The following is a 106,705-nucleotide window of genomic DNA, read 5'->3' as shown; positions in this document are numbered from 1 at the left end:
AAAAGTCAGCAGGAATCACTCTTTTCTTATCTTTGTGTTTTGTACACACTTCTGTAGATGTGTCACTGCATCTTTTCCCTGACTTGTGTTATCGGCTCAATACTTCCGCTCTCACTCAGCCTTGATCTTTGCTCATGACATACCTACTGGTTGGTTTGACCACGGATCTTTAGGGTCACAGAGCTGTTTTGTTTCCCTCTCCTCTCCCCGAGAGCTGTTGTTGTGGAGTCCACTAAACTCACCATGATGCAGCAAAACATGAATAAACACATCGCAAACTCGTCATCAGTGTTTCCACCAACCTCTCTCTCTGTAGCTACTGTTCAGCCGTCAGTTTATTTTGTTATTTAAGTTAACTCCTGTCAATATGTGAATGATGAAATAACTTGTTCAAAATGTGAAAAAACTGTGAATATTACCAAACAATATGAGATATTGGTGAACATATTAGACAAAAATCACAAGTCCTATTCTATCTTTTTATTTTATGTGAAAATTAATGAAAACAAAGGACAGTGTTGTTATTTTTCCTACATGTGGTCACACGATGCTGTGTTCATGATTTCTTAGAAACTGTGGTTTTGCGTTTCACCGTGACGTCTGGACTTTCTAGGAAACTGCTCTTATATTCCCTTTAAGAACAACAAGAGCGCAGCCAGGCCCCCCAGAAAAAAAGAGGGAGAAAAAAAAGACTCACGTTTTCGGCCAGTTCTGCATACCAAAAAGCCTTTGACAGCAAAACACAACACTGTACAGTTTCCAATGGTTTTCATCCGCCACGTATGTCAACTAGCTTTTTTAGCCCCCATACAGCATTATACAGCAACATACTGTAGGTATAGCAACATGGAAAAGGGAAGTGAGGTTTTAACATTTTTCTGAACTGAACTCTGCACCAGGTAGGATTAAGGGAAGAGTAGGGCAAAAACTTTCAAATCATTTAGGATTAATATTTCTCAATAACTAGATTTGGAAGAAAAAAACATGTCTAATGTAGTACAGGAAGAGGTTCTTAACCAAAGGCAAGCTATGTGGAGAGCTAATACAAGCTCAACTAAACTAATTAAAAAGTAATAAAAAGACTTAATTAGTTGGTAGTAATTGATTTTTTCTTTTTTTTTAAGACTTATTTTGAGTTTTCCTCTGTTTTCTTTTCATTTTGTCAGTATTCAGTTTCTATTTTCTGCTGCATCACTTGATGGGAAAAGTAGAGAGCAAACGAAGCACATTAATTAATAAAACACTGAATAAACTGTTAAGAGTCTAATGTGAGTAGAAACAACTTGTGCATAAAAGTAGATTCAGACACGACTTTCCAAAAAAATTGAACTCAGAGATAGGATTCTATAATAAATAGAAGCATTTATTTATGTACAGTAGAAGTCCACAACAAAGGCTAACATGGACATTATTACCAAAAAAAACAACAAAAACAACAACAACGTAAAGAACAAATAGTATTTACATTTATGAACATTATATATACACACTTAACCTGCACATTAGTGGATTTGAATGTATGTGCAGCTTCACTAGCACTTATGGATTAGTTTCTCTCGACTCATCAGCCAACTGCACGACAACATCTTTGTTAGGTGTAACCTCACCCGCATGTAACGCTGCCTCGTCCCTCAAACAAGTCATTGTAAACAGGCAGACACATTGATTTTGTACAGAGTTCAATAGCACCAAAGAGAACATCTGATAAAAATCGTGTAATTACAAAAGGCACACGTTTATCAGAAATACAAATAAATGAGCTCAAACAGCCGTTTTTAAAACAGCGACAGGGGCACATGGCTTTGTTTCGCCAGGAATGCTGGAATAAGGCAAACTGAAGTTCTGGTCCAAGGGGAGGATGTGAATATATACACGTGCCATGGTACAGAGCACTGGACAAGGCCCCCCTGCTCACACGTGGCTGCTTCAAAGCTTTTCTGACTTTGAGGAATGCACTGGTTCTCCTTGGGGGGGTCATGGGGAAGGAAAATTTAAAGATGGCTCTCCCGTGCACAGACAACCGATCACAAATCAGGAGAATGGAGCAGAAAAAAAGTGTCTGAGAAGCTGTGAAACTACCAACAGCTGCTGAAGGACGCCGTGAACAACTGGTTCAACCCAAACACATGGTGAAAAGTGAAATCTGAAGGCTAACAGAGAGTACAGTGTACAAGGCACAGTGTGTTTTCACTGAGGTTACCTACACCAGTGACTCTAGGTCTCCTATAGATGATATTTCCTTTGACTACTGAGGCGTATTGTTGGTGTAAGAAATCACTATGAGACTTACTGAGGTCACACTGGTTGAAACCGGCACATGCGGAATTTGTTTTACATTCAGCTACTGAATGGTCAGCTCTAGTGTCAGTGTTTGTCTTGGGATAAAACCTGGTCATATTTTCTTGTTTCTAGTGAACAAACAGCAGAGCAGTTTCACGTGACAGAGGGCAGCTGCTTAGCTTAGCTTAGTTTAGCACTGGGACTGAAAACAGGAACACAGCTAGCCTACGTTTTTTTTGCCTTGCCCTTTTCAATTGTTACCCTTACCCTCAAAAACATATTAACATAATTTGTTTAATCTGTCCAAAACATAAATATGAAAATGAACATTATGGAGTTTTAGAGAAAGTTACTTTCTGTGATTTCTGTTCCTGACGACCTCACAGTAACTTCAAAGAACTTAAGTCCACAACTTCATTTTTACATTTCTGGTTGTGAGCAGATAAAACAAAAGCAAAAACATGTTAGTGAGTGTCAGAGCTTTTGAGGTGCAGTCTGGCAACCTCCATGTTTCCTGTAATTATGCTAAGTAGGCTAACTGCTGTTTGATTCTGAGCCAAGAAAGTCACTATATGCATATTTCCCAAAATGTTTGCTATTGCTTGTTACCGTAAATGGTTTCAGATATGATAATGTGCCACTGGAAGACAAAAATACTAAACAGCGATATTTACAACACTCCTTTGCAAACTCGTAACATAACATGTTGGAGGAGAATCCAAATTTTGAGCTGCATCAAATAGATTCAGTCAAATTGATGCATGCAGCAAGTCATGATGTGTCTTTAAAAGTTCTCCAGTCATATCCTCAGGATCACAGTTGCGAAAAATAGGCAAAAAAGATAACTTGATATTGAGGAATCCAGCGGCTGATGATTTGGTATGATTTGGTGGACGGAATAAAAAAGATTGTGCAACCTGAATGTTTCACCCTGTTTTTTTCCACTGTAGAGCACTTATTCACCTGTGAGGATATAGTGGTTCAAGTTTGCCTGAGACTGGCTTTGACTTCCATATCTTTGTGCTGAGTGAGGTAAAAATACAAAAGGACGTCCAAGGTAGCTTATCATCAAGGCTCTTCTCTCCTATACGCCGACATTTTTCAGTTTTCTGTGAATGCTGGATTGTCTGCCTCCTCATCCAAGCTCACAACCTGTCTCTGAAAGCACAGAAAAAATTACATCAGACATTGCAATTGTGAACAACAAAATGTATTTGCTCTAAGCATTTTTTTGCTATCTCTAGTAAAATTGAAACTGCTTAATTGAAGTTAAGACTCACCTTTGGGTAGGAGTAACCATCAGGGCTGTGGCTCCTCCAGATGTGCACCTGGTCCTCAGTGGTTTTCTGGTAGACCGGGTTGTCAAAGTGAATCGTGTTGGTGTTCTTCATTCTGTAGTTCTTCCAGAGCAGCAGGCCACCAATAGCCGCGAGACAAACAATAGCTACACAGGGGAAGAGATCGAGAGAGCGATGCGATGAGACATGATGACAGACATGATGATGGGAGGTGGCTGTTATTGTTTCAAATAATAACAGAAAGTGAAAACTACTCACCCAGAGGTAAGACGATGTACAGAGCTATGGGAGTGGAGGAGGCAGGTATGGCTGCAGCAAATTCATGTCGAATATCTGAAGGAAACACAATAAACAGTTAACACAACTACTGAAACTGTAACTAGGTAAAAAACCAGACCAGTGTAGTGTTAAAGTCAACATGCAACAACATGGATATTTATCATAAACCTTTTGAAATTACTGTCACACAGTCACGCAGGTAGAGTTCTTCAAAACATGGTCACCAGGAATGTGCCGTGTCTATGCTATTTGACTGCAGTCATCTGAAATACACTAAAAACACTATGTTGGAACTTGCCTGTGGAGGTGGCTGGAGTATCTGTGGTGGTCTGGAAGGTTTTAGGCTTCATGGGCTGGGTTGAGGGGGTCCTAGGTTGAGCTGTGGTGGTCTTAACCGGAGGCTGGGTGGTGCGTTGTACTGGCTTGCCTGCAGTGCTTGTGATGACATTGGGCTCTGTGATGGTGGTATGAACTTGAGGTCTGGGTGTGGTCCTGGGAATGGTCCTGGGAGCGGTGGTCCTGGGAGGGGTGGTCCTGGGTGTGAGACTGGGTGTGGGTCTGAGGGTGGTCCTAGGATGCGCTGGTGGCAGATGAGGGGCGTTGGTTGATGGGACATGAGGCCTTACAGAAGCTGCAGGTGTTGGCACAGCTGGTTGAGTAGAACAACATGGGGAGAGAGTCAGCAAAGGGTCTCATTGACATAATGAAAATATTCTACATGTTGTCAATTATTATAATATATTTTCTCTTTGATGATTTACACACCAGGTACGCATGATCTCATATCTGCGGCTAGCATCATGTTATCCTGACAGACACAGGTGTATTTGGGGGGATGTCTGCCCACTTGAGGAGCAGCCAGGCACATGAATTCACAGCCACCATTGGATGCATGGCACCAATCCCTCCCTGTAAGAAGAAGGGGACAAAATATTAGTTAAGAGTTAAACAGTTTTACATAAGCCATCATTAAGTAATATTTTGGAACATTAATCACTTAAGACTGATACCAGCCTCATGTCTGTACGCTAAATTCAAGTAAGGCTGGAAACAGCTACCTCAGCTTTCCCTCCCTGTTTCCAGTCTTTAATTACTGTACATCTAATTTAAGTTGACCATACTCAGTCTAGCTGGTGACAAATTTACTGTACAAACACAAACCGTTGGCAAGAAAACAATCTATATTCTCAAAACTTTAAACTATTTGGACCCTTTTGTGTGAGTATTTTAATACCTACATTAAAAAAATCTAACCCTGACTTAATCTCCAGTCTTTATTTGGACTTCAGCTCTGACAACCACCCTAAGCAAAAAAAAAGTCGGTAATAACCAATATAGTTGGTCATCCAACTTTTATTTTTGCATAAGATGGTAAACTAAATGCTCATAGGGCCAGTCAGGGTTTAGGAGCCTTTATGTTAGATTAACCCTAAACAATTGTCATATGAAAAAAAGGTTAATACTGATCTGATGTGAAAATGAACAACACTAGTTACCATATGGTTGCACATAGTAGGTCTTATTTTAGCTAGTTTTCATTCATATTACTGGTGGAAGACCTCTCTTACCAGCAGGCTGTTTGAGGTTGTGGTAGAGAACAATGTCTTCTGGTGATGAAAGGTGTTCGGCCACTGGTGTGATGTCACCGCCTGTCAGCCTGTTTGCACTGAGGACGGCGCTGTTACTAACGTCTGTCCAGAAAACTTTCTCCTGGAAGCATGACAAAATAAAAGAACACAATTTAAAAAAATTGAGGCCAGAGCAGTAGCACTGAGGAATAACACTGTTGGCACATGTACAAAGGGGTTTATGACACGCCGGCGTATCTGACAGACTGTGGGTTTATGTGTAACAGAGTTTATCAGATGGTAAATACGCACCTCAAACACTGTGAGTCCCAGTGGGTGAGCCAGCCTCTCTTCGTCAATGATGATGGTGCGCCGGCCACCGCCCTGCACGTCGATACTGGAGAGGGTGTGCAGCTTAGAGTCCACCCAGTAAAGCCGCTGGTTCAACAGGTCTGTGGAGGTGGAAGTGGGTGGAGGAGGGGGAGGGGTCAACAGGTCAGACCAGAGGGGCCACTGCCATTCACATGAATGGAAAAAGACAAACTTGAAACCAGAGAGAGATGATTGACGTAGTTTAGTTTACCCAGTGTGATGCCATTCGGCCACTCAATGTTGTCAGTGACCAGAGCAGTGCGGTCCCCTCCGTTAAGACCTGCCTTCTCAATCTTAGCAGGATTTCCCCAGTCTGTCCAGTAAATAAAGCTGGGAGGAGGAAAAAATAATGTAAATCAAATTGATGAAAACACCAATTTAGCACAAAAATAAAGAAAACACTGAATTTCTTTCAGACTCACTTGCTGTGTGGGTCGACCACTATAGCACGGGGTTTGGATAAGTCTTGGTGGAAGAGAGTTTTACGATGGCTACCATCAGCTGTTACCACGGAGATAGTGCTGCGAATGCTGTCGGTCCAATACAGGTTATCATGGATCCAATCAAAGGCGATGCCTTCAGGGGCATCGATGTCAGAGTCCACCACTATGCTGTGACGAGTGGAGTCTTCAGCCGAGTCCATCTGAGCTCTAGACAGGAAGTGGAAACGGGCGTCAAACAGCAGCACTTAGGAGGAAACAGAGAGGGTTTCCATGGTTTCCACTGAGACTGTCTTCCTCACTCACCTGTAGATTTTCTTCTGGGAGATGTCTGACCAGTAGATCTCTTTGGTGGCAATGTTCATGTCCAGAGCCACAACGTTCTTCAGACGGGGGATTACTCTGGTGTATTCGCTTTTGTCCAAAGTCATCTTTCTGACCTCATGACGGTTGGTGAAGAAAAGGTAGGCTATTGTACCTACAAAATAAGAGCGCATGGGTTAGCTGTTTTCAGATACAATTACAACAGCCTATCATTGATGTTTTCTGACTATGTCCCTACCGGTAACCTGATTGATCTGATATCTGGATTTGTCTTCAAATACAATACATAATCAATCAAAGTGGAAAACGCAATTGTTTCAATGGTCATAGACTATACAGGCCAACAATGGTACCCAGCCAGGCTCAGGGGGATTAAATTCTTTAACCTCAAACATCTATAATGTACCAGGAAATATCATATTTCACAAAGATATCCAATATATCACTGTTACATAATAATCCAGCAGAGACACAGTTTATATTTACCGATGGCCTTGCAAGCTTTGGTCGTCGGGTCAACCTGGTAACCCTCCTCACACTCGCATTTGTAACTACCAATCTGGTTGATACAGATCTGGCTGCAGGTGTCCGGGTTGGCACACTCATCGATATCTATGGATTCAAGGAGAAGAGAAAAAAAATGAAGCAAAAATGAAATGAAACAGTGTCATGAAACAAAAGCAACGCTGAGTCTCTGTGTCCTTTACAAGTATTACGAGATCCCTCTTTATCTGACAGGACACCCAGTTTGCGACAGAGTAAACAGATCAGTTGGCATCATTTGTTAATGTGACTGAAGTTCACATTAGCATGAAAAAGTACATGGATATTTGATCTCTTCTGATAGTAACCACTGTTACCTTCGCAGCGTTTGTTGTCCACCAGGTTGTACCCGGCAGGACACAGGCACTCGTAGCCAATTTTCAGGTCTTTGCAGATGTGAGAGCAGCCGCCGTTGTTGTACAGACACTCATTGGAGCCTGCAGAGGGAAGAAGAAAAGGATTATTCTAAGGATATAATTTACATCCTTCTACACCTTCATTAACTACATAAAGGGTGTAATTACCCAGACAGTTATGAATGAGGGGGCTCTGTACTCACCGCATTCCCTCAAAGGCTCATCTGACCAATCCCTGCAATCACGGATCTTGTCACACACCTTGTCCATGCTAATACACTCCCCGCTGCGGCACTTGAACCTGGTCGGCCCATCACAGTGGGTCGCTGTGCATGAGACATGGACATAAAACACGGGATCAGGTAACATGGACAAAAACTACTAGAGATGTAGTGGTTACTAGTTTAGTTGCCAATAACCAGGAAAAGAAGGGCAAGGGAGCTGATTCGTACCATTGACGCAGCCAATTTCATCACTCATGTCCCTGCAGTCGTATTGGTGGTTACACTGACGGCTACCATGGATACAAGTGCCATCACCGCATTCAAACTCATCAGGACGACAGGTGGGATGAGCTGAGGAACAGATATTTGGAGTTAGTACAAAGAGATGATGACTTACACCCCTCATCAAAAGGAGAAGATGCTGTAATCATTCGTACCACAGTCGGCTTCATCTGATCGATCGACACAGTCCGCTCCTCCATCACACTTCCAACTGCCGTGGATGCACTCCCCGCTGCCACAGCGAAATTCCAGGGAGTGGCACTGCTGGGGGGCGGCCTGGGTCGGTGCCTGCGCGCCACAGTTCTGGGGCCACTCGTCGGAGCCGTCGGTGCAGTCGCCGTCGCCGTCGCAGGCCCACAGGCGCGGGACACAGGCGCTGTTGTTGCACTGGAAGGCCGAAGAGCTGCAGGTGATGGGCGGGCAGCTGGCCTCGTCGCTGCCGTCCTCGCAGTCCGCCTCGTCGTCGCACACAAAGGAGGCAGACACACACTGACCGTTCCTGCAGCGGAACTCGTTGTCTGTGCATTGCTTCGGTGCTGGGAGAGTAATATGAGACAGGGTGGTCAGAGTAACGACTGAACTGGGAGATATTATAAGGAAATGAGGAGTGAGATGTGGACCTTTAATTCAGATTCACTCACCACAGGTTTCCTCATCAGCTCCATTCTCACAGTCAGCTTCTCCATCACATTGCCAGGTACTGGGGATACACTGGTTCAGATGGTCCTGGCAGCTGAATTCAGTGGGCCTGCACGTTTTAGCAGCTGGAAGAGAAACACACAGAAAACTGTATCTGACAATACGTAATAATGAAGCTGATGGGTTATAGATTGGTTTAGCAGGTCCATTCTCATTTCGAGCGACACGTGATACTCACAACAGGTCCCGGGAAGTTCATCTGTGCCGTCTCCGCAGTCATCTGAGCCGTCACACACCCATCTGAGCGTGATGCATCTTCCATTCCCGCACTCAAACTGTTTTGTTCCACATGTTGTTAATGCATCTGTGACAGACAGAGAGAAAAACACACACTTCAGATACGACAGCGATTGTTTTGGTTGGCGACTACCAAGAGCCAATACAGGAAGACTCATTATAAACACAGCTGTGGCTGTGAATGAGAGAAAAGTAACATTGAATTTCAAACAAGACAAAAAAAATGTACAGGCGTGCCAACAGCCCTGTGAGACTTTAGCAGTGCTAATGCTAACATGGGAAGAGGCTTTCAAGGACAATGCTAACAGCAGGTGATAGATGTTTACCATATTAGCCATCACAGTTGAGCATTTGCCACTAATATTTTATTTTTTCTTGTCATATTATTTAAGATTTTGATCTGATGAAAATGCAAGCCAGAAAAGTGAAATGTCATTGTAATTAATTATAGCAGCACACCAGTGTGAACCTACTGAAGGCACTACAGGAAAAATCACTGGGATTCATCCTCAGTGGACCATGAATGTCCGTATGAAATTTTACAAAAATCCATCAATGGTTGTAAACACATTTCAGTCTGAACCAGTTAGCTTAGGTTTACTTGCTCTTCAGGCATTTTTGGCATCCCCAGTTGGGTTTCATTACAGTATGGGAGGGGACTATGTCTTCTTCAAAGGCAGAGATGATGATAAATCTGCTGCCAGATGAGAAAAGCTCTGAGAGGTATGTAATCTGGCATGACACACACATGAACAAACTCACATGTGCACGTTTCTACATGTTTAAACAGGGCAGATAAATTGCTGAACTACAAGTCAAACACAGATACTGCGCCTATGCAAGCAGTCCAACCTGTATTTATCAGCACAGAGCCGCTGATACCACGAGTTCATAACCACAATAAAACTCTAATTTTCCAGCATTTATGGTCGCTGGCAGCAAAATCACTGAAGATACAGAGTCGCCTACCCAACCCCCCTCCTTTAATGGACCCAATGAAGCCACTGAACTGGAAGAACCAATTAGACTGTACATCAGACAGACAGCGTTTTATGAAAAGGTACTCAAGGCCATTCCTCCCTTTGGCCCCAGGGGCTCAAAACCTCGAATGGCCACCTGTTTCTGACAGGGGCCGGAGGGAGGGGTCTAACAATAAGACCACCAGAAGCTTGGCACGTTCTGCGTCTTCATAACATATTGTGTTTGACCACAGATTTACATTTAAATATTAATGCTCAAGTTATTAAATTTTCCTGACTATATGCCCTACGGTCCTGGATGGAAAAAAGATCAGTAATACATGATGTATCTCTTCACGTGCTCCAGCATAGTAAATAAGAACTGCCTCTGGGTTAAGTCAAACATCTGGTGCTATCAGTCATGCTTGGTGCTTTAGCAGCAGTTAAACAGGCGGAGGCCGTGTTTCTCCGAGGTCCTGCAGGTCGAGGAAGTGGCTTCTGTTGTAGTATTTTATATGACTCCATGATCACATTATAGGTGAATGAACAGCCAGGTTCTTCTTTATGACTTCACGTGAAGGGCTGTCCATAACTGCCCTTGTCATGAAGATAATGATTAATTTAATGTTTACCAACTCTGACTTATCTGGAGGATATCCTGGTGCTTAAAAGAAAAAATATACAGAACAAAAGACTTTTCCATTTCCTGAATAAGTGAGCGTGACAGAGCTGTGGATCCCTTCACTTTATTACACATCAGCTCTGATTCTCTGAACCTGAGGACACAACACTCAAACCCAGGTTCACGCTGGTTATTTACTCAAAGGGCTTAAAGTTCAGGCCGTGAAAGACAAACTGGACTAGATGGCAGCATTATTGATTGGGTGAATATCAGTGCCGGGAAGATAATCGATGCACTCATACACATGTTTGTTGCCCACTCTCATCTGAAGGAGAAAAACAAATGACTAGAAACTGCCCGGCCTTGATCTTGAGTTGAACCAAATTCCAATGAAACACCTTGATGGATTTCTCCTTGCACGTATAGTTGACAGACAACTATTTCACAATAGAGGGGACACAAATGAGACATCTTTGTGGCCAGGTGTCAGCCAGTCCCAACATGTTTCATCACACACACCGTTTCTAAGAACCAGCACACCGGGAACTAGTCTGGCAGTGACTTCACATCTAACAGCGCTTACAACCAAAACCAAAGGAATGCTGCCTCAAGACAATGTGGGTGTTTGTCTTGGAGGATGAGTTGGAGGACGTCCACTCATTTCCACAGAATGGGGCGTTTCAGGTTTGAGGGACTCATGATGGTGGCGTGTGTGGGGGGGCTCCTGCAAACAGGCTGGATATTGCATCATATAGGGAGAATATGTGTAACAGTGGCAAAACCCAAATTCATCCAAATGCTCCCATGATGGGGGTTTCTATAGTGTGTCAATCTTAGCAGTGATTTAAATGCAACTGGCGCCTTTCCCACATTATGAATGGCAGCAGCTTCAAAAAGTGGCTTTTCACAAACCCGGCTTGACATCCTTTACACACACACACACACACACACACACACACACACACACACACACACACACACACACACACACACATACACACACACACACACACACACGCACGCACACACACACACACACACACACACACACACACACTGCTCACACCTCATTGGCTGCTGAACCTGCTGCGAGCTGAGCGCCACTAAATGAAAAGCACAAAACGCGCAGCTTCATTCAAAAAAGCCGGTTAGAAAAAAAAAGCGGATGAGTGTAAAGCAGAACAAAGAGCACCAGGCTTAAAGGACGGAGGATTTTAACTGATACGCTCAAGACCGAGTCTGAGGCAGAGACGATGTGCAACACGTTTTCCTCGACATTTTTATTGTGAGAGAAAAGGGAGAGTAGGAGAAATTTGACCTACATTCTGTGAATCAGTGCGCCCTCCCCCCATCACCTTGCATCCGGTGCTGTCAGAGGAGTGGGCAATTTAAACACACTGAATATACTCCGCCCCGAACGCTACTGTAGGCTACAGTTCTTTATGTGTGTGCTTGTATGATGATAATAATAACAATTATTTTCATTATCATTATTTAGAGTTTTTAATCTATTATTTATTCTTTAGGATTACAACCAATTCCGTTGTACTTGTGCAATGGCAATAATAAAGTCAAAGTCTTAAAAAAACAAAAAAAAGAAAAGAAACAGGTTTAATTCAATAATATCCAGCTGAAGCACGGCAGTATTGTAGTATTTTCAAGCGTTTGACAGATGTCAAGTCAATAAATTGAGCTAATTAATGATATAATTAGCTAATTGAAGAGGCAAGAATGTGAACTTACTTGTGTGAAGCAGGGAGCAGAGCAGCAGCAGCAGCACGGACGGGTAACACAGTCCCATGGTTTTCAGCCGCACTGGAAGATGCATACACGCTGGACTGGACATACACTGGAGATACACTGTTGGCTCTGAGGTGTGTTTCTACACAGCAGCAACACCTGTAGTATCAGAGGATCTGGCTGTTGCCCTCTTGTGTGTTAGAAAAGCTCCTGCTGGAGGGTCTGATGAGGGATGCTCTGCACACTGTAATGTTTGACAACAACATCAGACCCATTTCAATGTGGTCCAGGGGTGGGTGGGGCCGAGAGGGGCCCAGGAGGGGGAAGGCGGGACCAGGAGTGGTGTGATTTCTGAGGCGCACAACCTCAACAATGTGGAGGCGGAGCTCCGAGGAGATGGATTTTACTATGAGTTTAACCCTTTCAGCGAGACAGGCGGACTCACATACACGCACGTGTAAGGTATGGATATGTACGTTGGTTTCATTCCCTGAAGGCAGAGTCTCTGACCTTATAGCTACAGCACAACATGACTGGCAGGGGCGTTGCGAAAAATGTATCAGGGGCCCCACAACAGAGTCTCTGACAAGGAGAGAAACATCAGAGATATGGAGAATATTCAAAGGAATATATGAAATATTTGTGAATAAATTAATATATTTGAGGGGAAACACATAGGCTATTTAAAGTCGTATGTAGCCTACCAAATGAGGGGTGTAGGTTACCTGATGAATGTCATCATAGATTTTAGGAAGAGCCAAGCTGGAGGGGACAAGAATGGGTGACTGACTTAAATCACAACTAAAACATTAAATCAATGAAATAATGACTCAGTTTTATCAAATTACTGATTTTTCTCTCACAGTGTTACTTATTTCAACAAACCGTGTTAGTTGTTTCCCCCAAATAGCCTATTATTTTCACTGAAATATTTCAAAAAATGTTGTTTTTCATTTCAAAATGTTATATTTTCTTGAAATATTTCTTCTTTTCATTCATAGAATTATGTCTTTACTTGCAAAATGTCAGTTTTTTTATTGCACCACTAGTAGGAGCACCACCTTTTTTTTTTATTTAAAACATGAGCCTATATAGTGCCAATTAAGATCAAAGATCAAAACTTACGAACACTAGTTTAACAAATCTCTATACATGACCCATTTACAGAGATGGTTCAGCACAAACACAAATATCTAGAACAGAAAATCCAATACTATGAAAACTGTGTGGGTCCTTTGAGGCTGTGGTCACCTACGCTCCACCCCCTCTCTCCACTTTAATGATGACACTCTAACCTCAACTTGACCCCTTATTAAAACAACCAGTTTGTCTCATGTTGAATTTAACTGTTATAAAACCAACTGCTCCCTCAGGTAAACAAGATGTCCCCACTCAGCTGGTTTGAAGTCCACAGTTTGTCCCCCAGATGTGGCTGGTGATGGTCCATAAGACTGGCAGCTGGCCTGCTCTAGTGGACGTTCAATATTTAGATAAAACCCACTAACTTGGTCAACACAAACAAGTCCTTACAAGTTATTATCACACTAGTGTTTCCTTTCACACCTTTCATGTCCATTTTACGCGACTAAATTATGAAAATATATGTGAACTGTACAACGGTATATAGCCTACATGGCCTGTGAGTGAAACTAAAAATAAAACCTAATAAAATCCAAACAGGTTGTAAAGTAATAACTACAGCTTTTATCTTCATGTCACCTTTTCCTGTTAGAGGTTTGTTACCTCTCATAAAAAACATTCATGTTATTTGAGGTTCAAAGTCTCTTGTGAGTCCATCAGATAGTTTACAATGAGATTTACATCAGAGGTGGAGATAAAGTGCATGCAAAGAGATAAACCTTAAAAACAACAGCCTTGAACTGAGACGGCAGCATGGCATCAATACAATGATACAACAGACTGTTAGTCATTGAAAACAGTTCAATAATCCGGATGTTGTGCAGAGTATAGGGCATCAACACATGTCTGTAAAAAACACCGAAATATCAGGTTTGCGATAGTGAAAAGTAAATACTTTGACCCAGTTACCATCACAATTATACATCCAGATAAGTGAACCCCCCTCTATAGCCTGTATTGACCAAGTCCATATTATCATGTGTGACCTTCAGTGGCAGGCCGATAAATGGGCGCAAATTTCAACGAAACACGCATAAGTCTCTCCTTAGCTGAACTGTACACGTGAGGGGTCGTCACGGTGGAAACTAAACACGGGGTCTGAGGGTAAGAGTGTGTTAGTATCTCTGTGGCTCACAGACACAGTAATTACAGAGTGTGTTCACCTGTTTCTACACCTGAGAGCTCAAGACCTGCTCCACCAGGCCAAGGCCGCCGCACCCCTGCCAGTCATGCGTCCAGTTCCAGAGGAGATGGAAGACACAGAGACTAAGTGGGTTACAAGTAAAACCCAGTAAACAGCACTGAGAGCATCAACATGAAAAAATGTTTTCTTTAGGAAATGTTCTCCTTACATGTGCCTGATCAGTGAGTCTATATTACATTACCTGACTGTATAAAACTCATAACAAAAATAATGAAAAAAAAAAATCTTCATTTTTATTCTGTTGTCTCTGTTTATTTTCGGGAATTTTTTTTTTTACCCCAATTTCTGCTTTTTTTCTCTGAAATACTTGAAAAAAATGTTTCATAAAACACGTGGAGAGTATTTTGTCTGAGAAAAACAGCTTCAGTGTTTAATAACTTTGTGAATTTTGTACAGTTATTATTCCTCTTGACATAAAATCCCAACTAGATCTCTAAGTACATCAGACAGTACATATTACATGAGTATATTTTTTCATAATATTGCCCTATTTTGAGGTACTTTGCTTGCTACTTCCTAGCTCTGCTCAACATTTCATTGAAGAAGTGAAATAAAGTGCTGTACATTTTATTCAATAATTATTCACATTATAAGACTATAATATACATGACCAGCCTATCAAATATTGTTGCAGATTTAATTGCTAAAAGTATTTAAATACAGCACCTGTAAAGTCATCCTCAGTTACTTGTTAATTTTATCAACACAATATAAGTAACACAGGACACAATCTATTTTAACACCAAAATAGTTTCATGTACATGTCACACATCAGTGTCCGATGTCGGCCTCTACCAGAGGGTGAACCCGCCCACCTCTAACCCACTGTACGTCAGCCATTAATAAGAACTGACAAGGAATTTTCAGGCCTCTGTCTAAAACTGGGTCCTTTGGGCATGAAAACTTTTTCTAAACTGTGCCCGACTTCCCCATGAGATGTTCTCTGATCACTGCGCGACCCCCTCCTCCCCCCTCTCACCCTGTTATGAATTGCTGATTGAACAGATAGGTCAAACTGCAGAGAAATAGAAACTCCCGACAGAGACAGCAGGAGCAGAAACTAGATTTGCAGGTGAAGTTAACTTTCTTTTATTCAGAGCACAGAACACACCCCTTTACTATAACTGACTGGGTTTCTCTCTTTCAATCCCAACAGCCTTTCCACATCGCTACCGCCTATGTAAACACTTTCTGGTTCTTCCAGTATGCTTCCACCCCCCCACAACCCTACTCGCACTCACTCACAGCTTCTCCTGACAAAACACTGCCTTGGCTACCACACATAAACTGTCTGAAGGTCAAATCAGGTTCCTCCAGATGCAGTAAAGCATGTTGTTGGCTTCCGTTCACCAAACACAGTACGTGCAGGCTGGGGGAACTTGTTTTTGTTATTTTTTCTGGGAGTGAGGTAGTCTTGATTCCAACAGAATCATCAGAGGTCTAACTACCATCAATCATGCTCTGAAAATGCCGCCTACCAGCACTGGGACACATTTCTGGATTGTCTGGCCATCATTACAGCTCAGTGAATCACCTCTTTCTTGGGAAATGTTACTGATGCAGTCGTCACCTCGGCCCTGTAAAAGAAGATAAGACTGACGAGAAGGGGGGGAATGGTTGCTATAGTTTCTATCATGAAGTAAAGGTTATGTTAGAAAAGTACAAATATGTGACTGGTAGAAATATAAAATATACAATATTTATAGGTGAAACTGACAAAAATGACAACCACAACTGTACAAACACACTGGTCTGGCCCAGTGTGTCTGCAGGGAGGATGGTGCTGGGTTGGATGATCCTCCGAAGCTTGGCCACCGCCCACACAGCAGATTGATGGCAGATATAGGTCGTTGTGTTTGTATAGGTGTCGGGGCATGAGTGAGGGAAAGCAGGATGTGGGCGTGTCAGGGTCACGGAGAAAGATCAGACGTCCAGTGAGAATACAGCACTCACACTCACAAGTCTTCATCCAACACTGAGAAAAAATGTTTTCATTGTTTTGCTACATTGAATCATCTCAGTGTGAAAACGAATCTGCTCCCACGCAGCAGGTTTTCTAGCAGATGCTGCAGCTTCTATGTATTTGGGTTCTGGACCTGCTGCAGAAAGGTCTCTCTCTACTGAGTGCTCACGTGCAGTCTGCAGTCTGGTGGCCACAAAGCTCAACGTTGGTCTGATCACACCACAGATGTGCAGTATCTTCCAGCTGATTCAGGCTCCTGACAGACTGTAGCTGAGATGTCAGAGCTGTGACTGTTGATGTCTGCGCTGTCTCTCCACTCAAAGACTCCAGAGACATCACAGATCTCCCACTCAGGTTTTCGAGTCAGTCTCTTCCAGGCTTTATATTTACAGCAGTGCCAAATTCTGTCTTTTTCTTGACGTCCTCACAGTGACAGCTCTCACAGTCTCAAGTTGATGAGATGACAGATTGTAGAGACACTACTTTCATCTCCCGTAAAGCTCTATTCATAGTTCAATATGTCTGGAGTGGTGGTCTGAGGGCCACATTCAGTGCCATTAAATTCTGATAGGAGCTCATACAGTATAAGCATGAAATAAGGCAAAATTAGAGAATGTGGATATGTCAACAATATGTCTCATGTTAATTCTTTAACAGTACTGATGACAGTCTCTTATTTAGTCCAAAGCATTTTATTTTGAAGGGAGCTTTAGGAAAGCTTTCACTCAGAGGAAAACATAGGAGACCAAGTTTAATCATCAACTTAACCCTGTCTACAGTTTACTGTGTGACTGCTGGAAGCCAATCAGACCAGCTGTTACTGTGCTGCCATTGGACGTCCATAGAGGTGCTGGTGAAACGTGGCGGCTGGGAACCTCATTCTGAACACTGACAAATGAAAGGTGCTTTAGAACAGTGAGGCTGCCAGTTTGATCTCATCATTTGATGTTATTCTTAAAAGTTAATGGAAAAAGAGGGTGATGCCTTTTGTTTATAAGACACCATTTTCAAATGACGCCTAATGACTCAGGAGTGGAACATGGATTTCTACTGTGTTTACCGGTTCATGGCCATGCTGACCATGCCAACCCTAACGGCATTCTAGTTATAGCTAATATCATGTGAAAGACCGCTTTGGAAAACACATTCAAGATGAAGAATAATATTTAGAAAATGACTGAAGCTTATTTTAAGAAGTGAGTTGCAGCTCAGTCACCGGTGCCTGAGGACAGTGGAGGGTGCAGCTGTCAGTTCTCACAGGCCATCTAGTGTCCACATGGGACGAGTGCAGTTAGTGACAGTGTCCATGTTTACGTTGGACATAAACAGCGGAGACAGCAGATTAATTATGAGATGCCTTTATTGTACTTTTTGGAATCCAGTGACACCGACACGAGAAAATGGTCCTATCCTTCCCTCCCCCATTTACATACACAACCTGAGAGGGAGGGGCTGCAGGGTGGGATGTACCGTGATCCCGCTTGTAGTCTTAAATTAAACACAGAGATAATAGCGAAGACACATCCAGGTGCATTTCCACAGACACGCACGACATGCATTCAAAAAGGGACTCGGGGGAGAACGCAGTGACTCCTGGTTCACATGTACGCTTTGTCTCAAAGTAAAAGACGACAAAATTAATACCATTTAAAAAAAAACAGTTTGCTGTCTTAATGGCCCACGATCAGTCTATATATTCAGACTCTGTCAATTTTCCACTTACAGGAGAAATCAAAAAGGCAAAGAGACACTACTACTCATACTGGGAAAATGGTTTAAATATGGAAGTGGATGGTTCATATCTTTAATATTTTAGTTTTTTTTTATTGGTTTTTAATTAATGGTATACTTTAATGAGAATACAATTGTCTCACTAAAAATCAGCTCATCTAGGTAAAACTAGGCCTTTTCCACTGACTGTCTCCCTGCTGTATCTAAGTAAAATATATAAAGTCCAGTAAGGGGCTCAGTGGGCCGTTGGTCCAATCAGGAGTGGTTCACTTCAGTCCTCCTCGCTGCCACTGGCCGAACGCTCCTGAAAAACACCACAGCAGATTTATGTTTGTTAGTGTCAAATCCTCCAGGTGAATGTGAAATTAAAACTTTGACTTCTGAAGTGAAAATGTAATCAAGATGAAGGCACTGACTATTATCATTATATCATGGATTATTTTCTCAATGAATCATCAGGTCTATAAAGTGAGTTACATTTTCCATTTTCCATTTTCTTTCACAGCTCAAAACTCTGAGACACTGGCAATGTGTTTTTTGTCTAGAAAAATGACTTAAAAAATTAACTGGCAAAAAAAATACAGACACAACCAAATCAAATCCAATCAGGCTGAACATTGTAATATTCATTTTGGAAAAAAAAGACACAGGAGGCTGATTTCGTTTTCATTGTCAACTGACTTGTTATCGTTTAAATTAACCTAATTATAATGTGTGTTAATTTCCTATTTCTTATTTTGTCTGACCCAAAAGTTCAAAACAGGGAGATTTAATTTGCCAAAACTGTTATCAGCCTGAGGCCATTAATCATTTATCAACATTGCTGATGCACTAAATGATAAATAAACTAATTGTGTAACTCTTCAATTAGATTCTCACTCATTGTTCTTAACAAATTCTACTGAAATGGACTAAAGGTGATGATTTTAGTGACAGAACTTTAGTAAAGGGACAGTCTCCACAGTAATGTTGGATCTTTGTTGTGTTAGTGAACGTCTCTCACCTCTTCCTGTTCCTCCTCACTGTCGTCGTCGCTCACCACGGGTTTAGCTCTGGCGACGCGGCCTCTCCGTCGTTGCCCTTTTCCTCCTCGATCCCCCTTTTCTTTCCGGCTCAGCTTAATCTTCACCTTCACTGAACGGGCTGCAGGAAACACAGGACATAAAACGTTAGCGTCGGCTCCTGTCGGTGTTGCACAAGCTTCGGTCCTGAGAGTTAGACCACTGATACTCACATTCAGACTCGGAGCCTTCGTCTATCTCCTCCTCCTCTTCCTCACTCTCCTCTCCTTCGCTCTCGTCCTCCTTCTCGATCTTCTGCCTCACGCTGGTGAAGACGGACTGCAGGACGATGGAGTCCTCGTAGATCTAACAACAGAGAGACCGAGTTAGGGAGTTCTCACTGACTTCCTGTAAATGATGGTGAATGTGAGATGAAGTTGTGAGAGTGCTGAAGGCTGAACTCACCAGAGACCCCTCCAGGTTGAAAGTCTGGGCATTTTGACACAGCAGCATCACATCTTTCTCCAGGTCGTTCAGACTGCGGTACTTATGGCTCCGGATCCTCTCCTGGTGGACGGAGGCAACAAGCGGAAGCAGCAGTGAAACACACAGTGGAGAAAAAGATAAAAGCATAAAAGAACAAGTGGACAGTTGTCTCTCTCTTCACCACACCTTGATTTTCCTGAAGTCCACAGGTTTGCGGATGAGCTCGTAGTATTCTGGCAGCTCTTTGCGAGACGGCAGCTGGATGAAGACTTCGCTCAGCTGTCGCCCGTTACTGCGGAGAGAAGCAAACGGTGGTCTCAGTATACATCACTGTTGAGTCAATACCCTTAACTTAGCACTCAAAAGATCAAAGATGTAGTAACACCCATCAGCTCTGCTAACAGTCTGTCTCCAGTGATGCAGTGATGTTCTCACCCGTCCTTATATTTGATGACGGCATCAACGGTCTTCTTCATCTTCTTTGTGAGGGACGCGGGGTTGGGGGACAGTTTCTCAGCAGGTGGGCGGCCGCGTTTCTTTGCTTTCTTCACCTCCTCGTCCTTGTCCCGCCCCCGACCGCTGCTGGAGCTGGGTGTGGCCGGGCCACCGTCATGGTCGCGGTCTCTCTTGCGCTTTCTGGTGGTCTTTTTATGACGCACTTCCTCCTCGATGTCCTCTAGGTTTCCCTCTTCAATGGCCTGTGGTGAGGAGGAACCAGGTCAAAACTATTGATAGTTACTGTGGTCTTAAGGGATAGTTCAATATAATAATCCCTATAGTTTTAGGAGGAGGTTTGTTACCTTTATTTATCGGTGCAAGCTATTTTTAGAGCGGCAAAGCAGAGCTGCGAGCTGCTCAGAGCTACGCTACGGAGGCTCATGGGATTTCTTGGTTTCCCTCATCAAACTCATCAAATACACAATCCAACAACTCCAAAATGCTCTGGTGGACAAGTTGCGACCTGCACATTCACCACGCTATGAGATAATAACGGAACGTTACGAGACAGAGTTGTTTTCCAAAATCCCATTAGCCTCTGTAGCGTAGCTCTGAGCAGCTCACGGCTCTGCTCCCTCGCTCTAAAAATAGCTTGCACCGACAATTAAAGGTAACGAACCTAATCCTAAAACTATAGGGATTATGGCAATGGGCCAATTTGCCAAAATGTTGAACTATCCCTTTAAACACTGTTTCCCTCTCAGATAAAAAAAATTATAAACAGAAAAACATCTCACCTTGAGCCACTGTTTCTCAGTGAGTGAGTCACTGTAGTCGACCTCCTTCCGCTGGCGGGACCCTCTGCCAAACATCTTCTCCTCCTCTTCCTCACAAGTTAGCCTCTCGACCTCAGCGTCGTCTTTCAAAATCCAGGCTGGCATATCGTCCTCCTCCATCAGACGAGGTTTCCTCTTAGGGTTGCGGGCTTCCTCACGGCGTCTGTCTAGATCCATGCGCTGGAATAATACAATAGAACACAGCAGAAAGTTAGTGGATTCAGACTGTAAGATTACAAATGATCCAATAACTGCAAAGGAAATGAGACTAACCATGAACTGCTCAAACTCCTCTTCACTTCTGGCAATCATCTGGTTGACAGTCTCGTCATCGGGCACTTCGTCCTCCTCCTGCGGACAAATGAAAAGAGTGTGAATGAGAAGAGGCTAACAGCAGATTTATGTGGCACCTCAGAGCCAAGTCTCTGACCTAATGAGTCATTTATACAAAAGAATAGGGATGCACCGAAAATTCGGCCACTGAAAATTTTCGGCCCGAAAATGACCCGAAAGTGCATTTTCGGTTTTCGGCCGAAAGACATAAATCACCGAAACAACACGGCCGAATTGTGATGACGTGAGCAGACGTGATCTCGGGAAACGGGATAAGAGCCAGCATGTTTTATTCCCACATCCAAGGTGGCGCCGTCTTATAGTGTTCCTTCCTCCTCATGTTCTTACACTAGATAACTTGTTCTTCTTATCACCAATCAAGGCTGCTCTCTCTCTGACAGCTGATTTTTAAATACCATGAATGGAAAGCATAAGAAACGTCCAGATCTGGATGTTTCTTATGCTTTCCATTCATATTGCTGTTATTTCAAGCAAAAAATAAAAATATGCGATTAATTGCGATTAATCACGATTAACTCAGGAAATTTTGAGAGTGATCGCGATTAAACATTTTAATCGTTTGACAGCCCTACACATCGTAGCCATAAATGCTATGGTTCTAATATTTGACATAATAATTTCTTTCAGTGTTTCGGTTTTCGGCCTTGGTTTCCTCATTTTCGGTTTTCGGTTTCGGCAAAGAATTTTCATTTCGGTGCATCCCTACAAAAGAATATATGGACTTCATATGAGCATTCACATCACTTAGCTCTTTACAGCTTACAACATTCATCTGTTTAACTCATCACCAGAAATGCATTTAAACCCAAGACAAAAAATCTAAAAGCAAGGGATTTTTGAAAAAAGCTATCAGCAGAAAAAGGAGAAAAAAAAGGGGGAATATAAGGGAGAACCATTTGTATTAGTATAAGAGATAAAGTGTCATATTAACCATTAAAGGTTTGTGCAGAAGCAGAAATACATAAGGGAGAAAGGGAGAAGTCTGGATTGATGAAAGCTCAAATCCTGAGAAACAGGGAAGTAAGGAAAAGAGACAGAGGAGGAGAAAAAAAGGAGAGAATGAAGAGGTAAGGCAGCGCATAGGCGGATGTGGGTGGGTGGGCGATGTTGGAACAGGTTCAGATCACACCCACCCACGCCCCCCTAGAGCGGCAGCCTCCTCGAGCCCCGACCTCGTCCTGTTCCTCGTGCTCCAGAATGGCCTGTAAGAAGGCCCGACGTTCAAAGCCTGAGGACTTCTGGTCGAACATGCCGGCCTGGATGACCTTCTGGTCCACGTTCAGTTTGTACTTGGCCGCGGCCAGGATCTTCTCCTCCACGCTGTTGACGGTGCACAGGCGGAGCACGCGCACCTCGTTCTGCTGACCGATACGGTGGGCTCTGTCCTGGGCCTGCAAGTCCTGGAGGAGGAAACACATGAGATCAGTTTAGGTGGAGAGATTGTGTATGTGGTGATGTATAGAAACTACATTTATTAGTTGTTGGTTGGATTTTACATTCAATTAGTCCTTTGCTGTAATAACTGACACCTGTAGTAATCCTGAGATATATTTGCTGTAAAGTACCTGATGTGGATTCCAGTCACTGTCAAATATGATGACAGTGTCAGCGGACTGCAGGTTGAGGCCCAGGCCTCCTGCCCTGGTACTGAGCAGGAACACAAAGTACTCAGACGCCGGGTCATTGAAGGTCTTCAGCAGCATGCCACGGTCCTCTGCCTTGGTGGTTCCTGATGGAGGGGAGGAGATTAAAGTGTTAAAAAAAAGTTGTTCCATATGATCAGAAATAGTCAAAATAGTTTCTTTTCATGTCGGGAAATTGTGTAAAAAAAAAAATTGTGAGAGGATTTGTAAGAGAAAGGCCTCTCACCGTCCAGACGCAGGTACTTGAAGCTGCGGTATGCAAAGTAGTCCTCCATGATAGTCATGAGTGTGGTCATTTGACAGAAGAGCAGCACTTTGTGGCCGGTGGCCCTCAGCTTGGGCAGGATACGATCTAGCAGCTCAAACTTCCCAGAGGAGCGGTACAGGTCGGGGCTGGACACACAGAGGGAGTCGGAGTCAGTAACACATCGCAGCTGCACAGGACACACATGAGCCGTACAAACATGGGTTCAAACTTTACGTACCCACTCACGATTCCACCAGAATAACCGAGATGCTCAGAGAAAGATTCCTGTAAGACAAAAAAAAAAAGTTAATCAATTTTGCTCTGAATTCTGCATTAATTTTCAGTTCGTAAACACTAGGTGTGTGTCTGGTACCTCAATGTGCTGGAACATGTAGGGGTGGTTGCAAATCTTTCGCAGTTGCATGATAGTGTTCATCAGGGTCTTCGTGCCTCCTTTACCCTGGAAGATGTAGAAGGAAAACAGCACAAGAGAAAATACACCTGTTAGTTTACACTTGTTTTTGAGCTGTAAAATAACAATCACTGTACCGGACCTCACATGTCCACAAACTAAAGCTTCGCTCAAGAAATTCAAAGATGCCATCTTGTCCTCCGTACCTTCTTGTCTTTTTCTGAGCCATCTGTGAGCAGGACTCCCTTGGCCTGCATGTGCCTGTACAGAACTCTCTGCAGGGCCGACATGTCGCACTTGATCACATACTCCACCTACAAAACAACAAATAGGAAAAAAAAACACCAGGTTACATACATATAATATACATGACATCGTCTGTTGTTGTTTTTAAACTACATCTATGTTAAGGACTCATTTGTCACAGTCAAATTTGTTTTTGATAGATTGCTCAGTGAAAAACAAATACAAATTTAAGAACGCCACGGACGATTAAGTTGTATGATTTTTTTTTTTTTACAATTTCTAGAGTATACTTTTTTTTACAATTAACAACTGTAAGTAAATCATAAGAATCACTAACTCAATTAAGAGGAGAAAGTTTAAAAAATGTGATTGCAATCTGACCTTCTCTGGCAGCTGAGCCTCCACTTCTTTCTTGAGTCTGCGCAGTAAGAAAGGTCGCAGCACCTTGTGTAAACGTCGAATGATCAGGATGGTCTCTTCTTCATTCAGGTCGACCTGGAGCAAGAAGATTAAAAAAGACACGAGGATGAGATCAACATCTCATTTTATAGCAGCTCGTGTTACGCGGATATCTATTCGAGAATACACTTAAAGTCTGTCACCTTTTCTCCCGTCATTGCGAAGGGGGCGTTGAACCACTGCTCGAAGGTGGTGCAGCTCTTGAAGATAGTGGGCAGGAGGAAGTTGAGCAGGGCCCAGAGCTCGGGCAGCTTGTTCTGCAGCGGAGTGCCTGTGAGCAGCACACGCCGTGGGGCCAGGTAGTGCGTGTTCAAGACCTGGGTCAGCTTACAGTGGTGGTTCTTCATGCGGTGACCCTCGTCCACGATCATGTACTTCCAGCGGAGCTTTGGGACAAATTAGAAAGAGAAATGTCACGACAAAACACACCAATGCATGAATTCATGTATTTTGTAATGAACCTGAGAACCACACCTGGAGACGTCTCCTTACCTTTGCTAGCACTTGTTTATCTTTGATAATGTACTCGTATGTGGTGAGCAGCACGTTGAACTTGCCGCTACGCAAAATGGGAACGAATGCACGACGAGCAGCTGGAGACCCCTGGAAGTTAACCGCATTGGTTCAATTTAGTTTCAACGACAGCGGTGTATAATAATATACTATATTGTTTAGGAATGACTTGACAAAAAGAAACAGAATGTCTACTGACCTTGTAGGAGACCTTCACGACAGATGGCGCCCACTTATCAAACTCATAGACCCAGTTTGATAGAGTTCTGAAAACAAAAACAACTTTGGTTGAGAATTTTGTTGCTAAGAATTTCTCTCTGTTTTCATAGTGGAACCCAAAGGAAGTGAGGAAGATGCGCTGGGACTCACGAGAGAGGTACGATGATGAGGAAGGGCCCGTTGAGGCGCTTTAACTCCATGAGGTAAGTGATGAGGGCGATGGTCTGGATGGTTTTTCCTAGACCCATCTCATCGGCCAAGATGCCATTCAAGTTGTTGTTGTAAAGTGACACCAGCCACTCCAGACCTTTGATCTGCGCAGAGAAGAGTCACAGCTTCAGTTCACTAAAGATCACTGAACCATGCGACCCTAGTTACTCATAAAAAAACTCACAAAGTTACACTACTCTTGTCGGCAGGTTTCACATGTGTACCTGGTATTGCTTGAGCTGCCCGTTGACCAGCAGTGTGGACTGTTTGTCCACCTTCTCGGTGACAGCGTGAGCCACAGCGTAGTAGGACTGCAGGCCTCGGTTGAAAGCTGCATTACCGTACTCATCGTCTACGTCCTGCTTAGCATGTCTGGTGAAGGGACAGATAAAAATACAGCGAGGTTTAGTGTGGATGAAAACCAACTAAGACATGGAGAGGGAACATAAAGGTAAAAACGACTTCCCTAACTGTATCTCTGTGTGACTACATCACTGCCCCCGTATCAACTTTTATACTTGACATTGCACGAAAAGAGCCGACAACACCGGGTTCTTACTCGATGATGTGCGCGACATCTACTTCAGATACTTCTTCGCTGTCGGGGTCAGGAATCTTCTTCTTCTCCTCTGTTACAGCTGAAGAGGGATGCGGCTGCTCATCATCCTCCTCCTGATAAAAAAAAAAAGGGAGGTGGTGAGACAGTGCATCAACACAATTACAGAGAACAATTTGTGTTGATGTGGAGGTCACTGTGTTTGGTACCTCCTCATCCTCTTCTTCTGAGCCGCTGTCCTCGCTGTCAGAACGTGGTGCTACTTCATATCTGCAGAGGGACAAAATGTTTTTGACAGAGTTAGAAACATTTACAGAGAGTTAAGGGCTCAATCTTTTGAAGGACAATCACTATCTGTTGCAACATGACTTTGATTTAAATCCGTGCAACTCTCAGCTCTACTCTCAGTGTGCTACATCCACTGTCATGGACGTGGGACTTCAATTGTGTCACTTCCTCCTGTCGAACGCCGTGTATAGGCAGACGTGATGCTCACCCTGGGTTCATTTCGAGCCAGGCCTCCAGCTGTCCAGCCTTAGGCGCCTCAACCCCGGTCAGGATCTTTCCACTGTCCACATGGATGACCTTCACCAGCAGGTCACTCATCTGACTGGTCTCATCTAAAGGCTGTGAGCGGAAATGAGAAAAATATAATTAAACTAAACAAACACAAACTCCTGTACATTAAAAGAGGAACACTCTCACACCTTTATTTGAATGAAATGTCATGAATTATAATCTTAAACTCACCTCTCCATCAGGTCCCAGAGCAGCAGCACCACCCTCAGCAGGCTCTGGCTTCTGAAAACATGACAATATTAAAAATTTAGGTAAAAAACAAATGCAAGTAGTATGTGCTAAAAGACACAGGAATGATCGATTCTACGCATTTACCTTCTTTTTCTTCTTCTTTTTCTTCTCTTTGAGAGCTTGTGCGGCCTTGTGGGCACGCACCAGCTCAGTGAGGTTGGCCACGTACTCGTCTGTCTGTTGCAGCAGGTAGGCCAGACGCTTGTCTTTCTTCTGGTCGATAAGTTTACGATAGCCCTCTTCATCTTCAGCCTGGAACAGTAATCACAGAGAGGTCGGATGCTGGAGCTGGACTAATAAAACAACTAAAAAACTAGAAAACATCGTCCGATACTGTATTCAGGCAACTCCACGATAGATTTGAGTCTCACCATCAGCCTCCGCATTCTCTCCTTTTCAATGCGCTCGTTCTCTTTCTTCTGCTCACGCTCAGTGTTGGCATGGTAGGTGGCGACAGCTTTGGTGGCTTTCTGAATCTTCGCTGTGATGGAGCGGTGGTACTCCTTAAAGTCCTTGGCGTGCTGCAGGATGCTGTTGAGGTATTCCTGTCGACAGAAGATGACACAAATACACCACTGTTATTGAAGCAAGAAAGTAAAGTGAACTGTATTTAAACTCTTTATTCTCTCTGTTAAAGAGCAGTAATCTCTTTGTTTTGCTGCCTGAAGTAGAATGACTCTTTTTTAGAACCAATCATCAAGTCAAAACAAATAAGAAACACTCTATTCATTCAGTTCAATAAACAAATAAACACATAAAATCCATCTGAATTCCTGCTATAAACCCTTTAGTCCTCCCCCCTCAGTCCTTTTAGCCCCCATGTACCTGGTGTTTCTGACGACGTTTCCGCTCCTGTTCGATCTTCTGCTGTTTCTCAAGCTTCTCTGTGATGCGGGCTTCACGTAGAGACTGACGTTTGCTGCGCTTGTAGGCCTTGGCGTTAAGCGCCGTTTCCAAAGCTGTGTCACGCCGCATGCAAACCACCACCTCTTGACGCAGCTGCAGGCACAAAAACAAAACAAAACACAAAACATTATTTTGTGGTCCACTAAATGGGAAGCTTAAGTAATGTCGGTGTCACATTGACAGTGGAGATGATGTTGTTAAATACGCACAGGCCAGGTAAATGCTATGACTGTCTGTACTTTTTTACAAATTTACCTGTCTCTGGAAGTTGAGCAGCCTCAGGGCCTTGAGCTCGATGTTGGCCTTGGTGCGCAGGTCACCAGCTAGAGAGCCAGGCAGATTCTCCAACTCCTGGATGCGGTGAGCAATACGGGCCTGCAACCTGAAGAAATATTTAGAGAAAATTTTTATAATGACCAAAAACTCACAATCAAACATTATTTCCCCCATTCTCGCTGATTCTCAAGAATCCAAAGATACTTATGGTAGTAAAAGAACTACATGTCATATGTTGGGTATGATATTCCTATGGTCCAAACCTTGTGTGTAAATAACCGTGCTACATCATCTTTCTTAGGAAGTAACCCAGACACGGAGTCTTTGATCTGTTCAGTTCATAGGATGTATATGTGATGATGTTATGGATTGGCATCATTCCCTACAGCTGCTCGTCAGACATAGCTGTTATGTAAGTAAGGTTTATTTATATAGCACTTTTCACAGATAAAAATCACAAAGTGCTTAACAATTAAATAAAATACAACAGTAAAAACATAAAAATACAATGAATAAAACAATTTAAGACATTAACTAAAAGCCTGCTTAAATAAAAAAGTTTTCAGCTGTTTCCTACTGTACTGTAACTGGTAGAACTAGTTTATAAGCTTCCTTTCATTTGTTGCAGTACATTCCTGTGTGTAGCTGCACAGTCTCCAAACTCATTTCTCACATTCGGTCAACAATATGTTTGGGAATCAAGAGATGGCACCGGCCCCCGGTCTGTTCAGAGGCTCAAGATGTTCAACTACTTTTTCAAAGGACTCCATATGAATCATGAAGTGTGATCATTTTAAACTCAAGCTCAAACTGCTTTGAGAGATCACACATGTGAATGTGAATGATCAGAGATGATAATTTTAAATGACATGACTGTGATTAATGTTGTTTTCTATGTGCTCTCCTGTTGAACTATACATATTTGTATAAACACATATCTAAAGGCCTAACGAGTTTAGACTATCAATGCTCTGGGGTCAATGCTACATGTAAATGCTGTATGTGAACACAAGGACTGAAAACAAAAAATAAATTAAATACTAACATAACAGGGGTTCATCCACATAAAGTTTTAAAAAGACATAGTGAAAATTTCAATTCACCTGTATTCTCTCTCCTGGAGGATCTCCACTGGGTCCAGCCCGCGGGGTTTCTGAATGGGGGTTATGCGGTTCTGTTTCTGGTGCAGCATCATGGGTGGAGGCTGGGCGGGCTGTCCCGGGGACTGTGTCTGAGGGGGCATTACTGGGGAGGCGGCGGGGGGCACGGAGGGAGGAGCAGGGGAGGGTCTGCCGGTGGGCTGAGGTGGGATCAGCTTCTGGGGAGGGTTGGATGGAGCAGCAGCGTTCACCATTGGTCCTGGGGACGTGAAATTAGAAGAGATCAGTTTTACTGCATGTGCACAGAAGACACACAGTGCTGCTGCCTGAGGGGCATTTTAAGAACCACCATTACCTTCTGGCCATTGTTTAGGGGGTCCATTGGTAGGCTGGCCTTGCATACCTGGGGGCACACCTGCAGGTCCAGGAGGTGCCATATTAGGGCCAACCATACCTGGAACATTAATACAACCGAATTAATTAACAATCAGTATCATTTTTCCTGTAGTTTGTAAATGTCTGGCGAGCTGAAAACAATAATCCTTTTCAGCCACCAGGGGTCTCTGTTGAGCCAATATGCTGTTTTCATTGTTTCAAGCTCGAGTAGTATAATTATTTTGAGGTGCAAATGATCAAAGTAAAGTAGGCGGGCATCCCTTAACTCACCGTGTGGTCTGTTGTAGTTGGCCTGAGCAGGTCCCGGCCCAGCCCCGGGTCCCCCTCCTGGTCCTGTAGAGGGTGGCATGTTGGGCATGGGCTGTTGCTGCATCCCTGGCATGGGCCTCTTCCCCTGCACGGCCATCTGCAGGTGATCCGGGAGGGGCTGACTGCGTGCCAGCATCTTGTACGCCATAATCTGGGCCCTGAGTTGGTGCAGCTGGTTCTGGTTAAAAGGGGTGGGTCCACCTGCACCACCAGGTCCACCCCCTGCGCCGCCTGGCCCTCCCGGACCCTGGGGACCACCGCGGTTAGGCTGACCCATACCCTGGCTCGGGTCGCCGCCACCCTCCATAGGGCCAGCACCAGGACCAGGAGGTCCTCCAGGCATCATGGGGCCGGAGGGGGGGCCATTGGCTGGGACAGGACTGGGCGCGTGCTCTGAGCCACCTAATGGCGAGGGGTAACCTGAGGAACACAGAACAGATGCATGAAGGGTATGCTAAATAAAAAAATAAAAAAATTACACATTGCTGTGAATTAATTTTTTTTTTTTTTTTTTTACATCTAAGCCAGATTTACTCACATTCATATTTGAGACACTAAAAACTATGACCTAATTTAATCTACAAGTCCAAACACAATGACACAAAATGTCACAATGTGGTTATACGATCTCCGTGTTCTAACGCTGCCGTGCTCTGACAGTGTCGGTTTGTAGGTACAGCTGTCTCTGTTGTTGTTTGGGAGGGAAAACCCCTCAGCCCCGCCCCCTTTGTCAGCCTGCCCACAGGCAGTAACACAAGAAGAGGAACCGGACGGATGAGTTCCCACACACACACCCAGCCTGAACTTCGTTCCTCATACACGTCTATGCAACAGAAATCAGCCTGTCCTTTATGGAGCTCCTCTGGTTCAAAAGATGCTCCTTAATTCAGTATTTCTTGATTAATTGTCAGTTGATATGTGAGCGCGTTATTTTATCTGAGGATTCGCACTGGCAAACTAACACGAAAATATTTACATGAGAAATTACAGTGTTTATTTATATATGTTTTATCGGTTCAACGAGAACTCACAACATAGAGAATGTAAAATACAACACTGTGTCGTGTGTTACCTTGGGAATGTTGGTCCATGGGGCTTGGAGGGGGTCCCATACCACTGTGCCCCCCTGGTCTCATACCCATGCCCTTCATCTGCCCATAGCGAGGGTCGTCAGGCATTCCTTTCTCATGCATGGCTTCCATGGGCTGATGAAAAGACGAAGAGAAATCATGAATAAAACAAAGATTGTTTCCATTTTGTTTCAGACATTTGACTCAAACCTACACTTTGTAAGTCTAATGTATGAACTGAGTCCAAACATGTCAACTCTGAAAGTTAAATTGACACAGCAACAAAAGTTACAACCTTAAGTACAGATAATAACGATTATTAGCAAACAAGTTACTGTGTCTTCAATATCACAATAAAACATGCAACACTGCTAAATTGCTGAGAGGGAACTCAATTAACTGAGGCAGGGTAAACAAAGAAATAAAAAGTTTGTACTTTGTGCATCTGGTGCATGTTGTCCTGAGGATATCCTGAGGGTCCCTGTGGAGGGTGGGGGTGTCCGGAGCCAGGAGGCCCCGGGCTGGGCCCCATCATGCTGTGGGCCGAGCCTGGTGAGGGACCGGGGCTCGGACCCATCATGCCTCCTGGAGATGGCCCTGGGCCTGGGGAGGGTCCAGGCCGAGGTGTCCCTCCCATGGGGGGGTCCGGAGTGGACATCTCTCAGGGGGAAACTGGGAATGTGTGGCAGCAGCAAGGACCCTGTGCAGTGAGAGGGAAAATGGGAATTTAGGAGGCGATCAGAATATTTGTTTGACCAGACAAGTGTGTGTTTATAAATTTGCTTTCAAAACATTTCTCTGGCGTCTTAAGAAGTCTAAACAACTCAGTCAATTTGTTTGTTTTAAGATAACAAAATAAAGAAAGGCATGTTGACTCATAGCATGATTCTTTAAGCAGAAAATCACAAGATAAGAGTGGATGTGATCTGCTGAGGCCTGGATCTAGTTTACTACAATAAAAGTTTTACTTTTCATCCCTAAATAACATCCATTATTTTTTGACTAATCATTTTACAACAGAGGGCTCCGTCTAATTTATCAAACTCACAACGATGCCTTCTTTTTGCCAAAAGCAAAAATATATTTCAAAAATAAGTCAGGAAGCAAATTGGCACATTACATGGCTAGAAACAAAAATAGGTTGGTCAACCTTTTTCGCCTGATATCTGATTTAAAGCTTCTTCAGTTATCAAAATTGTTTCAGATTTATAATAAAAACACTAAAAACTTGCTGTGCACTCAACAGTTGGGTGTGTAACGCTCAGATTATTCTGGGAAAGTGATGCTGCTGTTGTGTTTTTTTTTATACAGTGTTTGTTGCTTTACATTGTACAAACCACACACACCAAATGCCAGTGCAAATTACGACGGACACCTTTATACAACTAATACAACAACAACTAATCATATCCCAACTGATGAACAGATATGAGAAAAATGTTCATATGTGATTTAAAGTGTAAAAAACCTTGAGTCTGTGTTGGTTCAGATTGTAACAGATAACGTGAGGACGACTATTATCAACACTGATGTTGACTTTTATCATGAGTGAGTCACTTGGCGGTGTAACGGTTCTACCAGATGTAAACACACACTGGGTCAACTAACCTGTCACTGCACGGGTCACACTATGGGTAACAAAAAACACCTTGGTAGATGGAGCTCATCTGATCAGGTTACAACCTGGGCTAACATGTAACAAGTGAGGACACCGATGGGAAAACAGCTGCTCAATGTTTTTAAAAAAAAACTTTGTGTCACTTTTGTTTTCTGTATGTTTACATTTACAAACAAATAACAGTTGGGTTAGCTATTATTAGCATTCCTAGCTTTGCTACGGTTAGCTAGGCCTAGCCGGGTTTTACAGTTTACGTTACATTGCGTCAATTAATACAAAATATTTAAACTTCCCGTCGCTCACAAATAACTCAAGTTTGCGGCTCTTTGCCCGGACGAATGGCTCTGCCGTAAAATGTATCTAAATTTAAAGTAAAACTACAGAGAGCAGCAGCATTGGACTCCGTCTACTCCGCTCGGTAAAAGCCTTCAACAACATAAGCTGGCTGCGGACGGGAGCTAGCGTGCTAACGAGCTAGTCGGGTTAGCCTAGCCGGCCATGCTCTCCCAGGCCAATTAGGGAGAAAATTTGTTTGTTTGGAGAGATGTTTATCCAGATGCGCCGGTGAGAGCATCCTCCGTCGCTGGAGCTGATTGATCCATCGCGCCTCCCGTACCCCTGGCTCGGTGCTCCGCTCTAAGTTCATTTCCAAAAACAATTTTCATTCATTGCACAGTGTCGCGCCACAGCAGCGGCACTGTAATGTCGGTCTCATCCTTTTCTCAAACAAAAACCACCCCGTAAAAAAGCTCGTTTCTCTTCGAACAGCGGCGTAAAACACAGAGAAAGTCCCATAATACGGTAACAAAATGATACTGGACTTACACAAGTGGCGAAAGGTGATGTTTGAGTCCTCGCCGGTTACAACGTCTCTTGGTTTTTTCCTCCTAGCCAGAAACAAAGACCGACCTACCCAGTTGGTTTTTTTCCTTCACCCCCCTCTCTCGGCAGATTGTATCGCAGGGACCGGCCTGTGCGACTCTGTAGCGCCCCCATCCACCGTTTCACTCGCTCTCCGCATGCCCAGTGAGGCTCCGAGTTACAGGGAGGAATGAAAGAGCGAGAGCCGGCGTGGGGGATGGGAGGCACATACACACATACAGTGTTGTGTGTGAAGGAGACTGTCTGGATTATCTTTTGACTGCGTCTGTATCTGAATGTGGAAATACTTCAATACTGTACCAGATTCATTAAGTTTAACTTAATTAGGCCGAGGCTTATGAGGCTGGCAGACGGTTTACTGTATATCATTTGCGCGAGCGTGTGGCGTTTACGTGCTTTCATAAGACCAACCATTTACAACCAGTGGTCCCTTTGGCGGTTATCTACAGGCTATTACTAACAAATGATTGCCTATTAGATTAATCAGACAGTCTCAGATATAAAGATAGATAGATAAATAAACTCCACACAGCATGTTTTTATGAATCTGTACATGATTACAAACAAGCCCCCTTGTTGTTCATACACTGTTTATTCAAGATAGACAGCAAAAATAATCCAGCTCATAATAATATTTTCAGTAAATTCTGTGCTTTTCTTTCAGAGACATTCACAACATTGACTAACTCTGCAGTCTCCTCACAGTGTTAATCATGTGTGATTCAAGAGGACATTTTTCTCTTTTGTAAAGGCAGCACATCCTGACCCAAACCACTCATGTTATCTAGTGTTTGTCTCTGGAGACATTTGTTGGATTTTTTTTATTTATTTCATTTTAATATGTAATATTGTAAACAGAACGTGGATTTTATGGATAAATAAATACAAATACTTTGAGATGACAATCAAGAGAAACTATCCTTCATCTCTCATCTTTTCCTTTCTTCATCTGTCCTTCAATTGAATAGGAAATGTAATATTCCTCTCTTAAAATATTAAATAAAAAAATAAGAATGAGAACAATGAATGATACCTGACCACTTCATTTTACAAAATCTTGCACCAGTTGATTATTGCTTGTGGGCGTTGGGGACATTGTCCTTACACTCAGTAGTTGCCACAGTATAACTGTCACATTTATGTGCGATCATTGATCATTGATCATTGATCACTGATCGCTGAACGCCCCTCAGGGCAGATTTCATCTTCATCTGTTCATAAAAGAACAAACTCGTCCAGGCTGTTGCTAGTGTCGACTCTCCTCCGTTCACTCTTCCTCTGGATATAGGTGATGTTGTAAGTGGGTGTGGCGCTTCGCTCCTCCTCCTGACTGCGTCCCTCTGCAAATATAAACATGGGGTACGTCTGTGCAGATGTGGAGAGAGCCTGTGGGACAAAGAGGCAGCATCCAGATCAAATCCTTACAATTCATTATATGTTATTTAGTTAAGACATATCAACCTCCAAATACAGGTCTGCAAACAGACAAATTCACACCAGGTAAGACACAAATCAATAATATGACCCACAAGCCAAAGGTACTATGAACGAAAATACAAACAGCCCAGTCACATACCTCATTAACAGCTGTGCACAATGATTCAAAGTCCCTTTGGCCTTTAGCGTAGAACCCTATGGTGCAGCTGGGGTCCATACGTGAGACGGCCATTTTCCTGGGGTACTTACAGTGAAATGACTGCAAGTGGTGAAGAGAGGAAGTATAAAATCAGAAAAAGGGTCTCATTGGATTCAGAGTAAATTGTACTGTTCTGTTCTGAGGTCCTACTGGAAAGTTTGCAGGCAGCACACAGAAAGATTGTAAAGTACTCTAACTAATCTAATCAGATTTTGTTTTTAATTCAACTAATTGAGCACTTTCATACAGTAGACTGTAAAATTAAGCAACAGCTACTTCAAAATCAGTACGAATAAATGTGTAAAGTAGTGATGATGAAAACATTTGGTGGGCAGTGGGCACTGGTTTACATGAGAGATCACAGCTGTGAGAGGAGGAAACAGAGCCAAAAACAAAAAGAAGAAGAGAGAGAGTACTTCCTTATACCTCCAAGGGAAAGTTCTCCTTGGTTATATCCACTGTGGGCTGACAGTAGTGAGGATCTAAGTACAGCAGGTGGTCATCTGTCACACAGTAGAGCAAAAAGAGAGAAAGACAGAGAGTTGAAGGACTGAGGTCAGGCAGCTGGGTGCAATAATGTCTGTGTACAATGCGCTGCACATACCTTGGAAGCCAACAAAGAACAAAGAGTGCTTTGGTTTCCCCCCAATGATTCCGATGCAGCATTGTAACATCAACAGTTGCTATGAATAAAAAACAAAGCACAGAGTCATTTCTGTCTATGCTTCAGAGAAATGATCTCTTAATTTCCTTACCACAAAGAAACCTACAGCTGTACAACCACACCAAACACAGCAGGAGAAAACATGTGGTTAAAACACTGTAATGAGTTACTTGAGAGTAAATAATAGGTATGCTGCACTGCTTCAGATGGGAACTCCCTGGAAACCTCACAAGTAACTCATTTTGAGAAACACTGGTGTGTACCGTTTCCCCACAGAATACTGAGTTTAGAATGTACAGCACAAAAAGCATAAGAGTGTAGTTTGGATACTTTGACACAAGTGATGTAGGCAGGATTGAGATCTTGCCCCCCGAGTCGCACAGGAACCAGGATGATGACGGACTTCCAGGACTGAGGGGGAGGCCGCTCACACAACCTCTTCACATCCTCCAAGTAGACTGAACACACAGAGAAGAAGACACATACAGTAGATTAACCACAGGGACATATTTATGCATGGGGTTCTTTGAATAATCAAATTTTCTAAAAAAACAAAACAAAACAAAACAACAACAACAAAAAACAGCAAAAAAACTTCAAACTTTATTTATATATAGCACCTTTCATACATTTTCATAAAATGCAATGCAAAGTGCACACACAGCCGAGAATATTGACTCTTTAAAGAGATAGTTCAACATTTTGGGAAACTGGCTCATTGCCATAATCCATATAGTTTTAGGAGTATGTTTGTTACTTTTAATTGTCGGTGCAAGCTGTTTTTAGAACGGCAGAGCTGTGAGCAGCGCAGAGCTACGCTACAGAGGCTCAGAGTTGTTTTCGAGGCAAATTCTGAGACTGCTTGCCAAAAAACTGCCCCAGACGGGAACACGCATCAGAGGTTTTGCATGAATTTACCTCGAAAACAACTCTGTCTGGTAACGTTCCATTATTATCTCATAGCGTGGTGAATGTGCAGGTCACAACTTGTCCACGAGAGCGTTTTGGAGTTGTTGGATTGTGTATTTGATGAGTTTGATGAGGGAAAACAAGAAATCCCATTAGCCTCTGTAGTGTAGATCTGAGCAGCTCGCGGCTCTGTTCCGCCGTTCTAAAAATTAAAGGTAACAAACCTACTGCTATGACTATAGGGATTATGGCAATGGGCCGATTTGCCAAAATGTTGAACTATCCCTTTAAGATATGGCTGGACACTGAGGATCCAGGTGAGAAAAGCATTATTGGGGAGCCGTCCACACCGGGAAGTTTTGTAGGCCACGGCCACAAGGGCTGCCGCCACAGGATAAAAGAAATTACTCACTCGTGCAATCCTGTGCAACATACACGACCAGATTGGGAAGGTCTGCAGATGCCGCCACAGCTTTCCTGAAACAAAAAGATGTTTAATGTTGTATCCCGATCAAAGCTGGCTGGGATACTTGCTGGTACGTTACTGCTTCAGGTCTCACTGGAGGATGTGCGCTGCGATGGAGGGACCGTACCAGTCCCCAGCTTTCTTCCCTGAGCTTTTGCCCTGTTCCACCAGCTGGTGAATACCAAATGGGGCTGTGGGGTGGTCTGCAAACCATGACACCACCCTCCTGTGCGTTGCCTCCATGGGTCGGTCCAGGATGGAGCCCAAGCTCAGTTTTCGACCCCTCTTACTGGGTCCTTCATTGAAACTCCGTCCGCTGTTTGCAGGGCGACTCTGCAGGTCTATGTCATCTTTGACCACATGGTGGCGTACAGACCAAGTCCAACCTCAATGTGATCAAAACATAAAGAAACACGAGTGTTAATTGTTGCTAGAGGGAACAGCAAAAATCCCAAATTGTTCTTAAAGGGATAGTTCAACAATTTGGCAAATTGGCCCATTGCCATAATCCCTATAGTTTTAGGAGTAGGTTCGTTACCTTTAATTGTTAGTGCAAGCTGTTTTTAGAACGGTGGAGCAGAGCCACGAGCTGCTCAGAGCTACACTACTCCAAAAATGCTCTCGTGGACAAATTGTGACCTGCACATTCACCACGCTATGAGATAATAACGGAAGTTGTTTTCAAGGCAAATTCAGAGACTGCTTGCTGAAAAACTGCCCCTGACATGAACACGCATCAGCGTTTTTGCATGAATTTACCTAGAAAACAACTCGGTCTTGTAACATTCCTTTATTATGTCATAGCGTGGTGAATGTGCAGGTCACAAATTGTTCATAAGAGTGTTTTGGAGTTGTTGGATTGTGTATTTGATGAGGGAAACCAAGAAATTCTGTAAAATTAGCCTCTGTAGCGTAGCTCTGAGCAGCTCTGCTGTTCTAAAAATAGCTTGCACCGACAATTAAAGGTAACGAACCTACTGCTAAGACTATAGGGATTATGGCAATGGCCCAATTTGAACTATCCCTTTAACTGAAAGAAAAAACATTGACAATATTTCATGCAGGGGAGTAACAAGACTGATTGTAAGCACATCTTTTCATATTTTGAGTCCTTCTATATTGCTTTTCTTTGTTAAACTTTTATTAGAAATAGGTTACATGTTGCTCTTAATTACATGTCAGTGTCATCCAGTCTTATCACGGAACAAGATAATAAGAAAATAATAGATAAATAAATAAAAAAGGAAGGAAAGAAAGAAAGAAAAATGTCACATCATTGCAAAAGCATTTACACTCTCTCCTTTCACAGTACTCCTGTACTACTATACTTGTATCTAAACTGGTAGGCAACTTTAGAATTCGAAAATTGAGAAATAATATTGATAACTAGAAAACTAAAAATGATATTGCTTTTTAAAATAAATTCAGTGGACTGCATATTTGACAGTGCAGTGCGTTGGTGTGTGTTGTCACCTGGTGGCATCAGGTGTAGCAGGAGACCCTGTGCCAGCAGCATCTGCCCTGTCCGTAGAATACAACCCCAGCCACTGTCGGTGGTCAGAGAGCTGCCGGCCAGTGGAGGAAACCCCCGTCTGTATGTCAGCCACAGGAGGGACACAAAGCTGCGACGGAAACGCTCCCTCTCCCCTGACACAGTTACACAGCTTTAATGAAAAGCGTTCTGCTTGCTTTTATAGAATCACATGAAGGAGACAAGTTTAGAAGGTGAGAGAGTCGAAGGCTCGCGGCCTCACCTTGATCCTTGAGCTCATAGGGCTTTCCCAGCATGACCACAGGAGAGCTTTTGCTGAATTTGGATTTCTGCTTCAATGGCCAGCCTGAGGAATTGAGGGAAGAATAGAAACAGTTTGATCTCACATGAGAAAAGACAGAACTCCTTATTACACAGTCACAATGTAAAACATTGATTAAAACTGACCGTATTTGACGCTGTTCCATGCTGAGACTAACTTGGATTTGAGTTTGCCTCTGTCCTCTGCCTCCTGGTCATCCCTGCTCACATCGAGGACCGGAGGCCCGGCAGACTCAGAGGAGAGGAAGAGCCAGTCGTCCATTTGTTCGTCTGCAGGAGACTGGCCCTCACAGAGAGCAAAGGAGGTGCTGGGATTCATAGCAACCGGAAATGACCCAAGACTGAGCGAGGAGAATTGCCCCTTAACTCCATGGCAGCCTACGCAGAAACAGTGGCACCGTAAAATCCAGACACAATAAAACAACAAAGGCCGATTCTCACTGTTTACATGTGACACAACCGACCACAGATGATGTGGCCATTGTACAATAAATCGTATTATGTCGTCTTGAAACAAACAAGATCTGCCCCTGGAACTGATGGGTTAATGTTAAGCACAGCAAAGTCAATAATTCTCCATGACAGTAAGTTAAGAGTTAGACCATGTGACTGCACCCTGTGACTCAAGGAATTTCAGATATGTCAATTTAGCTGGTGCCGGTATCTTACTCCTGCTCCCACTCAAACATCTCACTGATGTCATGATGCAGGATGGCGGCAGTCACATATTCAATTACCTTGTACTGTACATCAGTAGTGTTATCAGTGGTGATGCAACAGTTCAGAGCCTTTCCTTAAGTTATACAACAATATATGGTATTATATATTAGATGATAGTTATTTTAACAGTCTGACATCAGCATTTATCCAGTGGAGGTGGAGCAACTCCCACTGTAAATACCTTATGTAGGCCTAGTGAGTGGCTCCTAGCCCAGGGGCCACAAGATAGTACATCTCAGGGGTCAGGGGTCATGAGGGGTCTTTCAGGAGTACTGCTGTATACATTTTATATACATTTCTCTAGACTTTTTACTCATAATCTTTTGCAAAACACTGGACAACTCTACCCCATTGAGCCTAAAAATAATTTTAATATCACCTGAGAGGTTTTCTTATTTGAAACGTGACGGGGGGCCACACTGTGCCAAATAAGAACTATGTAAATCAAATTTTATAATACCAGTCAATTTCCTTTAAACTTTACATGAGATGTTAACAAACATGTCTCTGTGCCTACATCTATCATTGTAAGATAGTTAAAAACAAAACACAATAACTGCTGGTTAGACGCAATAAGACAAGACAGTGTTTAGTGTTTACAGTTATTTCATGCTATAACTGATTTGTCATAATGACAGATACGGAGATTAAAAAAAAAAAAAGTATGAATGAGAGCACAACTTACAAACACGTACGGTGACGTCCTACTAAAGACAAACCGCACAATTCAAGCCACATAGACGAGTTGTATATAACACAACATCCGTGTTTCGGACCATCAGAGCTCCTTCACACGCCGCCGAGTCTGAGGAGTAAAATAGTTGTTTTACCTTCATTCAGGCATCTTCACTGTGTCCTCTAGACTCACACTGAGCGACTGAATGGACGTCGCCGCTGGTTTCCGTCTGTTTCCTTTAAGTTAGCATCAAACAAACCGAGCTCGGACTTCGAGAAGGAGCTCAGCGGTGCAGCTCCTTACTTCCTGTTTATACAGGTGACGTGTTTGCGGCGCTGTGATTGGTCAACGGAGGACCAATGGGCGTGAGCTCCCGGCTCTCCCTCGGGATGAACATTTCATTTTATCCCTGTGATGTTTTTACTTCATCAAAGTGTGTGTGTTAATGAACCTGCGACTGCGTGAACAACATTATGCTGATAGAAGGACCCCTGGGGCAAAAATCTAATGTTTGGCCCCAACTGACCCCCATTACATTTCAATTACTTACCCTGGCATTCAGACGGCAGTCAGTCCAGAGCTGATTGACAGAAAATTAATTGGAAACATAAATATGCCCTAGTTTTTCCAGTCCTCTGCACTAGTAAATGAAACATCTTTGTGCTTTAGACTGTCAGACAAGTAAAAATAATTTGAACAGGTTCACTGTCGCGTTTATGGTCTTAAAACTAGATTTAAAACTAGGGTCCAAGGTACAAGGTGGAACTTTCAGACAGAGGAATGATTAATTCGATTTCAGTAATATTTTATAAATCTAAGTTTGAAATTAAAATAATATTAGTCCAGCGCTCCATTATCAATGTTTTTTTGTTGTGATAATTCGTTGACAAGGTGTTTACTGAGTATAGCGATCTTTGTTGACCATTTCAGAAAGATGTCAGTTTATCAATTCATCAATGAATCATTGCATCATGTACAGTCTGGTTAATTTTTCTTTTGTTAATACCAATGAGTTCTACAGTATTAACTTGGGTCTTCCTTTGTATTTTAAGAAGATTGCAAACAATACAATTAAACAATGTAGCTTGTTTTGTTAAATATCTTTATAAGGATCTCTGTATCCATTGTGGTGTATTACCTCCATCTCCACCTTTGCATTATTTGCTGTCATTTGTTCAATTAAAACTTTATACCTTAAATAATCAACAAACAGTGGGGGTTTTGCTGCATTTTATTACATTTCTCCACTATAGGCTTTTTTGCATCAGTTTTTCACAACAGTGTCTAGTAAATATGTAGCAATGTAATGAACAACAACGGTCACGGATAGTTGTCGTAAAAAAAAAAAAAATTAAAACACTTGGACAAAGATGAACATGACAGCAATATTACAACTTTAGACTAATGGTCGAAGTCAAAACTGCACAGAACAGAGCATCTGCACAGATTTGGTAGATTTCTCAGGCTAGATGTAAAATTCATAAATAACTAATTTCTGTAGTAAAGCAGAAATTCACCAACTGATGACATGTAAAAACATTGGAATAAATAAAAAAAAACTGTTTAATAAATAGAAAAATTATAAAATAAATATACATGACAAGTAAATAAAAGTATCTGACACAAAATAAAGTGCAAATTTCCTCACATCACACACAAAACACTGGTGTTTAATGTCCAAACATGGGGTTCATGTCTGTTTAAACCACTACATCATAACAGACAAAGACTCTCTAAGTGTGTTCATCAACAGAATAATTATGCACAGGCAGGAGATGTCAGACGGACTGTGGATATACACCTATCTCTTGCTCTATCTCAGGGTTTGGTGTCATGTGACGTCGTCCACAAGGTGGCAGTCTGAGACAGCTCAGAGCCTGGGGTCCCGAAACTATGAGGATTTTGCTGTAATACACAAGAACAAACACGACCTCAGCACTATGATGCTCTCAACAAATCTACTCCTGACTTTGTGTAGTCTACAATATCACTGACTAGGGTGCTCAGTTTTATGGAACCCGGCACTGATGGATTGCATATTATTATACATTAAAGTGTAAACAAAATGAAAAGAAACCAAACTCACATCATATCTAAATAAAGACACTGGCACTTTCTTCACAGGTAACATTATACAATAAACTGTTCTTCTGCATAAATAGAAAAGAGTGAGTGAAAGAGCATGTCTAGCCTACTCTCCGTGAGTGCTACTTTCATTATGGATCTTTACACACTTCATTTCCTTATACCAGACTCTGAACACACTAGAGTATTCACGTAATAGCCTAAAATATACAGGATAATTGCACATTTCACTACGATCAATTGAGACAACTTTTAAAACAAAATGCGCTTGCTTGGCTTATTGCAACCTTTTTCCTCTGTCTTCTCTTCTTGCCTGGAGCACAATGTAAACTTAGTCATTTGGGGGACACTAAAAACATACAAATAAAAGGAAATAAACTAACTGGCAACATTAGCACATTGCATAGTGTCCCTGTGCAAGTTCATCTAGTCTATTTCTTTCAATCCCACTGAAATTCAGCCCTTAAACAGATCTGATTCCATCACTGCAAGCGTTTTGGTATCTTGGTCCAAGACTAATCTTTCAGCGCCTGATCCCTTTTAGCAAATGAACGTAAAGGAAACGTACGTTGTACTGTGTTGTGTGTACGAGCTAAATGATGGCACTCGAGCTGATTTGAAATCGGAGTAATGCCCGTTGATAACAGAATCCTGCAAGTTGACGTGGTCTGTCGCAATGTTGTTCACAGTGTTCACTACCTTTAAGGTCTGTTTTATATTTTTCACCTTCTTTTTTAAATATTCTTTCTTTTTCCATGTTCAATGTAAGACATGCATTAAGACATCTGCTTCTTTTTTTCTTTTCTTTTCTTTTTTTTTTAACTATATACAACACATTGTGATAAACGTACAGTACATACACAGGCCTACATTATGATACCATGTGCACACGGTTTCCGACAGTTGCTGATGCATCTTTGTTCACATCTTATGTGTCTACATGTCACATGTCATCTATTTGGTGTTATTTCTTCAGGCATTTATTGATGTCTCCCTTTCATTCAAAGTCATGTTAAGTCATGATATGTCAGGATGATGCTACAGATAAAGGCATTACATGGGAGAGTCTGACTCTTTCAGAAGCTCTCGTATCACGAATGATGCTTAGAGCTCCGGCTGGTTCCTTTATCAGACTGAGCGGTCCCGGCGCCGGCCGAGGTCGCGGTCTGAGCCCCTCGCCGTCCGCTCCCAGACGAAGCCTCTGCTTTACCTGCCGCGCTTCCTCGCTTCTCCTCGCTGGACTTGGAGGTGTCTTTTACCTTGGCGCCCTCTTGTGAGCTTCCTTTAATAGGCCCGAGCACTGTTTTGGCCACGCTTGTGAGCTGGGTGACAAAGCTGGCCTTATCCCCCGGGGACATGGGGCGAGACTTGCTTGAGCAGGGCGAGGCTGCGTTAGAGGAAGGAGACATGGGATTCTCCTCCAGGACCTCCAAGTACGCCCTCTCCTCCTTGGCCCCGCGGTAGCTGCTCGACACCTTCTCTGCTTTGGATCTGGCGGACGCTTGCACGTGAGCTGCGGTGTGGGTTTGAACCTGGGTTGGGACGGGAGGCGCGGGACCTTTGACCCTGGTGGTCTCAGTTGGTTTATCAGCGCCGCTCATGCCTCCTCTCTCTCCTGCCTCGGGGCCTTTTCGCTGCTTGGGCGGCTCTGAAGACGATGCTTTCTGCACGCTGGCTCTGTCTGCAGCTGCAGCGCTTTTAGCCTTCTCCTCAGTCTTCTCCTGAGCTCCAGCTGCAGCTCCACTCACAGTCTGTGCACTCTGCTGCTGCTTACTCTCTGGTTGTTGGATCTTTGATGGAGGTGGAGTTGAGATTTTCTCACTGAGTTTGCTCTTGGTCGCTGTCGCCTCTGAGCTTGAAACACTTGCACTTGCACTTGCTTTGTCCCCAGGGCTCGGCTTGGTCACTGTAGTGGAAGAAAGCGGTGCTGGACCAGCCTTGGTGTCCACTGCAGGTGCACTCTTTGGAACCGCTGCAGTGGGTAATGTTTTACTGGTCTTGGACTCGGCTTTAGTTGCTACACTCTCGGTTTGTGAGCCGGTGGTCTCAGATGCGGTGGTGGTCTGAGTGTCTTTCTCTCTTGACGTGATCAGCGTGTCGCGGCTGAGCGGCGACTCCTGCCTCCCCAGCCTCCTCACGGGCTTCAGGCCTCCCATGTCTCCTCCCATCGGAGGAGAAGGGGAGGAAGACGATGAAGGAGACGGAGGAGCGGGTCCGTTCTCTCCCTCCATCTCCAACAGACTCTGCAGGCTGTGCTCGCAGTGGAAAGACTCTCTCCTGTAGTCTCCGTGCGTCACCTCCAGGCTATGCTTGCGTAACGACACCCCGCCCGTCAGAGGGGAGGGCGAGGAGGAGGAGGAGGAGGAGGACGGCAGGATCGGCGCTCCTAGCTTCTCCGCCGACTGCACCCGCTGCAGCAGGGGCGACCTGGGCGGCTCGGCGCTCTTGGGACGAGGGCGGGCGACGGGAGGCGAGGAGTGCAGCTTGGCGGGGAACATCTGCGTGGTGTTGGAGCTTCCTACCGTGTGGCCGCTGAGGGGCGGAGGAGAGGAGGTGGTCGGGGACGGGGTGTGAGCCAGAGGGGACAGAGGGATGTTGCCGGCGGATTTGCAGCGTGCCGAGCGGTACTGCCGGTGCAGTTTGGGAGACAGGCCGTGCAGGGAGCTGGGCCTCATGTGGTGAGACGCTGCCGGGGAGTTGGGGGTGCTGGTTGCTGGGGAGCTGCTCTGAGACGAAGTGCCTGTGGAGATCAGAGAAAATACACTTTATTGGTTTCAGATTTTTTTCTGGTGTAGTTTTGCTTTTATGTATGTTTGTTTGTTCGTTTGCTTGTTTATTTGTTCTTTTTTCATATTGTAAGAATGCTGGGTAGCTTAAATTTGTTGTTTTGTTTGTTTTTTTCTCTGATATTTAAATATTTCTTTACTATTATATATTTAAAAACTGTTAACCTTATTGGTTCCAGTCTTTTCTGGGTTAGTTTTGTTTTTATGTATGATTGTTTGTTTGTTTGCTTGTTTTTCATATTGTAAGAATGCTGGGTAGCTTCATTTGGTATGTAGGACAGGCATTAATATAAGCATTATGCTTTTGCCTGTGTCTTTTCAGTCACTATTTTGTCGATAATGTTTGTAGCTATTATGTGATGTGACTGAATAAAGAATTTCATCATCATCATCATCATCATCATCATCATCATCATTATCATAATCAAACCTGTCTCGGATATAATAATTTAAAAAAACCCTCCTAGACACTCTTGACACTTCCAGAAACCATGTAATAAAACAGAACAGAAGCCTTTAATGCAGCCCATGTTTCTAAAATATAGCACCCTAATAAATTTTTAGGACCAGATGAAGGTCACATATATTCTAGGGATTTTATACTAACCCAGATAAGGAGATTCAAGAGTGGAGCGGTAAGTCTGAGTGGGCGAGCGGGCCGTGAGGCTGTGGGTGGGGGAGCCTGGGAGACTGTCTCCGGACGACAGCGAGCGATTTAGGGAGGAGAGGCTTCGGCTGGTGTGGAGCAGGTTGGACTGCTTGGTGATTTTTCTGAACAGGGAGCTGCGTTTCTTCCTGAAAGATAAAACATTTAAAAAAAGAAGAAGATGATATTGTGAGGAAAACACATGCATAGGAAACATAGAGGAGTGTGTAGTTTTGTGATGAAATGAAATCTGTTTTGCAGTAACTCACTCCTGTCCCTCCTTGGCCCCCGTCCTCTTGCTGCGCCGCGCCATCTTGGATTTATAGCTGGACTTGCGGGCGGGACCCACTTTTATCGAGGTGTTCTCAAAGGGAGTAGTTGCAACTGTCACCTTGTTTCCACTCTGTAGGTTATATTTATGTATGCGGACAATATTACTTCATGGGTACATTTAATATATATCCAAAAATGTAAATACTTCATTTGGATATAGAGACAGAAGGATAGATAAGTGTCACCTTCAGGATGAGCTCCACCACCTCTGTATGGACCAGACCGTGGACTGACTCCCCATTCACATGAGTGATGAGGTCACCGGCACTAAGTCCAGCGTCCTGGGCCGGACCTCCCTCCTCCACATGCTGTGATCAGAGCAAATTAATGACACAGAATTAACCATTTAGACATAAAAGCTCTAATGGTGCTCTGGAAACTCTTCCTACGTTTGTTTGCAAGCATCAAATACTGCAATATTACACCCTCAGCATGGTGTTCCCCAGGGCTCACTACTTGCTCCTCTCCTTTTTCCATTTCACATATGCTCCTACTCACTCTGTCATGGTCCTGCAATTCTCCACCTGCACAGCTGATGCCCTCAGGCTTTCCTGTTTCTCTCTGTCACCAGACCTCCCCCGCCCACCTACACACCTGTTCTCATTTCCCCTTTTGCTTTGTCAGCTTTTGCATCATCTCTCTTTCCACTGCCCTGGGCCATATTGTCAGTGTTGTATAGTGATTCAGTTGATTCTCACCCTACTGTTCTGGTCTTCTGTTTCTGAAACATGTTCCAGTGTTTTGGATATTTTGCCTGTCAGTTGATCTGTTGGTTTTTGGGTCTGAACAGTCTCTGTGTGTTTACATTTGGTCCTTCAACCTGTGCTCTATACATACAAATGTGGCACAGTCAAAGACAAGATGATGTAAAATATGATATTCTAGTTATAAGTAAAAGCTAAAATAAGTATAATTCTAAGAGGAACAAAAGGCAAACAAAATAAATTTAATCAAAAATCTGAGCTTTTAATAAAAAGAAAAAAAGCAAGCAGACCCATTTTGTATCTGCATTTGCATTGATTGAAGTCTTAATGCCTGTACACAAGGCACCGAATAGTTTAGCATCTCCATACTCACTTATGTCTCTCTCCATGTCCCTTACATTAGCCTTAGCCCATCAAACCCTGCAGCCTTAAATGTACCAACAATTAAGACAAAGGAGTCTGGAGAGGCAGCCTTTTATTATTATTGATCACAATTGTGGAAAAACTTACCCATAAACATCTGACATGTAACATCCATTGTTATTTATCTATTATTTATCTGCATTTATCTCTGCAGACAGCAGCCCTGTTTTAACTGACTCTATCTGGAAGCTGATTTAATTTCTTTAGTTGCATGTTCACTGTTTTATTGAATTCCAGATTTGTGTTTGTTTTTAATGTTTTATTTTATTACAATTTGATGTGAAGCATTGCATGCAGTATAAATCAAGTACATCTTTATAATTAGTAGAAGCAGTAGCTTGCTAAGTAGAGCCACCAGGAGTTGTTTACGCTCTAAGCTCTGTTCACTCACCCAGACCATGTGATGTACACTGTAGACGTCACTGTCTCCCATGTAGACTCTGATGGCTCGGAGGGTGAAGCCGTACTTCTTCCCCGAGCGATGGATGGTGATGGGAGAGTGCAGGATGTTGACCATCGGAGAGTAGTCTCTGCTGGGAGAGGAGTCCCGGGAAGAGGGGTTGGACGAGAGGGAGCGAGGAGACATGGGGCTGGCCAGAGGGGAAGCACCGTGCTGCTCCACTGTGGAGAGTGATAGAGTTAAAATCACATCAGAGGATCAAATTAAATATTTTTTTTTACAGTTAATAAGCTAATGCAATTCAATACGTGCCTGTACCTGCAGGAATGATGACAGACAGAGCCGTAGCAGAAGCAGATTTGATGACTTTGGTTCCTGGTCGTGAGCTGCGCTTTTCCCCTTCAGCCGAGAGCTGCTGGTGGCGAACTCTCCGCAGCACCAGGTCAGTGGTGGCCCCGCGAGGCCCCTGTGATTCTGGAAGCCCCAGAACGCCGGCACTGCCCGACAGAGGCAGCGATGGCTCAGCAGGTCTCAGGATCTTGTCTGTGATACAGTAGAGACATAAAACCCAACCGTAAAAAAAACTGCAAACACACGTTCAGGCTCACAATGTGATGTGATGTGCTCAGTGAGGCTGTGCTGCCTTGTCCCTTCTTACCTCCAGCTGTGTGCCCGTTGCTGTCTTTAAGGTAAGCTCTCAGATCACCCTGAGAGGGGGTGGAACCCATGGCTCCTTCTAGGGAAGTCCCCCTCGTCTTCACCGGAGGCTGCCTGCTGGATATCGGCAGCTCAGAGTCCACTTCCAGAGGGGAGGCCAAGCGGTGTGTATCCATGAGGGCGGAAAAGCGTCTTCGGGCCCCGGACGGTGGGCTAGAGTCGCTCTCGTAGAAGGAGGACTCAGAGCAGGACAAGCGCTTCCTGGAAAAGAAAAACAAACAACCAAGAGATTAGAATCAAATCATTTAAAGCCCCAGTATGTAACTTATTTGGCTTTTTATTAGTAAAAATCAAATATTGCTTTCATAAATACGTATTTCACTGAAGTTGAATCACATCCACATACAAATGAAAGCTTTCTCGTACCTTAGAATTAGTTGTTACAAGTCGTTACAAATACATAAGTGGGCGACGCACCGAACCGAGGCGGCCATGTTGCATCGCCATTTTTTTACGTTCAGTGGCAGCGTGACCGTAGGTAACCACGGAAACTCACCGGAGCTGTCGGCTCGGGGAGAAAGTTTTCCAGGTAGCGCCTGTTAAAACTGTCACCACTGTGTAGTGTGAGGAAGGACGGAGGCACTGGTGTTGTATTCAGGTGCAGTCAGGCAGACGGCCGTCAGCAAACGAACCGGATGTCATTTTATTAGACGAGAGAAAGACGGTAAAATGTGGGTCAGGTAAACAATACGACATCACCATGACAACATATTGTCACGCCTGTATTGTTTTGCCTCGTGCTGGCGGACCATTTGTTTACATAGACGCTTGTTTATCCTGTTACATGCAGCGTCTGTTGTCTGTCTGACGTCTGCCCGATTTCACGTGAATGCAACATCAAGAATACGTTCCGATATGCAACCGCACCGCTAGATGGGGGTGATTCCTATATATTATACCTTTAAAAAGAGAGTTTACTCTAGAATTTTTCTCTTTCTCTAGTAACGCACCAGGTCTATGTTCTACTGTTCCACTTTTTGCAGGCTGCACTTACATCTCAGGAGATCCAGTCCTCCAGCTCTTGTCCCTGAGGGTGACACTTCCCAGGCTCTCTCTTTTGGCCATGCGCTCCTCCCTGGGGACCTTGTGCTCCCGTAGAGTCACACCATGGGGTTTATGCTCCAGCTGGGACAGATGCTCCATACTGCTGTACACCTTTAGGTTCACAAAAAAAAGTTAGTCAAACTCTCTGCACACCGATTGTATTGTTATGTATGCAGACCGATGAGCGGTCATTGCTGTTGTAACATTTCAAATACAATCCGAGGCAGTTTTAACACATCTGCCGGGTCTGACCTTGCTGAAGCGGGGGGAGCAAGATGAGAAGCGATGAATCTCCACAGGCTCGTCATCGTTGGTATCATCTTCATCGTATGAATGCACATGGTGGTAGCGCTCAGAGCGGGCTGATGGGGGAGCAGTAATGAGATAATGAGAGAACAGCAGCATTATCTTCCTTTCTTTCCCTTCTGCTGATCTCATTCTTTATACTAATGCATGTTATTAGATACTGACACTGGCCTGTGTTCAGTGAGATGAAAGCAGTCACTGTGTGCTGAGAGCTTTCCCTAAAAAAGCAAACTCAGACAGACCCCCCCCCCCTCCTGCTCATGCTGAATTGACACAATTAAACCTTAAAAAAAAGCACATTATGCCCTTAACTGTGTCTGTCTGTATTTTCAGTGTTAATCGTGGTAGAATGTAAGAACCAGAAGACCCTGAGCTGTTCTGATGACTATGAACTTTCAAAGCTCAAGGGGATCTGTGGTCAGAGCACCCCGCAGTCCCACAGACAGACTTACTGTCAAAGTAACTGGTGTCTTCCTCTGACTCTAGGTGAGGGATGAACTCTGCCTTTTGTCTCAGCAGGCTGTTCCAGTCAACCTCTGCGAAGAATGCGTGCTGCTTCACTTCAAAAGCACCACCTAGAGGGCAGAGGAAAGAGGAGGAGAGGCGTATGTGAAGGGTGAGACAGTTTGCATTCTAGGTCAGTGATGCCCAGCCAGGGGTAGCCTGAATACATCCAGGGGGTACTATGTCTGCAATTGCAAAAAGTGGTTGGGAAAGATGGCGATGGAGCTGAAAATATATAAATTATGATTCACTTAAAAGAAAAACACATCCTTGTGTTCAGTTGTGACACATGAACATCAGCCGCTAAAGTGAGGGTGTGTGAAAACTAGCTAGCAAATAGGTTGAGTAGTCTATATGGATGTTTCAAACATATACACTCAACATAATGGACAAATAGTTGAAATAGTGAGATAAAATGAAGTTTAAAAAGTTGGAATAGTAAGGTAAAAGGTGATGTGTGAACAATTAACAAAAAAAAAAAAAAAAAAAGTAGCTGCTAATGCAAATTCTTAAAACTGTTAGCTAAAAGTAATGTATAAACAACAGTTGAAACATAAGCTAAAGATTACAAACAGTTGAAATAGTGAGAGGTAATGGATAATGCTACTGTAAATAGTTGAAATAGATCATATTTTTGTCATACTGTAGCAACAGGAAACAGACAGTTCAAATTGGATAAACAGCTAAAATTATTAGCTAGGTGAATTATAATAATAGGCTAGTAGCTAAATAGTTAGCCAAAGATAATTGACAAAGACTTGAAGTAGATAACTAATGGTTCAAATTTGACCAAACCCAAATTGACCCATCTTAGAATTAATTTAAATGGACACATTTGGAACAAAATACATGATTTTGATAAAGGAGTTAAAATGACCAGGTTTTAAGGAATAAAAAGCTGAAATGACTGCAGTGGGTGACTGACCTGTGCCCAGTCGGACCAGTGGGTTAGTCTGCAGCAGGGAGGAGATCAGGTTCTGGGCATCAACAGGTAGAGCCTCATCGGCCTCTGGCCAGACGATGTCATCTGCAACACACAGAAGCACATTTTTGGTGTGGGAAAAATAAAAGACAGAAAATAAATCTGTTAGTGGTGTACAAACCTATAAATACCCGTCTTACCTGTGATGACCTGTCCAAACAGCTCCTCTGGTGTGTCTCCAAAGAACGGCACACAGCCCACCAGGAACTCATACAGGATGATGCCCATCGCCCACCAGTCCACTGGCTTCCCATACCCCTGACGAAGGATAACCTCGGGGGCAATGTACTCTGGAGTCCCACAGACCTTAAAGAGAATTACTTGATTTCTTTAGTCGTTAATTAGACTTCATGTGAACTACATGCAACACTGTCCAGATTTTTAACAACACTTTGTTACATTTTATTTATCTTCAGTATTGTGAAATCTGTAATTTCTGAAATGATCTTAAACCTGCTGGTAAAGCATTAATCAGATGAGTTAATTTTCTATTTGTAGGAGCTGTTGAAAATGATATCTTGGCTGAGTGGCAGACACTTAACGCTAAGCGGATGGCACATATGAATGGAGCATGCGTATTTATGCCAAGTTTACAAGATCACCCCAGAGATGCCAAGACAAGATGAAAGCCCCGGTGAGTGTTTTCATGTGCAGATGGGTATGCACTGAACGCTGAATGCTGATTTCTGGCTGGCATAATGCACACACAAAGAAACAATGAGGCTTCGATTCAAAGCGTGAGCACCAAATGAAATGCTTGAGGAAACTAACCTAACCGAAAAAGAGAAATGATTAGAATAACTGAGGAAATACTGGCCTATTGTTCTGCCAACTGTTAATGGCCTCATTTTTTTTTCATGCTTCAGAAATGCCTGGCACACAATGACAGGGAATATCTTTGCATAGAAATGAAGACATCAAAGGACGTTTCATATTTCAACTTTGCTTGGATCACACTGTCTACAGTGTAGCGCTGCCAAAAAGACAATTTCAAGTTATAATTTATATATTGTTTTGATAATTTGAATTCATTTTCATTTTGCTCATTGTTGGTAGATTTAAGTGACCTAAACAAATTATAAATGTAAAATTTGGCTATGCTCTTCTTAGGAGTTTCTTCAAATTAATCTGGATTTGTGCTATTTTCATGTTGCCTTCGTAATACCTGTTTATCCAGGAACTCCCGGGTATCCTTCTCTATGTGTCCTTCATATAAGTTGGTGGTCAGACTCATCAGACCCATCTTAGACAGGCCAAAGTCTGTCAGCTTGATGTGACCCATTGAGGTAATCAAGAGGCTGAGAACAGGAACAGAAAAGTTAAGCCCAAGTTATATAATCTTTACACACAGGATATCGTTTTGAAGTAGGAATGTAATAAATAGCAATGAAAGCAAGCAGTGAGTTGCCATGTTTTGCATCATCCCTTTGCAACAGTTTGGTTTAGAAAAACTAACTCCGTCTTACTTGTCAGGCTTGAGGTCACGGTGTACGATGCCGTAGTTGTGTAAGTACTCCAGCGCTAGGACCGTCTCTGCAAAGTACATGCGCGCCATCTCCACAGGCAGAGCCCCGATGTTCTTCAGCAGAGTGGCACAGTCTCCACCTGCCGGCACAATGCATTATTTGATCAGTCTTGTGCTGACATTATCCATTAACATGAATGTCTCCTGGTAGCTGTTTGTCCAAGAGCATTTCAGCTTCCATTTAGATGAATGCCACATGTACAACAGAACGCTACAATGCAATCATGGAGTACAGTCATCCAGTACATGAGTATATCACACAACTCAACATTTAATCTAACCATGCAACCTATAGAATATTCATCCATGAAGTAAGTTAGCCTTTAATAAGATAGTATTCCTTCTACATATTTAGCCATATGCTAACAGAAAGGCTCGTGGATATGTCAATCAAACACTCCTGCCTGCAATATCTCAACAATTAATGGATGGATTGGATCTGATATAGACATCCATGTTTTTCATTCATTTTTTAAAAATTCATTTTATGCCAACATGAAAAAAAAAAAAAATTAAAAATTAAAAAAAAAAACGCAGACAGACAGACAATACATGACAATTCATGTGTATTCACACTTCATTCAGGTGAAGATATCTATTTAGATAAAAATAAAAAACAAAAAACAAAACCAAAGGTGCAGTAAGGTCCACAGACAAACCATCACACCCGCACACACAAAAAAAGAAAAAAAAAGAACAGTTCTCCATTTTGGAATAAGGACCCCCCCTCACCGCCCCCAAACAATGCAGTGTTACCGTGACGTTCGCATTCATAGTTTGAAGTGAATTGTTTTGACAACTACTGAATGGACTGCCCCTAAAATTTGGTGCAGACATTTATGCTCCACTCAGGATGAATTGTAATCATTTAGTCTTCTCCCCACTTGTCAACCACCAGCACCGTAATCAAGTCAAAAATGTCTGATTTGTCCAACTGGTTTATGACTAGATAATACCAGGCATTTAATACAATTAGAAAACAGCTCTGTGCAAACATGCTCAACCAGGACCAAATAAATATAGTAGCCTAGTAAATATATTAGTACTATAACTGTGAGTGTTTTTTCACGTTAGCATGTAGTTCAGGGCACTGCCATGCTTTTGATGAGACAGCATTTAAGTAGAGGCTTGCAGAGCTGTAGACTCAAAAGCTGTGTTTGTCATAATCAAAATCAATATAACCATTTCATACAGTAAATAATATTGCTTACTTTGGAAAACAGGTGGTAATCAAAGAAAGAAATATGTTTGTTTTGTGGTTTTTAAGATCTTTCTAGAGTTGTTTTACCACCATTAGCAATTTACTGTCATGTTTTCACCTGTGTATTATAAAGAGGGAGCATTGGGGCCATTGGCAACACACTGAAATATTTAGTGTATTAGACTCTACTCTAATTCAGAGCTAGTAGAAAAACACTTGAGACAGCCAACATAGCTTTTCACAGAATGGCTGGAGGTGTAGCTGTGACCAGGGTATTTAGCCAGCCAACACTTTGCACCAGTGCAACCTCTACACACACACTCACCTTCTACGTACTCCATGACCATGCAGAGGTGTCGACGGGTTTCGAAGGAACAGAACATGGAGACGACGAAGGGATTCTCTGCGAAGGTGAGGATGTCTCTTTCCACAAAGGCCTGCTGGATTTGGTTCCTCAGGATCAGGTTTTGCTTGTTAATCTTCTTCATGGCAAATCTCTGCCGTGTCTCCAGATGACGCACCAGGTACACAGCGCTGACAGACACAGAGGCACACACAGCATTTATTTTTAAAATATAAGCTTTTTCCATCCCTGACTTAGAGATGTAAAAAAAAAAAGAATCACATCCTCATCAGCAGAGTAAAGAGGAGCTCTTAATGCTCTACCCACCCGTACGCTCCATTACTGATCAGCTTGATGGTCTGGAAATCTGCTTCTCCTGGTGCTTTCATTGCTCTGATCTTCCCCTGCAGACCAAAGATCACAGTGCTGCTTTAAAAGAAGTTGCTCCTATTGACAAATTATATTATTCATCTCATCTTTTAACAAGTGTCGTCTTAGTTGTATTTATTTCACATTCACAAATACAAAGCTGCTTGTTCACTTCTGGTCTATACAGTACCTAGCTCCTGCTCATCTAATGTTTTTTGTTTACTTTGCTTAATTTTGGCAGGTGGGGGAGTTGCGCCTAATGCTGGAGGGAAGCCCACAGATTCAAGGAGAGAGAAAGGGGGGGCTTGTCTGTTTTTGTACTACTTCAGCATAAATTAGCCAAATTAGATGGATAAAAGCCTGTATGCCAAGTCATTAGCAAATGAAGCAAACATTTTCAGTGAGCTCAACAAGGACCTTGGCGGGCCAGCCGTCGTCCTGTCACTCTGCATAGGTAAGAAAATGATGGATGAATGTGGAAAATGAGCAGATTGAGGACTAATTTTGGGTCTCACCTCTGTGGAGTCGTCTGTTTCAGGCGTCAGCGGTCCCTCGCTGTCGTAACTGTCGAGGTTTACCATCTCTGGTGACAAAACAAATAGAAGACAATTAGTTGACGGTTGGTTTATTCTACAAGTTAGACCTGAGTTTGTATCCCTGCCTCACCTTCAATAGGGTCTCTGGTCAGTCCCAGCTGGCTGATGATGTAACGAGGGATGTCCGTCTTCATCAGATGACCCTCCTTGGCGTGGTCCTCCGCCGCCTCCAGCAGATGGTAAAACTCCTCCGGGTTAAACTCCTGGAAGCGAGGGAATTAAGACTTGAACCGATGATGTAATGCCGTGGACATTTTTGGAGCTCCTTGATTAACATCAAATTAATCACATTAACTTAGATTCTGCGGGCTGATTGAATTTTTCGCACATCAAAGTTGATTCGCATGTAAATCAGAAAATGTTAGAAACGGTGCCGGCTGCCTCAGAGGGGGGCTGTTTGATGATTCACTGCCTCTGGAGCAGCTCCAGAGCAGATTTGTCTCTGTGAGACACCGTCACTGCAGCTTGTGCTCTTTTAGCCTTTTCCCATATAATAATATATGACAAGGTTTATGTTGAGCCAAAATCACCAGGCCTGAGCACAGGGTCAGAAAGCGACAAGCAGCAAGCGGTTGAAAAACAGTATCTCCCTCCTGACAGCGTGAGCAGAGTAGCAGGGCCACAGTGAAATAGAACACATTAAAACACATTTTAACACATTTTCCTGAATAGGGTCATTTCTCCTCCTGTAAAACTATCATTTGGATGTCTCATCTTTTACTACACATTGACTTTTGCAGGCAAGGTCATTTAGGTCGACTGGTTAACCTTGACTTTGTCTTACTTTGTCAACTGTTTGAGGGGCAGCCTCAGTGTTTTTAAAATAACGGTGAAACCATAGCTGTTAAACTGAGAGTTCAATGTGTTCATTCTCACATTTGTTTTTCCTCAGTAAATTATCTGTTTCATATTTACTTTTTCTTTTCTTGTCTTAAAAGATGTCCCTGTCCCATGCTGCTATATTTCTCAGAGCACTCTGAGCTGCTATCTTTTATTTTATTCCCTTATTTTATTGATATTGTCAGTTGTGTTTTACTCTATTCTGTTGTTTTATTATGTCCTACATATTTTTTTGTTTTCTTGTTGTTATTATTAAATCTATTATAGAGCTCTGGAAATGTATTCTTAAATCAGCATCTCTACATGTTTGGCTGCCATCCACTCCAGTGTCTATTGAATTCCAACAGAAGCAAACTATACTTAATGAGGCAGTGATTAGGTTTATCACCTGAACCAAATCATATTTAATGAGGAAGAGTATAAAACACTGCTGTGATTAAAGATTGTGGTTATTCCACCAATGTTGATTTCTGAACTCTTCCAAAGTTTAAAAAAAAATAGTGTTCTGTTGTTTAAAAATGAATATGAACTTGTTTTCTTTGCATTATCCCAGGTCTGAAAATGCTGCATCTTTTCTGTCATTTTGACCTGCAAATAAATGCTCTAAATGACAATATTTTTATTTTGAATTTGGGAGAAATGTTGTCAGTAGTTTATAGAATAAAACAAAAGTGTTTATTTTACTCTTTTACTTTTTTTTTCCATAGCTGTATTTTGTCCAGCCTATAGCTCCTAGTATTTTTGGTAGTGGTGTCAGAATAGGAGTAGTGGTGCTGATGTGGAGCATGAGGTGAACACACGGCTCTATTTGCTGAACCATACCCACTCTTAGGGAAACCATTCAAACCTGATGGATCTTATTCACTTCTCCCCCCCTAGTTGTAACTCTATCATGCCCACATATTCTGTTTCACTTAGGAAAATGTCACAGCGCTCGGCCTGGTTGCTGCACCAAAGACCTCACGCCTTTGCCAGATATTGAACCTGACATTCTGTATTGCAGTTCAGAGTTTCATCCATTAAACTCTCTAATGCAACTCCAGGCAGCTGATCCAAAACTGATCACCCACGCTGCCAAAAACATGCAACGCATCACATCCACACTGTTATCTAAATGCTCCGATATTCAGAGAATGAGGCTGATGAATCAATTCTCCGTGTCCCTGTTTCAGCTGTCGTTTATAATCAGAAAGCTCGTCAGTGTGGCATGACTCACGGCGGGGGGACACGAGATTGAAACTCTGTTATGAAACAGACAGACACAGACACGTTGGCATCCTCCAACTTTAAATGACACCATGGTCACGGTCTGTCTGAGTCAGACTGGAAGGCAGCCAAGCAGCGGGGGGCTGCTGCCTGGTCGCACTGTGGCAGGGCAAATTTTAATCTAAATGCAAATGTCCTCGCCACCCGTACAGACCGGACCGGCTCTTATACATCAGTATTTGCTTATTCTGGTTTTCTTCTCCTGCTGTGTAATACGCCAGAGAGCTTAAATGCTTATAATGGGCTAACAAACGAGTGTCTGTGCTCATGTTTATTTAAAGAAAATTAATTTGTCTTAAGTCACAAGAGGGACGTGAACCGTGAAATGTTCTGTGGTGAAGGATTGTGTGGGTAGGAGTAGTGTTATTTTGTCGGCGTTGGTAAATAAATACAAAAAAAATGTGTGTGTGAGTGAGTGTGTTGTCTTACCAGACACTCCAGAAGCCTGGCAGGCCGTGAGATGATGAAGAGAAGTTTCTTCACCAGTTCTGTGACGAAGGCCATCTCTGGGCTCTCTGAACGTTCAAAGGCCTGACAGAGAGACAGAGACAGAGACGAACAGACGGAGAAGACACATCAACATTTAGTCATACTGATCTATTCTGTCAGTTTAAACAGAGACAAAAAGACAGACGGTGTAACATAGACAGAGAAAGTGTTTAAGGCCGTAAGATGTAAGAATATCTGATCATCAACTGCAGATCCAATCAAACCCAAACCAGGCAACCCACAGAAATCACAGCGATCCAATCAAGCCCACAAAATGGGGTTTGGTGATGAAATTCCCTGATACCTGTTATCTCCTCGGGCAAATCACGAGCACAATTAGCCTCCAATTACCGCAGCCGCTTCACTCCCGTCTCTCACCAAAGGCATCATGTGTTTGAGTGAAATTAAAGCTGAATCTCTCCATCATCAGTAACCCTCCGCAGCATCACATCATCCCAATCAGCAGAGCAGAGGTGAGCTTCTGTGTCTCATTTCATAGACGCTGCCTCGCAAATAAATTACACTCTAACCAGTGTAGTTCAACTGTAGTGCCTCTGTTTACCCCTGTTTGTTGGAGGAAAGTGCTGAGCGAGTTAGAGCTGTGTATCATAGTGTGTCTGTGTGTGTGTTCTCCCTGTGACTCCTGTAGGGGGGACCTACCACAGAGGCTTTGAGCAGGCGTTTGTACCGTACTTATTCTGTCCGTGGGCAGGTTTTGTCATGGTGACTTCATTGCAACCGTGTAAGATACAATCACAAAACGTTACAGTCCTCATAAACTCCCATGTGAAAATGACCAACTTAAAGGGATAGTTCAACATTTTGGCAAATTGGCCCATTGCCATAATCCCTATAGTTTTAGGAGTAGGTTTGTTACCTTTAATTGTCGGTGCAAGCTATTTTTAGAACGGCGGAGCAGAGCCGTGAGCCTCAGAGCTACGCTACGGAGGCTAATGGGATTTCTTGGTTTCTCTCATCAAACTCATCAAATACACAATCCAACAACTCTAAAACGCTCTGGTGGACAAGTTGTGACCTGCACATTCACCACGCTATGAGATAATAGTAACACAACGTTACCAGACAGAGTTGTTGTCGAGGCAAATTCATGCAAAACTGCTGATGCGCGTTCCCGTCAGGTGCAGTTTTTCAGCAAGCAGTCTCTGCATTTGCCTCGAAAACAACACTGTCTCGTAACATTCCGTTATTATCTCATAGCGTGGTGAATGTGCAGGTCACAACTTGTCCACCAGAGCGTTTTGGAGTTGTTGGATTGTGTATTTGATGAGTTTGATGAGGGAAACCAAGAAATTCCCATGAGCCTCCATAGCTCTCTGAGCAGCTCTGAGCAGCTCTGCTCCGCCGTTCTAAAAATAGCTTGCACTGAGAATTAAAGGTAACGAACCTACTCCTAAGACTATAGGTATTATGGCAATGAGCAGATTCGCCAAAATGTTGAACTATTCCTTTAAATAAACATGTTTACATGTCATGCCTGATACAAAAAGTTGTTTCTCAAGCTAATTTACTGAATTTTTATATAACCCAACCATTAGAATTTGTATCTAAAGATGTGCAATATTTAGGGTGTGGCTGCTTTGAGTGACAAATGGGTGAGCATGTGCTGTGTCCTGTGTGTTTGCTCACACTTGCTGATTTTTGGATTAGCTGGCAGGTAGACAGAGTCAGACACTGCCAACATGGCAACGGTGGAGCAGCCCCTCTGAGCTTAAACCTCTTCGGGAAATTAAAAAAATTGACTTAGCAGGTGTTTTTAAAGGAAGGAAATATTAATTGTAAACAATTGTTGAATCTCAGGGAGGGTGCACACAAGGGTGAGGAAAACTAATAGTAAAGTGTTTACAAGAAAGCACCACCGGGCACCTTTAACATAGCAGACGTACAATAACTTTGCCTGGATAAAATCATCTAAATCTGAGAAATTTTTATTTAAACATTATTTGATTATGTGTAATAATATATTTGATGATGATGAATTTTTATGTGTGTGTGTCTATGTTATTTTTGAGTGCCAACATAATTTTGTTGTGGCAATACAATGACAAATAAACGTCTTCATATCCTTATTTTAAATCATAAATTGATTTTCAAGATTCATGAGAGCACTGAAACACACTCGTTCTGCAGGGCTGAACTACAGAGGTGGGGGGTTATTTTCAGTGTCTCCATTTGTAACAGTGACCCATTTAACATCAAATAGTCATTTTTTATATCTTACTTTATAATTTATTAACATGTTTCTTTTAGCTCAAGTAGGAAATCTGTTAGGTTATTGTCATTGCATCTTTTGAACTCACATCGTGGAGCAGTTTCTCCAGATTCTCCTGCAGCTCAAAGAAGTAGACGGAGGTGATGAGACCCTCGCGGGCCTTGGCCAGGCAGTCTCTGGACAGCTCAGCTATCTGGTGGTGGATGAAGCTCAGGACTCCATCAGCTAATGGCAGGACATTTTCCGGAGAGAAAGCATGGATGAACTCAGCCAGCCTCTCCTCCATCTGTGCTGTGGCCTGGTGGAGGACAAAGGGTGGGGAGCACGAGGGGAGAGGAGACAATATATTTTAGATAGTGTTTGGAAAATGATTGCATTTCCTTAAAGAGCGATAGGTTTGTGTTCAGAAAGCAATTTCATCTATGGCCCAGACAACACGGCTCAGCTGATCTACAGTGACTATGATGCCATTTTTTCCATTTGATTTCTGTGCGAAGAAGCCAAAAGAGCTTTTAACTCGGATGAATGCCAGCTTATAATGCCCAATTTCCTCAGGCTTGATTTTTATCACTGAGGAAGCTTTCTGCCCATTTCCTTTTGATACCAACATCAGCCCGCCAAGAGAGCGAAAGGGAGAAAAATGAGGCAAAGGAGGAAATGTCTTTTTTGTATCAACTGTTCAAAGCTGTGGTAGCTTTTATAAACATGGTGAATAAACATGGTGAACGCGTCGGGGCTTAGCAGTGTCACATAATCTTGTTTGCTATGGTTTAGCAGCCCCAATGGCTCTTTTTTTAAAACTGTATTTGGATGTATGATATCAAACATCCATACACACAAATCTCTGAACACATTCAATCCTAAATTATATCCCATTTTTATTTTTCATTTTTCTAATATTTGAATTCCGACTTTATGGGATTAGTCATAGTTATTGAGGATGGAACGATCAGTTAAATGCCCTGTAGGCTTAAGGATTTGCTTACTGTTGTGGGATATGATGTTTATCATATTCCATGAAAAACACAACCAAATAACTGTGTGTGTGTGTGTGTGTGTGTGTGTGTGTGTGTGTGTGTGTGTCTTACCTTTGGAAAGCGCTCTTTGTACACATGGTTCATCATGACTATCTCATTATCATAGCAGGAGGAGGAGCGTCCCGGGCTAAAGGTGAAAACAGGAAATAATAGAATGCAGTCAAAAACATTTTTGGGAACATTTCCTGTTCTTGAAATAGGCGGCATGTCTGGACTAAGCTTTAGACCGAGTGAATACTTGACTAGATGACAACAAGTACTTATAAATATGAGGATGCATTTATTATTCTAGTAATATTATGTAAGAAAAAAAACAGCACATTGCTATTTTTAAGAGCACAGACAGTTGAAGTCATTTATTGTACAACGAACTATTGCTGCCACAGTCATCTTGGTCTGGTATGATCAGTAGCATCTGGTAGCTAATTTTAGCTAATTCCAGTGGACTCATTAAAGTACTTAAGTTAAAGAAGGTGTTGATTTGTAACCAGGGTCAGTAAGTCAGTTAATGAACTTATTAACCCTTTTTCTTTTTGGCTCTTCCTCTTTTTCCGGGTAGCAAGCTACTGCGAACAGACCAGTTTTGTGTGTTATTTTGTGTATAAATTTAAAGTGAACTAGTGTAATCAACATTGCACTAGCACAAGCTGAAGTCAGCAGCATGTCCTTTAGTACCATCTATCAAAAGTTTCCTCACATTAGTTAGCATGAGCACAGCACACTTTTTGTTCATACTTTTTTATCCCATGTCTTCTATAAAAAGTTACTTTAAAACAGGAAAATTCAAGATGTGGTTATATAAAAACAAGATCGACCAGGGGTCACCCCTGTAAATCTGCTTGGAAAGTGTCCTTAAATAAAAGTCGAGGATAGTGATTAATCTGGTGGGTGCTGCTGGTGCTGACCTGAGACTGCGGGAGCGCAGGCGCATGTGGGGAGAGCAGCGGCCCCCATCATCATCTGTGATGCTCTCAGTGCTGCCAAAGTGCTTGGATAAGAAGTGGAGCTCATCCATGGTTGGCTGGAAGGGCAGCTGGTGCAGTCGCTCCTGTGAGGAGCTGGAGGACTGGAGTGGTAGGAGAGGAAGAGGAAGAGGAAGAGGAGGGGAGGTACAAGAGAGAACGGAGGAGGAAGCAGACAAGGAAGGGGAGAGGATTGGGAGGTGGGGAGAGGGAGTGAAACAAAAATATTAGTAAGGGCGGAGAAGAGGTTGCACGGACCCAAAAGAAAAAGTGCCAGAAAATGAAAGCTAAATTTTATTAGTTGTTCAGTTCAGTTCAGTTCAGAAAACTTTATTATCCCCCGAGGGGGCAATTTGTTATGCGACAGGCAGAGCAACACCAAAACACAAACAAGTCAAATACAAAACATAACAAGTGCATTTCAATCACAAACATTAAGACTCCGGGCACCAGTGCCTCGGGGGGGAAGGGGGGCAGGCTCACAGTGGCTGATTTAAAAAAACCAATAGTAATTGGTACAAAAGTATTCCGAAATCTATTTGTTCTGAGCCTGGGTACCGTGTACCGGCGGCCAGATGGCAGGAGCCTATAATGGGAGGCCAGCGGGTGAACAGGGTCGGACAGGATCATCTTAGCTTTCCTAGTCGCCCTGGCTCTGTACAAAACAGAGAGCTCCTCCAAGCTTGTCCCTGCAATCCTGCCACACATCCTCACTATGCTACTGAGCCTATTTTTATCTTTAGCAGTGAGGGACCCAAACCAACAAATAAAAGAGAAGGTTAAAATAGACTCGATAAAACAAGAATAAAATATCTTAATAGTTGAGCAAATTTGTTGCTCGTGAAGCTGAAGTGTTAATGCAGTTGTCCAGTGAACCACAGGTTCAGACCCATAAATCTGCACAGACAAACCTTGTCTCTCTGCCTCATTTGCCTTCATCAAAGTAATGAAACCTAGACCTCCTTCACTTTCTTTGTTAATCCAAAGATCGATCCGAGACAATCAGACCTAACAACGTGGCTGGAAGAGAGTGGGGCCTTCATTTTTCTTTGTTTTATGAATGTCGTGGTTCTGTACTTTCATTTCTCTATTCACTGTCTTGGAGGGTCAGTGTTTCTGTTTCTCTACTCTCCCCAGAGAGCACGACTGCAGCTGTGACATCTATTTTATTGGACTTTTACATTGATGTGAGGTCAAACCTGGAACCTACCAGAGGCTGTATACTTCTAATATCTGATCACTTTATGCCTTTATCTCTTAGATGCTGCTGCTTTTTTTTATTACTAATATTATTTATTTATCATTTTTTAAATAATCTAGGATCTTTATTTTATATGTTTTTATTCTATTTGAATGTTCTGATTTTTGCACTGCTTTTAATCTAGGAGCACACCATTTCATCTCTTTGTACACCGTACAAGAAATGACAAATAAAAAACCTTTGAACATTGACCTTTCCAAATAGAAAATCCGTACTTTCAAAGTTTTATATTAAATCTGCTCAAAACAGCAACAAAAAAAACCTTGCAAATAACACACAGCAATGAAAATGATTATTGTAGCCAGGACATTAAGGCAGCATTCACATCTAACCTCAAACCATAAAATATGTGATCAAATTTGACATTGAAAATTGAAACACTGGAATAAATCTCTGGTCAAATGTGAATTCTTATGTCAATAACGTTTTTCTGCCACAATGTTCAATTCTACCATCCACCATACTCTGCATTACTGTCATATCGTAGCAGCATTGAATACTCTCCACAGCTTTCTCAATTCTCAGGTGGGGACATACCATATCAGTAAATCTGAGACACAATTTGAAGCAAGGCCATTTAAGGCTATAAAGTCAGCTATAAAATTTTAAAATCAATCTCAAAATCTAACGGGGAGCCAATGTATGGTATGTATGGAGGGAGGAAAGCCCCAGAGTAATGGGAATGTACCTGTTTGTTCCAGTAATAGGATGAGCAGAAGCATTTTGTAGAGGCTGAAGATGATGGATGGAGGCCTGGCTAATACCTGATTAAAGTGCCTTACAGTAATCAAGCTGAGAATAGATAAATGATCCCGATCTCAAATTCCTGACAGAATTATGAGAAATTGTGCTGTGCATGTACCGATATAAATTTGTTTACTTTCTACTGCCGTTCCAGTTTTTTTTTTTTAATCCACCCTTATGTGTGAAGAGATGACACCGTTAACTCAACTGTCAACTGTAAAACTATAAAAGTGGAGTAAGAAAATGAAAAGTAAACAAACATGTCCATCCTGTTCTTAGTAGAAATCATAGCCTTGCTAATAAATGGTGGGGTTCAGAGGCACTTGTGTTCATTGTGTTGAACTGTTCAACATTTTGGGAAGGTAGATTGTCTGATGCTATTCATATGTGTCACTAGCTGCTAATTAGCTTAGGTTGAAGACTGGAAACAGTAGGAAACAGCACAGATAAATCCACCTATTATCAGTATTAACATGCGGCCATTAACAAGGAATTGTTATTTTCCTTAAATTAATAGAAAACTGCACTTTACAATAAGGGTCCCTTAATTAACATTAGTTAGTACATTATTAAACATTAATATATAATGCTGAGTAATGCATACATAATGATAACTAATTACATTATTCAACTTTTATTATTACTTAATAATGTATTAACTAACTTTGAGTAGTAAACATTAATTAACTGCTTACTAATAGGGTACACTAATTAATGTGTTTCCTAATCCTAAATAATACATAATAATGATTGTTAACATATTTGTAAACAGTTAATTAAAACTTAATAATGTATTAACTAATGTTAATTAAGGGACCCTTATTGTAAAGTGTTACCGTATCTTTCAACTTTTATAATACCAGGGTCATTTCAGCACTGATGACTGTTTTGCATGAAATTGTTTAGATGATAGGGTAAAGGAAGAGGGAACATGATGGACGAACTGGGCTCCACAGTTCAGTCATAATCACAAAAGTATTAGGATTACTTTCAGTGAAATATCTTTTTGTTTCTAATGACAGCCTCTGGATTCATTTAGCCCCTGCTTAAATTACAGTGGAACATAATGTGCTTCATCTCATGCCAGCTACTCTCTACTCTATGCCACATTTCTCATGACCCTCTCATCCCACCGTCCAAGCACTCATCACTTTCCCTTCCTGTCTCCCTCCCTCCATCCATCTAACCCCTTCATCATCCACAGCCAGATGGAGAGTAGAAACCAGGCCTGTGACGTTGTTCTTACGCAATTAGACACGCATAAAAAGAAAAAAATGTGATAACAAATAACATGGTGAACATGAATGGAGTTAAAATGTACTGGATGTTCTTTTAAGTGAAAGGTGGTAAACGAGATATCGTCGCTTTCTTTATATGCTTAACACTAAAGAATGAGGCCAGAGTGAAATGAAAATGTCTTGACATGGTGAGAATATAACAACGGATGCAGAAGCTGGCTCTATAGATTACATCATCACCAATTACAGTAATTTATGTCTCTGGTTCCCGAACCTTTGTGTCTGACGTACAGTCAGATGAGCTCATCCACTCCAACAGCAACACCGCTGGTTACAATCAAAACCAAATTTGTTCTCATTAAAGAAGCTATTTGTAAGTTTTCTCTGCTGCTGAATGTGGTTTATTGCCAGGAGCTGGTGGTGGTGATTGTTTCTTGATGGGAGTTTCTGCTATCATTATCTTTATGATCATAGATGTATAATACACCATCTGAGCAGAGCTACTTAGCCTATATCTTCAGTGTAGACTGGAGGCTACAGTGAGTTGCTATCAGAAAGAGAAGGGCTCGCTGGTTAGCATGCTAACTTCTGTAGAATGTGGCAAGAGTTAACACTGAGACCAAGGTTAGTGAGTTAAAGCAACACTATGTCGTTTCTTAACCTAAAAATAATGTTTTTAAACTCATTCAATTAGTTCGGAAACTACATAGTGTTACTTTAAGGAATTAACTCTGACTGAACTCAGTATTTTCCTCTTGTCCAGTAAATAAACAGCTCCTATGCTAACGCTAGCAAGCATCAGCAAATATAATTTATCCCTATAATCATATAGCTAGAATTCTTACAAGAACTTATTCATGACTGAATAGTCAGTGTTCACTTAAAGGTCAGGTTTGTATTACGTTAGTATTTCCATTTTTTCCCCAACACTTCAGTATTTCAACCTTTTAACCGAGCATTTCCTAACTTGGTATGATCTCCTCTGCCACTTCTTATCTTATTTCATGCACTTTCAAATAACAGTGCATTAATCAAAATTGTGTTTTAAAAAATCAGTTTAGTTCACTTCCTTGGGTTTAGTTATTGGTTGAGATCTGTATACCCCTGGTAATGGTAGAACTAACCCTGTGGGAACAAGAGATGAGAGGAGAGTGAAGGTATTTACCGTGGAGCTGGGCGTGTTAGTGCCATATCCCGAAGAGGGCAAAGATGCCAAAGACCATCGGCGTCCATCCGCTCTGCAGAGAAAACAAATGTTACATCAAACAGAAGCCAAATGTGATGGATGCGTTTTGTAATATAAACCAGATAATGCTGTTTATATTAGCTACTGCATTAAAGGGATAGTTCAACATTTTGGCAAATTGGCCCATTGCCATAATCGCTATAGTCATAGCAGTAGGTTCATTACCTTTAATTGTAGGTGTAAGCTATTTTCAGTACGGCGGAGCGCAGCAGCTGGCTGCTCAGAGCTACGCTATGGAGGCTAACGGAATTTCTTGGTTTCCCTCATTAAACTCATCAAATTCAACATCCCAAAACTCCACAGCGCTTTTGTAGACAAGTTGTGACCTGCACAATCACCACGCTATGAGATAATGACGGAACGATACGAAACGGAGCCGTTTTCGAGGTAAATTCATACAAAACCGCTGATGCGCGTTGCGTTCAGGGACAGTTTTTCAGCAAGCAGTCTCCGTATTTACCCTGTATTTACCTCGAAAACGGCTCCGTTTCGTATCGTTCCGTCATTATATCATAGCGTGGTGGTTGTGCAGGTCACAACTTGTCTACAAAAGCGCTGTGGAGTTCTGGGATGTTGAATTTGATGAGTTTAATGAGGGAAACCAAGAAATTCCGTTAGCCTCCATAGCGTAGCTCTGAGCAGCCAGCTGCTGCGCTCCGCCGTACTGAAAATAGCTTACACCTACAATTAAAGGTAATGAACCTACTGCTATGACTATAGCGATTATGGCAATGGGCCAATTTGCCAAAATGTTGAACTATCCCTTTAAGTGTCTTAAATAGTTATGGTTCCTCTTTAATGACTGTGAGGTAGTAAATATCGCTGTAATGCAAACCCTGACAACCCATTTTCACATTCTCCAGCAACACATCTCAATTTCAGTGGCACTAAAAAAAAATTCTATTCAGCAGGCCAATGACTTATAAGACATCCAGTTTGTCCCTGGAGCAGAGGAGAGCACAGAGGACTCATTCATTGCGCTTCTGTATGCCGCGATCACACAGTGACAGGCAGGCAGACAGATTTGATAAATGAGGACAGAGGATTTACAGGAAGACCAGGCTCACAGAGACTCAGCTCCTCGCCCTGTGTCTGACTGAAGGGGATGGAGGTAAATAACTGTCCCTCTTCACATACGGATGCCTATAGAGCACATGGCTAATACATGCACCATGGCTCACACTACCGCTGTCAAATGAGCTTTTCTTTAACAGGCTTCAGCCCTTATGTTTATTGTTAGGATTTTCTTCTTGGCTAAGCAAAATTAATGAGTGGAATAAATAATCTTTGTTTGATTTATTTATTTTTTTTGAAAATCAGGATTTGTAAATGACAATAATCTTCCAGTGTTATGTGGTGTTTACCTAATAACATTCATATGAAGAACTATAAAAATCAGACACTACAGTTTCAATGATCATGGTCAAATCAGTTGTCCAATATGCATATAATGATAATTCAGACTGTGGTATGTGCATGTGTGGCCAAGGTAAAAATGGATTAATATCAAGATACACTGGATGGTCAAATGCATGTGAACACCTGAACATTACATCCATCTGTCATTGAATTAATCTGCTTTCCTTAAGGTTCTTGTATCCGGCTGCAGGGATTTGCTCCCGTTCAGCCACAAGAGCATTAGTGAGGTCAGTCACTGGTGCTGTGCCATGAGGTCTGGCTCACAGCTGCTGCTCCAGTTTCTAACAAAGGTGTTGGAGGACACCTGATGACACCGAGGTCTCCTACTGCACTGAAGCTTTACAGATGTCCCTCACTTGTAAGCTGCTTTGGATAGAGGTGTCTGCTGAATGAGTAAATGTAAAATGTAACTGAAATTATATATAATGTATTAAAAAAATTATACATTATATACACGGTTGCCCATAAAGTTGGAATAAAATATATATTTGTTTACCTCTTCCCGTGAAATGATTGAGACAATGTGATTTATTCGTGATACATAAAGTGTATATCTTCTCAAAACTTTATTGATCTCTTGCAAATATATCACTGTGAAAATTAAGCCACAATTAACCTTTGTAATAAAAATAAAAAATAAAATAAAAAAGAGGAATTTTATGGGCATACGTGTCCTACAGCATTAAAGGGACAATTCAACATTTTGGCAAATTGGCCCGTTGCCATAATCCCTATAGTCATAGCAGTAGGTTCGTTATGGAGTTGTTTTTGAGGTAAATTCATGCAAAACGGCTGATGCGCGTTCCTGTCAGGGGCAGTTTTTCGGCAAGCAGTCTCTGCATTTGCCTCGAAAACAACTTTGTCTCGTAACGTTCTGTTATTATCTCATAGTGTGGTGAATGTGCAGGTCACAACTTGTCCACCAGAGCGTTTTGGAGTTGTATTTGATGAGTTTGATGAGGGAAACCAAGAAATCCCATTAGCCTCTGTAGCGTAGCTCTGAGCAGCTCACTGCTCTGCTCCGCCGTTCTAAAAATAGCTTGCACCGACAATTAAAGGTAACAAACCTACTGCTATGACTATAGGGATTATGGCAATGGGCCAATTTGCCAAAATGTTGAACTATCCATTTAAGATGTATCTTCATGAATTAGGCTAAATCACCTACAGTACACAGCAGTACAGCATGTTGACAAAGGTGTGGCCATACTGCATCCTGAGTATCTTCTGATACAAACTCAAGTACTTCCATATAAACAGATGCACCTATTCATGTCCACCTGTCCACACACACAAACTGGCTCACCCCTCTTGCCACCTCACTGGAGCAGCATGAATAAACAGAGGTGCTGTGAATGTAATGGCCTGGCCCTGTCATACATGAGTCAGCCTGTTACAGCGCAAGAACCTGCCGGTGGAGCGACGGGCTCCCCGCTCTCCAGGATGTGTGAGACTTCGCACAACAACTGATCCACACCTCCCCTGTTCTCTGATGCTCACTTGTTCCTCTCTCTCTCTCCTCCCTCCTCCCTTTGTCTCACGCTGACTTCACCTCTTCCCGTCTCCCCTGTCCCACTGCAGCTCTGACATAAACGCAGGTGGGAATAAACACATCACACAGTCACACTCAACCTATGTAGTGATATAAAGCAGTGACCTTCTGGAGGAGGCAAACGAGAAGTGTGCCGGGTTGCCGGGGGAGAAGTTTCGTGGGCTGTCCAGAGGGCTGCTTCCTGGTGGGACAACGAGACACACACACAAAGGATGAGACACAAGAGCGACACAACTTACACAGAAATATGATAGCAATCTCACACATAATAACCAAAATCAGTTTTAGTTTTGGTTGAAAGCTGAATTATTTGATTTGTCTTGGTGTCTGTCCTCCTCCCTGGTTTGGTCACAGGGATGACTGATGGATGGCGGAGCCCACTTAAATACAAAATGCCCATGAAATGGACCAGACCAATTATTTGAGTTAAGGTTCCTGTTTTGTTGTATTTGTTGTCTTTTAAATCTTCTTTTGGGAAAAGTAAACCAGAGCTTCTTTGTCCCCTGACTGCTGCTCTCAAAAAGAGAAACATAAGACCTCAAGGACAGTTTACATCTTGTCACAATGCTTCTCTCTATTTTCCTGCGAGGTGTGGCTCTAAAGCTGAATCTGGCCAATATGACAACCTGACTATTCACACTTAGTGGGTTGGATCTGAGCGGGTAAATGGTGTGAAATTGATTTAGAATTTTTTTTACAAACCATAAAGGCCTGATATTGATTTTTAGACTGATGGGTGATTTGTTTATTTGTCCTGCCTTGTTCTGCGGACAATAATGTGGGTGTTTTGATTAATGGACTGACAGGTTTGGTTGGAGCTGTTTTCATAGATGAATGAAATCAAATCTACAAATTACAGGGAGCGGCTCGAGTGCACAGACCTGCAAGCACGTTGGGAATTAAATAGAGCTGCAACAATTAATCGATTAATCGAACAATAATCGATTATTAAATTAATCGTCAACTATTTTGATCATCTAACATCAGTTTTTAAGAAAAAAAAGTCCAAATTCTCTGATTTCAGCTTCTTAAATGTGAATATTTCTGGTTTCTTTGTTCTTTTATGACAATAAACTGAGTATCTCTTTGGTTTGTGGACAAAACAAGACATTTGAGGACGTCATCTTGTGGTTCGGGAAACACTGATTGATATTTTTCAACATTTTTTTTTACATTTTATTGACCAAACAACTAATCGATTAATCGTTTAAATAATCGACAGATTAATCGATAATGAAAATAATCGTTAGTTGCAGCCCCAGAATTAAACCAAAAACAGGTTGAAATTGAGAGTTTTAATCATATTCAGAAACTTAATTTTGTATCATTTAGCTTAAGGAATAGTTCAACATTTTTGGGGCATCTTCACTGTCTTATAGAGAGTTGGAAACAAACTGTAACTCAGGTGTGCTACGTTACCGAGGTGTCCAGGGAGGGGCAGGGGGGAGTGTGGGCGAGGCAACGTGGGCGAGGTGGTGGTCAGGATCAGACTCTTCCTGTTGCTTGTGCGACAACTGCAGAGAGAGAGAGAGAGAAGAAAAAGAAGAGAGTCAGAGATTAAACTAAACGAGGGCGATATTGCGAATCACTGTGTCAAAGTCGGCGCAGCAGAGTCAGTATCTGTGCACAGCTGCATCTTTAGGTGCAGGAGAGGCGGACACGTGCACATCCATGGCTCACTGCGGGAGCACAACAGCGATAAAGAGGATTCAATTTCCTCGGTCATCCATCCCTGTCTGCTTCCTCTTTGCCAAAGATAAGAGAGAGGGTGGAACAAGATGAGAGGGAGGGGAAGTTGGGCTGGATAGCAGCAACAAGCGAGCAGGAGGAGAGAAGAGAAATGGACTTTTTTTTTCCCAGGGAAAAAGAAAAATATTGCAATAACGTCAGCTTTTCCGTGACCTCACTTAATTGTGTTTGAGAGCCTTAATAGCAGCCACTACCACAGTGAGTCACCTCGGCTCTGCCCGCGGACTCCACACACGCTCACACTGAACATGATATTGCTGCTGCGCACTCACACACCATTAGGCTGTGAATCAGATGAGCTTTTTATATTTACAAGCTACACTTAGTTTGTCAGAATACTCTCGCTGCAGCAGTGCCAGACCTTTCAAAGGCTTTTTTTTTTTTTTAACTTTTTTTTTTTTTTATTACACGGCGCAGTCTGCTCTGGTTTCCAAGGCAGTGTGAGGGGCATAAACAAATGCAAATAAAAACAAGTGGGAACAAAGGGGAGAGAACAAACGAAATGCAAACAGCAGCATCTCATCTTCAGAGTCGAAGGGAGAGAACGGTTGGTTTCCCCTCCGTCTCCTCTCAGCCTCTGTCACATGGGTACACATGTGAGTGGGAAACACACACACACACACACACACACACACACTCAGACATTTAAACACCTTCATTGACACTTGCAGAGACGTGAGTTGACTGAAATGGCATTAACACATGAGGATGGCACAGAGGTGATGGGTGGACAGGGAGAAGGCAACACCTCTGGTATGTTCAGTAATTAAATATCACATCTGATTGTGATTAATTTATTTAATGATTAAAAAATACTTTAAAAAAGACCAGTTGCTTCTATTACTTAATAATCCTGCATAGAAAAAACAGAGGAATTCCATCTGAGTGATAAAACACCCATAACATACTGCTGCTTCACTTTTATTACCCTCGCCTTGCCTTGCCTTCTTAAATCCCCTGTGTTGTCCTCTTGGATGTGGATGGACACACACTGACTGCTTGTGGCAGCGTTAACACCTGTCATCTTTACTTACTGGGCAGCGCTGCGCCACCTTGACACGCTGTCAACCGGGGCATCTGGGAAATCATCCAATCTCTTCCCTCCATTATCAGGGTTTAAGACAAAACTATCATTTGCGTGTTTATTTTGCAAAAATAACCAAGTTTACGGGAAGTGGGCATGGCCTGTGCAGTTTTATTGTCGGGATTTTTTACAACTTGTAAAAAAAAAAAAGAAAAGAAAAGAAAAGAAAAAAGTCTTTCTGTTTAGATGTGAACTAGATAGAGGTCATGATAGAATCTTAAAGTTATAATACAGTATGCAGGAATTTGCCCCATCTAGCGGTGCAGTTGCATATCGGAACGTATTCTTGATGTTGCATTCACGTGAAATCAGGCAGACGTCAGACAGACAACAGACGCTGCATGTAACAGGATAAACAAGCGTCTATGTAAACAAGTGGTCCGCCAGCACGAGGCAAAACAATACAGGCGTGACAATATGTTGTCATGGTGATGTCGTATTGTTTACCTGACCAACGTTTTACCATCTTTCTCTAGTCGAGTAAAATTACATCCGGTTGGTTTGCCGACAATATTTGATTTTTGCTAATAAAAAGCCTTAAACATGTAACTAAATTAATAGTGATTAAATACTAATGTGTGTGGATGTCAGTTTACCAAACCTCTGTCGCCCACTCCTGTACAACCTTGATGCTAGGGGCTTAAGATAATGTTATGACAAAGAAGAAGAGAGGAATCATGTAATAAAAAAGATATTTGTTGCTGCAGCTACTTCGATACTTACTTTAAAAAACTGTCTATTGTGAGTCCAACAATGTTATAGGAGTGCAGGCTTAAACTGGTGGAGTAATCAAGGTCAAACCAACAATGACAGCATAGCCACTATTCAGAAGGGAAATCCAGTGTATGGCCTTTTTTTAAGACTTGGAGGTTGGGAGTACAATGAAAGGATGCTGCATGAAAAGCTGTTGAAAGCTTGAAATGAATCTAAAACACTGTCAGGGCTATTTCTTTCTGCACATTTCCTAACGTCAGACCATCAGTCAGGCTTCTCAGATTTCAGCAGAAATCTGGATGCTGTTGGTAACCGTTCCTATTTCCAGCTGTTTTTATCCTAATAATGTATTTATTCTCTGTTTCATCCTTCACTGTAAAGTCTGCTACAGTTAAAATGCCAAGTGAGCTCCCAGCCCACTAGGATACAGTTAATACCCCACTGTCTCTTGGATTATTCCCAGTGGCCAATCTCTTACTAACACTAGTGATTGTTACTCTCCTATTGCCAGATGCAACAGATGAGATTCAATCTTCATATTCTAATCTAGAGTATTACCATCAGGTCACAAAACAGAGCCTGCAACATCTCATCTATGTGTTTTCATTATTTTAACCGCACCCAGGATGTGCTGATCGATCAGATCTATAACTGGTCTTATGGATATTGATCACACATGCCAATACAGAGTGTTTAACATGCACGTCCGGTGACTGCTATTGTGCCATTTTACACTTTTCCAATCTGGATCCATTCCACTCTGACGTTGTTGTTCTCTAACCTTAAACCTTTTTCTACTGAAGCTGCAATAATGTCACTGACACACATAGCTACACACACACACACACACCAGCAAACCATCTCAATGACAGCATGTGTTTGTGTCAGTGTGTAAGTTTCAACTGAGCTTCAGTGTCTTTTATTAGTTCAATAATTGCTTCCTCAGAGCAAAGACAAAAAGAGAGACAGAGAGCCGAGCAGCAGGACTGTTGTTGGTTAATGGATTCTCAGTGCTGCAGGATGGAGGTTGGCAGAAAACACACAAAACACACACAACACACACAGCACTTGGCCTTGATTTTCCCCCTTAACAGCTCTTAAAGAAAACACTGTCAGTATTCAGAGCTGTGTGTGTGTGTGTGTGTGTGTTAACATTATAACTGGGTTTATTTTACACTTCCAGCAAGTCTGTTGCTGCTGCTGCTGCTTCTATCATCCAGAGACAAAATTTCTGATGAAAGCCCGGGGCCTGATTTTTTCTCGATGGTCATTCAAGATCAATAGAGAGGTGGGAGAGGAGGGGAGGGGAAGGGGGGATGCACTCCACTGCACTGGGCTGTTGCAGACGGCTGAAGAAGGAGAAGAGGGTGGGGGGGAGTTAAGGTATGGAGGATGAGGGAGGGGATGTATAGAGATAGGGGGGTGTGAGCATGACATGAAAGCAAGATGAGGAAGAGTGAACGCTTGAGGAAAGAGGGGTGATGGCAAACTCAGAGAGAGAGAGAAAAAAAGAGAAAAACAAGAACAGAAGATGGAGGATGAAAGCGCTCCCAGTGGTGCTCATCACCCACACATGTGCAAGGTAAATATGACCCAGTTTTTTTTTTTTTCCACAATGACACACACATATGTATCGTCAAGCTGCACAAACACAACATAATGCACAAACAGAGCACATGGGGGGAAAAAAAAATTCACTGTCAGCGTGAGAGGATGACACAGAAAAGGCACAGCTCTATCAAAGCCAGACAAACAGGAGCCTTCATCCTCTGCATGTTCATACTCCTCCCTCTACTTAACAGCAGGGGGACCATTAATATTGATCAAACCAAAACCACCCATTCATATGAGACTTCACAAATGTAGCTGTGATGCACAAAGTCAAATGGAAGTAGATCTGAGGCACGGGAGAGGAGAGGAGAGGTTGGTGCAAAAAAAAAAAAAAAGGCAGAGATGAGAAAGAGAAAGTGAGGGTAAAATGTGAGAACACTTCAAAGAGAAGAAAGGGAAGGGTGGAGGGAGGGAGGAGCTGCTGGGGAGGACAGGTTTGTTTACCTCTGCAGCATGGGGAGAGAGTGAATGAAGGATGACCAGAGATAGAAATGATAGCGTTATGTGCAGTGATGTATTAGTGGAAGAGATAAAGGAACAAATAAGGGCAGGGGGAAAGAAAAAAATTAAATATTCTCTTTCTTTTTTTATTTTCTTGGTCAAAATCGACATTCTCTGGGAGTGCCTCAAATCCATTTTCTGTTCCTGTGAAGTTTTATAATGCACTGAACAGACTCGAGCACTTTATTCTGGGAATAAAAACCCAAGAGGAAAATTTAGTTGCCGTGTACAACCCAGTGGGGAGAGGAGGGAGCTCGCGGTCACATGACGGCTTGTTGCTACGCAGCGTGCGGCAGGGAGGCTTCTGATAGCGGTGACCGGGGACCACGGTAGAATAGAAGGAGAAGGAGCGAGAGGAGGAAGGAAGCTCATTATAGAAGACACTCAAGTTCACTGTTGGAGGATGGAGGCAGGAAGAGAGAGAGGGCGGACATTCAATAAATGGTTTTTAATGGTGGCACAACGTGAAATGTCAAACAAATCCCCCGGCATTAGGTAAAAGGAAACTAGTTGTAGAGCGAGAGAAGTCATTGGGCCACTGGCAGAGTGACATTACACAGGCAAAATGTCACAGCTTTTATCCCCAAATATCAGTCTGGATATGAAAGAGGGAAGGTAATCGATAGATGTTTCTTTAAAGGAGGTGGAGTGGTGAACCGTGACTTTACCACAAAAACAATAACAGGAATAAAGAAAACATGACGTACAACCACTGAACCAAATGACAGGTTCTGACAAAAGAACATAATGAGAGCAGGAAAGAATAGCATAACTGCCTGCAGTTGTTCTTGTGCAATGTATAAAACTAATGTATAATATATGCAGATCCTGGAACATCTGGGCGATCGTCTCATAATGCAAATATATGAGAAATGGGAGATTTTATAATGGGCTTATGTCTTATACGTATAATATATATCTCTCACAAAGCACATAATGCAGTTCACGGTGATGATAGTGGCAGATTTACCATTTGATTTTAGACAGAGGTAAACAAAAGCAGCTTCTTATTCTCTAACCAGTGACTGAAAAAGGCTTTTGACCAATTTGTAAAGGAGAACTGTACAAAAGGAAACATGACATCATACTTGATGGAAACACAGATGCTATTTGTGCTAAAAGACAGAGGCTGAAGCTTCTGTCACTGATAAATAAATAGTTGAGATTCTTGCTGCTGACGATGCAGAGGAGACATGGAAATAAAGACCCAGACAGACACAACTGCTAACATTAGCCTAAGCCCTGACAGCATCCAGGATTTACCACACAACAGGAAAATACTGCATTTGGTATTTGTGAACAGGACTTTAAAAACAGAAAGAAAGAAAGAAAGAAAGAAAGAAAGAAAGAAAGAAAGAAAGAAAGAAAGAAAGAAAGAAACAAAGAAACAAAGAAAGAAAGAAAGAAACAAAGAAAGAGTGGTTGTAATGTTTGAGTTAACTTTTAGGCAGTTGCAGATGATGATAGAGGATAAAAACCTGCAACTTTACTTTAAGGTTATTAATTGAATCATTAGAGCTTTTATTTGAATAAAGCAGATGCAGTGGGTTATGTGCTGTATCAAGTTTTAATTCTTACTGGCCCATTAAAGTCTGTTTCACTGAGTAAATCTAACAATAATGTGCAGTAGGTCACATGAGCTGCAGTAAAAGGCAAGGACAGGAGCTAAAACGTGCATGTGAGGGCCTGAGGCGGGACGCTGTCCTCGCTCAGCTCCATCAGATCTCCCTGATTGCACCGAGCATTGTGTAAAATGTCAAAATCATGGCCTGGCCTCATACACAACAGCCAGGAGAAAAGTCAGACAGACACTCTAACCCTTTTTTTTTGACTCATTCATTTCATTTCTTCAGCTCTCTGGGGTCTCAAACATCCACTTCAAAGCCCCTCAGCCTGGATGAAACACTCCATTTGTTTTTTCCCCCCCAGTAATAGTCTCAAATCTACTGTTTCAGTCTGGGGGAATACACAGCAGCTGACAGCAGCAATATCTATCAAGCATGGGTTTTAAATTTAGTGCCGTCCAGCAGTCTGCACCCTAAAATGTCTTTTCCGGTAAGAGAAGCCCTGAGAGGGAGATATTGGAGGAGAGGGAGGATCAAAGAGAATAAGAGTCCCATTACTCTAACAGGACAGGGAAGATGTTGCCCTTGACTCAAATCAGGGGCTAATGGGAGGTCTAGCACCTTCTGTGTTCAGCTCGTGTGGATTGGACCCTGGGCTCCTCTTGGGGAAAGCTGCAGCACTTAGAAGGTGAGAGTCTGACTCAGGTGCCTCGGCCGCTGACCTCCTTCCGTTTGCATGTAATTGGTTAAGTGAAGTGAATTGGCTAATTTAGTTACAGAGGAGGAGTGTTCAAGAGCAGAGGACCCACATACAACCGCCTGCACTGAGGAGAGGCATGTGTGTGCAGAGGCACAAAACTGTGTGTGATGTGTGTGTATAAGCATTGATTGACCTACACAGTGCACCTGAGCCAGAGCAATAGAGGAAAACACACACACACACACACACACACACACACACACACACACACACACACACACACACACACACACACATAAAATATGTCTTCTCTCCAATTATTGAATTTATATTCCAGTCACTCCTCCCCACGTCCCTTAGCCAATTACCAGTTTGTAAAACATGGTCCCATTAGCTGCTGTTGCTCCACCTCATGCAGGTTGTGGTAAAAGCTTTACCAAACATCTAAAGTCTGAGGACATTTTAAAACAATCAGTCCTTGATTTCCAGCAGAGGTAAACAAAGGCAGTCCTCTCATTTCTAGCAAGCAATAGTTGACTGTCGCTTCCCCTTTATTTTATCAGCTATACCCAGCAACCTAATGGAGCTAGCATTCGCTGCATTAATTGCTTTAAATGTCATCTCTGGCTGACTTCAGTGTTTCCAGCCGAGTCATTTTTAAAGAGAATCTCGTAAAAAGCTTCTTCTTTTTTTATGTGCTTAGGTAGCCTTTATACATGGAATTAAAGTTAAAGACTGAGTCACTTTATGACCCTAGAAAAATTGCATCTACCAACAGAGTTAGCTAGATAATAAATCGTAATAAAAATTAAAAAATAAATAAAAAGACAGCATTCTTTATGTTTCTTTTGTATTACATTTCCCATAGGTTGTGCAGCATACAAAGCTACAGATTTATCTAGTTGTGGTTAAATTCAACTTTAATTCAATGAAGAAGCTTAGGGCCGCTAACGTACACCACAAATCTGATGGCATTGTGCTAGCCATGCTAATATACAGTGTATAAGGTTTATTATATATATATATATAATTTTATTTTTTATTTTTTTAATAGCAGTGGGAGTTATGAATATATAAGGCTTGTTAGCCAGTTGTGCTAACATTTGAATTTTAACCATGTTGTGACGTATTCTTTACAATTTTCTTCTTATTCTGGTTTTGAACTGAAAGGAAAAAAAACACTTTTGTCAAACCTTCATCCCCATGTTCATCTACAACCGCTAAGCTAACATACTGTATGTTAGTTGCTGTACAGGAAAGCTGTTTTAACATGCTCTCTTTTGTGCTCACCCTCATGATTAAATGAGGAGTACTGCTCTGATCTTTGCTCATTTTACTCGGATGTGCAGAGGAACACAAAGGGAATGAATGAAAGGAGAAGAAAGAACGAACAAAGTGAAAGAGAGAAACCAAAATGAAAGACAGAGTCAGAGTGAGGCAGTTAAAACTAGTAGGCTATGCGTGTCTGACTCGCTCACGTAACCCTAGCGAGCTGGTCCCTAATGGAAGCGCAGACACAGATATCACCCCAGGGCCCAGCGCTCTATCTCAGTCTCTCCTCCTTTCACCTCTTGCGCAACCTCTCCCTCTTTTTCCACCTCCTTCGCTTTCATCATCTTAATCACTTACTGCCTTGCACTTCAGTCCTTCCTGGCTGTGACTTTGCTTCCTGATCTTGTTGACTTAGTAGCTCAGAGATAGACTTTTCAGCAACTGCAGGGAAATCACGCTCCATCCATACACTGAACCCATCCTGCATTTGATTTTCAAAAACAACTTTTCTTAGGTTGGAGCAATGCTGCAGGAGTGTGTAAAACATGTTTAAAATTGTATGAGACTTCTGCATAATTTCCATCTGTTTGCCTGTGTGTCTGGGCTCAGGTGTGTCATGGCAAGAGTCTCTGCTGTAATAGAAGCTGGTTTAATCCCAGATCAGCAGGGGAGAATGAAGTCACCGTGAGAGACTCAGCATGACATCCACTACAGCCATCACCGAAGAGGAAACCCCCCAGCGCTTGAATGTCAGCTCAGATTCGAAGATTGTTAACATCAGAGTGATTGAAATTATTAATCATTAACAAATTCTGGTTATATTATCTATTTTTAAAAATGTGATAATGTTATTTCTATTGACCTCAGTAAAAACTTTTTTCCTTTTGCTGTAAAAATTTGTTTTCTATTTGTAAATACAGCTGGCAGGGATATAATATGTTGGCAATGAAAACTTCAGTGGGATTTTTTTTTAAAAAGTCCCTAAAATACCTCACTTTATCCAGAAAAACATCCCTCAGTATCAGTGAATCACACTTAATAAAAATCCATCAAAAACTTGTAGCTCTGGCTGACTCATCGTTGGCTCATATCATCATCGACCGTATCAGACAGTGAATCAGTCCACCTATAGGTCTGCTACAAATGTCAACTATGATGAGTCACTGAGGCAATCAAAAAGAAAAAAAAAACTATATTTGGGGCCAAAGATAACTAGAAACTAGAAACTTCAGTCTCATGGTTCTTACCGACTATTTCAAACATCCATATGTTGTTCAATTTATCGCTTGGACGTGTTTACAGATCATGTTGGTGTTCAAATTAATGTCAGATTATTGTTTGTGTCATGGAGCATTAACCCGACTCTGTACTGTAAGATAAAGGTCTTCCATCAAAACTAAATTACAGAATAGGAAACGAAAGTGAAAGCTACAACTGTCTATCATGATGAGTCATCTGTTAACACAACCTCATGTGAACTTTCAGTCTTTTCCATATTAAATGCAATTCCAGCATCTGAACTGACATATAACATTAGTGCTTGCAAGGCTGTATTTAGGCACTGTGGTCCTTTGAATTAAATGCTCACATGAACTCAAGATGACAATGCTAACATCCTGATGTTAAACAGGTATGACATTTACCAGATTCATCATCTTATTAGCATACTAATGTTTACCAATTAGCATTAAATCCAAAGTACAGCTGAGTCAGATGGGACTACCGTACATTCATTTTGCATGAATGCAGTGAACAAAGCGAAATTGTAATGTAATGGTTATGTCCAATGGAAAGTTGAAGAACTTTACCAAATTTACACACCCAAAGCTGTTCACAGGTCTTTCAGCTTATTGCTATAGGCTACACATGAAAACTGTATAAAGCCGATCAAGCCTACAAAGGGTCTGGATGTCCGTACCAGAAATCATTAAGTGGTCATCAAAGATGTCACTCAAAAACACAAATGAACCTGGTGATGTTGCTCGAAAAAGGTCATAATCTTCTAGAAAAACCATGACTGTCTCTGATATATCAGTGCCTAGACCAAAATGGTGGATCAACAAACGATTCACAAAAGTAATCACACGTCTCTTTGTGTGCATTCTAAGGCTAGGACTCTATAAAAGCATATACAACTTTTTTTTTTTGAAAATTATACCATTATATTATTTACAAATAAACTGTGAGACTTTTACTCTGACAATGACAGTATTCTGCAATAAAGCTAAACTCACTAACACTCTCAATATGCACAGTCAGCAGAAGAGAACAGAGACCAAACACCAACTTCACATGTAGATGTGACCTCACACACTAGTCGCACTGTCAACACAAGCCTGCGTGATGAATACTGCGCACACTGTAGACTGACTAACAGACAAGACATCCGCAGCCCGCATCACACAGAAGCCAAATCATCACTTCTCTGTCTCTCTCTGTACCTTTTAGTGCGTCGGAACATGTTGCCGGCTCGGTATCTAGGCGTAGCTCTGAGCAACGGCAGCAGCAGCAGCAGCAGCAGCAGCAGCAACAGCTGGGCGGCGAGGAGGAGCAGTCAGACAGCAGCAGATCTCTGGGAAAATGTCATCGCAATGCAACACGTACTGTAGCTCCAACACAACCTTTAGATGTGCACTGGTGTCTGGGCAAGTGTGGCCGAGATCCAAAAGGGGAGAGTGAGAAAAAGGCAGAGAGAGAGAGAGAGAGAGAGAGAGAGAGGGAGAAGGAGGGAGGTGGAAGGAGGGTGGGTCTGTCTTTTAGAGAGGAATAACAAAAGGCGGCAGGGGATTGTGGGTCATTTTCTCAAGGCTAAAGCTGGCACACTTGTAATGTTGTGACTTATTTGTGCTAAATTTTGTGGCTTTTTTTGTGTGTGCACTGACAGAACTTGATGGGGAATTGAAAATGATTTACTGCAGGCTATGAATGCCATGAATGAATGAATGACGGGGAGAGTGAAAGGAATTTAATTTATCTCAGGAGAGAGTGCAGATATCAGAGGTCATGTGGGCTGTTATATAACTGCAAAACACAGATGTTGAATGGAATCAGAGACTCAAAAAAAGAAAACACACACACGCACAATCTGAATAGGGTGCGCACTGTTTACCCATGAATGGATTCAGTGGGCAGATTGAATGTGAAGCCAACTCCGCTGAGCTCATCCATAATGAATGGTGGGCTGATAACGTCCCGCAGAGGGACACACAGGACTTGATGTGAAGGAGACGGAGACAGAAAGAGACTGAGCTTCTTTTTTTTCTTTTTTTCTAGAGAGCTGGGACGACGCTGAAGTTAAGAAGTGTAGCGGTGGAAAGCGCGGGGACTACGGTGAGATTGATAGAAGAACGCGGCCCCAACGCAAACAGTTGGTCTGCTGCTTCATTTCATGTTTGATTACCCATGATGACTCGGGATGAGGGGGCAGTGGAGAAGATGGATTGGACAGGGAGGTGGTAACGGGGACAGGAGGGGAGGGTGGAGATGGAGGTGGTGGGCTGTGACCACACACACACACACACACACACACTGACATTGACACACAGATTTACACTTACTTCTCAGTGGAGCACAGAGATTATAATTAAGCACTTTAACAGCCTCCATTAACAAGCCATTGATCTCATTCACTACTCTTATCATAATGTCACACACAGTTTGCAGTGATAGAAGACATATTTAGATGATTTACTTCAGCAAAAATAACTTTTTTGGCTCCCTGGGTGTATAGCAAATGCACCCAGCAAATAAAGCAGCATATACATAGAGTAAACATTTGCTTATCTAAAGATACAGCAAACAGTAACATTGCCTTTACAGTCATGTTTCTGTCCACCTGACAGAATATTCGCCCTTATTTTAGTTCTAGTTTGGTCTCCACCAACTCATGTTGTAAATACCTGTCTTTTTCACTTAATGTTAACTTTCTATGCTTATGCTGCGAAAAACACTCAAAATGTGATATGGAAACTAATGAAACAGTGAATACCAAACTGACTCGGGTAATAATTAAACTGTTTATATATATATATATATATATATATATATATATATACATATAAAATATATATTTATTACTGCAAATTTCCTCTTTGTGGGACTAATAAAGGAATATCTTATCTTATCTTAATTGGGGCAGCATAGAGTCAAAGTACAGTGCACCTTAGTGTTATGTGACCATAAATTGTATTATTCGATTATTATTAATAATGAACTACTGTTTGGCAACATTTCTACACTGTAGTAGACAGTGTGGTTAGAAATCTATTAATTTAATAAAAGCCAAATATGTGTTTTCATTCAAAATCTAAATCTGCAAAGAAAAAAAGTTTATTGTCTCTTTTTAGAAATATATTCATATTTAAAAATCATCATCAGTTGTTTTGTTCATATATCCTATTCTTAATTCATTCTCAGACATTGTGTTATTTGTTGTTTCATGCTTATTTTGCTTTCTTTTGTAGGTCATTTGATGTGATTTGTGTGTGTGTGTGTGTGTGTGTGTGTGTGTGTGTGTGTGTGTGTGTGTGTGTGTGTGTGTGTGTTGTATTGTAGTTCAGTCACAATGCATGTGTTTCTGCAGGTAATTCTCTATAATTCTGTTGCTGGTGTGCTGGCAGATTGCTGACACTGTAATAACCAAGCAATCAGATAAACTGCGTGTGAGAGGGAGATAGAAAGAGAGAGGGTTTATAAAAGAGAGACAGGTAGAAGTGGTGGGAATGAGAGTGCAACAGAAACCAGTTAAAACCCGGGAAGAGTAGACGGGCAGATAAAGAGAGAGAAAATGAGCGACGGGGGAAAAGGCAGAGTGTGTTTCAGCACCATGGACAGCAGCCCAGCGCTGGACTTAATCTGACTCTGACAGACTCCCAGCATCCCTCCAGGAGACCTCCTCCTCCTCCTTCACACAAGGACTACACACTCAAGGCCACAAGCAGCACTGGAGCGTCCTCAGAGCTTTTCATCTGCGGTGGCTCCAGCCGAACTCCTCCTCCTTCACACGAGGACTACACACGCCACGAGTACCACTGAAGCACCCTCAGAGCGCCCAAACACAATGTGCAAATCAGGTTCATCCAAGAAAGACTGCCAGGCTGATTCACAGACCCAGGAGCAGATACCTCGATGATGAATGACCAGGTGCACGGCAGCCTCACTCACTGGGACTGTGTTTTGTCCCTGGAGGGACCCAGTCTCTCCACAGAGAGCAGAGAGAAAAGAGAGAGGCGGGGGAGCAAAGACAGAGGGAGGGAGTGTGTGGGAGTGGGTGAACAAAGGTAACACTCACCTGCTGTTTTTGCGAGGCAGGGGCAAATCCTTCTGGAAGAAAGACAAAGAAAACAAAAAAAATAGAGATCAGGTACTGAGAAAAATAGAAATATATTGAGTCATATGCGATAAAGAAACACGTCATTGACAGACATGACAAAGCTCCTGAGCAACAAGCCAGGCAGCAGGAGTTTCCCTTTCAAGTCCTTTTTGAATCTTCCTTCTTAAACTAGATGTTTTTCCTAGTGAAATAAGATGTTGGGATTTAACAAGAAAGAAATAATAAGCCTTAAAAGATCCACCAGGTAGAGCGGAAATGCAGATTTTACTTTGTGAGGAAGCACAACTCTGAAAAATATGTCAAGGATTTCAAGGTTTACTGTTGAATTACAGTGTATAAATCTTTCCAAAATGTTTTTTTTCTGGCTAGAAATGGGAAGCCTACCTCAGTCTGAGATGAAGAACTCATTGATAAACAAATAAAAAGGATTTCGAGAGGTAAATCTGCTCATGTTAGCATTAAATTAGCACTGATTTAGGTTCCATGCAAAGGCATAAAGCTTGGCAAAGAAACAACAGCTACGTGGGGCGGTGCTACAGTATACGTGAACAGCTAATTGCTATAACCTGGGGCCTTTGGGGGGCCCCCAGGGGTCTGGAGAAGTTCCCCCAGATGGTAATTCAGACTAATGTGGGGATAAACCAGACTTGAATTCATTATAGTTATCTCTGCCCGTCTGCACGTTATGTACTCGCATCTACGTTTGTTTTCTAACTAGTCGGTTTGTTAATCTCTGATACTGCTTTAAGCCAGGGCTCACCCGCCTGCTCTCTCTCACCCCTCTCTCTCTCTCTCTCTCTCTCTCTCTCCCTCTCTGTCCCTCTCTATCTCTCACTCTCTCTCTCTGTCTCTCTCTATCTCTCTCTCTCTATCCTCCCATCTCCTGAGTCCAGATGGACAGGGAACATTGGGCTGAAACAGCAGCAGACACTCGGCGCACCGAATGAAAACAGAGTGAGCAGAGCCAGATCTCATGCCGGCACTGCCTGGCTCTTTACAAAACCCTGCACACTGACAGAGAGAGAGAGAGAGAGAGAGAGAGAGAGAGAGAGAGAGAGAGAGAATGCAGGGTGTAAACAAGGGTGGGGTAGAAAGAGAGAAAGAGATGTGGGGGGATGGTGGGGGTGTGCCTGGAGCCTTATTTCTTGAGCCTGAGTCTTCTGGCTCTCAGCATTATATAAATGTGTGTGTTCTTGTATATACTACGTTGTGAGGACCGGAAAGAGTTTTTAACCAACAGAGTGAGGACATTTTTGGGAAGTGAGGACATTTTGGCCAGTCTGTTTGAGGGTTAAGACTTGGATTAAGACTTTAGGTTATAATTAGGTTTAAATTAGGTTAAGAGTAATGGTTAAGGTTAGGCATTTGTTTTGGATGGTTAAGGTTAAGGTAAGGGGCTAGGGAATACATTATGTCAATGAGTGTCCTCACAAAGATAGCATTACAAGGATGGGTGTGTGTGTGTGTGTGTTATACGGACTGTAAAGGCTGCCTGAGATGTGAGCCGTTCTTCAGTGTATAGTACAGTTCAGCTACAATTAAGGCATTAGCCGCTTCACACCGTCTCCCGTCACGCGCAGGGTAATGTTGTTAAGGTGCTGTTAGCGTTGCATTGACCGCCTGCTAACAGTCACTCTGTGCAATTATTAGGTTAACCTTCAGATAGTGTGTGTATTGTATGTTTGTGCGTGTGTGAGTGCACATGGACCTGCTGCGACTGATCTCCTCTGAAGCACAAAATATGGATCATACCGTGGCTGCCAGCACAAGGACAGACCTCCAGCAGAGCACAGTGTTTTTTATGTTGCCACTCAGCATCCACAAGGTTAAGTTTATACGTCACGGTTAACTAACAGTTAGCTCCAGAGGAGGGAGCTGCCTGGTGGGAAACACAAAGAAAATAAAAAACTTGGCCACCGTCTCACCTCTGGATCACAAGCTACACGGCTATCTGAGTGCACGTCCCAGGGGTTTACACGTTAAAGGAGACAAATCCCTCTTTACAAGGACGGCTGAATATTCAAGCCATTGATCCCTTTTTTCACTTTGTCCTTCATTGATCAGGCTAATTGACCCTGAGCCGTCGGAGCAGAAGAGAAGATGACTTACAAGAGCGAGAGGCATCAAGGAAAAGCTTCTCAATGATGAGGAGGGTTTACTATACAAACAAGCGCCGCTGCACAGCTGCTAAAGAGTCCACTGCACTGTCAACACACCAGGATGGACACTGTTCATTTTCATGTGCACGCTTCTTACTAAGCTGCACATGGGGAATGACTGGGGTCATAACCAGGCTTTTAAAGATTATTATTAGTCCTAAATCTTCTAAAGCACCACCTTCTCCGCTGATCCGGCAACTCAAAGACAGTGCCTGTTTTTCATATTTTATGTACTAAAATAAGAATTTTAACATTTTCTACCATCAGTTTGACATCATTAAGGTGAAACCTGCCCTGCAGTAAAAGTAAAATAGAAATATCTGACTCTGAAAGTGTAATTCAAACATGCAGAATCTAAAAGTCTCTTGATTAAATTCACAGTTTATAGTGATATCAGCCTATTGGTCAGTCCATCACTGGTGCTGAAGTTCTGTGCAGCAGATGAATCTTAATGACTTTGGTGATCCCTTCTTCCCCTTACACCACTATGACCTTGACATTTATGGTTTTGAGTGTAATGTCATGATCACTATTAGAACAATTCATGTCTCCCTCTGGATGAATTATAATAACTTCTGTGATCACCTGACTTTTCATCCAGAACAGTCTTAGGTAATTGGACAATAACCCACCTGACCCGTGACATTCCCATCAGCCTCTGCTACGCTTTGGCTAACTAGAACATGTTGGCATGCTGACACAAACAGTGTAAATTAGGCCTGCAATTAATACAACCAGCAGCTAAATCATTATCATAATTTTTTTTACATCTTTTCAGTGCAAATGAAATGCAATAACACAGTATCTCAAATATCTTCTTGCATATAAACTGATTAGCCAAATCTTTTGCGACATTATTTGTCAGGCTCCTTTCTTATGAGCTCGGTTCAGCTGCAGTCACATAAAAACACGACTGTTTTGCATTTTTTTAAAAAGTCAATTTAGAAATAAGCACAAAAAAATTTAAATACATTGCACCAGACTGCTATACCTCTTTTATATGTGAATCCAGACCTGAGAACATCTGCTCACTGTCTGTCTGATGTCCCTCTGTGGGGCTCTTTTTAGTTCAGGCATGTCTAGACAATAAAAAAGAACCAGTTGGCACATTAAACAAAGTGCAGCCGTCTGTTGATATAGCTGAAAGAATAAACAGGCACCATGAATACGATGCTTCCTCTGATGACTTCTCTCTCCCTGGTTTGAGCTTCTATACCTCAGTAGAGAAGAGAAGCCTCTGCACGTACAGAGTGAGATATACTGTGTGCAGTGAACCTACAGGACAGTAGATTATCTCCCTGTGTTACGGTAGCTCAATTATTAAATCCTCAAATGACACGGCCTTTATTAACCTGCTAGAAATTCCATTACATTCCTTGCTGCCACATATAATCTGCCTGAATTTCTCTCATAATCCTCAATTCCACTTTAATTTGTAAAAAGGTCAGAAAGAGGAAACTCATTTCCCCCAATTCCAATCTGGACTTCGTCACCCGTCACTGCAGCGGGAGGGACCGCCACACCAGTCTGCTGCTAAATCTGCCTTTTTATGACTCACACACTCCCACACAAGAAAAACTTAAGCGGACAATATATAATTAAGGAAGCATGATCCCCCACTTCATGAACGGGGGGGGGTGTGCTATGACATATTCTATGAAAACTGCGACTTAATTCTCCTGTGGTGTAATTAGTCTGTCGGAAAGCCACGGGTATTGCTCATTGCATGGTTGAGCTTCACACGTCACTGCATGTTGAAATAGTGTGTAGAGAAAAAAGAAAAAAAAAAGCAAACAAAACAATGTCTGTGGCTGATGTGTCGCCGGGTTCACAGCTAAATGCTCTCTGAGCTCCGCTGATGAAGTCTGGCGGTGGTGAAGGGTGACTGACAACAGATGGGAGGCTCTGTCACAAACACGACATGCCCACTGATCACAGATTAGAAAGCAACACAGTTCCACACACTATATTTGCTCCCTCTCCTGACAGCGAGGGCTGCTCTTTTTTTTCCTTTTTTTTTTATTTATCCAGGTTTAGCTGCATCCCGTGGGGGGGGAAGCGAGCTGAGGTTGGTGCTTATAAATGACTGTGTGATCTCTTTAGTCGCGGGCTATCACACCGACAGCACTGTGTATGAGGAGTGTGTGTGTGTGTTTGTGTTAAAGAAAGGGAGGCTGAGCAAACTATGAATATTCAAACTCTCCCACCGGAGGGTTATTGTGCCATAACCTTGTAATAGCAGAGGTTTTATACATGAGCTATTGGCTTTAAGATTACGTCAAGTGTTTAGAGTTACAGATTAATGCTGAGCTATTTAGTGTCTAACCTGCAGAGTGGCCTATTTCTGTCACAGCATGTTCACTTTGACAACAAATAACCTTGGTTGTGGTTCAACTATTAGCGCTCCTACAATCCCTTCTATGTCCTATATGTGTCCCTGCGTGTGTGTGTGTGTGTGTGGACTCCAGGGGCTTGTTTTCATGGCTGCCTCATGTTTTGAGTCACTGCCGTCCTCGGTGCATCATTTGTTAATACATTCAACCTGAGGCGACATGTGCAGAGAGAGAGTGTGTGTTAAAATTCAAGTTACATTCACAAACCTTATATAGCTACATCATTTAGATTCAGAGTGTCACGCTTCTGTCGCCTTATCTTCTCTAACCAGTGTCCAGATGTTGGTTTAACCATCTACAAAGTGGCTTTCTGTCCATATGATGATAATATTACACATGTCCAGGAGGCTGCTCCTGAATCAGTCAGGGGCAAATAGGCGGTAAACAGTCAGTGAGACCAGAGAGGCCAGTGAATCCTGGTTTCCCCTGCCATATATGACCAGACCACCTCATAAAAAGGCCCTTTGCTGTTGTGTCCTTCAAGTCATCTTGCCTCCTGCACTATAGAGGCGTACAAATAATGAAATGGCGTTGGCCGGGCTGCCTATTAACTACATTACTGCTCAGTTGGGACAAGCCGGGACAGAACGATCATTTTGTGGACACAAGCAGACCTAGAGACAAAACAATGGGAATCAATCAGGGAGTGTCACGCTGCCAAGAGGCTGAGCAGACCAGTCATCATCTACAGCGGTGACTGACTAACCGATCTGGATCTGACAGATCGAAAAAAAAAAGAAAAAAAAAGGCAGAGGGGCTGATGGGCTGATGGGTGGGGAATCTGGGGATGGGGCACAAATGTCACGCAAACTACAGGGTCTGATGTTTTTTCAGTTTTGTGCAGAAGTCTGATATCTGAACAGATATGAGAGGACATGAAAATTAAACTTTAAATTAAGATTTTACATGTTTCCATTGTTTATTTGTAACAAAAATATCATATTTTTAATGAATGATGTATGTGTGCCAAGGAGTTTTTATCAGTTTATTTATATATACTGTGTTTTTTTGCCTTTTATTGTTATGTGGTGCTGGGACAAACACATTTCCCTCCTCTGGGGATCAATAAAGTTCATTCAATTCAATTCAATAATAAAAAAAAACAGATTTTTTTAAATATTAATTCTACATTATTATCATTTAAAAAATATTTCCTGTGTGTGCTACTCATAGCAGTAGAGACATGTGTCAGCGAGCCACATGGAGAGCTGCAGTGTCACAGAGTGCAGATGTTCATTCTGTGCGTTCGTTCATGTTAGTCATGTCGAAGCAATGCATCATGGGTGTGACCCCTGACCCCAACTAGGGGGGATGTGGGGTGTGTCACCATATGGTGCTGAGAGAAAGATTGTGTGCCAGTTGTGTGTGTGTGTGTGTGTGTGTGTGAGAAAGAGAGAGTGACGGTTGGGATGATGAGACCCAGGGGAGTGACAAGGCAGTTGAATAGGACGTGCACCGCCAATCACACGTCAACACACACACACACACACACACACACACACACACAGGGATAAAAGCTGATGCATAAATGCACACAAACTATGCGTCTACACTCTCTTACACACACACACACACACACACACACACACACACACACACACACACACACACACACACACTAAATCATTCAGCTGGCCGGCCTATATCTATAAAATGCCAGTGACTTTGTGAGTCTGACTGTATGATGATTAATGCCCTTGCAGCTCCTGTCATACATCACAGCAGAGCAGCAGAGCAGTGAGCTGAGCGCTGGGGATGATGAGACACGGAACCATCAGCTCACCTCACTACTAATCCTGCCTTGATTCCTTTATACCCCCTTCTCCATCCCTCCCTCTATTTTCACAGTAATAGGGGTCAATTTGCCTGGGAGCAGCTCAGAGCACTCGCTAGTCGCTGACAATTCCTCTTCTTTAGTAAACGTAACTGCCATAATACAATCAAAATGACTGGATGAAAGGAAATAAACGCTAACTCAACACACACACACTCTCTCTCTCTCTCTTTCTTTCTCACGTGCACACAGGCCCACAGGAGGCTGTGCTCCATCCGGCCTGCAGGCTGCTCCTCTCTGCTCAGTTCACTTGACTGAATCACACAAAGATGGAGGTGGGGGGGGGGGGGGGGTGTGACCCGTGGTTAAGCAGGCTGCTTCATAATGGATGAACACAGTCATTTGAACACGTCATATCAGAACGCATGAGTGACTATTCATTACCAACGTTTCGTCATCGAGAGCCTATAGGAAGTCGTTACAAAATAAACGCGGTCAAGGAGCTTCATGGTGATGATACATAAGCATCACAGTATAGGGATGAATGTTGCTGGTATAGATGTAGCATATTTACAAGGAAATGTCTATAGGCACAACGGGTCATTGGTTTCACCATCTTATGGACTGAGAGAACCTGAAGGGAACATATGGAGATCTAACAGGAACTAAAGACTGACAGTGACTGATAATATCAATTAATGGTTTAGCAGACTGAATGAAAATTGATTGGAAATTAATGAGTCAGTTTTAATCATATGCTGGTTCCAGGTCCTCTAATGTGGTGGTCTCCCACTTTTCTCCACCTTACAGCCACAATATGAGCATCTTCTATTTCTGGGCTGTTGGTCAAATCAAGAAAAGTGAGACTCTGTCATGTTCATTTCAAAATGTTTTACAGACTAAAGAACTATGGACTGGACTGGTCCAACTGGTTGATTTTAATTGAAGTATAGGAGATATCTAATGGGACATATAGGCTTCAGAGTCTATATTGTATTGAGTGTCACATCCTGAGGCCTGTATGTAGCCTACATATTATATAGGCAGTAGGCTTCACTTCAAACTATAACAAGGACATGTAGCAGGACATTCAAACTGAAACTCAGAGTAACTTGTCACCACAGAGACAAAGAAAAGACTTAAGAGTGTATGAAACAACAAGAGAGATGTGTGTCCGGAGCATCGGGGTGATGACCGGCGGTGTGGCCAACCTCACCTGCAGCCTCCGGCGCCGGATTATCCCCGAGTCATCCATGGTGTGACGAGGAGCGGCGGGGCCCCTGGTGGGGGGTTTCCCCTCACTAAAACAATCTGTGACCCTTCACCGATCTGCCTGCTGACCCGGCAGGGCTGCGGCATCCACCGGAGCTCCACCTCACACAGCAGCGGTAACTATAGCCTAGCGCGGTGTCCTGGCGCACTCGGAGCCAAAGAAAGCGCACAGAGAGAGAGAGAAAGAGGGAGAGGGAGCCCGGTGTCACGTCGAAGAAGCCCACGAAAACACACACATGCTCACAGTCTGATTGTGGAGAGAAAAAGCAGCGACAGGTCTCCTCTCAGCGTCTCCTCCTCTGACCCGTGTCCTGTGTCTCGGGGTGGACAGTCATGCTGCTGTCCCTGCGGGCTGCGCTCCCTCTCGGAGCATCCTTGACATGTTGCCAGAGGTCTGTGCGCCTTGACGCTGTCCAGCCGAGCGACTGCGGGCCTGAGCGATCACCACCGCAAACAACTAATGTTATGTCCACGTATAGAGACGCTGAGCTGAGCCTCCCCCCAAGTTTTTCCTCCTCTTGTCTCAGCAACAACAGCAACCCCTTTAAGAAGAAAACGTGAGCTCCTCCTCACATTTGGTGCCACAAAAGGGGGACAACGTGTTCAAAAGCTCGGCGCAGGCGAAAACAAACCGGCCGATTATGTTCCACACTACTGCACCGTAGTTGAGCAGCGCTTCATCCTTCAGCACCTCGGTGGGGCTGAGCCGCCGCCGCCTCGCCGCAGAGGAGCCTGTCCGGTCCCGTCAACATCACCGACACTTCAGAGGAGCACGTCCCTTTCTCCAGAGCCGCATCAACTTCACACTCCTTTTCTCCGTTTCATTCATCCAGCGTCGCTCCCATACACCTTCAAATCCTGTGAATGTGGGAGACTTGACGACGCGACAGCAGCAACGCGATATTTGTAACCCCTTCCTGGGTTTCCCTCTCGCCCCTCCTCCTCCTCCTCGTTCTCCTCATCCTCCCCCTCCCCCTCTCATCCTACTCCCGCTCTGCTCAGATGAATGGGGAGGGGGGTGGGGGGGACATCCTCACAGGACCCATCAAACTGAACCCTTTCACACAGACCTGTCAGACACTCATTCAGCACCGCAGACAGCGACACAGGCTCCAGTCCGTAGAGTAGGTACATTTATTCATTTACAAGAGATGTGACTACAGAAAGTTGAAGCAGATAGATTCAAGATAAACTTTCTTGTTTCTTTGATTATAATTACAAATAAATGTTGAATACAACAACAACACGTGAATAACACATTTGATTTAGCCAATAGATCATTCAGTTTTTGCAGAGGAGTGTCAAGAAAGTCAGTAAGAATATTTCCATAAATGTTGAGCTATTCCTTTCCAGCAGGTTCATCAGTCAGTCTGACAGTCCTGCCATGATGTCAGCTCACAGGTTCATCTCTGTGCCTTCTGCTGGCCAGACAAGACTCCCATGAAATTGCTTGTTTAAAAAAACAAAAAACAAATAAAAGGGTTAAAAATGACCTAACCCTAACTCCCTTATGGAACGGAACACACACTGAGCTGGTGCAATGCAAGTGTCAGTTTTTGGATGGACTACAAAGGCCCAGTCAGCCCTATAGTCATAAATGTCACTGACTGAGTGACTGATCACATTTCCACCATTGGTCAACCAGATACCATGTGACTGGGTTGAGGTTTCTGTGACCGGTGCTCTTTAAAAATGAATTGGTGCAAACAGACTCCATCAGGTGCACAGTCAGCCTACAGCGTGCAGGGTTGCCAACATGGTGCATCTGAAGCAAACCAAACTGGTTTTATAGGTTAATAATAATAATGACATAGCGCTTTTCAGTAATATAAGGTGTCTTGCCCGAAGACACTACGACAGCAACTGGGATGGAGCAGGATTCAAACCGCCAACCCTCTGATTATTGGAAGATCTGCTACCTCCCGAGCCACTGTTGCCCCATTTACATTTACATTTTATTTTTATTTTATAACATATTTAATATTATATTATATTTTGATTATATGATTTTTCCAGTGTCTCAGACAGATATTGTTCTAAAGATATAATTACTGCACTTCGTACATTGCAGTGTTAATAAGTGTATAGGGAAAATCAGTGAATGAATGAGCCAACAGTTGGGTCATTGTAAACCAAACCAGCTGGTCAGCTGTCAATCAGCCGTGAAACTCTTAAACCCTGTTGAGGCAGCATGAGCAGCCCAACTGTGTGTCCATAAACTATATACACAGACTCACACAGCATTGTTGTGTGAAGAATAAATCAGCATCAACAACCAACATAGAGTAACACTTTATAATAAGTACACACTATTAGGTATTAGTTAAGCATTAAATACTGAATTCATCATTTATAACACATGAATACTCATTAATATGTTAAACAGTTAAGTTTTACTTATCATTGATAAGCACTAACTGTATCTATAAACTACATACTAATGAGTATTCATGCGTTAAATGAAGAATTCAGTATTTATTAATGCTTAACTAATGCTTAATAGTGTGTACTTATTATAAAGTGTTACCCATAAGCAGTACGTATTAGTATAGACAGACAGCAGTATCAGAATGTAACACAATAGTGTATGTCTTGGCCTTTTGGTGGATCACACTGTGCATCATGATGTCTCCACCCCATCATGACTTCTTTGATTGACTGGCAGGTGGTCGTTTGGCAAAGTCATTGCGTAATGCCTGGGTGGGGAATTAGTACTTTCACACTGTTTTTATGCAACATATGGTCGAAGCTGCCCACACAGCTATAAGCTCATCAGTGCCAGACGCAGCAGGAGATCTGCAACAGAGCGTCCAAACTCAGCCCACAATGACCCATCTGAGAGCAAACAGTCAGGAAGCTGCAGGCAGACGGCTGGACTGTGTCCAAATCACTGACAAATATTTTTTGTTTGGTGTAAAGGAAGAATTCACAGTCGACTACCTGTAGCAGCCTTTCCACTGAGCCGTACCTTTTGCTGCAGACGATAATGACAGTCTGTTCTTCTGTCTGTTGGTCGACCACTTACGTCCAGACTGACACACGGTTGCCCATAAAGTTAGAATAAAATATTTTTATTCTTGATAGATGAAGTGTATATCTTCTCAAAACTTTATTGATCAAACTCTTCCAAACATATCTCTGTGATATTAAACCACAATGAAAAAAGGAATGTGTCTGAAAATAAAATTATTCAAACTTTATGGGCAACCATTTATACCGTATACTGTATACAACTATTGATTGAATTGCCATGAGATTTTGTACAAATTATGTGTGAATGAATCCCATGCCATATGCTCCATGGTAGCATGGGTGACGTTTGATACCCTGGATTTGCTGGGACTTTGTTAGATGAGTTGATCAGATTTTTTGGTGGTGAGCAGAGGTCTTAAAGGGATAGTTCAATATTTTGGCAAATTAGCTTATTGCCATAATCCCTATAGTTTTAGGAGTAGGTTCATTACCTTTTAATTGTCGGTGCAAGCTATTTTTAAAACGGCGGAGCAGAGCTGCTCAGAGCTACACTACGGAGGCTAATGGAATTTCTTGGTTTCCCTCATCAAACTCATCAAATACACCGTCCAACAACTCCAAAACGTTCTCATGGACAAGTTGTGACCTGCACATTCACCACACTATGAGACAATAACGAAAAGTTACGAGACCGAGTTGTTTTCAAGGAAAATGCAGAGACTGCTTGCTGAAAAACTGCCCCTGACGGGAACGCGCATGAGGGGTGCATGGATTTACCTCGAAAACAACTCTGTATCTCATAGCGTGGTGAATGTGCAGGTCACAACTTGTCCATTTGAGTGTTTTAGAGTTGTTGGATTGTGTATTTGATGAGTTTGATAAAATACTTTTAAGTTTGCTTGATTTGGTTGCAAAGTCAAAGACTTTCCTGTCAGTCTCAGCTTTACTTTATGTTACAGTAAATGAAAAGCTACTGATCAAGTTTCAGTATGCTATTACACTAAACCAAGCTGGTGAACATACAGTTGAATGTTAACTGCATGTTGTCAGTTAAAGGCTCCAGATTTGTCATTGTTCCTTGTAACATACTGAAATAAAATGTGAAACATTAGACCATTACAGCATCAGCATGAACAAAGTTGTATGACGATAGATAGATAGATAGATAGATAGATAGATAGATAGATAGATAGATAGATAGATAGATAGATAGATAGATAGATAGATAGATAGATAGATAGATAGATAGATAGATAGATAGATAGATAGATAGATAGATAGATAGATAGATAGATAGATAGATAGATAGATAGATAGATAGATAGATAGATAGATAGATAGATGGGAAAACCTGAAATCTAAAAACCTTTCCCCTGCTGTGGCAGAATGTGTTCACAGATGCACAAATCCAGGAAGGAAAAAGCTCCAGTAAGCAGGCTGTTATTTGTTAGATTAAATGGAGCTGTCAGGGCCGTCTGGCTTTCAGTCAGAGAGCCAGATTGTCTCGGTGCTGATGGCAGAGCTTTGTTCTGTAGTCTGTGGAGCTGTGTAAACCCTAACAAACAGACAAAACTCTCACAGCACCGACAACAACTCCCTGCCACACACAAACACACAGAGTTGCCTCTCGCTCTCCTCTCCGGCACAGCCTTGAATGCTGCTGGTGCTGCAGTGGAGCTGCTGGACACACAGCAGGTATAGGAGGGCTTATTGATTTCTGCTCCAGCACCGGCTCAACTCAACTTGCAGTAAAAAGCCAAGCACAGGTGGAAGTCTGGACAGGGACACACACACACTTCACTGAGCTTCATAATGTTGTCATTATGGTCTTTGTAAAATGACCTGCTGGTGCTCAGCAGCAACGATGCTCCTCTCATATCCTCTTACGTAATGATTCTGTAATCCCTCTCAGTTAGTAGAGTAACAGCTGGTCGGTTTCATTTTAAACAAGAGTGGATGCTCTTCTGTTCATAGCTACAAACATCAAGGACAAACTATCCTAATTACCCAAGTTGTTGCATTAAAAAGTAAGAAAGATGTTCAGCATTATTGTTAAATTGTAGACGTCTTCTAAAAGCATTCCTAAAAGCTCCTTTTCCTGTTCATTTTCAAAAGGATTAAAGCTCAGACTCACACCGATTGGCATTTCTATTCATTTCTTGCTACACAACTGAAACACTAAACAGCACAGTCTCTATACATGTGTCTGACTTAGAAACACAGTTGACTGGAAGTCTCTCCCCTGCTGCTGCAATGTGACTACTGTGACAAACCCCCCACATCCCCAACCCCCTCACACGCACACACAGGAAGTGAACAGATGCTTTCCGGGTCAGCACCCTCTCTCCCATCCTGCCATCATTGAAAAACATCTGCACAGCTGCCAATCCGAGCCAAGTGTATCAGAACATATAACATGAAACAGGTTCATTTAGTCTTCAAGCAGTATTCAAAAGACAACGCATCATGTTCAGACAACATCTTTAAACTTCTCTTACCTCTGAACTACAAGGAGAAGCAACCATACAAAATACCCAGCTGCAGTAAACAGCAATATACTGAAGCTCTCTGTCACTTTGCTGAGTCTCTCAGAGGGTTTGATTTTCTATGATCAGTGGTTATGTTATTTGAAGCCTTGTATTTGGCAGTTTTGTTACTAATATCAGGCACAGTAAGTGTTTTTTTGTCACTTCTGTTCCCATGTCTACCATCATCATTATGTCCTGATTATCCTACTATCATCAAGTTGCTTTATGTCAGGATCAGTTAGTTTGTCAAGTCTCTGTTGTTAAGGTTTTAGTTCAGTTCTCTGTCTTTGTCTCATCACTTCCTGTTTTATTTTGAAGTCCTCGCCTTACTCCTGAGTTCCTGTCAAGTTTCCCGCTCTTGTGATTGTGTTCCCCGCCCTACTGTAATGTGTTTCACCTGTGTCTTGTTGTCTCCATATAAGCCATTCCTTCTGTGCCAAATCGTCATGTTGAGGCATTGTGAGTGGTCCAGCCTTTGTATTTTCCTCTGAGAGTTTTCCGTGTAGGACCTAGTTCCTGGTTTCTCTGAGTTTTCGCCTGCTGGATTTTGTAACTCTGCCTGTTTGATCGGTTTTGACCTTTTTCTGAATAAACAAACAGAGCCTGCCTGAACCTTGACTCAAAATCATGTGTCCCCCTGATCCGTACCCTGATACTTTATATTTCCACACTTCTCTTCATAGTCACAGTGATGTCATTAAGGTTATCGCAGTTTTGGCTTGAAACCTAAATTTCATAACAGAAAGTCACAAACTAGGGCTGTAGGACATGCGGTCATTCATCAGGAATGGAGAGTAAAAAGCTGCATTATGGGAAGTGAAGGGTTTTGGTAGCTTAACTCATACTAGAGAGGATTTTGATATCTCTGACTCTCACCAATGTTTTTGGAAGAGCATTACCATTTCTCCATTTTATTTATTTATTCGAGAAGGGACAGTGTACATTAGTCCTTGAAAAGAAAGAATGTAGATGTGCCCAATTGCAGCCAAGGGCTGATTTGCATTGACAGTTCCCTGCCAGATGTTAGTTGGCATAGTTCCTTAAAAGAAAATAATAAAACACAGTACAATGCAATAATGCACATAAAAAAATAAGCCATTACAATATAAAATACCATACAGGAGAAGAACACAGAATATTATAGTCGTCCCGTGACACATAATAGTGTTGAACCACTGGAGTTTACTGGCGACGCTGTCAGTTTGTGTTTCGGCTGAGCTGTGCAGTTGCTTTCTCAGTGGGGATTTAATTAAGTTGCTGTTCAAAAACATATTACCCATAATACAACCCTTTAATTTATTAATTCAATAAGTGTGTACACACTTTCACAAACACACTCATATCTTCAAGGCCCATTGCTGTCTGTGCAAGAACATAATAATGTAAAGCCCCTTTAGCAACAGCAAAGATGTATAATAAAGACCCTGAGTAGAAAAATGACTTCATGGAAACTCGAGTGGATAATAACAGCAGGTAGGATTCTCAAACATTATGGGTTCAACAGGAGCTGACTTGCCTTTTAAAACCTCTACAAGTTAATTCAGGTTCAGTCTGTACAGCTGGGCGTGGAAACAGGGCTCATCAGTGTTTCTATTATTTGACATCATCAAGCACAACAACGCCAGATGCAAACACACCACAGTGTTTTACTCATGTCATGAGCGTACACAGCTTTGTGTGTGCAGACTGGGTGGGGATATGAACACACACACACACACACAGGCCTCTGGAGAGTCACTGTTACAAGGAGGAAACAGACATAGCAAACAGGGTACCTGATGTGTTGCCAGGCACCAGGGCTGTAACAATAAAGACCAAAAGTGTGTGTGGGTGTGTTGTCAATATTATGAGTGGATTTATGAAGTTATAAGCTTGTTCTGGTCTATTGTCTCACCTGCACAGTCTGTATTTGACTGCTGCTGTCCGTGTATGTTTTTCCAGTGGTCCAACAATATTAATACACATCAATAATAATAACCTCCTCTTTCACCTCACAGTAAATCACCACTGTGACACCTTGTGGTGAAACATGGCAATGCAGCAGAGAAACAGCATGAATGCTGCTTACTGTCTCTGCTTTCAGTGTCTGCAAGAATCAGCATGAATGAATTAAGATGTCATATAACTGTGTCATAAACCATATGGCATGTAATTGATTTTATCGTCATATAAATTAGCTATTCACCTGTAGTCAGTGCCTGGTTTATTTTGAACTGTACAAAGGGAACTATCCGTGTTACAAAACTATTTTGGCTGACGTTGTTTCCTGGCTGATTTAGACTGAGCTTCACTGATCTCTTGGGGAAACATCCTCAAGCAATGTTTTGTTCTATTTTCACCCTCAGTCAAACGTACACGTCACTCCCTGCATCAGATAAATTAGAGTGAGCACTGAAGGCACCACTTAATCTGTAAGACGATCACAGGGTCACGATAAGGCCGGAATTAAACGCACACACCACTAAGGCCCAAAGACAATGTGGTAAATAGTCTTAAGTCAAGAGTGTTTGTCCTGTCTACAGAGGAGAAGAACAAAAGGGGGGACTCTCAGTTTTGTTTTTTCCTGCCTTTCTTCCTTATTTGTGGAGTAGCTGTAGATAAAACATCTCCATCTCCTTCTTGTTTTCCTGTCAGTCGTTTCATTACTGCACCCTGTTTTTGTGGCCCAGTCTTTAATTACAAACACCCACAGACTGACATCACCAATCAGGCTAGACAGCAGGCATTGTGGGTAATCCTAATGGCCACCCATGTCGTATTCTGAGGGAGGCATCTCTCCTGCTGGTAGCCCAAGTGCCCTGCCCTGCAGGACATCTTCAAACTCTATTCAGCCCTGCATCACACGCCACCGCTCCAGACGAATGGGCCATGTCAGACAACTGGACCATTCACTCTGGCCAAAACGCACAAAAGAAAAAATGATCAACATGTCACACACAGGCAACAACTATCACAAACCTAGCCAGTCCACACAACCAGATGTAGTACCTAGCAAGTAATGTTAGAAAAGTGCTTCCAGTGTTTCAATCAAAACCACTAATCTATATACTAAAGTCTTGGACGATAAATTGACTTCAGGTTTTATTTGACATTCAAGACACCATCAATATTTGGCATAAACCGTCGGGAAAGTAGAGCTGAGTATCATACACGTAATCAGATTTTTGTTATTCTTATAAATTCGTAAAGTGGCAGCATGTAGTTTATTGAGTGAATACAAGAGGACCAGGCATCGATCCCTGTGGAACTCCATATGAAGTCTTGTGTTGTTCAGACTGGAGCTCTTCAACAGACAGTAAAATGTAACTGTTGTAATTAACACAGACCGTGGTAATTATTCAAGGACCTATTCAAATTTGCTATATTGCTACATAGCACACATTAGCATTACGGGTTGTTTACATAGGCTACCGGTCTAACAAAAAAGATTGCAAGTTTAAGATTAAACTTTACTCCTTCACTCACCAAGAGCTCATTGTACTCCTGACACAGAGTCAGTGTAGCAATGCTGCACAGACAGCACAAACACAATGATTGATGATAGCCGCTATAGTACCCAATAGCAAAACTCACAAAAAGCTTTTTGGATCTGCTAAAATAACATTTTTCTAGGTTCTCACAGTTGAAGAAATGCAATTTCACAGAAGTAATGCTGTGCAGTGTGGTGTAAGTGTTTTTAAGGTCATTCTTCTTGGTTTAGCGCAATGTAAACTGATGCTGAGAGAGTTTTAGCTGTCTCTGCTCTACAGTATCAGTTTATCTGCAGAGGGAGAGAGAGATGAACTGGGTAGAGAAGAAAGGAAACTGATGAAATGACAGCAACTTTGTTGTATTATTCATTGTTACTTAGCTAAAGCAACAAAGAGGCAGAGAGAGGAGCGAAGGCAGATGTTATCAGAGTAAAGTTTCAGTGAGCAGATGAATTCATTAGTCAGGGTTTTTTTCCTATATTATGTGAGTGCGTGTTTAGCTTTAATGGTAATTTGGGTTCAGCTTCAAAGCAGCATTGACAAAGTCTCAACCAGTGTTTATAGTTCCTCAGACAGCTGATGAAAAGACCTACCTACACACACACACACACAGCTAAGCCTATTACAATGACGTAGAGTCCTGCAAGAGTACAACAACATCCAAAAAATAGCACACAGCTGCAGCTTTGAGCTCTGGCTGATGCAATCTTCACTAACTTGAATTTGAGTCTGTGTGCAGGTATGGAATCGACAGTTTGAGAAACATGACGTAAAGCAATTAGATGTTGCAGACAGGACTGAGAACAAGGCTACTGCAGAGAGACAGTGAAAAGAAGAGCAAAGTTTTTCCTCTGCATTGATTTGCTCCCACTGAGGTGTCATTTCAGAAGCAGAGTTATGGGACAAACACAACTGTTTGTCTGGACTTTCTTCTGCCATCCATCTGCAGCTGCAGAGCCAGTGCTTGTAATACAAACATGAATCTGTCTGGGCGCCTTTCATGTGATATATCGTCCCAAAGCTGCACCCACACAGCTCGAGCAATAAGGTTCATCCTCTTGTTTGTGTCTCTTTATCCCCTCCTTAAAGTCGAAATATTAGTCTGATCATGACTCAGAGATTTTCTCCCTATATTTTTCCCAGAAAATGATTTCCTTCTTTTGTGAGCAGCGGAAATGAGGTATGATAGACAACAGCCTCCATCCAGAAAGCAATAATATGGATATGAGAGAGATGATGAGGAAAAACAAAGAGGCAGCTGTGAAGTCAGTTTTCTCCTAGATGTTGATTTTCATCACAATTTACATAGACACACTGGTCTATTACAACAACCAAATGCTTTGGGTTGGTTTTTGTCTCAGCTTACCACACTTACCTTTTAATAACACTTATCTTCTTAATCAATAAAAAATACCATGCAAAAGCGACAAAATAAAACATGACAAAAAACAACTTCTGGTCAAATGATTTAAGTCATTTGAAACTACTAAGACTTAGCTCATTTATGTTTTGGTGCAACAACTGAATGAATATGATGAATCAATATTACCACTATCACGAATATCACTCGAAAATTCCCAAAAAGTCATAGCAATATAATATTTTCAACAAAAACATATACAATGAAGTAACAATTACTAAATGTATTTATCCTAGGTTGCCGTGAATAAATTTTGATGTGTCAAACTGAGTCATGTAGGTTGTGAACCAAATCAGACAGGAAGATCCACAACACAATTCCAGGCCACGATTTCAGTCTCTGACAAACTACATTTGTACATACATCATCACACAGAAGATCATATCTATAGAACCAGGTTTTCCAACACCTTGTTTTTTGCTTTTCAATTTTGGTGGTGCTAGGTATGCTACATAAAATGCTAAATTTGATGCATTCAATTTTTATTTTCATTTGGTGCACCTGAGTTTGTACATTTCTTATGAATAAAGTGCCACCAAACTCAACACCTTGCAAAAATAGTCATTGTCCGCCCACTATTTTTATGACAGGAATTATATTGTCAGCTTTATCCCTTTTTTAAAGGGACAACGAGGAGTTTTGGAAAGCTAAGTGTTTTCACACTACTGTACATTCCCCATCCCATGAGCCTCAGCTCGCACGGTGAAATTCTTGGACTGGCGCAAGACGGACTGAAGTGAAAACATTTGCCAAGAATGTTTTTATTGATCAAGAATGAAAGTCGGAGGTTGGAAGATAATCAGATACCGTCGTAGTTCCGTCCATAAACGGCGATTTGGCGGCGTTATTCCCATGACCCGCCGGGCAGCATCCGCGAAACCGAAAGTAGGAAATGCTGGGCGAGTCGACCACTAACTAATAATAACAAAATAACGATAAAGACAAAATGATATATTTTTCGAAAATGGACCCATTAACAAGTGTGGTGATGTAGATTCATCCACATTAATATGAAACTTTTTTATAACCAAATACAAACTCCTCATTGTCCCTTTAAATCACATTATGAACAGTTGTAGCTAATACTGAGTTTCTGCAGTTAAGCAAACACAAAGCACTATGGGAATTTTAGGGAGAGTCTAATAAGCTTTAACAGAAAGATGACTCATTCAGGTTGATTTCAGTTCCAGTCATGATTTATGTCACAGCTTAGAATACGTTCTGTAAGGGCCCATTCAAGGGTTTAAGAAGGTACATCGCGAGGGTGTGCAGACGCCAGGTGGTGGGATTTCATGAGTACTGTGTGTCTGCTCGGTGCTGACCTTGGTCCTGAAATACAGCTGAGGTCAGACTGACAGGCTTGTGTGTGTTCTATTACTGAGTCCGATGTGGACAGTTTGCACCGCCGACAGGAGATCTTGCTCACTGTGCCAGATTCCCACAGGTGTTGTTGACGCACTCTGGCACCCAGCTGAGTCTGAGGATTTGACGTGTGCAAACGAGGCCGAGTAGATAAGGCGCCGTGTTTGGGAAATGGTAAAGCGTGTGTGTTCAGAGCTCCAACGAGAAGCAGCCCATCCAGGGAGGCAGACAGAGACTCTGACATTTGAAGTCATCAGCACCTCGAGGAGATAATGGAGATGCCCGCCAGAGCTGCAGACGTGGAGCACAGCATGGCTCAGACCGTGGAGGCAGCAGACGCTCAGCTACAGAGGCGAGGGTTGAGGCTGGTGGCGAGGAGGGGAGCTTCGTCGCAGTTCGTGGGCAGCACCATCGTGGTCTTGTCCACTTATGCCGTCACCGCCTTAACCATGAACGTGGGGAAAAACATCCAGGAGCGAAGACTAAGACCCAATGGCAACTAACAGTGGTGAACTGATCAAAGACCTGGACTGGACCTGCACTGAACCTCCCTCTGCTCTTGGACCTGGACTGAACCTCTTCCATCTGACACCGACAGGAAGAGCTGCAGAACAGACACGCTTTGCCTCAATTCAAATGTGTGACTTCAACTCATCTCAACTTCATGCTGCAAGGAAGTAGAAACAAATCAACTAGACTCAGTCTTACCAAGATAGTCTGAGTAAGTCCTGTATGTAAAACGGGAGTCCTGACCATGAATGAACATAATGAATGGACATGAAGACTCTGCATGCAGTGCTGACATGTGACCACATGGTGGAGAACTGGGACAGCTTCTCCATTTAGCTGATTGCCAACAACAAAACCCAGTTTCACTGAAAGTTGGATGTGTCGGCTGTTCTGCTGGAAACTGCTGAACCAGGACTCTGACGTTATTAAACACGACCGTTTAAACCCATTAGACTGAATGGAAATGTAGTCAGAAAGGCGTTGAGATAGTCTGTGATAATGACTAATTTTAGATATTTTTCTGTGTACTTTGTTGTTAATTTTCAAATTTTTGTCATAAGTTTGCCTTTTAAGTTTCAATGAATGTCTATGTGAGAGTGGATTTGAAATTTGTAGATTTTTTAAAAACAAATGCTTCAATGACTGTGATCTGACTGTACAGAAAATGATTAAACATGTTTCAATGTGCTATTTTTTTCCTCTGGTTTATATTCAATTATTGTCAGCTAAGCACTGTGCATCTAATATGCTGCTGAGGCGCAGATTTTAGTGGATACAAATCTGTCCAGAAATGAATGCTAGCAAATGAGTTTCACCTAAAGTCATATAATTAATGATTTTTGACTAGAAAAGCATAAATGTGAGTCATGTTGCTCCTATTCATCCAACTGCAAACCTCCGACTCTAAGTGACATTTGAAACACTTCCTCCCAGCCAAATACCTTAATCAGCAACCCCAACAATTTGGTATTTGACCAGTGACATTTCTGTCAACTGAAAGGTCACTGAATTTGACCTTTCTTTGAGAGTATAGCTTCAACACTCACAGGAATGGTTTCTTTTACTATTAAATCTCACAAATAAACACAAACCGGAGAAAAGAGAAGGATCATGTTCCGAACAGTATTTAACAAGTTTAAAGGGTTTCAAATATGTTTCCATGAATGAAATAATCTTAGATAAGGAAACAGGGACGGGTCCTTTTATTTGTCTCAGAGCTAACACCAACAGACGTCCCAGTATGTTTCTATTATTAACTGCATATTTTTTAATACTATTAATTGTGTATAAGTGTATTATTTCATTCAGGAGTCAAAAATGTATCCACTAGTTTTAATGAATTATCTTGGCTGGCTAACTAGTTTTCACGCACTTAGGTTCATGGGAAATGTTACAAATTATGATAATGAACGTCAGTCAACTACAAAATACACAATGTAAATGTGCTGGATTGCAGTCCATAGACAAAATGCTATCCAGTAACGTGAAACTAAGAATTAAAAGTAACAATACAAAAACTCAAATAGTTACACAAATAAATAGGATAAAATGCATTTTGCAGCACGCTGACTAAAATGATCACAAATTTGGTTTAACTTAATCCCACTGTCTTGAAGGTGGGATGGGATTTTCTTATTGCAGATGGTTAAACCCATGCGTTTTTTTTCTTCCCTTCACTGATAACACAGTTTATCCAAATCCCTGCCTGTCTCTCCAGTGCCAAGCTGACTGGTTAATGTAAATTTAGATGTTGATCAGATCTGCATCAAAGAAATGTGCGATCCTGTCCTTTCAGTGCCCCCCCCCCCCCCTCAAATCCCCTGACAGCTTGGGTACAAGCTCTCTCGGGTTTGGGATTCGCCGCGGCACACACAGCACATCTTGTCTGCTGCTGTCATGAAGAGTTTTCAGACAGGTTCTCCGCTTTTCACCTTCTATTTCCAAACTTTGTGCGGATGCAGAACGCTCGGTTCAAGTGTCTGACGTCCTGGAGAAATAGGTCAGTGGCACAAATCAAAGAAACTTTAAATGGCGGAAACGAATGTTTGTCAGTTAGTGAGTCGACGAGGATGGGTGACAGTGTTTGCCAGCCGAGGGCCAGCCTAAGGCTCAAATGCAGGCAGTGACCCAACCCTGTTAAATGAGAACAACAACAAGGGTACACAGAGAGCAGTGATGGCCCGCTTTGTCCTCCCTCTCTGTGTTCCCTGAATAGCTCTTGCACAAAGGATATCGTTATTCCTCCTCTAATTACCAGATGGAGGGCTGTTTGTCTGCCTCGCTCCTCTGCTCTCACCCCTAGAAATAAAGTGCTCTGTGGTTACGACCCCTCGCCGGTTATGAAACAGTCTGGTGGACAACGGGGCCCGAGCGAGCCCTCATTTCCTCATACGGCTCATACAGTATGTATCCGAGGTTGCGTCTCCATCGAGACCGTCTCATCTGCACTCAATCTGCGTGTTTGTGTGATGGCCAATCTGTCCGGTCCCTTCCTTGTCCCTGCGCGGTTTCGTTGCCAGAATCAATCATGTCTAAGGCATGTCACCAATTTCACAGTCGTGGTTTTAGGCGGACGTATCTAGGCCACAAGACACTCTCCATCTGCTCTTCTGTGGCCAAAAGCCTTGGGAGGGCACTTGGGGAGAGAGAGAGACAGGGATGGAGAGAGAGATGCACCCTGCCAGGGATTAGTTTGGTACAGCAGGTCCAAGGGGAGGTGAGATTAAAAGCCATGAGTAATAATACACACATGGTGGAAAAACACACTGGCTGGCCACACTCACGAACCCATTGGAACCAGCTGTTGTCAAACAAAAAATGTCACTGGTTCAAATATTTGCCACCAGTTTAGAAAAAAGTAATAACATGCTTTTAGGGATTATACACTTATTTGGTAGCATTGTTGGCAAGATTACAACTCCCAGTGTGTGCACGGC

General features: G+C 42.4%; 4 protein-coding genes across 12 annotated transcripts; all 4 read right to left on the bottom strand.

Moving 5' to 3' along the window:
* Positions 1–1,342: 1,342 nt before the first annotated feature.
* On the bottom strand, positions 1,343–12,504 carry ldlra (low density lipoprotein receptor a). The gene is made up of 18 exons (XM_085784963.1): positions 12,227–12,504; positions 8,844–8,969; positions 8,608–8,730; positions 8,122–8,502; positions 7,913–8,035; positions 7,664–7,786; positions 7,422–7,541; positions 7,048–7,173; positions 6,544–6,715; positions 6,220–6,447; positions 6,009–6,127; positions 5,738–5,877; positions 5,426–5,567; positions 4,623–4,766; positions 4,156–4,506; positions 3,837–3,911; positions 3,561–3,724; positions 1,343–3,438 (listed from the first exon to the last, which is right to left on the bottom strand). The coding sequence occupies exons 1-18, from the start codon at positions 12,327–12,329 to the stop codon at positions 3,382–3,384; spliced, it is 2,817 nt and encodes a 938-aa protein (XP_085641089.1). The 5' UTR covers positions 12,330–12,504; the 3' UTR covers positions 1,343–3,381.
* A 5,368-nt stretch (positions 12,505–17,872) lies between these two features.
* smarca4a (SWI/SNF related BAF chromatin remodeling complex subunit ATPase 4a) lies at positions 17,873–33,299 on the bottom strand. Of its 4 annotated transcripts, none has more exons than XM_085784958.1 (34): positions 33,192–33,299; positions 31,185–31,448; positions 30,751–30,883; positions 29,640–30,098; positions 29,329–29,427; positions 28,977–29,232; positions 27,853–27,979; positions 27,517–27,690; positions 27,063–27,236; positions 26,776–26,943; positions 26,632–26,682; positions 26,378–26,508; positions 26,091–26,151; positions 25,885–25,997; positions 25,550–25,697; positions 25,266–25,429; positions 25,096–25,162; positions 24,876–24,986; positions 24,527–24,769; positions 24,306–24,419; positions 23,885–23,992; positions 23,640–23,726; positions 23,505–23,551; positions 23,246–23,412; positions 22,942–23,105; positions 22,510–22,776; positions 21,296–21,373; positions 20,984–21,202; positions 20,184–20,446; positions 19,935–20,040; positions 19,728–19,829; positions 19,496–19,628; positions 19,265–19,404; positions 17,873–18,565 (listed from the first exon to the last, which is right to left on the bottom strand). In XM_085784958.1, the coding sequence occupies exons 2-34, from the start codon at positions 31,404–31,406 to the stop codon at positions 18,533–18,535; spliced, it is 4,929 nt and encodes a 1,642-aa protein (XP_085641084.1). In that variant the 5' UTR covers positions 31,407–31,448; positions 33,192–33,299; the 3' UTR covers positions 17,873–18,532. The 4 variants fall into 4 exon arrangements, with proteins under 4 accessions (XP_085641084.1, XP_085641086.1, XP_085641085.1 ...); XM_085784960.1 differs by having other exon boundaries at positions 22,549–22,776; XM_085784959.1 differs by having other exon boundaries at positions 25,885–25,994.
* Positions 33,300–33,825: 526 nt separating this feature from the next.
* LOC146983407 (cysteine protease atg4da-like) lies at positions 33,826–40,420 on the bottom strand. Its single transcript, XM_085784946.1, has 11 exons — positions 40,287–40,420; positions 38,863–39,114; positions 38,678–38,761; positions 38,397–38,570; positions 37,018–37,309; positions 36,870–36,934; positions 35,879–36,006; positions 35,489–35,567; positions 35,311–35,387; positions 34,825–34,944; positions 33,826–34,634 (listed from the first exon to the last, which is right to left on the bottom strand). Exons 2-11 carry the CDS (start codon positions 39,053–39,055, stop codon positions 34,464–34,466), a joined length of 1,383 nt encoding a protein of 460 aa, XP_085641072.1. The 5' UTR covers positions 39,056–39,114; positions 40,287–40,420; the 3' UTR covers positions 33,826–34,463.
* A 928-nt stretch (positions 40,421–41,348) lies between these two features.
* Positions 41,349–92,448, bottom strand: LOC146983406 (microtubule-associated serine/threonine-protein kinase 1-like). 6 transcript variants are annotated; one of them, XM_085784955.1, is made up of 27 exons: positions 91,451–92,448; positions 83,867–83,895; positions 70,800–70,894; positions 69,486–69,561; positions 66,329–66,401; positions 61,864–62,024; positions 61,010–61,085; positions 60,010–60,219; positions 57,632–57,733; positions 55,167–55,299; positions 55,016–55,083; positions 54,459–54,535; positions 54,114–54,322; positions 52,529–52,667; positions 52,228–52,360; positions 51,203–51,368; positions 51,006–51,107; positions 50,029–50,151; positions 49,523–49,632; positions 49,221–49,381; positions 48,168–48,427; positions 47,828–48,052; positions 47,501–47,730; positions 46,168–46,290; positions 45,919–46,052; positions 45,611–45,798; positions 41,349–44,957 (listed from the first exon to the last, which is right to left on the bottom strand). In XM_085784955.1, the coding sequence occupies exons 1-27, from the start codon at positions 91,487–91,489 to the stop codon at positions 43,309–43,311; spliced, it is 5,091 nt and encodes a 1,696-aa protein (XP_085641081.1). In that variant the 5' UTR covers positions 91,490–92,448; the 3' UTR covers positions 41,349–43,308. The 6 variants fall into 6 exon arrangements, with proteins under 6 accessions (XP_085641081.1, XP_085641080.1, XP_085641079.1 ...); XM_085784954.1 differs by having other exon boundaries at positions 47,501–47,739; positions 47,834–48,052; XM_085784953.1 differs by having other exon boundaries at positions 83,867–83,898; positions 91,451–92,445.
* Positions 92,449–106,705: the final 14,257 nt, after the last annotated feature.

The sequence above is a fragment of the Trachurus japonicus genome, chromosome 8 (genome assembly GCF_045865225.1).
Source record: "Trachurus japonicus isolate A0001 chromosome 8, Traja_1.0".
Classification (NCBI taxonomy): domain Eukaryota; kingdom Metazoa; phylum Chordata; class Actinopteri; order Carangiformes; family Carangidae; genus Trachurus; species Trachurus japonicus.
This window is presented reverse-complemented; position numbering and strand designations above follow the sequence as displayed.

What these genes read in the sequence shown, in the direction of transcription:
- smarca4a (XM_085784958.1), bottom strand. Translation starts at nt 31,406, where the DNA reads ATGTCCACTCCGGACCCCCCCATGGGAGGGACACCTCGGCCTGGACCC. An exon ending in AAAAGAAGAAGAAAAAGAAG is followed by an intron (nt 26,683 to 26,775) that starts GTAAATGCGTAG and finishes TCATGTTTTCAG; the next exon opens with AAGCCAGAGCCTGCTGAGGG. An exon ending in CTCTGGGACCTGATGGAGAG is followed by an intron (nt 26,509 to 26,631) that starts GTGAGTTTAAGA and finishes TTCCGCTCACAG; the next exon opens with CCTTTAGATGAGACCAGTCA.
- LOC146983406 (XM_085784952.1), bottom strand. Translation starts at nt 91,489, where the DNA reads ATGGATGACTCGGGGATAATCCGGCGCCGGAGGCTGCAG. An exon ending in CTGCGCTCCCGCAGTCTCAG is followed by an intron (nt 61,086 to 61,863) that starts GTCAGCACCAGC and finishes TTTCACCTTTAG; the next exon opens with CCCGGGACGCTCCTCCTCCT. An exon ending in CAACGGGCACACAGCTGGAG is followed by an intron (nt 48,053 to 48,167) that starts GTAAGAAGGGAC and finishes ACTGTATCACAG; the next exon opens with ACAAGATCCTGAGACCTGCT.
- LOC146983407 (XM_085784946.1), bottom strand. Translation starts at nt 39,055, where the DNA reads ATGAATCCCAGCACCTCCTTTGCTCTCTGTGAGGGCCAGTCTCCTGCA. An exon ending in CCTACATCACTTGTGTCAAA is followed by an intron (nt 35,568 to 35,878) that starts GTATCCAAACTA and finishes TTTTATTCATAG; the next exon opens with CAACTGTTGATGTTACAATG. An exon ending in AGGAGAACTTTCCCTTGGAG is followed by an intron (nt 34,945 to 35,310) that starts GTATAAGGAAGT and finishes CACCACTTGCAG; the next exon opens with TCATTTCACTGTAAGTACCC.
- ldlra (XM_085784963.1), bottom strand. Translation starts at nt 12,329, where the DNA reads ATGTCCAGTCCAGCGTGTATGCATCTTCCAGTGCGGCTGAAAACCATG. An exon ending in TGAAATTGGCTGCGTCAATG is followed by an intron (nt 7,787 to 7,912) that starts GTACGAATCAGC and finishes TCTCATGCACAG; the next exon opens with CGACCCACTGTGATGGGCCG. An exon ending in CAACCTCAAACAGCCTGCTG is followed by an intron (nt 4,767 to 5,425) that starts GTAAGAGAGGTC and finishes TTCTTCTTACAG; the next exon opens with GGAGGGATTGGTGCCATGCA.